Source organism: Argentina anserina, chromosome 7 (assembly GCF_933775445.1).
Source record: "Argentina anserina chromosome 7, drPotAnse1.1, whole genome shotgun sequence".
Classification (NCBI taxonomy): Eukaryota; Viridiplantae; Streptophyta; class Magnoliopsida; order Rosales; family Rosaceae; genus Argentina; species Argentina anserina.
In genome coordinates, this window is record NC_065878.1 from 3,045,096 (window position 1) to 3,186,305 (window position 141,210).

General features: G+C 38.0%; 7 protein-coding genes across 12 annotated transcripts; 4 read left to right on the forward strand and 3 right to left on the reverse strand.

Moving 5' to 3' along the window:
• Positions 1 to 2,010: 2,010 nt before the first annotated feature.
• Positions 2,011 to 16,974, reverse strand: LOC126802892 (kinesin-like protein KIN-7O). Of its 3 annotated transcripts, none has more exons than XM_050530603.1 (29): positions 16,731 to 16,974; positions 15,471 to 15,701; positions 15,306 to 15,395; positions 15,111 to 15,229; positions 14,668 to 14,781; positions 14,499 to 14,580; positions 14,155 to 14,222; positions 14,002 to 14,076; positions 13,750 to 13,895; positions 13,562 to 13,664; positions 12,959 to 13,039; positions 12,720 to 12,788; positions 12,559 to 12,618; positions 12,318 to 12,479; positions 11,468 to 11,521; positions 10,127 to 10,366; positions 9,987 to 10,049; positions 9,729 to 9,908; positions 8,209 to 8,313; positions 7,597 to 7,677; positions 7,091 to 7,294; positions 6,881 to 6,970; positions 6,635 to 6,775; positions 6,433 to 6,527; positions 3,365 to 3,443; positions 3,119 to 3,265; positions 2,852 to 2,971; positions 2,717 to 2,770; positions 2,011 to 2,459 (listed from the first exon to the last, which is right to left on the reverse strand). In XM_050530603.1, exons 2-29 carry the CDS (start codon positions 15,592 to 15,594, stop codon positions 2,238 to 2,240), a joined length of 3,168 nt encoding a protein of 1,055 aa, XP_050386560.1. In that variant the 5' UTR covers positions 15,595 to 15,701; positions 16,731 to 16,974; the 3' UTR covers positions 2,011 to 2,237. The 3 variants fall into 3 exon arrangements, with proteins under 3 accessions (XP_050386560.1, XP_050386559.1, XP_050386561.1); XM_050530602.1 differs by having other exon boundaries at positions 11,468 to 11,524; XM_050530604.1 differs by lacking the exon at positions 6,881 to 6,970 and having other exon boundaries at positions 11,468 to 11,524.
• Positions 16,975 to 40,293: 23,319 nt separating this feature from the next.
• Positions 40,294 to 41,882, forward strand: LOC126802899 (two-component response regulator ORR9). Its single transcript, XM_050530614.1, has 5 exons — positions 40,294 to 40,697; positions 40,799 to 40,911; positions 41,015 to 41,092; positions 41,423 to 41,493; positions 41,594 to 41,882. The coding sequence occupies exons 1-5, from the start codon at positions 40,592 to 40,594 to the stop codon at positions 41,787 to 41,789; spliced, it is 564 nt and encodes a 187-aa protein (XP_050386571.1). The 5' UTR covers positions 40,294 to 40,591; the 3' UTR covers positions 41,790 to 41,882.
• A 634-nt stretch (positions 41,883 to 42,516) lies between these two features.
• LOC126803414 (egg cell-secreted protein 1.1-like) lies at positions 42,517 to 43,105 on the forward strand. Its single transcript, XM_050531223.1, has 2 exons — positions 42,517 to 42,596; positions 42,807 to 43,105. Exons 1-2 carry the CDS (start codon positions 42,578 to 42,580, stop codon positions 43,103 to 43,105), a joined length of 318 nt encoding a protein of 105 aa, XP_050387180.1. The 5' UTR covers positions 42,517 to 42,577.
• A 335-nt stretch (positions 43,106 to 43,440) lies between these two features.
• On the reverse strand, positions 43,441 to 45,926 carry LOC126802898 (DNA repair protein XRCC4-like). 2 transcript variants are annotated; one of them, XM_050530612.1, is made up of 4 exons: positions 45,589 to 45,926; positions 45,361 to 45,489; positions 44,444 to 44,566; positions 43,441 to 43,893 (listed from the first exon to the last, which is right to left on the reverse strand). In XM_050530612.1, exons 1-4 carry the CDS (start codon positions 45,874 to 45,876, stop codon positions 43,657 to 43,659), a joined length of 777 nt encoding a protein of 258 aa, XP_050386569.1. In that variant the 5' UTR covers positions 45,877 to 45,926; the 3' UTR covers positions 43,441 to 43,656. The 2 variants fall into 2 exon arrangements, with proteins under 2 accessions (XP_050386569.1, XP_050386570.1); XM_050530613.1 differs by lacking the exon at positions 44,444 to 44,566.
• Positions 45,927 to 65,333: 19,407 nt separating this feature from the next.
• On the forward strand, positions 65,334 to 70,115 carry LOC126802566 (uncharacterized). The gene is made up of 8 exons (XM_050530206.1): positions 65,334 to 65,551; positions 65,640 to 65,924; positions 66,003 to 66,062; positions 66,163 to 66,372; positions 67,578 to 67,693; positions 68,164 to 68,261; positions 69,302 to 69,426; positions 69,503 to 70,115. Exons 1-8 carry the CDS (start codon positions 65,357 to 65,359, stop codon positions 69,662 to 69,664), a joined length of 1,251 nt encoding a protein of 416 aa, XP_050386163.1. The 5' UTR covers positions 65,334 to 65,356; the 3' UTR covers positions 69,665 to 70,115.
• Positions 70,116 to 92,973: 22,858 nt separating this feature from the next.
• On the reverse strand, positions 92,974 to 95,626 carry LOC126803415 (uncharacterized). The gene is made up of 3 exons (XM_050531224.1): positions 95,341 to 95,626; positions 93,796 to 95,164; positions 92,974 to 93,703 (listed from the first exon to the last, which is right to left on the reverse strand). Exons 1-3 carry the CDS (start codon positions 95,624 to 95,626, stop codon positions 92,974 to 92,976), a joined length of 2,385 nt encoding a protein of 794 aa, XP_050387181.1.
• Positions 95,627 to 126,682: 31,056 nt separating this feature from the next.
• Positions 126,683 to 129,549, forward strand: LOC126802229 (protein LATERAL ROOT PRIMORDIUM 1). 3 transcript variants are annotated; one of them, XM_050529821.1, is made up of 4 exons: positions 126,684 to 127,489; positions 127,653 to 127,715; positions 128,087 to 128,389; positions 129,294 to 129,549. In XM_050529821.1, the coding sequence occupies exons 1-3, from the start codon at positions 126,946 to 126,948 to the stop codon at positions 128,374 to 128,376; spliced, it is 897 nt and encodes a 298-aa protein (XP_050385778.1). In that variant the 5' UTR covers positions 126,684 to 126,945; the 3' UTR covers positions 128,377 to 128,389; positions 129,294 to 129,549. The 3 variants fall into 3 exon arrangements, with proteins under 3 accessions (XP_050385780.1, XP_050385778.1, XP_050385779.1); XM_050529823.1 differs by lacking the exon at positions 129,294 to 129,549 and having other exon boundaries at positions 126,683 to 127,489; positions 127,653 to 127,711; positions 128,087 to 128,349; XM_050529822.1 differs by lacking the exon at positions 127,653 to 127,715.
• The last annotated feature ends 11,661 nt before the right edge of the window (positions 129,550 to 141,210 follow it).

Consider the following 141,210-nt stretch of genomic DNA (forward strand, 5'->3'; position numbering starts at 1 on the left):
CAAGTATTGGGAGAGCAATAAATGGGAGACTTCTCATAGCTGACAGCTTGACCGGATAAGGAGCAGAAGATATCAGTGCATTTTTTCAAAGCATTAGCTTGAGAAATGTTGGCTTTAGCAAAAAGCATGAGATCATCAGTAAAAAAACAGGCGAGAAATTTTGGGACCTGACTGAGAAGCTCTTATTGGTTTCCACAAACCATCATCAACCAAGATATTGACAATTGGGAAAGTTTTTCCATGCAAAGAACAAATATGTAAGAAGACAAGTGATAACCTTGTCTAATGCCTCTTTGACCTTGAAAAGACTCAGACAATTCACCATTGAGGCTAATCTGAAATGAGACGAAACTTATGCAATGCTTGATTAATTTGACCAGAGAATGAGGAAATTTAGCATCATAAAACACCATCTCAATAAAATCCTAACTCAATCTATCATAAGCTTTGGATAAGTCAACTTTCCAAGAAAAGAAACCCTGCCTGCCAGAAGAATTCTAGAACTTAAAAAGAAGTTCTTGAGCAACCATAATGTTATCAGAGATGTTTCTACCAGGCACGTAACTAACTTGGTTAGGGCTGATCAAATTCATCATCATAGGTCTAATTCTAGCAACAATAATTTTAGAAATGACCTTGTAAATAGTAGTACATAGGCTTATTGGTCTACAATTTACCATATGCTGAGGACCCTCCACTTTCAGAACTAAGGCAATGATAGTATGATTTAGGCCTTGAGGAATGGAACAATTCTTGAAAGCATCCCCACTTGAAAAATATCAGCAGAGCATAAGTTCCAATGATGTTGGAAGAAAATAGTAGAGAAACCATCATGACCAGGGGCTTTGAGAGCACCAATGGAGAAGAGGAGTTGCTTAACTTCTGGAAGAGTGATGGGGTGAGAGAGAGCTGCCAGGTGTTGCTGATCAACAACATGGAACAACCTATCAATCAGAAATCTTGAGTCCTCAGTAGAATGACCAAAAAACAGATCAATAAAAAGTCAACAGCAACCTTCTTCATGTTGGTAGAATCAGTGAACCAAACACCTTGAATATTAAAAAGACCCTCAATCTTGTTTTTCCTCCTCCTAACCAAAGTAGTTAAGTGGAAGAATTTAGTATTTCTGTCACCTCCTTTTAACCACTTCTCTAGATTTTTGTCTCCAATAAAGATTTTCCTGCTCACATATGCCTTCATACTCTTTGATTAACTCAACTTCAAGTTTTAAGGATGAAAGGGTTCTCAAACCTATCGCAGGCATTTTTAATCCCCCAAGCCTGGCAAGGATAAGCCTTTTCTAAATACAACTTTGTTCCATTTAGAAAGAGCAGCAGAAAGGTGAGAGATTTTTCTAGATAGATCTCCAGAAGAAGAATTCCATGAACTAGAAACAATATTAGGATACATATTATGGTCCATCCACATAGCTTGAAATCTGAAAGGAACATCATTTTTAATCACAAAATTATTGGAAGGCTGTGTCGACCGTTTTGGCTACAAGTTTGATGCCAAAATGTATAAATTTACAATTCTGGTGATTAAAAATTTAAAACTTTGAATTTGTTGAGCACTCTGACCTCCGAAATGTGATACCTTCAGTGCTTCAGCCTCATGTATGCCATAGATTTACTATAGCGATGGCAATGGTTGCTGCTCAGAGTTAAGTAATCACTTTTCATTTCAAATGCTACTCTTCTGGCTGGACTTGTTATTTCTTAGTCAATGCTGATTGGTTTATATTGCGTTTTACTTGATAAGAAATCGAAACCTGTCGACCTTTTTTTTCAAAGCATAAACTCGTATTACTTTGCAAACCATGTGAAGTACAAAACCTGTGGGGAAGCCGAAAAAGATTGAGCATTCATATGGTCACCAAAAAAGTTGACAAGTAGAAAAAACACGTCCTTGCGTTTTTTAGTGTCTTAAGGTTGCTGGACATTAAGGATGGAAGGGGAAGGTCCCAGTTACGAGACACAGAGAGAGACAGAAGACCTCTGTCCTCTCAGATTAATCCAATGACCAGATCCTAATTGATGAATCTGTTTGGTTCGATAGATGAACTAGGTGGTGAGACTGCAGAAAAAGATGGGGAAATATAGATAAGTGAGACATTGGGGTGGCTACAGAAGCAGTCATTGATCACTCTGCACCATCACACTAAATAATTACAAATCCGAAATGCAGCAGTTAACTAAAATATGCAATCTGTACATTTATCTAGAGATTTATTTTCATCACCCCTTTGCAGCAAGCAGCTTCTTCAGGGTTAGGACCTCAACTCCTTTTAAAGCTAAGCGATCCTTTAGGTTGGCTGTAGCCTCCTTGAATTTTCTGTCCATAAGATTCTTCTCCTCTTCTGCTTCCTTGTATCTATAGCAAAAGGCATCCAACTTTGCTTGCGTCCCTCGAAGCCTCATTCGAAGCTTTGCCTTTTCCTTGCCGTTTTCTACATGATCCTGTTTAAGGTATACAGAACCAAACTAAGCACTTAAGTGACTGAAGTAAAGAGGATGAGATTCCTTGGACTATGGTTCTAGTTTTTGAATTCAACGACAGTTTCCCTTGATCAAACTTTTCAACTTCATTCACATCTAAACTCACATTAACCAAAACTAGCAAACCCAATTCAGTTTTGAATCTATACAAATATTATTTTGAACCAGAAGAATGAAACCAGTTGCAACCCATTAAATTCAAGCATACAAAAACTTACACTGTGCATCTTGACTTCCATGCTTGCAATTCGTCTTGTCAGCTCCTCCACAAACTGATAATAAGTTCATCATATATCAGATGATTCAAGTACTATTAGATGACTGAGGGAAAAGGAAAATTATAGATGACCTACCAAGTCATTGTTATGTTCAAGGCGAATTTTTTCTTCAGTTAAATGTTTCTGCTGCTCTTGAAACTCAGTAACTAATCTATCCTTTTCCTTTTTCACAAGTATGAGCTGGTTGTTGAGATTCTGGAGACAATATATAATCAGTGAAAAACTTGCAATAAATTTTCAAGCAAGAAAGTTGGTTGCTCAGAACTATTGATAACTTGTTTGCTAATCATTATATAAAATTTCACACACTGCTTAGGAATGAATACAAAATGAAGATTATACCTCTAAGTCATCAGGACGTTTAGATAATTCTTGCATTTGAAGTAACAGATCATCTCTTTCTTTTTTAAAAAAACTCAGCTCCTTCTGAAGAAAATTCTCTTCCTTGAAAGCATCAACTTTACGTAACTCCAAATTTGAGTTCGACAGCTGAAAGGGTTTAAAGTAAAAGGTTACTTCGTACAGAATATGTACTATAAATATGGTGCAATAACCAGCATAACATCTAAGCAATTCATAATTACTCACTTCTTCAGACTGTTTCTTTGGAGAATCAAATATATCGTGGTCTCTATGTAGTTGATCAACATCCAAAATCTTCTCCAGCCTGCAGAATAGGTAGGAAAGTGTGGCAAGCGGTATTAGTGCCAATTTACTCGGTTTTTCTTAATTAGTGATTTCTTATTCGGAATAAAAACTAAACAAACTAAGCAACATACAACTAACCATGCAAAAAGATGTGCTTTAAAAGGAATACCAGCATTCTAATTCATCATAAAGGACTCAAATACAAATATTATTAAATTATCTATAATATTCATAACAGAATAAGAAAAAAACGAAGGATTAACAGGAGAAACAGCACAAAAGTTCATAAACAACAAATTCTTTTGTCATGCCTTAGTAGGGCTCGTCAACGGGCCGGGCCTTATGGGCTTGTATTAGAAAAAAAAAACACAATACTCATATTTAAGGGTTTAGAACAATAAAAGAATTATTAGAAAACATTCTAAAAAAAAAGTCAAATAAATTCTAGTTTTGAAATATTGTCGATTAACACCAGTAGATGTAATCGATATATATATTTAGGGATCTTTTAAAAATTTCGTCCGTTTTGTACATGGTTTGACCGTCCGTACCTAAGGTTAACAAAAAATGAGGCGTTTTGACATAATAAAACTCCAATGACCGGGGCTTGCCAAATGGGTTTCCTCGTTGTAACCACGCAAAATCGGTGATAAAAATTAGGTGACTTCAAATATGTAAACAGTTTTCGGCATTCGCATCTTGATAATAGGTCCTCCCTTAGGACATTATTAGTGGTGTTTTTGGTTTACCAGAAATTCCGACTGTCAAACGAGATCCGAATTAAATGAAATTTTAAAATGGTCATTAAATATATATACCGATCACATCGGATGGTGTCGATTAATTCCAAGAAGTTTCCTTCATATAGTTTCCTTCATATAGTCGCTTCATAATGCAATAGTTTTATTATAAACCTAATATAAAAATTATGATACATTAGTGGACACTTCGGCAATCGGCAACTCTAGTTCGAAATATAATCGATTGACACCAGCAAATGTAATCGATATATATATTTAGAGAACCCCGTAAAAATTCATCTGTTTTGGACATGGTTTGACAGTCCGTACTTACGGTCAACCAAAAAAGAGGCGTTTTGACATATTAAAACCCCATTGAGCGGGACTTTGCCAAATGGATTTCCTTGTTACGACCGCGCACGATCGATGACAAAAATTAGGTGATTTTAGATATGCAAACGACATTCGGTGTTCGCATCTTGGTAATCGGTATTTTCTTAGGGCATATTATGGTGTATTTGGTTTACCGGAAATTTCAACGGTCAAACGAGGTCCGAATTAGATGAATTTTTACAGGATCACTAAATATAAGTACCCGATCACATTGGCTGGTATTGATTAATCCCGAGAAATTTCCTTCATATAGTCATTTCATAATGCGATAGTTTTATTCTAAACCTAGTCATTTCAAAAGTTTTTATACATTACTTGACACTTCGGCAATCGACAACTCCGGTTTTAAATACGGTCAATCGACAACTAAAGATGTGATTGATATATATATTTAGGGCTCCGTAAAAAATTCGTCTGTTTTGAACATAAATTTGACCGTTCGTACCTACGGTCAACAACAAAATGCGTTTTGACATATTGAAACCTCATTCAAAGAGCTTTACCAAATGGGTTTCCTCAGTGCGACTACGCACGATATGTAACAAAAATTTGATGCTTTCAGATATGCAAACGACTTTTGGCGTTCACATCTTTGTAATGGGTCCTCTCTTCGGCCATATTAGTGGTGTGTTTTATTTACCGAAAATTCTGACGGTCAAACGATGTCTGAATTGGATGAAATTTACAGGGCACTAAATATAAGTACTGATCACATCGGCTGGTGTCGATTAATCTCGAGAAGTTTATTTCATATAGTAATTTCATAATGCGATAGTTATATTTTAAACCTAATATAAATATTATGATACATTAGTGGACACTTCAGCGATCGACAACTACGGTTCTAACTACGGTCGATCAACACCAGCAGATATGATCGGTATATATATTTAGAGACCCCGTAAAAATTTCGTCCGATTTAGACATAGTTTGACCGTCTGTACCTATAGTCAACAAAAGACATTTTGACATAAAAACCCCATTTACCGAGGCTTTGCCAAATGAGTTTCATCGGTGCGACCGCGCTTGATCGATGACAAAAATTAGATGATTTCATATATTCAAACGGCTTTCGAAGTTCGCATCTTGGTAATGGATCCTCCATTAGGACATATTAGTGGTGTTTTCGGTTTACCGGAAATTCTGACGGTCAGACAAGATCCGAATTAGATGAAGTTTTAACAGGGTCCCTAAATATTAGTACCGATAACATCACTGGTGTCGATTAATCCCGAGAAGTTTACTTCATATACTTCATATAGTTGATTCATAATGCTACATTTTATTTTAAATTTAGTATAAAGTTATAATATAAAGAAATATAAAATTTTAAATCTAGTATTATTAATAGATAATATTTTATGTATAATTATTACCAAAAAATACATATAATTGATGTGTATAATATATTATATGCATGTATAATATTTTATTTTTTGGCGGGCTTTTATGGACCGGGCCTTGCAGGCTTTTATGGGCCGATCCTCGCGGGCTTTTGGCGGGCCGGGTTTCACACCTCGAAACTAAGTCCAGCCTTCTACTCACGGAAGCGAGCTTTAGCGGGCTTTCTCGCGGGCCGGACCGGGTAAAAGTCCATCGGGCTTGCGGGCCTCCGAGGGCTTTTCGGATTTGCCGGCTAAATGATGAGGCCTACCTTAGTAGATTTAAAGAGATATTGATCTATTATTGATCAAGGGACGGAGATTGATGCATTGAACTCAAGTTTAGAGCAATGTAAGCTGATCGTATTGTGACTCAAGAACTTAAGCGTGCAGAATAGGTACGAAAGTGTGGCAAGCGGTATTCAATGTCAAGTTATATATTGCAAAACATAAGAACAAAAGGGAAAGAAGACAGAAGAGGAATCTAAAGAACCTGCTTATCTTTTGTCCTGTCGCTTCCTCGTAGAATGTTAATTTTTCCCTAAGTCCCTTGCATTCTTGTCTACAAGACTCCAATTCATTTCTCACCTGACATTTTGACATGATCATCATCAGGTTTAGAAGATACTACAATGTGAATATTCATGTGGAATTTAAACTTTCTATTTGAGAAGGACAGTGAAGATGAATCTCACCTCTGACATTTCCTTTGAATTTGATGCAATCTCCATTTTGTATAACTTTGATTTATTTTCTATGGCTTCAAGTGAAACCTTCTCTTTCGAAGACCATATTACCCTTTCCTCCTCCATTTCCAAAAGGGAATCTGTAAGTTTCTGCAAAACCAATGGTAGAATCAAGTGAGCCACAATTCACCAACAAACACAGAGATACATACGTGGGACGCTTGCTGCCCTAACAGAAACCCAAAATTAGACTACCAGCGCTAGCTCTTCCTTTTCTTCAGCCAGCATTTTTATGGAGTTTTCCATCTTTTGCTGCTGAAGTTTAGATTCTTCAAACCTATTCCTCTGTAAATAGAGAAAAAACATATATATATATATATATATATGAAATTTTACATACGAAATCACAGCATTTATTTGCTCTATAAAATGAAAATAAAACGTGCACGAAAATGATCAGCTTACCAGGCCCAAAAGCTCTTGTTGCAATTCGTTGACTTCAGAGTGTGCAGTGTTCAGCATTTCAGATAGGGATTTTATTTCAGAATGTACACCTTCATTACTAGATAGATCAACTTCCTTTTCCCTATATAACTCCAGTTCTTTTTCTAGAGAAATAATCTGTGAGTCCTTTTCACAGGCATAAGCTTCCATCGTTTTGTAATCATCCTGTCGGCAGAATACAAAAGCTACAAGAGGTAAATAATCATCGCGAAATACTTAAAAATAATTTTGAAATTATGGAATAGAGTTGCAGATACTATAAATTTTCAGCATGGTGGAATGCCTAATGACCATATGGCATAACCGGTATTTAGCTTTGTGCTCTCTTCACCATTGGCAATTGGCATTTGTTTTCTGAAATAACCTTCTTTTCTCTTCACTTCAATATACTGGTAACTAGAACTAGTTGATGTTGCATCACACGGTGAGGGGTAAATTAAACAAAAATCAAATGCTGTTATCAGTACCTGCGTTACAGACGTGTTACAACTGTGTTGTTCTCGGGCAACCCTGGACTCCTCTTGTGCGATTAGAAGCTCCTCGTGGAGCTAATAAAACTCAAGAATTCAGAACAATTACAAAGAGCATGGAAAGAACAAATAGATAACATCGTATAATTATCACATAAAGCAATAACAACCAGGGGTGGTGCACATGTATACATGGAAATTTACTACATGTGACTACTAATTTACCTAACTCATAGATCAACTATCGAAAACATGATCTAATTATGGTGTAAAATTAGAATAGCCTGTTTCACCAAAATAATTTCAGTTAAAAGCTGAAACATGAAGCAAACATCTTATTACTAAGATAAAGAACAACCAACTGTTTGTGGTATTCATAGATAGAGGGACATTCACAGTTGATGCATGACACTAATTTAGTTTACATTCCTACAAAGGGTATGATATCTGGAACATCGAAAATGATAATCAGCTTCAAGGAACATCACTAATCCTATTTAAGATCCAAGACACAATGAGTAATCCTGGCAGCTACATGAGTAAAACAAAGTGTGTGGAGAGGCTGATAAATAGCTTAGAGTTCAAAAGTTTGCAGCATGGTGAAATTACCTCATCAAACTTCTCCATGGCACATATGTTTTGCTCTTTTGCCAGCTCAACAACAGAATCCAGATTTTGCTGGCTTGAAGATATCTCCATTTCTAACCTCTTAATCTGCATAAAGAAACTAGACAATAAGTAACCTAGAATTTTGATTATAGAAAAGAAAGGCGCAAACTATATATTCTACATCATCCCCCCCCCCCCCCCCCCCCCCCCCCCCCCCCCCCCCCGGGCGAGTTATCCCTCAATGAAAAAACACTGACTCCATCTTCTTTAGATATTCAAAATTTACTATCTTTACATTTCGAAATGTTCAGTGCAACTCATAGTTACAATCCAACTTTCTGTTAAGTGTTGACATGTCAATAGAAGGTTCCATGTGTATCCGAATTCTGATGAGGACGCCACAGTGGAAAAGATTAACAAAAGAAAGCATGTAAGAGTATCTCACTGCTTTTTTTTTTTAAGCAACAATGTCATTTTATAGGCTGAGGATTAAAATTGTTGTATTCTTTTTTATTTTCAGAAAATAGAACTACATATTCATTGAAGTAAATTAAACTTTCGTGCTTGGTTCAGTTTTGAATCTCTATCAGACTTGAGATGGGAAGCAAAGAGGAAATAAACAACAGCCTGGCAAATAGAAAATTAGCTTGAACCTTATCTTACTAACCACGAATAAAGAGATAAATGCAGATGGGTCACATGGGTTTCGATTTGAATGAACTATGTTGGTGGCTCTTCTGTTCATCTACATCCTGATATAGTCTAGATTTTGCAAGCCACCCAAAGGGAGAGGAACAATGTGGAAGTATTGTGAAGGTTACTCTGATCTGTGGGCTACAGCGTAACACTCCTAACAAATTTTGACCGGGCTGATGTTAGTTCTTTGAAACCAAAATACAAAGTTTGAATCACAAAATAATAGAGCTTGTCAACCTTAACACCCCGATCAAGTCCAGACAACAACCTTTAAACCCAGAATGTACGAAAGCTTCAAACCTTGAAATCCAGATTTGGTACTTTGGGTTTTGTGGGTAAACTTGTAAAGGGTAGTGAATCCTTAGTGGTGTGGGGATGGAACCTGTGGTGGAACTTCAGATAATTGCCCATGCCAGATTCCCAAATTTATGTGTTAGAATAAAAATTCTGTTAATTGTTCATGAAAATAATCTTGTTTTATTTTTGGTTTTCCTTTTGCTTTGAAGTTTCATAACAGAACTTTGCCATGAGAGTTTTTTTTAATGTTTCTTTCTTCAGTGGTTTGTCCACTATGGCATCTTTGTTAGCAATTGCATGGGTCCTATCGTTGCCAAGTTAGAGCCTACAAGAAGCTGGATAAAAAAGTTAATGGTGGGATGCAAAAAAAAAAATTTGGAAAGTAATTGTAGTGAATTGTCGAAATGGGAATAAGGAGTATTATCATTCACAGCAAACTACAAAACTAAGTTAGCCAAAGAGGGATGCACGCGCGCACACACATACACATAAGCAGAAAGGATACAGAAAAAGAATGAGAAAAAAACCTGTTCTTGAAGTCTTTTAATCACAATAATGGCTTCCGACTCCCTCACGCTTATATTCTTATCCACAGTACCTTTCTTGACACAAGATGTGGGGTAGTCATAGCATACATCAACAGAAGACAAATCCGCCTCAGCAAGTTTCCTTGTCAAATAATCAATTTGTATCTCACTACATGTTCTCTGCATAAAATAAAGAGCATTATACAACAAAAATACGTAGTTCAGTCAACAAGGAAAAGAAACAATGAAGTAGCAGACCTGAGTTTCAAATTTTATAAGCAAATCTTCATATTCTCCTTGCAAATCCAACAATTCATTGTCCTGAAAGATCAAAGGAGATTTACGAAAGGACAGCAATAAATTCCATACAAAAGAAGGTAAGAGAATATAATACAAACCTGGCATAAGCTTTTAGTCCTGGGTGGCACTTTTCTTCTGCTAGTAACATGTAATAGAGCACATGGATCAGGAAGAATACAATCCTCCACTGCACTTCTTTTATAGTCTTCATCTTTGCAGGATTCGTTCTGAGCAACATCAGTCTCGTTCACCAGTTCTTCAAATGGAAGTAGTTGCATCTCACGCTTAGGTCTTGTTGGTTTCAAAGGAGATGCCTTTGATGTAATGGTGGGGGGCACCTAAAGTAAAACAAACTATTAATTGCTAAATATGCATAAGCAAATAAATAAATATTAAGAAATAGATTCTACGTGTTCACAAATTAGAAGACCACAGTACATTATAGGATCTGTAGTTTACTATGACACCAGACAAGACTATAACAACTGTGCGTGTATCTGGATAAAATTTAGTCCGACACTATTACCTTATTCTCATTAAGTAATAATGACACAGAAATATTGAATGTGGGAACGATAAAAAGAAAAAGGCTTCAATCAACAAAATGTTATATTCCAGCGGATTTTGGTAGGTTGCACAGTATAATTCTTTTCCTGTCAAATTGTATTTAGCTATATAACCATCATATGCCATGAGGTTGCTGCTCCATTTTATCATTTATATAATTTTCCCTGATCGGCTCACTATTTATCATGCTTTCTTTACTTTATTTTCATTAAATCAATGCACCCCCCAAACTCCTTGTCCAGCTACCAATTTTGGACGAGATTGGATGACTCAAATTTCATTTTTAATTACATAGCGATGTATCAAACGTGGCTTCCCAAACTTCAACATATTTATCTCGTTATGTACTTGTTTGAAGGGAGACATGCAAAACAACAATTCCTAATTTGGAGGCTCCAAAGTAAAATACTTGCCCAAGCTAGTCTCACTCCCAGAGAACTTCAATCAGTAATACAGAAGTTGATTAATATCTAATTTTTCAAAGACAATCATTGCAGCAGAGCATAAGTCACTAAGTAAATTTAATAAACCTATTTCCTATACAAGCTCGGGTTATTTACTACAGGCTCCATTACAGGTTATCACTCCCTGCATCCAATAGCCTCCAAGGTGCTATACATCACCTGTCAATTACAACTTCGTACATTTGCAAGCAACTATTACATTCATAGCTAATCAGCAACACTATGTACTATTTTTGCCTCACACATTGCCTATATAAGATCACAATGCATGCTATATAAATACATCTATATACATAATTGTCTATATATATTTAAGATATATTTATCGTTTTGGGAAAATATGAGAAATCGCAGTTCAAGGGGAAACGTGAGTATTTCATCATAAAAATTTGAAGATAAAAGTTTTACCTCTCCTAGGGCTTCCTTTGCAAGTTTACCCGGACACCAAGTATCCCGCCTCTTCTGCTGAAGTAAACAGAAAATAAATTACTGTAAACGAGGGGGGTGAGAAAAAAGTGAGAGATAACAGGAAAAAAAGAAACAAGGGAGTGAAAGCCAGTAGATTCTATGGGCAATACGGAACACATCACAAGTTAAGATGAAATTTACTATAACAGTATAGCATAAGAAACTATACCTAACAGAATCCGAGGTAAGCTTTTGTATACTGCAGATGGGTCATGCAAGTTATGTTTATCAACAAAATGATTTGAGTTTCCACTAGAACACAATGTAGTATAAACTGAATATGGGCAACTACCAGTACACCAATACTTCTTTTAAAGAGCATCTCCGTCTTTACCAACATGGTAATATGGTATGGTTAATTATAGACATGGCTCCAGTTTCTATTGTCTTTCTATTGCCTAGCATTTCCAACTTTTAATGTTTGAAGACCAACCGCCAACAAAACATCAAAGTTGTCAAGTATGCATGAGTTTGCACTTTTAATGATTGGCCATTGTACTTAGTTCTAGGCATCGCAGATTGGCTAATACTACTACTATCTAACAAATATACAAATTTTTATGTGAAACTCTGCTCTTCCATCTGTGTATATAAGATCAAAGAGTTATATTAAATTGGAAAGGAATCAATGATAAGAACTTTATTTTGTGCCCATGAAGATGTAAGTTTGAATTTTGAAACTTTAGCCTATTAGTATAAGAACAGTTGTGAAAGAAAATTATGATAGGAAATGAAATAAACTCATCATACAGAAGGTAAGCAATGAAGACTACTTTATCATCATGCGAACCTTCTTAAAGTGATCACGATTCTCATCCCTATTTGAATACAAAACCATTGAGCTCAAATTTTCAATTTTTTTAGCTTGTTGTTGGACCATCTTCTCTTTTTCAGCCTGTGCTTTCTTCTCCTCCTCCAACTCCAAGGCTATACGCTCCCTTTCTGACTCGGTCTGCACAGGAAATAAATAAAATCAAGAATAAACCAGCATTCTCCTCATAACAAAATACAACAAGTGACTACTACCAAACCTGCAGTAATGTATTCCGCAAATTGAGGATTTCCTCTCCCCAATGTTCCGAATGAGAATCCTAAAACAGACAGAAATGTAAAAGGCTCAAGTTTTTACATGAACTACAATTGATAAGCATTATACCTGCATGAAAAAATCTAAAGTAACAATAAAAGCAACCTGCAATTTTGCTCGAAGCTCCTCAATTTCCTTTTTTTGACGCTTTAGAAGAGCAGCATCAGTCAAGATCTTGCACAAAGAAACAAAATGGATTGCAGTTCAGAATACATAAAAAAGTTCATATATATTATTGTGCCAAAAAGAATCTGCATTATGTATGACGAATCTTAATGGAAGATGTGAAGATTGGCCAAAGAAAATCTACAAAATCGGAAAATGAGCCCAAATTAGAGCAAAACCTCATTGACATGAGCACAGTTTGTTACACGTAATGCTCTACTTGCGAACTGGAGACTGCTTTTAGTCTCATCTGCATGAATCTGCCAGTGATGAAATGTACTGAGAATTCAACAGATGTACATAGTGGACTTCTAAAATTTAAGAAACCCTCAACTTCACATGTACATAAGTAGACAGGACACACACACACGCACCCACACATGCACATGCGCGCACATACACACACATCATATGCATATGCATATACTTTTCTATTTGGAGTGGTCTGTGGGTAATGAGCAACCTTTTAAGAAAATGTAAGCCTGAATAGAATGTAGTTTGACTGCACTTTTACTGTTTACTGCACAGCAATATGAGACTTATGAATAACATATTTATCACATTAAGATGCCATTTCACTTGTGGTGAAAACTAGTTAAAAGGAACTTGTTGATAAGTGCAAAATAACAAGCAAACTGTAAAATACAATAGACACATCTACTAACAAAATCATCTCAACATATATTTACTCAAATTTAGGTACGATTTGAAAATCTGACACCTACAACCCTCCAAACGATATTTATCAATAACATTCCTCAAATAAACTTATAAAACATAACCTGTGCAAGGGTGATGTTGCATATTATAGCTGTATTTGCATTTCCGCCCAAAGCAGGCTGCAAAATGCGTGTTAGTTTGCTGTCTCTGTATGGTACATGTCCCCTGCATTATATATTGCATTCAGACTTCATAACTAATTTCAAGTGCAGAGAAACAGCACTAACAATTGATTAAATGCAGAACTTACCCCTGACTCTCAGCTCCTTCACTTAATTTTTTAATGACAGTTCCCAGTGTCATAAGGCTTTTATTGATATGAGAGCCCTCTTTGAGCCGAACACCTTCTGCACCTGTTTTTGCAGCACGTTCTGAACCAGCAAGGTCCACTAAATTCTGGAATTGAGATAAAAGTATGAAGAAAAAGAAAACATCTGCTTGGAAAAAATTAGACGTAATAATAAGGATAATAAAAAGAATTAAAATTTTAATGAAAACATACCAAAACTGAAACACGAACAGCATCACAAGAACTACCAATGACTTCATCTTCAGTTTTATCTCGACTTTCAATTATCTAAACCATTGTGAGTGGGCCATATTAGATGTAAAGCTGCTAAATGACAAAAAAAATTGCAAGGGTTGAAAAATATACCATACGGAAAATAGTGTGGGATCTACTACTGTACAGATTCATGTTTGTCTCTCCGATATGTCGATGGGCTAAAAAAGAATAAGGAGCACAAGCGAGTTAACAGGTGTTGGGATTTTGCCAAAAGAATTGATAGCAGTTCAGAGTGACGATAAAAAAATAAAAAGGCTTCCACATGGAAAGCAATTAATATATATAGGTACAATACTAGCAGTTCATGAATTGATATGAATTCCATACCACATAGAAAGTGGGAAAAAGTGAAGTAAGCCAAACCGGGAGAGCTATGTAAGAGAGCTCTTGAAAAGCACTTCAATAGAGTAAATTACAAATTAGAAGAAGAATACCCTCTCCAAATTCCATGAGCTCAAGGACTTGTTCAGGAGAAACAACAATTTCTTCTCGCAATCCAGCTACATAAATTCCCCGCTGCATACATGAATAGAAACACAGCCTTCAGTTATTTAACCACTCGCATTCAATCAAGAAAAGTAGAATATATAGTAAGTTAAATACCTCAATACTTTCATGTATCTGTAGCTTTCGATGCTCGGGAGCCAGTAAATCATTTATTTCCTCGTTATAGATCTCCATATAAGACATCCGCAGAAGAAACTCCCGATCCACATCCTAAAATAAAGAAGGGATCCTAATCATACGAACTAACACCATATAAAAAAATTAACTACAACTATACTATTAAACATCCAACAATCACATGACTTGAGCAAATTGATGAATTTATAAATGAAGAATCAACAGTTCAACTCCCAAACTAAAGACCTATTGCAGTAATCTTCTAAAAGTTTTCAGTCTAAAAGTTTTTACAGAACCATCTAAGCATCAGAACTATCTTCTAATTCGGATAACTAGATATCAGAACCTAGTTTCAATTAGCAATACACTATTGTAACACAACACTTTATCGCAATAAACATCCATGCACTAAAGACATATACCAGTTGAATCAGGTCGAACATGTCACGCACAGCAAGTCGGATTACTCCAGGTTCAGTGGCTGAACCTCGAATCGTGTATGTCTTGCCACTATTAGTTTGGCCATAAGCAAAAACGGTTCCTGTCACACAATCCAAAACCACAAGAATTAAAACTCAATACACAAATTAAACAGAAATGAGATGATCAGTTGGTACCATTGAAACCGCCAACGGCTGCAGCGACTATATCTTTGGTCCGAGACTGATAGACCTCGCTTGTCTTGGAATCTTCACCGAAAACCCAATCTACAAATTGAAAATGTGACATAAGAAACTTGAAAGTTGATTGGCAGAAGGAAAGGGAGAGTTTGAATAGTTTACCGAATTCGAACTTGGAGGAGGAGTTGGGGATGTAGATGGAGTTGCCAGAGATACGCCAAGGGCTGGTTTTGGCATCATCGGCTGGGAGCGGCCGAGCCCGGACGGTGACCTGTATCCTCTCCATTCTCTTTACTTCTCCCAATGAAAGAGGAAACGTGTGGTGGTCATTTTCAGCTAATATCCTTTCATGACTTGATAAGTAGCGGAATGTCTATCATAGATATGCAAATTCTGCATGTAAGGAAGTGGAGGAATCTGATAGATCAGCCCTATGATGATATGGTGGAAAACTAAAAGCAGATAATTATAAGACTCAGGATGAGCAAAGAAATGCAAGCAAAATTAGAAACAACTCTATCCAGACGCTCAAAGATATTATCAGAACCTTGTTGCTTGTTATTCCAAGTACAAGCACTCCCAGTAAAGGGTAAAGAAACTACCAGCATGATTCAAAAAATCTTGAAACTGAACCACCCTGATCTAGTAACAGTTCTATTAAATGAAGAATACAACTAAACTCCCCCATCATTAACCAGGATTCAGAGGAGGGGACATTCAAAGCAAGCAACTCATTCCATAAATGGTCTTGTGAAGGTTTATGCAGGTACATATAACGAAAAGAAAAGAAAAAAAAACTAACAGTTGCTGAAGAAAAATGCTTACATTTAGTATGGAGAAAACGGTCATGTGTTACCTCATGAAAGTGAAAAACATTGGAGTTCCATAATAAGAGTAATCCACAAGAGGGGATGCAAATAACATAGTATCCAATAAACAAAAAGCATCAAACGTAAACAGCTTGTTTAACAGAAAGAAACCCTTGTCACAATTCCAGCACATGATACTCCTGGAAGAAGAACTGAAAAACAGACCAAATAAACTGAAAGTCCCGAAAGCAAATAATCACAACTGGTGAGAAATTCACAGAACACGAAGCTTGAACTTCGATCTACGGAAGAAAACCAACGAAAGGTCTGTGCTTGATTTGGAAATTATATACAAAGAAAAACGAGATGGGGAAGAGCCGAAGAGGGATGAGCTGGATGGAAAAGCTATGGCTTTTTGTTGGTGAAAGAGCAGAGAAAATGTGGGTAATATGGGAACTAGCACCCAGTTGAGGAACTTGCTATGGCTGAGAAGAACAAAAAGATAGGTTGAAGAATTTAGGGTTCCATTAGCGATTGAAGCCAAAGATGACGAATTCAATTTTAATTCACCATGCAATAATGAAATACTGGATGACTTATCAACAAATTTTACCTGGGTCCGACTCAATAGTGCGATTCCAGAGCTTCAGATGTATGAACAAAAATCAATGGCGCTAGATTCTGAAGCAGTAAAATCCCCAAAACTCAAGTCTATGAAGAGAGAGCGGCAGAGTTAGGGGAAGAAGATGCAGATGGAAGGCGGCTATTGTGCTTTTGCGTAGAGGCTTTACCATACACTCTCAATTTGGGGAGTTTCTTCAGTTTTAGGGCTCCGCTGATTTTCCCGCCTTTTTGTGCCCTAGAAGAGGAAACATGCCAAATCGAAAACGTGCAATATGGTTCGGTAACTTTGGTTTTTATTGTGCGCTTGTTTTGACGACCCGAGTTGGATTCAATGCGCAAGACGTCTCAGTCCCGGTCCGACCAGCGGCGGATCTATGATGATTAAATTGGAGATGATTGAAAATTTAAATTAAAGAATAAAAAAATAGTGAAAATATCGATAGTACTAAATAATTTTATTAATTAAAATAAAAATAGATACGATAAAAAAGTTAAATTATCTAAATTTAATTCTACGAGTCGATAGTTCATCAACCTCTCTTATAACCTCATCATTACCTATACACTCATCATACTCTTTTCTCAATATGAAGGACCATACAATCACTAAGAAACTCATCTCCCATCTTATTTTTAAGTTTATTATTGATGATGTTCATAGCTGAAAATGCCCTTTTAGTTGTTGCCGTAGAAACAGGAATAGTCAAAACTAAACAAATCAATATATAAAGCATAGGAAAAAAATTCAGACTTCCTTGTTAGAACCAAAGTGTGGCACAAATCAGCAATGGATTCTAATTTCTAGAACTTTGGATCACGTCGCATATCTTTCTCATAATATGCACACTTTGATTGAAGAGTAAACATTTCACCATCATCAAAAATTTCAGGATAAAACTTCTTGGCAAGATTGCAAACATCTTCAGCTTTAAAGCTCTTGAAGTTATCCCAAGGATCTAAGGTTTAACTAATAATAAGGAGTTCTGATGCTTGGTCTCAAAATGTTCTATTCAATTCACTCAACTGAAGATCAATCCAAACATTGAACACTTTTATATGGTAATGATGTTCAATTGAAATGAAATTCTGTTGTTGGCAATCACAACCTGTACCAGATTTGTAACGAGCACTCAAATCAAGCATATCAAGATCATGTTTTTTACAGAAATATTTCACTTCTCCTACTAAATCCTCTCAACCTTCTTCTCTCATTTCTTGAAGAAGTGACTTTGTAAGTCCAACAAAACTCATAGCCTGCACAAAGTCTAGAGATTTTCGCTGCAATGTCTGACAAAGAAAATCAATAACTTTCATTAATGTGTTCATTAGAAGCAAGCAGAACACAAACTCAAAAGACCTCAAAGCTCCAAGAATAGCTTCAGCTTGTCCTCCATGGCTCCATTTCCTTATTGAGCTAAACAGTTCAATTAAACTCCTTATATAACGAAAATGTGAGCTCCACCGAGTAGGACATGCTCGTTGCCAAGTACAAATTTGGTTAGCACCACTGTCTGTTTGAAGTTCCCCACAAGCAATCAAATTAGCAATTTCCTCTATTCTCACATCTTTCAATGTTGAATGACTCTTAGCAGAAGAATCAACAAAATTCACAATTAAGCTCAAAGTTTGAAAGAATTGCCAAATTTCTTTAACCCCTTGAGCTGTAGCATTTAACACCAACTGCAAACGATGAGCAAAACAATGCACAAAATATGCATAAGGACACTCTTCAAGAAACAATGCTTGTAACCCCTCATATTACTAGCACCATCATATCCTTGACCTCTCATGTCTTTCACTTGAAGATTGTACATAGTAAGCACTTTTGAGATCTCATTTTTAAGGGTTTGTGAGGTAGTATTGGAAACACTCACAATCATAAAAAATCATTCTCGAATCAAGCCTTGAGAATCAACAAATCTCAAAATGATTGTCATTTGCTCCTTACCAGACATGTCTATAGCTTCATCAACAAGAATACAATATTTGGAGTTCCCAACTTCATCTCAGATCTTGCCCCTTACTTTGTTACCAAGGATATTGAGGATTTGCTTTTGAATTGAGGGACTAGTGTACTTGGCATTTGCAGGGGCATTTTCTAAGACAACTCTCTCAATATCCACACTCATCCTTGAAAATGATTTTATTACTTCTTAAAAATATCCACGATTCAAGGAGTTTTTAGATTCATCATGGACTCTAAAAGGAGCTCCTTGATTAGCAAGCAATCTAACACTCTCTATTGAAGTTGTAAGCCTCAATCGATTGTCTTCCACGTCCTTCAATGACCTTGTCTCAAGAACTCTTTCAATGTGGCTCTAAAGATTGTGAGTTGGGCAATGGAAAATGACTTGAAGATTGTGGTTCATCATTAAAATTTGGAGAAGTAATGGAAGGAGTAGAATTCAAATTGAAACTTCCGGACTCAACATCCCTTGAAAACCATGAAATAATTTCTTTTAATCACTTCGATTTTGACAGAGGGTCTGACATTTTTTAGATCTTAGACTAATAACCTATAATCATTGAATACCAATGTATATATTAGACAACTACTAACATTACATCTACCAAATTGATAAATGCACATAGCACAATTCGAAACAATTCAATATCACAACATCATGCTCATTACTGCCAATACTAGTTTTCAGTTTTCACAATAGATGAAATAACTACAGTTATAAAACAAGCACATCTTCATCACTAAAGACACTAATTTCAAATCAGTAAACATTACTTTAAGAAGAAAAGTCAGATCCAGGTATTACTAATAGATTACAGTTTCATCCCCTGAACCCAAAATGATATTTACAAAGAAGAGTCAGATCTTGTACCTCGGCGAGACCCTCTAAAAGTCTTAAATCATATATGTCAAAAGAATTTGTATAAAAAACCCTTATTGATGATAACAAATGACATATTGGGATTACACCAACAAGTGATGACACACCAAATGTTTAATATACTGTATTAGGCAAAAAAAGTTATAGAAGCTCTAAAATATTCAACATAACTACAAGGAGTTAACATTGAAAACCTCTCCACTGATAAACATAGACTTTTCAACAAGACCAGCACCCAAATATCGACTTCTAAGCATATGGATAGTGAAAAGTTCAACAAAACCTCAATTCTCATGAACAAAAGATAATCATTCAAGTCAAAAACATACTGAGCCAATAGAATCCGAATGTAAGCATAGAAGCTGAATGTAAACATCAACTCCAATACCAGAAACCATAAACTGATCCAGTTTAAAGCAGCTGATGCAACATGAAAAAACAGAATCCAACATACATGCATGACCATCATCACAAAATAAATCAACATCATACATAATAACATAACGAAATTCATTGAGATAGTTCAAGAATCCAAACTCACATAAAAGCTCTCCTCAGCCCCAGAAGTCCACAGTGTTGATGAAGGCCGGCGCCATGCTCCTACAGTGGTGGTCTGTTAGAGGACTAGAGGACCATGTAGGTGGAGATAAGTCAGATTATTTGTTAAATTTGTGTTTGGGGATTTTAGGGATTTAAGATTTGGGGTCGGGGGTTCGGGGTCCTTCAGGAAGAAGAAGAGTTGAAGAGGGGAATTAGTGATATGAGCACTTTGTGCGACGTTTTTAACATGTTTTTACCTCAATTTGTACTTTGCTTAGCTCCTATTGTTGTACTATTGAGTCATTGAGTCGTAGTAAGAGTCTTGAGCGGTATTGGATGCATTTTTTGTACTTACATGAGTTAAAACGCATAATTGGTTTAGAGTCCTAGTTTGACTAGGAATCCTTGTTAGGTTTTGAAACTAATTATCTCTTACTTATGATTTTATTTTCTTATTTTCAGATTGGATTGAAGAGATAATTAAAGAAAAAAAGACGGAGCCAAGTCATGCAACAATTAAATAGAAGATGATCATTAAAGGCATAAAACATGGCATGTTTTAGGGAATAAAACATGACATGTTTTAGGGAATAAAACATGACATGTTTTAGGAATTAAAGCATGGCATGTTTTAGGGAATAAAACTTTCCATGTTTTATGGATTAAAGCATGGCATGTTTTAGGGAATAAAACTTTCCATGTTTTAGGGATTAAAGCATGACATGTTTATAGGAAGAAAGAAGCAATTTCAAACCCTCCATCTTTCCTCTATATATACATGGCTTCACCTCTCAAATAGGATGACTTCTCATTTGCATTCAAGAGCCAAAACTCTACCAAAATACTACCTCAAACATCTTTCATCAAAACAACAATCCATCCTCCCCCATATAGCAATTCCATCTCCACCGAAATCACTATTGAATACACACTTCCAAGGTTCATACAACGTGTGATTGTCGCAACTCTTCTCCGTGGGTTTGTTTGTTTTTGATTTTTTTACAATACTTTGTCTATGAAGATTGTAGTATGATGTTTGTGTGGGATTATTGTTTTGTATTAAGAATCGAAATTTTTAGATTGTTTTATTGGATTTTTGGATCTTTGCCGAATTGATGGTTTTCTATAATTAATGAGTTTGTATTTCTATTGTTGTGTTCTAATCATCTTTCTCATACTTTTAGATAATTTTCAGATATGTGCATATGAATTTAGTACTTGGATGCATTCCCTAAGATTGTGTTTGAGTGCTAGATTCATCAACCATATTGACACAAATCGAATCATGCCCTAAGTAGGTTCGATTTGTGTTGATTAAAAGTGGTAAAAATTCTGGAAATTTGCATGTGAAACCATGGTGGGTGACGCCATACATGAAACATGTCTCCAACAAAGATTTGGTACTTAAATGTAATCTTGTTTGATTTATACTCTAAGTGTTATTGAATTCGATTGCATGCAAATTTAGATTAGGCCCTAAGTCAATCTAAATGTTAATTGAAATCTTGCACGATTAGATGATCCCCTAAGGCTCTAATTGTATTGGTGTCTAAAAAGTATGTAATTGGTCGAATTAGAATGCATGATAGGTTCAAACTTGTAATTATGTGGTGTAATGGTAAATTTGGTTTAAGTTTGTTAAAGAGAAGTCGATCATGTAAATAATAATTTAGGTTTTATTTTAGTAGTTAATAATCAATCTTAAACCCCCATTATTTGTTAACACTAAAAGTTTAGAGTTCCCTTCAATTCCCCGGAAAGAACGATCTCTGCTTATTCTATACTAACAATGATGTTTTACAGGGTTTATTATAGACGTTTTAACAAAACGCTCTATCAATTAGGTGGTCTATTATATTTTAATTATTCAGTATATGGTATAATACAATGGGGAATTGAGGGTAATTTGGGGATGCTAAGTCTACACACATCTAAAAAAAATATTAATACCAGGTGTTTTTTTCCCTTATTGGCTGGGGATGCTTGAGTCCCCCCCTAACACATGAGATCCGCCCCTGGGTCCAACTGTCCAAGTACAAAAATAAGTTAATTTCTAACACAAATTATAAAATAGTACTATTTAGCATATTATAAATTATAAAAAAGTCACTACTTAATTTCTAATTATAAAATAATTGCTTCCATTTAAGGATGACATTTCTAATATGCGGCTCTGCTAGAGTTTGGTTTTTTGGCACCCTCCAAACTTTTCAATGTAGATTTTTGCATGGAGTCCAAGGGGGTTGAACAATGATCGGGTTGTAGAGGCCTTGCTTTCTTTGATTCGTCAGAAGAGGCCGTCGTTGATATTTTATAGGTCGTTAATTAAAACGTCTATAATAAACCGTGTAAAACATCATCGTTACTAAGCAGGAATCGTTCAGTCCGGAAAATCAAAATGGCATAAAAACTTATCATGTTATTGGAGGATTTGAGTTGGATTATAAAACTACTACTGAAAATAAATCCTAAATTACTATTTACATGATCGACTTCTATTTAATAAACTTAAACCTGTTCCGGGAGAATTACTATTCTACCCTTGTGTGTGTCTTAGCCTAATAGGTTTCCTGTTAGGAGATAGATTAGCATCTCCGTAGTAGATTAGGACTCCGAATCCTACGGGATTGTGGTGTTGTAAATGCCTATATATAGGCCCCCATATCATTCAATAATATACAAGTATTTCATCCTCAAACACGTTATCAGCACGAGGCCCTAAAACCCTGAATCTTTTAGAGCCTTCCGAAATTTTTTTTTCTCTTCTTCCCGCCGCTGCCTCCTGCCGCCGCCGCAGCCCCCCCTGCCGCCGCAGCCCCTGCCTGCCCTCGCAGCCCCTGCCCGCAGCCCTGCTGCTCGCCGCTCGCCGCATTCACCGCTCGCCGTTCGCCGCATTCGCCGCTCGCCGCTCGCCGCATTCGCCGCTCGCCGCATTCGCCGCTCGCCGTTCGCCGCATTCGCCGCTCGCCGCACTCGCTGCTCGCCGCTCGCCGCACCTGCTGCTCGCCTCAAAGCATTCAAAATTGCTCCTCCCACATATTCACGCAAGAGACGTGAAAGTCACAAGCAAGGACTTCGCTCAAGAGAAGCTACTCCCGTATACTACAAACCTTCCAAGGTAAATTTTTATAAACGTTCCCGCTTTTGAACGTATAGATATATTATATCGGGCGCTATTAGCCTTCTTCTTGTCTTAATTCCGGCCTTTCTTATAACGCCGATGAGACTATAGAGGGATGGGTTTCCCCTCTTGGTCGATGTTTTCTGTGTGACGGTCCTGGGGGAGTCACGATTGTTTTGAAAGGGAAGTTAATCGATTTTCGTGTGGTCGCCTGAGTGCACCGCTGTTTTGGGTGCGATCATGAGTATCGCCGCTTGCATCGATTTTTCTTGTGACCATATACGTCACCCCTTCTAATTCCTATTATACTTGAATCTAATCGATTCCGTATTCGTTTTGTAGATGTCATCGCCATCTCGACCGGAATTTGGCCTTCTTGATCTAGAAGGAAAGGAATACCACCGCTGGGTTTCCGACATGGAACTCGCGTTTGAGAGCCGAGGGATTGAAGGCATGTTTGCCGACCCTCCTGCTGATTTCCCACCTATGGCTAAGACTCAGACTCTCATCTTTATGAGACGTCACATCCATGCAACTCTCAAAAGGCAATACTTGAACGTAAAAGATCCTAAAGAATTATGGGACAAACTACGCTTGCGGTACAACAACGTTCATGATAAGCTTCTTCCTGAATTGACCGTTAGATGGGATAACATCCGTCTATTGGACTATAAGAGAGTGGATGATTTCAATCAGGATATGCTATGCTTGCAATCCGATCTTGGCACCGTTGGTGTCATTAAGACCGACCTAGATCTTCTCAATAAGACATTGGACACGTTTCCAATCAACTATGAGGTTCAAGCTCATACGTACCGCACTCATGTAGAGGAAGGGAAGATCCGGTCTTTTGCCGACTTAATGGCACTCTTAGCTAAGAAGGAGAGACATTCTGAGATTCTCCTCAACAACAACAATAGACCTGTTGGCACTAAAAGAATTTCTACGCCACAGGCTAACTATGGGAAAGCTCCTAAGCAAAAGAATCAATCAAGGAACGCTCCATATCAGCACCAAAATAACAACTCTCGTGGTAGGAGGCAACAAGGCCGATCTCGGCCTCGGTCCAATACATGGACCCGTGATGGTGGCGGCGCCGCACCCTCAGGGGGAGGCCGTCCCCGTCCCACACTCCAAGGAGGCCGTGCACCTCCTAATGCCTCCACTTCCGGTAATGGCAAGTCTCCATGCTTCAAATGTGGCTCCTTTAAGCACTTTAATCGCGATTGTCGCGCTAGCAAAGAGATGATCAAGGCTTACTCCGCCTACAAGAAGTTTCTACAACCCGAATCGAACCATGTGGATGAGGACCATGAGATCGAGACTCACCATATCTCCATGAAACCCGAGCCCCTTGCTTCTAAAGCTAGGCCTCCGGTTGCTACCATGGATACTCCCGACTTTGATTAGTCGTTTTAGCTTCTTTAGCTTTATGATTCAAGTATCGTTATGGCCAACCGCCATTGTTATTTTCATTGACTTTGTAATAGTCTTTTGATTTTGGAATTAGAAGTTTATGTGTGATGTATTAAAGATTGGCATTCAATAAAATTTCTCACTTCTTGCTTACAAGACGATCTCTTTGAGAATTTTATTTATCCGACACTTAGCATGATGATCAACGTGTGCAACTCACGTGGTTCTTAAATTGGACGCTTTTGGGTTACATGGGACCCCAATAGCACTACATTGTGAATTTGGAACTTAAAATTCGGAAAACGAACCTCGGAACGTCGAAAACGACGTCGTTTTGCCTTGGCCGGCCCCGGTTACTATTCCGGCGTTTCCGGCACGTTTTGCCGGCGTATTCGCCGTCTTCCGGCCATTGCCCGGCGTTTCCGGCACCGCCACTCAGCTCCTGCCGGCGTCCCCTGTCGGACCTGAAGTCCCGGCCTCCATACCGGCCAGTTTCGACAGCCGCCGGCCGGTTTTTCCGGCAATAGGTGCCGCCGGTTTTCCACCGAGTTTTTCGACGATTTTTTCGTCGTTTTCTCGTGATTCTTCCGGCATATTGCAGCAGCCCCTGCTGCCATGTTTTCCTCGTCCAAAATTCACCCGGTTTAGAGTTCTTTTGACATGGTTTTCCGGTTTGTTTTTCCGGTTTTCTCCAAGTCCGTTATATGCACTCACCGGTACTCTTTGTGTGTGTTTCCACACCATTATTGGATGGTTTATACCACCCTCGTTTACTGTTTGGTATTTCACTGCTTCAATACCATGATTTCCAACTCTTTAGTTGAAGAATGTAGTACTATTGCCATGTGATACATTCGATGGGATCGACCTTCGTTCCGATTCCCTTTCTTACAATATCCTACGGCGTATTGTATAGAATTGTTCCCGCGTCGCTGACTCTCTTAATTGTCATTTTGTAGATGTCCCGCGGTGAAATCGAATGTCTAGCTGATTGCGGAACCACCCACACTGTCCTACGGCACAGGCAGTTGTTCACGGATCTAGTGTTTTCGACTTCTTCGATGACTACAATGATTGACTCGAAATCCATCATTCAAGGACGAGGCACTGCTTCTTTCATGTTGCCTAATGGTACGACTCTTAACGTCGTAGACGCGCTTTATGCGCCGAAGTCTCCCCGCACCTTGCTAAGTTTTAAGGACATACGTGCCAATGGTTTTCACCTCGATACTTATGTTGAGAATGGAGAGGAATATCTTTGCGTTACCTCTGAGAAAGCAGGCCATCGCCGCATCTTAGAGAAGATGAAGAGTCTTGGGAATGGTTTGTATCTTACTTCCATTCGGATCTTTGAATCATATGCGGTTGAACGCAACTTTTGTGATTCGGACTCTTATATGCTTTGGCATGCCCGTCTCGGGCACCCTGGACGTGATATGATGATCAGAATTCTTAAGAATTCACATGGTCATCCATTTTTCAAGTCCCGGAAGCGATTGGAGGATCACCTCACCCGTGCTCCGCACGGTGAGGCCGTGCCGACCCATGCACCGCATGGTGAGGCCGAGCATGCCTCACTCGGCAGCTCCACGGCTTTCATGCCGTCGGTGGCGGCATCCCCTCCTTCACAGGAGCTTGTGATGCCTCCCGTGCTTTCACATGCCTCCATGGCAATTTCTGATGCCCATCGCTCGTTTTGCAAAGCTTGTTCTCTTGCTAAATTTCAAGGAAGTCCTTCTTTTGCTAAGGCTTCAACCGAGAACATTCCATTCTTACAACGTATCCAAGGTGACATTTGTGGACCTATTCAACCAGAATGCGGACCTTTTCGATATTTTATGGTATTGGTTGATGCATCGACGCGTTGGTCACACGTCGCATTGCTATCCACAAGGAATGCTGCATTTGCTAAGTTATTAGCTGAGATCATCAAACTTCGGGCTCACCACCCCGATTATACTATCAAATCCATTCGTTTGGATAATGCTGGAGAATTCACCTCTAAAACTTTTGATGATTACTGCATGTCTATTGGGATCGAAGTTGAACATCCCGTTCCTCATGTTCATTCACAGAACGGTCTAGCAGAGGCTACCATCAAGCGTATTCAGCTTGTTGCTCGGGCAATGGTTATGGGTACTAACCTGCCGGTCTCTGCGTGGGGATATGCAGTGTTGCATGCAGCGACACTTATTCGTTTCCGACCCGCGGCTAACCAAGCGTTTAGTGCGTACCAGATGGTAACTGGTTACGAACCCAATATTTCACACTTACGCATCTTTGGTTGCGCCGTTTATGTGCCTATTACGCCTCCGCTGCGTACTAAGATGGGTCCTCAGAAACGATTAGGTATTTATGTTGGCTATAATTCCCCAACGATTGTCCGCTACTTAGAACCAACCACCGGAGATCTCTTTACTGCAAGATTTGCAGATTGTCACTTTGATGAGACATGCTTCCCGTCGTTAGGGGGAGATGGGAATGTTATCATTCCAAATGAACGTCAGGAATTGACGTGGTGTGTCCCCACTATGTCTCATTATGATCCCCGCACTGCTCAAAGTGAGTTAGAAGTGCAACGCATTATCGACCTCCAGAAAGTCGCGGATTCGATGCCCGACGGCTTTGTAGATATTGCTAAAGTGACGAGATCAAACATACCCGCTGCGAACGTACCGGCACGGTTGGATGTCCCGAAATACGGGCGTGGAAGACAAGCTCCTGGACCTAGCAACGTTGGCACCGCCCCTGACAGTGGGACGGAGGCCGACGGCGGCACCACCGTACGCCGTGGTGTTGCCGGCGCCCCTTGTGGCGACGATGCTGAGATGGCCCAGCATGGAGCAGCTTCGGCCTCGGCTCCTCAAAGAAAAAGGGGGAGACCGATAAACTCTAGGGATTCAAAACCTAGAAAGAAGCGAATGACTAAGGCACAGCGCGTCATCAACGATGAATCACCATCGTATGAAGTTGTCTCTGATTACAGCTATGTCCATGAATCAACTCAAGTGTTTCCGTGGGACGCTATGGAACCTTGTTTGATGCCAGAGAACAACGAAATCTCAGTGAACTACACAAGTGAGCAGTCGGTCCGAAACCGAGCCACTACATGCATTGATGACGTTTTCGCTTATTCCGTCGCACTTGAGATCATATCTGAAGACGACGTTGAACCTCGCTCTATAGCTGAATGCGAACGCAGAGCAGATTGGCCGAAGTGGAAGGAAGCAATCCAGGCAGAACTTGACTCATTAGCGAAGCGAGAAGTCTTCGGAAAGGTTGAATTGACTCCAAGAGATGTCAAACCTGTTGGACATAAATGGGTCTTCGTTCGTAAGCGTAATGAGATGAACGAGATCATGCGTTATAAGGCAAGACTCGTGGCGCAAGGATTCTCACAACGACCTGGTATTGACTATGAAGAGACTTATTCTCCTGTTATGGACATCATTACCTTCCGCTACCTTATTAGTCTGGTAGTGTCCGAAAGACTAAACATGCAGCTTATGGATGTGGTCACAGCTTATCTCTATGGGGATCTTGACGCAGAGATATACATGAAAGCTCCTGAGGGACTACCTTTACCTCCATCAAGTGCCTCCAGACCACGGAGTGCTCATGCAGTCAGATTACGTCGTTCGTTGTACGGGTTAAAGCAATCCGGAAGAATGTGGTACAATCGGTTGCATCAATACTTGGTGAGAAGGGGTTACAAGAATGATGAACTATGCCCATGCGTGTTCATACGAAAGACAAATTCCGGATTCGTCATCGTTGCGGTCTACGTTGATGACATGAACATAATCGGTACTCTTGATGAGATTGAAGAGACCGTGTCTTATCTAAAGTCGGAATTTGAGATGAAAGACCTAGGGAGGACGAAATTTTGTCTCGGCCTTGAGCTTGTGCATAGGGCCGACGGCATCTTAGTGCATCAGTCAAATTACACGCAGAAGATGCTTCGACGTTTCAATATGGATCTATGCAGTCCATTGTCTACCCCCATGGTCGTCCGAAGTCTAGATATCAAGAAGGATCCCTTCCGTCCTAAAGAGGATGATGAAGACGTTCTTGGTCTTGAAGTTCCATACCTTAGTGCGATTGGGGCACTATTGTATCTTGCTCAATGCACTAGACCGGACATATCTTTCGCAGTGAACTTATTGGCTAGATTTAGCTCCGCACATACGCTACGTCATTGGAATGGAATCAAGCATTTGTTTCGATACTTGAAAGGTTCCCTTGACATGGGATTGTTCTACCCCTATTGCAGAGAGAACACCGCCACGGTATCTCCCCACACCACCGCCGTCGCCGACCCCGGCCTTGCCGCCGTACGCCGCAGCGACGCCGCCGGCCGCCATGGCGTGGAGACCGTGCGCGGTGCCGAGAGCAGCAACCGGTCCCGTGCAGCTCTTTCCCCCGATGCAAAGACTCCAAACAACTTGTTAGTTGGTTATGCCGACGCAGGGTACCTCTCTGACCCTCACAAGGCTCGTTCTCAAACCGGTTATTTGTTTACCATTGGGAATACGGCGATATCTTGGAGATCCACAAAGCAATCTCTTGTTGCTACTTCTTCGAATCACGCGGAGATCATCGCTCTCCATGAAGCAGTGAAAGAATGTGTTTGGCTACGATCACTTGTTCGCCATATTCGTGATTCTTGTGGATTAGTCTCTACAACTGATCAATCTACGTGCATTTATGAAGATAATGCTGCTTGCATAGAGCAGACGAAGTTAGGTTTCATCAAGGGAGACAACACCAAGCATATTTCGCCTAAGTTCTTCTACAATGTTCAACAACAGAAGTTCTTGAATGTTCAGATCAATCAAGTGAGTTCAGAATCCAATGTTGCGGATTTGTTCACCAAGTCTTTGCCTAAATCTACTTTTGTGAAACATGTGAAGAGCATTGGCATGCGTCGTTTATCGGAACACTAGAGTTTGGTAGACTTCAGGGGGAGTCTACATCACATGTTAAGATCCTTAAGTAGTTGGTGCGTTGTGCTCTTTTTCCCTTCGATCAAGCTTTTGTTTTACCCAAGAGGTTTTTGTTTTGCTTGACAAGGTTTTTACCGAGGCAACGATGTGTGCACCATGCAACCTAGGCATGCGACACAAGGGGGAGTGTTCCGGGAGAATTACTATTCTACCCTTGTGTGTGTCTTAGCCTAATAGGTTTCCTGTTAGGAGATAGATTAGCATCTCCGTAGTAGATTAGGACTCCGAATCCTACGGGATTGTGGTGTTGTAAATGCCTATATATAGGCCCCCATATCATTCAATAATATAGAAGTATTTCATCCTCAAACAAAACCAAATTTACCATTACACCACATAATTACAATTTCGAACCTATCACGCATTCTAATTCGACAAAGTACATATTTTTTAGACATCAATACAATTAGAGCCTTAGGGGATTATCTAATCATGCAAGATTTCAATTCACATTTAGATTGACTTAGGGCCTAATCTAAATTTGCATGCAATCGAATTCAATAAAACTTAGAGTAGAAATCAAACAAGATTACATTTAAGCACCAAATCTTTGTTGGAGACTTATTTCATATGTGGCGTCACCCACCATGGTTTCACATGAAAATTTCCAGAATTTTTTACCACTTTTAATCAACATAAACCAAACCTACTTAGGGCATGATTCGATTTGTGTCAATATGGTTGATGAATCTAGCACTCAAAAATAATCTTTGGGACTGCAACCAAGCACTAAATTCATATGCACATATCTGAAAATTATCTTAAAGTATGAGAAAGATTATTAGAACACAACAAATAGAAAAATACAAACTCAATAATTATAGAAGACCATCAATTCGACAAAGATCTAAAAATTCAATAGATTAATCTGAAAATTTCGAATTCATATACAAAATAATAATCTCACACAAACATCATACTACAATCTTCATAGACAAAGTATTGTAGAAAATCAAAAATAAACAAAGTCATGGAGATCAGTTGCGAGAATCACACGTTGTAGGAACCTTGGAGGTGTGTCTTCAATGGTGATTTCGGTGGAGATGGAATTGGTATAGGGGGGAGAACGGCTTACTGTTTTAGTGAAGGATGTTTGAGGTAGTATTTTGGTAGAGTTTTGGCTCTTGAATGCAAGGAGGAGTCTCACATTTGAGAGGTGAAGCCGTGTATATATAGAGAGGGTAGGATGCACAGTTTGCTCTTTGATGTTGCCTCTTTCTTCCTATTATAATGACATGCTTTAGTCTCTAAATCATGCTATGTTTTATTCCCTAAATCATGACATGTTTTATTCCTTTAATGATCATCTTCTAGCTTTTAGGTTGCATATGCATGGCTTCATCTCTATTCTTTTCACTTAATTAATCTTCACATTTATTTCTTTCTTCTTCTTTTCTTCTTCCCACGGCAAGGACTCCATTTCTTAATTCTCTCCACTTTGGCTTCATGACACGGCACTCTCATCCTCCATGCTTTAATCCCTTAATTCCTGTCATGCTTTATTCCCTTAATGATCATCTTATATTTAATTGTTGCATGACTTGTTGATGATAGGACTCCATGTGCATGACTTCTCATTGTTCCACTCTATCTCCCAAGCAGTGAGTAACTCTCCATGTAGGCACGGCTCTCTTTTATTTTCTCAATTTGTGCCTTATCCCTTTTAGTCATTCTTTACAAGACTGAAACTCCTTGTTTCCCTCTAGTATTATCTCTTAAATCCGATCTGAAAATAAGAAATAAAATCATAAGTAAGAGATAATTAGTTTTGAAAATTATGTCCTAATCTAGCCAAATGTTGTCTTAAAAAGACACATGTAATATATGAGCTCAACTAGATTAGCAAAGTTTTTAATTTGTAAAAAAAGAAACTTACTAGAACAAGTAAGTTACTAGAACATGAAAGTTCATTTAGGAAAGTTTTGCAAAAAGAATTTTATTTCAAGTAGGACTCTCAAAATATCGCCAATGCAACCAAAACGTAGAAAGAAGAAGACTCCTAATCCAACTATATTTCCTTGTCCTACAAGGATTCCTACTCAAACTAGGACTCTAGACCAATTCTGCGTTTTAACCCATGTAAGCACAAAAATGCATCAAATACCGCTCAAGACTCTTACTACGACTTAATATTACAACAATAAGGGCTAAGCAAAGTACAAATAGAGGTAAAAACATATTAAGAACGTCGCACAAAGTGTACCTATCAATCTTTGCTTCAAAAACCAAAATCCACGATTGGAATTATTTGAACGACCTGCGTTTGCAGTTGGGTTATCCTAATTGTGAAGCTGCTTTTAGTGTTGGGCAATCAGGAGGGGTTACGGTGTTTTGGGCTGATGGTGTTGATGTTCACTTTTTCTCAAGGTAAATGTACCATGTGGATGTAGAGATTCACAATGAGGACGGGTTGTGGTGGCGACTTACTGGTTTTTATGGCCGGCCGGCGACAGGAGATCGATGGCATTCGTGGGACTTATTGTGGCATCTCAGTGAGGTGTCGTCATTACCATGTTGAATTTTGGGGATTTCAATGAAATTGTGAGTAATCTGAAGAATGAGGGAGGTGTGTTGTGTGGGTTTAGGAAAATGGCTCGGTTTCAGGAGGCCATTGATGATGTCGAACTGATCGAACTTGGCTTTTGAGGTCTGGTGTTCACCTAGCAGGGCAGTGGTGTGCGATGCAGGTTGGATAGGGTGATGGCCACACCATCCTAGTTGGACTTGTTCTTGTCGGCTAGGGTTCACCATTTAGCACCTATACACGGTGATTATGTTCCAATCTTGATCAAAGATTTATCTGTGGTTCCGGTTCCTCTTGCTCGTCAACAAAGAATGTTCAAATTTGAATCTTATTGGACTATGAATGAGCAGTGGAAGGAGGTTGTGGAAGGGGGCTGGCATAAGCCTCAAACTGGGATGCCAATGTTTCAGGTTACTCGTCGTATTGCCCAAACTCGTATGGCTTTGAACTCATGTAACGTGAGGCATTTAGGAACCAAAATAGAGAAATTGAGCTACTTTAGACTCAGCTTCAAGAATTATTATGGTTGTTGTTGACGGGGGTGGTTCAAGATGAACAATTCCTACTTGCTTCAAAGCTTGAAGGGTTACTGGAAGTGAAGCGACTTTATTAGAAGCAGTGTTCCAAAATTACATGGTTAACGGAGGGTGATAAGAATATAAAGTTTTTCTTTCATTATAAATTTCTTTCATTGTAAGGCGTATAACCAGTGAGCTAGAAGCCGATTAATTGGTTTGTTTGATGAGGGTGGAGTGTGGCAACACTCGGTGTCAGGTATGGAGAAAGTGGTTCTTGATTACTTCTTTAATATCTTTGCCACAACATCAATTGATACTACTCGTATGAAGTCTATTGTTGATGTGTAAGAACCTCGGGTCTCTGTTTCAATGATTGGGGAGCTATGTGCATCATATTCTAATGCAGAGATTAGAGCGGCTTTTGTTTCATATGTATCCCCACCAAGTCACTTGGACAAGATGATATGCCTCCCGAATTTTATCATAATATTAGGAGTCATTTGGGGGTGATGATTGTGATGTAGTGCGTGATTTTCTCCAAAAGGGTCACTTGTTGAAGGCAGTTAATTTCACTCATGTATGTTTGATTCCAAAGGTTCCTCATCATACCCAAGGTTTAGATTTACGTCATATTTCTCTCTATAACATCTTATACAAATTTTGTTCGAAAGTAATTGCTAACAGATTGAAAAAGAATTTGTCCAAGTTGATTTTCCCGTGTCAGAGTGCTTTTATTCTGGGTCGATTGATTACTGATAACTCTCCCATTGCTAATGAGGTTTCTCATTTTGTTTCTAAGGAGGTTAAGTCTCAAGTTGGATATGAATAAAGCTTATGATCGTATGGAATGGATTTTTTAGAGGCTTTATTGAAAAGACTTGGTTTTGTGGAAAGTTGGGTCCAGTTGATTATGCAGTGTGTCTTTACTGTGCGGTATGCATTTCTAATAAATGGGAAACCATGTGGGACTCTAGCTCCTATGAGAGGTCATAGACAAGGTGATCTTTTGTCTCCATATCATTTCTTACTTTGTGCGGAGGTCTTTTCATCTCTTCTTGATAGACAGGTTGTGGTTGGTAATTTTCAGGGCATTATAGTTTGCCATGGTGCTCCAGTGATTAATAACTTGTTATTTGCATATGATAGGCTTATGTTTGGTGTTACAGTGATTAGTCACTTGTCCTGGTGCTCCAGTGATTAGTTTCTGGTCTCTTACCCATTATTTCTTCTTTTCGAGTGTTTCTTGAGAATGATTGTTACTTTTCGAGTGTTTCTTGAGAATGATTGTTACTTTTGGAATGAGGTGGATGAGTCAATTGAACATGTGAATATGGATTATTGCTTCACTAGAGATTTAGCGAAGATGTTTCCGAAATTGCATAGTGTCTTTTCTACTCTGATGGTGTTTATGTCTTTGTTAGACTGGTTTGCTCACTGTATTGAAGTTTGGGAAATAATTGAAATAATTGATATTTAAATAATAGTGTTTCCCATACGGTACTTGTATGGGAAATAATTGTGAAAATTAGAATATATAAAAAGATTTATCTTGGAAAGATAATTAAACAATGTCAGGTGTGTTTGGATGTGAAAATCATGAATCTGTAAGATTTTATAAATGATGGCATTTTAAACTCTTTCAATCTGAAATCCGTTAATTGCAAATTCTATTGTTTGGTTATATGCATGTTAAATTTGAATTGTGAAATAAATTAAGAAAGTTTAAGACATATTTAAAAAATTAAATTTTAAATTCCTTATTTTGAAGAGATAATTGAAAACTGCGTAGAAATTTGTATATGACACCTATGTGCGTCTTGATCTTGTATGTAGAAGAAACAATTGTGCATAGAAGATCCTTGTATATGACAGCCCATGTGCCGTATCCTGGCCTCCTGGGTCATGTGTCGGGGTCTTAGGGGTTCCTGGAGTTGGTATGATCAACACAACATATTTACTATATATTAGACACGCTATAGGTGTTACTGTTCATAAGGGTTCTGTCAGAGAGCCCGTGTGTTTTCGGTAATTTACGTTGTTGCCATAGGATGGGTTATTGACGTGCATGCCCTTTCCCTTGCCAACTGTTGCTCTCCTCACCCACCATGCTACTGCCCCTAGGTCTTTTTTGGCCAGTTGTTTAGTTTATGCAGAAAATGATGCGATAAACACTCATGCCTCTCTTTCTCTCAGCGTTTCCCTCAGTTCCCTCTTCATCTCCAACCAACGCCTAATACTACTAAATGGCCATGTTTGCTCAGGACATAGTTTTCGATCGGATTCAAGAACGACGTGCGCTTCTGGTATGTTCTCTGATTAAAAAAAAACAATTCCATGCATCAGCAATAGGGAGAGCTTTGTGACTCATTGGTTTACATAGAGGCGGCTAAAGAGTTTGTTTCTGACTTTCAGTGAGTCTCCCTGATCGAAAGAGATAAAAAACAAAGTAATTCGAGAGGTGATTCTAGGATTGAGATTTCTTTAGTAAAGCGCGAGAAAAAATTGATTGATTCCACAGTTTCTCGAGGTGATTTTAATTGGGGGATTCGACTGAATTTCAGTGCACGAAGCTTTTGGGTAATGAAAATGAATCTGGGTTCTTGAATTTTACTAAGGTTTTCAATTTATTTTTTGAGATTAATTGATCGGAAGAAAATTTCAGTTGTTTTGTGCTTTTACTTTTGGTTAAATTTCATATTTCTTCACCTCTCCAGATGCTTTTATCCTCTATAATCGTCATCCATTGTTGCTTTTTTTTTTTTGCAATTGGAAATTTGAAAATTTGAGTTCGGGTAAGCTTGAATTTTGGGTGTGAATGTTTGGAACTTACTGATATTTGATTCCAACTTAACTGAAGGCACTTCAGCCAGCAAGCACGCTGGACTAAGTATATGGTGATCGATTCCAGTACAATGACACAAGACCACATCAAGAATAATTTAGTTGAATTGACAGTGGAAGAGGTAATATCTTTCATTCATTTCCCTTTAAAAAATATATGTATACATATTTGCTGATATGCATTTTTATGGAATTGTTGTATTCTACTTTGAGTTCTTTTTTGGTTATATGGGGGCTTCATGGTATCTTATTCATCTATGTTGTTGATTTCATCCTCCAGTGTTCAGTTTTATCTTCTGATTTATTTATTGGTCATCTTTTTTTTGCAGGTTGTTGTCTTTGATAAATTCAGCACTGTGATCACAATTAAGGAGGTAGGATAACAAACAAAACTCAAATCTAATGGCATTTGCTCATTTCTTTGCCTACCTAAATTAAGTGCTTACTTATCAAACGAAATATATATCATTAACCTCTCACAATATTAGTTTTTTTACCCCTGTTTAATTCTTCTTTCTTCAAATTATTTGTTTCATTATTATATTATCTTTTTACAGTATCACTTAGCAATTGCATGTTTGATTTCTATGAAATTTTCATTTTTTTATCTTACAGGAAATAAAGGAGCATGTTCAAAATTATAATGAAGGTTCAGTTGATTTAACCAGACTTGGGTCATTTAATCCTCAGAACTTGAGATTCGTTTATTGCCAAACTCATACTTAGGTATTGTTTGTGGGTTTGGGAGTTTGAAATCTAGCATACAAAAGTTTCAGTCTTGATTTCTAATTAATTGATATTGCAATACTTCCATTACACTAACTATATGTACGTCAATAATTAGTCTTCATTAATCTCTTTCACTGTGAATCAATCAATAGAAATCCTTTGACAAGTTACAGATTTGAAAGGAATTAGTAATTACTATAGAATTACACATTTTGGGTTGGGCTATCATCAATTTTTTTCATCTTCGTAATCAAATTCATGTTCGGTTGTGGACATTTTTTTTTTCGTTTTTGTACTCAGTTCATTCTGTATGTATGTTCAGGCCACTGCTTTTGAAATAGTTTGCTGGTTAGCAACTGCATTTTGAAGAGGTATATATTAGTTGTTTAGTCTTCTTTGTTATTTACAGTTGGTAAGCTACAATTTAAAGACGTATACCGGTCGGTTAGTCCGCGTTTGGAATAGTTCTTTTTTGAATTCACATCTTATTCATTTGAATAACGAACAAAGACTTCAGTGTTGAGTTCTCTCCTTGCTTTCACAGCAATAATGGAGAATTGAGCACAGAGGCGGCTGATTCAATTACTCGCCACCGTATTCCACTCCAATTCAACCATGGACTTAGAAAGGTACTGAATTCAAGATTGATTCTTTCACAAATCTCTCTTCGTTTTGTTTGTCAATCTACAACTTTGAATTTGATGATTTGTGACTACAATGTGGTTTTTTGTTTTTTCAGCCAGTGTTCAGTTTTATCTTCTGATTTATTTATTGGTCATCTTTTTTTTGCAGGTTGTTGTCTTTGATAAATTCAGCACTGTGATCACAATTAAGGAGGTAGGATAACAAACAAAACTCAAATCTAATGGCATTTGCTCATTTCTTTGCCTACCTAAATTAAGTGCTTACTTATCAAACGAAATATATATCATTAACCTCTCACAATATTAGTTTTTTTACCCCTGTTTAATTCTTCTTTCTTCAAATTATTTGTTTCATTATTATATTATCTTTTTACAGTATCACTTAGCAATTGCATGTTTGATTTCTATGAAATTTTCATTTTTTTATCTTACAGGAAATAAAGGAGCATGTTCAAAATTATAATGAAGGTTCAGTTGATTTAACCAGACTTGGGTCATTTAATCCTCAGAACTTGAGATTCGTTTATTGCCAAACTCATACTTAGGTATTGTTTGTGGGTTTGGGAGTTTGAAATCTAGCATACAAAAGTTTCAGTCTTGATTTCTAATTAATTGATATTGCAATACTTCCATTACACTAACTATATGTACGTCAATAATTAGTCTTCATTAATCTCTTTCACTGTGAATCAATCAATAGAAATCCTTTGACAAGTTACAGATTTGAAAGGAATTAGTAATTACTATAGAATTACACATTTTGGGTTGGGCTATCATCAATTTTTTTCATCTTCGTAATCAAATTCATGTTCGGTTGTGGACATTTTTTTTTTCGTTTTTGTACTCAGTTCATTCTGTATGTATGTTCAGGTCACTGCTTTTGAAATAGTTTGCTGGTTAGCAACTGCATTTTGAAGAGGTATATATTAGTTGTTTAGTCTTCTTTGTTATTTACAGTTGGTAAGCTACAATTTAAAGACGTATACCGGTCGGTTAGTCCGCGTTTGGAATAGTTCTTTTTTGAATTCACATCTTATTCATTTGAATAACGAACAAAGACTTCAGTGTTGAGTTCTCTCCTTGCTTTCACAGCAATAATGGAGAATTGAGCACAGAGGCGGCTGATTCAATTACTCGCCACCGTATTCCACTCCAATTCAACCATGGACTTAGAAAGGTACTGAATTCAAGATTGATTCTTTCACAAATCTCTCTTCGTTTTGTTTGTCAATCTACAACTTTGAATTTGATGATTTGTGACTACAATGTGGTTTTTTGTTTTTTCAGGTTTGTACTTTGTAATATTCCCTTCCAGACAGTTAGTGCATAGGCTATTGGAAGTTTCTGATATTATTATGGTTTAGGGTTGTTTTAAAATCTACCCTACCTTACAAAAGGTGAGAACACATAGACTACTGAGTCTATATTCTTAACAAAATCTTGAATTAGTGCATTTCTCTATTGTATGGTTGGTTTTTTTTGTCATTTGCTAATTACTGCCTATGTCTTTTACTTTAATTATATCAGATTCGAAAAGTCTCATACTTTTGATAAAGAGGAAGGCAGTGGAGCCTTTCATTATGCATTTGAGAAATGGAAGAAAGAGTTAGCTGTACAGATTTATTTGAGAAATGGAAGAAAGTGTGTTGTACAAGATGTCAGATTTTACTTCATCTGGAGGGGGCTGCATAGTCGAACTAGCTAGAGGAAGATTCAGATTTAGACCTTTCAAAAGGCATTATATGCCACTCCGGTGAGTATTTGCTCTATGCTTATCATTGACTGAAATGCTACATATGAGTACTATGAGAAGTTGAATGTAAAGCATGGCATATTCTCTTTCAATGGGATATCTATGTGTCCTACTTCCGGAAACTACTTTACATTTTATACGTACTTGATATGTTATGCTCTAAAATTCTTGCAAGGTAGAGATTGCTAAATGCAATCGACATTCATTGTGTTATGCAAAGGCTTTAATCTGCTTGGCATGGGCACAATTTAGAGGAATTATGAAGCTTATGTCAGTTATCCAACTGCTACCTTTTATGAAGCTTAATTCATGCCATTGTTAACTATTTGCTACTGTTATCTACTATAATATAGAAGTTGTCAAATAATTTTGAGCACAGGAATTCAAATGTATACGTAATTGCATAGACATGATTCTGCAATATTGGATCCTTCGTATGAATTGTATCTAAAGTTTCCTTCCATATCCCTCTTAAATGTAATAAACAATGTTATACAATAGATTATACTTCCAATTTCATAGCGGGAATTGCCAAAAGTTTTATATATATTAGTCCATCTTAAATTTATTTCTAGGTAAGTATTTTTTCCTTAATCCGCAAAGCCGCAGCAAAGTGCGGTCATGTTGACTAGTTTGCTTACATTCATGGCTTACAATTTTGCTTCACAACAGGCTTCACCCATCTTGAGATCGAATCCGGTTGTCAAGCTGTGGTTCACGCTCTGCAATCCACGGAAGCAGGAGCTATACTAGACGAGACTAGATCTCTAGTTTATTTAAGTCGGTTAGTTTGGGTTTCATCCCAAGAGTTTGTAATAAAGCAATGCACGTTGCTGCATAGTATGCTGTTAGGGCTCCATTTTCTACTTACTGGTGGAAAATGAACCGGCTTGGCGCGGATGTCCGTCTGTAATCTATCTAGTTTGGACTGTGGTGCTCTTCCCTATTAGGTAGGTTTAAATTTATACTGCTTGATGTAACTTTATTCGATGAATGAAATTCCGTTTTGATAAAAAAGAAAAAGAAAGTAGAAGGTGACTTTACTTGGAATTATAACTCATACATTCATCTTCGCTTTCTTCTTCTTCTGTGGGAGTGCCAATAATATGAAAGTTGCTTGAGGATTGCATTTTTCTCCATGTTGCCCCTTTTAAGAAGCAAAGGACAGTATGGCACCCCCTTTGAAAAGTAACAAAGGACACAATAGCTAGCCTCCAACTTTATAATGACCTCTCCAATCGATTGAAGAATACGATTCTTTATTTTCAAGGATATGATTCATATGAATATAGATGCTGAAATCTCATTAAATAATATAAGAAGAAACTGTAGGTAAATAGTTCGATGGTTCACAGCCACACCAAAATTAACATATTCTTCTTATAGATAATAATCAAATTTGGGTCATATGATATGAACATGCAACCTTCTCAAACAAAAATAAGTATGAATCAGGAAAGATCACGTTACTATCCTTCTCTACTTGGCCCAAAATATCGCAACAAAATATTGAGATAATATTTTCACAAAACATGATTACAGAGGTATCGAATGACGGTTTTTTTCTACGAGTATTAAACTTGGAACCCATTTCCATACACGTAATTATGTAAATATGACGAGTCTGAGGGTCATTTGAAATTAAGATTAGCACCTTCTTTGCTCCACCACCAATTCAAAATCAAGCTAGAAGATCCTTGAGATTCTACACGAAATCTGTCGGATCTTCCTTTCCAAACAGTCAGATTTCCAAGAGGATTTCTTGAATCTCTCTGATTCAGATGGCCTCCCATTTAAAAAGTCTCACAACCCTTCTTGGGTTTCATCATTTTCTTCTTCTTGATCATCATCATCATCTTCATCTTCACATTTTTATTCCTCTGTTTTTGGTTGCTTTGTTGGGTTTGGGATCATGGGTTTGGGAGCTGCAGATGCCCAGTTTCATGTTCTGGCTGTTGATGACAGCATCATTGACAGAAAATTGATTGAGAGACTTCTCAAGACTTCTTCTTATCAAGGTATATATACTTGCACAATTGATCATTTCTTAATTTCATGAATATGTTATTATTGATTCGTATGGAATGCTAACTGTTATGGTTTTCCTCTGTTCTTCCAGTTACTGCTGTAGATTCTGGAAGTAAGGCTTTGGAGTTTCTGGGTTTATATGATGAAGACGATCAAAGTGATATTGCAGAAGCTCCTTGTGTGTCTCCAAACAATCATCATCAGGTATTACATTTCTGTGGGATGTCTTGCTATTCATTTTCTTTCTGATTATGTAGCTTTTAGTTTTTACCAATATCTGATTCAATTGCTCTGCCTCTTTCTATAGGATGTAGATGTGAATTTGATTATTACAGATTACTGCATGCCAGGAATAACAGGCTATGATCTCCTCAGAAAGATTAAGGTAAGCTACAACACCATTATAATAATTTTGGCTTCTCAAGATCAGTGTTTGATCTAAGATAATGAGAAATGAATCAAATGATCTTTGCATCACCAAGTTGTCTGGATTTCACAATGCAAATGTAGCCTGTGATATCAAAATGTTCATACATGTTCCCATGATGCATATCCCTTTGTGTCATTTAACAGTTATTCAAGAAAGTAATATCTGAGCTCTAAAGCATTGTCCTCAATGGGGACGCTATGGGTTATCAACAACTTTGCATAATGTTCCAATTTGATTTACTAAATTACAGTGCACATATCTAAATATTTTTGGCTGAATTTGCAGGAATCCAAGTCTCTTAAAGACATACCAGTTGTTATCATGTCCTCAGAGAATGAACCAGCAAGGATTAACAGGTTATAGGAAACTTCAATTATGTTCCTCTGAAACTTAAAATTTGAAACATTTAATTCATTCAATATATGATCAAGATCTGACATTGCTTGTATTGATCAGATGCTTAGAGGACGGAGCAGAAGAGTTCTTTCTGAAACCAGTCAAATTGTCAGATGTCAACAAGCTTAGACCCCATATTATGAAGGGTACAAGTACGGAAGACGAAGCCAACATCAACATGAGAAAGGAAATGGAAGAAATCCAAGCACCAGAGACGAATAGAACAGCACATAATGGCTTTGATGTTCTTTCTTGATCAATTAATCATGTATTCTATTTTCATGATTATCACTATAATCAAAAACACTTTTGATCTCCTCCAATTTTCTACTAACCCTGATCGTGATTGCTCAATTATCTGACTGAAAATTTAACGGCATAAAAATTACTCAGTACGCTTTGATGACCAACAGTTTGTTAGGAAACGAGTAAGCTCAAAGACATATAGGCCTCTTTTATTTTGCAAACTTTGGGTCTTTAAAAATTCAATCATTTCCTCTGTTTAGTACTTTGGTGTGCCTACTGCCTACAGAGTGGAACAACTTTAAGAAAGGAAAAGGGAGGGGAGGATGTTTGCATTATTTCTCATGAAAGGGATGCCAACTTAATTTGTTTCTTAAGAGGAGAAATACAATAATCCATTTGACAATGGAACATCGCCGCTGCCGCAGCGCCGCCACCAGAACCAGTCTGTCAATAATGGCGAGGGAGGCTATGAGCCTAAAGTACCTTGTCCATTATATGCAATTTGTGACAGCGATATATAAGGAAAACAAAAACCTAAAGTTTGAAATAAGCTTAAATAAGGCCAGCTGCCTTAAATTAGTAATTAATAATCGTCGTTACATAAGACATTGGTGATTCTCAAAAGGAATTAAGTCATTTTTTAAAAAGTTGACCTGCTGCACATAATTGTTGTTTCATTGCACGATTAAACTGATTTGCTCTATTAGTGAAAGAAGTTACAGTATTACTCCAATAATGCTCAGTAAAGAAACTGTAACTGCAAAGCAAAATTAAATTCCATCATTCCATGTATAACCTATGAACCAGAGCAAGAAACGTAAGGCCGTAAGCAAATCTTCAACTTGGTTTTTCATTCCTGTTCTATAAATAGGTATTTTCTAACAATCAGACTGAACCATCCAACAACTTTGTTTTACGATTTAGTATCAAACTGCTAGCACCTGGATTTGAAACATTATCAGATTGATAACCATGTCTAGAGTAGCTCAAGCAGTATTCTCACTACTCCTAATGGCAACATGTGCAGCAACTGCTCTAGCTCAAGGGCCAATCCCACCATCACCTTCTCCGATAGGCATATTGCCAAACCCCAATGAAGTAGCGAAATGCTGGTCTACATTACAGAACATTCAAGGGTGCGCATGGGAGATTTATACCTCAGTATTTTCTGGTAACCTATCCGGACTAGGCCCTGCTTGTTGCAAGGCATTTGTTGGAGTTGAAGAAAGCTGCTGGCCAAAGATGTTCCCCTCAAACCCTTTCTTTCCTCCATTGCTAAGAAGCACTTGTAGTGCTCGAAATGCCACACCTCCGAGAGGAAATTAATGGGTGGTTCTTGTTCTAAGCAGGCAGTCGTAGTAGTTCTTGGAGGAAATAAGTTGATTCGTTTTCATGTAGTCATTGTTTCTTTCATTTAATTTTCAGGAGCTCATTTTCTAGGCATGGAGCGGTCTACAAGATTGAAATGAATAATTGATTGAGAATAATACTCTCTCTCTCTCTCTACCGCATCCACTACCAGATAATGAGGATACTTAAGTCTGGTTATCTACTAAACTTTCAGGTTTCGGCTGTTTTTACCATTGAAGAAAATAAACCTACCTACACAAGAAAGATTTTCCTACAAAATTGACCTCCAGTCATAGTAACCAAAACAAATGAAAACTTTGAGCACAAATAACACATCTCCGAAATGATAAATATTATCCATTCTCCAGTCATCTAACAGATCAGCTACCAAATATCGAGAATCAGATCTCCAGACATGGAATATAATCAATATTTACAGGTTCCTGAAACAATAAATCCTAGAATTTCATTACCTCCTCTTTACATGGGACAGAAACATGTTGAATTTGGAAAGGACAAGTGTGAGTCTATTTCTCCAATGCCCTCTTTCGACCTCGAGACCTACTAGATGGGATATCCTTGCAGATAGCTGTAGGATCTTTCAAGGATTCTATGTCACTATTCTCATCATCACTGACATAAGTTTCGGTTTTGTCTGTGCTCTCTTCCTCTTCTTGTGGCCGCTTCCCAGCCGCTTCTTGTTTTGAGAGCTTGTCCCGGAGCTCTCTTAGTTTGGCCTTCTTTGAATTCAAGACCCCCAGAAACTAGAAAACGTAAAACAAAAATCACTGAACTTCAAGACAAAATTGCGGAGAAGTACTGTTTGACCCCAAGAAAAAACACAAGCTCCAGTCAATTCAATGCCTAATAAAATGGTAATTCTGATGCAAATTAGGAAGGTAAAGGTGATTAGTTCAAACAAAGGATCTTTCACAAAATTGTGGTCCTAATGCCAGGTATCCGCATCCTATCCAATTAACTTGGCAGACATGAAGTACTCTAAACTTCAATGATGATAAGAGTAAAAAGAGGAATTGACAAGACAACAGCTCGGAGTAATGTCTTCAACATTGCACCGAATGCAGCATTAGGGTTTTCACCAACAAGCTTTATTCAGCATCCAATTTAAACTAAACTCAGAACCATTGACAGAACATTCTCAATGACTTATGTCGGATAATAAGTTTCGTGACTATGCAGTAACTTTTAACTTTTATATGGCAGGAGAAGTTTGAAGCTCTAAATACAAAATAAATAAACATTTTGAGAGCATATACTTTTCAAAATCATAAATATGAAGGACTTGACCAACACCTTTGCATAAATTGCGGATTCAAACTCCATCTTCTCATTGGCAATATTTTCACTCTGTGTTAGACACTTCTCAGCTTCCACTTTTAACCTCTCAAATGATTGAGTTTTTCTCACGACTTCTTCCTATACAGATATACATACACTAGTATGATTAAGACGAGAAAAAGAGTTGCACTCTCAAATGCATTAGCAGACAACAGTGACTTACATAGTAACATATGCATGATCCTCTCACACAGAAGAAAATTCTTTACTTTTCAAGAATTTGCCACACCAGAAGCAAACTAAATATATTGATTTTTATCACTATCCCATGACTGGAGAGATATATATCCCGAAACTCCCAAAGTATCAAGTTACATGAAAAGGATTGATCAACCACAAAAGGTTTAAAAAAAGAAAGAAAAAAGAAACAAAACTCCTTAATGATTGATCTTGCTACCTCTTCCCAGGAAGTCTACATTCAAGCTTTTGTTGAAATATTCAGCTCCTAGGCAATATAAATCAGCTCTCTGATATAAACAAACTCATTCTAACGTAACATCACCTACCATTAGCTTCTCCCCGAAACCCGACCCATCATAAGTACTGTTAGATAGGCACAACTTCATGTCTTTATAATAATGTCTGCAGAACTACCCGTCTCCACACAGACACACACACGACACACACAGACATGTATAATCATGCTGGTGGTGGGTGACATGGTGGAAGACCCAAACTGGGTTCTTCATAACCAAAAAGCTCTTTGCAATCTTCAACAAGACATCAAACTCCAAACTTCCAACAGGTAACTTACAGTTTCTGATTTTCTAATTCAATCTTATTTCTTGACAAGCCCACCATCACATTCTTAAAACACACTTAGAACACAATGCAACAAAAACCATAAACTCAACATTAAACAAAACACTTACACTAAGCCCAACATTAGCATCCATCAGAAAATCCAACACAGCAGCTGTAGTTTCCTTACTGTTCGGCGACGGCTGACACTTCCACCTCCACTCCAGCTTCGTCCCTTCCTTCTCAAAAGTCCATGACAACTGCCTCTCAAACAATCACCACCATAAAAATCAAAACTTTACGACAAATTAATCTCAAAGAATCAATTTTATTTTTCTATTTGATTCCTGAAAACTCACTCTTTTGTGGTCATCGCCAGCATCAGTGAACCCGTAGATGGAATCGGAGTGCTGAAACCCTAAATAGCGCTCGGCCAATGAGACGTACTCGGGCACCGGCTGGTCCCACTGAGCGGCTCGGTCTCTAACGGCGTCTTCGGAAGCGCGGCAGACCCAGGCGTTGAGGCCGTCGGTGATGGAGAGGTCGAAGCGGGAGGCGAACCATGTGCCCTTGATGAAGATGGGCTGGGAGTCTCTGGGTTCGAGCTTCAAGCACGAGTGCCTGGGGACTGAGGCATCGTCCTCCATTCCCTTGGAGAAGGAAAAACAAGGAACAAGGAAACAAGGACCTTTTTGGTTGTTTGAACTCTGAAGAAGCAATTAAATTCGACCATGCTTCTTCATTAAAATGGAATAAATAAATATATAAAAAGAAATAAACATATGTTGTGTTTGATTAAGTAATCTTATTTTGTTATAAATCTTATTTTATGAAAATTTTATTGGACAAATTATAAATTAATACTAAATGACTACTAAAATTATAAAAAGGTTAATTAATTTTTTCTAATTATAAAATAGTCATTTCATTTAATTGAAAATAAAAAAATAGTCAATAAATTTTAAACGAAACAAAAAAATAGACATTTTTTAATATTTTTTAAACTATTTTACTATTTATTACCCTCATTCTCTTATGTTTTTTCGTTTTTCTTATAATTTCGGCCATAATTTTTATGAACTAACCACCGTACAAGGCGCAACAACCCTCGCAAGGGGTTACCACCATTCATGGTGGTACTCCAAGCTATTCTGGCAAAACCGAAGCTTAATGCTCTCTAATTCTAGTTATTCTCTACATTCTGAGTATATTCATACCAATATCTTTTGAATTTTAACATAAATTCGCATATTTAGACATTTATCTTAGCATGTCACACTACCGGCCACACTATTTATCACACTACATGCCACACTACCTATCACACTACATGTCCCACTATTTTCTGTGACTATGTTGTAACAAGAAGATATGCGAAAGAAGAAGAAAAAGAAGAAGAAGAAGAAAATAATGACTAAAAATAACAAACATTTCTTTGTTGGTATGTGATATTGAACTTCTCAAATAAACTAATATGATCCAAATATCATCACTGATGTTGTCGTACAAAACACCACCAATCACACCACCGGTCATACTAAAATTGTTCTGTGACGAGTATACTGATAGCTAGTCACACTATCAGTCACATTAACATTGCTATGTGACGAGTAGTGTGACAGGTAGTGTGACGAGTAGTGTGACAGGTAGTGTGACGAGTAAACTGATAGTCACAGTACTAATCACACTATTAGTCACACTAACTTTGTGTCGTGACGGGTAACTTAACGGGTAGTTTCTTGCAGATAATTTTCATTACAAACCACAACTAACAAAAAAAATCAATTTCACATTCAACTCCATAACCAACACTAGGCACTCATTGGTTACCATCATCTTAAAACTTGGCGTTTTCAGCAATAATATTATTGATCATCAACCTCCTCCAAATCCACAACACCATCATCTTCAATATTGCTCTAGGCACCCATTGGTGCATCTTCTCTGAAAACTTGGTGTTCTCACCGGAAAAATCTACATCAGTAGTAGCACCATAGCATAACCGTCGTCGTCCTCTCCTTAGCGTCCGTGCAGCTCCGACACCATCCTTGTACCTCTGAAGTCATTGTGTCCCTTCACTTGGAGAGATAGAAGGGTCGTGTTTGCAGATCTGGTTCGAGAGATTCAAATAAGAGCAACAATTAGTAAATATCATGAAATTCAAGGGTAACGGTTTAAGGGTTTTAAAAATGTGACTTTTTATAATTTTGAAACCTTGCTTGACTTTTTTATAATTACATGAGTTAAATGTGAAGCAAGGTTTGACTCATGTAAAATTTTAAAATGATACCATTTCCCGTCATAAATTATAAAAATGTTACCACTTATTTTTCACTTATAAACTGGTAATTTCATTTAATTAGAAATTAGAAAATAGTCATCAAGCTTTAAACAAAATTAGAAAATAGTCACTTTTTAATTTTTTTTTCCTGACTGTTTTGTCATTTCTTACACTTTTTATCTACTTGTTTTTCCTTATTTTTCTAATTTTTGCCATAACTTTGTCGTCCGACAATGGATTTGAGGGTGGTTGGTACCGTTGGATCGATCTCTATCCCCTCTTTCATTTGATACCATACCCACTCCAAACCGACCAACGTATAAGGTGCAGCAACCCTTGCAAGGGGTTTCCGTCATCCATGGTGTTTTTTCAAGGTATTTTGGCGAAATCGGAGCTCAATACTCTCTAATTCTAGCTATTTTATTCATTCTAACCATATTTATACAAATTTCCTTTGAATTTTAACATAATTTTGCGTAATTAGACATTTCTTTTGGCATGTCACACTATCTGTTACATTACCTATCACACTACATGTCACATACCTATCACACTACCTATCACCTATTTGTCACACTACTTTTCTGTTACTATGTTGTGACAAGAAGAAATGCTAAGAAAAAGAAGAGAATGACTAGAACTAACAAACTTTGTTTATTATTATGTGATCTTGAACTTCTCAAATCTACTCATACGATCCAAATATTGACACTGATGTTGTCGTACAGAATACCACACCACCAGTCATACAAAAAATTTCACCAACCATACTATTAGTCACACCGCTAATCACACAAACATTGTTATGTGACAGGTAGTGTGACATATAAATTACACTTGTAACTGTAACATATATGTAAAGGTAGTGTGATGAGTAATATGATGGGTAGTGTGATGGGTAAATTTGTAATCACACTACCGGTCACATTATCAGTCACATTAACTTTGTTATGTGACAGGTAGTGTAACAAGTGGTGTGATTCTTGATGACAAAGAGGTAGGAGATCTGAGTGGTGAGAAAGCAAAGCATATTTATTGGCGCATACAATAGTACTTCTCCTTCAGCCATTTCAATTCCACCCAATCCGAGCCTAAATCACTCATCCATAACCTCCACAATCTTATCCAAATTCCTAACAAAATCCCCACTCACTGTCACCATATCGATATACTTCACCAAGCACGAACACTCCTCCACCTTCTCTCCTTTCTAGTGACTGTTGCATCTCCACTCTCTCCAACAATGACATGATCTTATTCGGTAGATCTGGTCTTAATTCTAGCTATCGGCTATTTTGGTTGGCAAAAAGAAGCACAGCGGCGCCACGTGGTGGAGTTTGTCCAATCCTCATATCAGATTTGGATCCAAATGAATGAGAGAGAGATTGACTTGTGGTCGATAGAGACTATATAGGTGATAGAGAGTGGATATGTAATGGTCTTCTTCTAGCCCGTCACAACATAAGAGAAGCTCCACAAAGTCATTGGAACTCGGGAAATCGACGACGGGTCCCCACTGCCTCAAAACTCGCACTTGCCAAAATCGAGCTGCATGACGGTTCTGCGGGTATGGTTAGAGAGAGAGAGAGAGAGAGAGAGAGAGAGAGAGAGGCGGTCACGGTGGTGGTGATCTCATGGAGAGGCATCGCCGGTGGTGATCTCATGGCGAGGCATTGCCGGATGGCAGTGGTGCGGCCTGGAGAAGGTGACACTATGTTACTCTATTTTGTAAGAGAGAGAGAGAGAGAGAGAGAAGATGTGAGGTGATGGTGTGTGGGCTAAGTGTATGGTTTTTGGGTCTTTATAGGTTGATCCAATGATTGATATAAGATAAAAGATAAAAGAAATGGACGAATGAGATTTAAAAATAGAAATAAGAAATTCTGAGAAGTACTTTTAAACTGCTTATTTTTTTCACTGGAGACGTTGTCATATTTACGTATATGGACTCGTCAGTTTTTTTTTTGAGTAAAAGCTGTAGTAAAAGATAACTGCTTCTGAACCTGATGGTGCTCAAAAAATGATTCTTCGCATGTTGTTCTCTATATCGATTAATGATTCTTCTGTTTTCATTAACAATAATTCTGTTCAGTCTGTCTAGAGAGCAAATTTATGTGCGACTGATATCTATGTTTTCTATCTCTTTCATGTCTCATACATCTCCATTAAATACTCTTAATTTTATTGACTGCAACGAATACTTCAGGCACCAGGCCAATAAATAATTTATGCTTCTCTGGTCCATAACTCCAAATGTATCAACTATTTTAATTTAGTTCTTATATGTTTGTTATTTTTTTTCTTCTATTTCTTTTGGTGAAACTCTTCTTTTGGTGTGGAGATGTTATCTTACTGGTGAATACCTTTTTTCTGGAGAAAGTCTTGAATCAGTTGAATGATTGCTTGTCTTTCTCACCATCTATTGTTGCTCTTAGACTCATATATACATTTCTTTTTCAGGATCTTATTACCAAGCCATGAACCAGTGGATTTATTTGGGTGGGGTTAAAGCATTCTTTGATGGCTCATCCGGTTCTCGTAGTGCTCTTTTTTATGAGGTAAGAATAAAAATATGGTAAATGAACAATTTATGTTAGAATTTTGTTCACTATAAAATACTTCCACTGTTATATATATATATATACACATTATATATCTCCTTACGTTAACTTCCTCTTTTAATCTTGTCATTGTAATTGAGGGAGTGAACCAATATTTTATAGTTAACTTATTCACATCCATTGATTATATTGTTTTCCTAAACTTTATCTTATTGTAGCCATACATTGATAAAACCACAGGGTGTGGTATAGTGGTTTCTGACCGCGACAACTCTTTGATCAGGGTTTAAACGTGGCATTGGTCAGAGGTTCGATCGTTGGCAGAGACATTACACACCTCTTTGTTTCTAATTGGGCCACAATGGGTCTGAGTTGGGGCACTGAGAACATTAATGTGGCCAGGGCACCCGGTTTCTGGACTACCGGGTTGAAACCATACATGGGTCCCGTCAGGGATTAGTCTCAACCCAGAGGAATAACCTTCGGCCGTGGGGATACCATGATGTCCGGTTTCTGGACTGGCCCCTCCGCTTCGGTATGCAAATGTGTCCCCATAGAGCATTGTGGGGTTTTTCTCCTTTGTATTTGCCTTCGGGCCCCACATATAAAATGTTTTGGAACTGAAAAAAAAAAAACAGCCATACATTGATGAACCTCATAATCATGGTTTACATAGCAAATGAAGTGAGGGGTCAAAGATTCAGGGTAATTATCTTTCCATAATAATGGTTTCCCTATATACATATGTGTGTAGGCGCGTTCGGAGATGAATGTCCACAACTCCCTTATAGTGCGGACGTCTATGCGTTTTCCACAATCACACATCGACAATGACGTTTCTGTTGCCAAAGGAACAATAGATGCATCCTGGACGTTGTTACTATGAAGATGAAGGCCCAAGGAGATCAGGTTTGAAGGTTATAGGTAGCAATCTCACCTGAAATTTCATGTTTGTCAGAGTAGATCACAAACCAGTCGGCGGTGGCTCTATCGGCAAGAAGTAGCTCTAGGTAGAGACTTGAACACTATATAGCAGCAAAATCTCCATCGTCGGCATGTGATCGTTGAAAAAGCTGAGACGTCTGCACTTTTACAGAGTTGCGGATATCCGTCTTTGATCAGGCCTATCAACACACACACACACACATCATACATGACCATTCTACTAAGGGATCCATTTTTTGGGTCATTTAAAGAGATAGGTCACTTGACCAACTTCTCAATTACATTTTAACATTTCCACAGTTCAACTTTGAGGTTCTGATGTGTAGATCACCTCTGTAAAATTTTAACCAAAATAGTGATGGTTAAGATATCAAACTTGGTGAAAGCAATGGACGCACAAAATCTGTTAAACCTAAAGAGTTCATGCTTACAAGTTTAAATCCCAGTTTTGAATGTCTTAAATACCTCTAATTTTGCTGAAATTTTACATATGTGATCTACACATTAGACCCTAAAAGTTGAATAATGGAGATGTTAAAATGTAATCGAGAAGTTAGTCAAGTGACTTTTCCCTTTAAAAAAACCCCAATAAAGGGATTAGTTGAAGGGCCATGTATATATACACATGGAGTGACGTTTGCAGTGCACCAAAAGTGATATATACACAGAGAGTGACGTTCGTAGAGTGCGAATGTTGACGCTTTCACAAAGATAAGGCCACCGACAATGACGCTTTTGTTGCCGGATAAAGAGCAAGACCATCTCCAATGACGTCACCAAGAAGATGGGGGCTAAAGAGGTCGAAAATCTGAGTAGCAACCTTATTGGAAAATCATGCCCAATCAATGTTGACTGTAAATCAGCAGCCGGTGACTCAAATGATATGCATAATCTTTGAATCGTGGACCAGGCTTTGTTTGACAAGAGAAGACTCGTTGGTGACGCTGGATTCTGGTGAAAGCATCAACGTCCGCACTTCTAGTGCACTGCGGACGTCCGCTCTCGATCCGACCTCTAGACATCGGCTTCTAGTGCGCGTACCATGTATAAGTTTCACAGGTTATTTCCTTTTTACATTTATGTTGACATTACTGTATTACATGCTTTCAGATTGAGCATGCGCAGCACCTGGCACAGCCTAGATTGTTGCTTCAGTACAGGTTGATCACATTACTCTTTGGTATTCTTATCAGTTTTGTAATGGATTAGCTTCTTAGGTAACATAACTGCTTATATAGTTATTGCCATAATTATTTGTAATGGCGTAAGGTTCACATTTCAACCATATTTTAATCATTCTGCACGTAAGAGAATCCAACCTTTTTCAAAATTGGATTACCTATTTTGTGTTTAGTAAATATGGAATTGTCTTTAGCTTGTTCTTTAAGAATGCTTGGGAGTTGGGGGGATAGGTACTTCTACTGGTTAATTAGTGGACATGTTACTGCACATTCAGTGGAGACATTTCTGTTATTCTGTAAATGGAGGAAGTCTTTTCTTCTTTCTTACATGGGTGTTTCCATGTATGTGGTTTCTTAGATCATAATAATCTGTATTATTTAGTTTCAAAAATATATCTTAAATGAATAAATTCCTTGCCTTCTCCTGTTAATATAATTTTGTATGCTATCTTCATTCCTTTTAACTTATAGTTCTAAAACCTCCCAATGATTGATGTTATTGCTTTATTTTTTTAATTTTTTTAATGTATGGATGAAACTATAATGGCTATTTAATCTACCACTTCAGCCAGAGCACCTATTATTTGATGCGGACTCTGTGAACAAGAAGCTTGGGATAAACAGGGCTGAGAAGGGATCTTATTTATTCCAGTCATTCTTGAGTAGCAATGTAGAATTGGCTTTTGGTTCTGACTGGCCAGTTAGTATAATGATACGTATGTCAGGATGAATAGGTCGCCCCCAGCTATTATTGTTGTTTATTAGTGAAATTTCCTTGTGAATTCCTTTTTGCAGGTGTTAGATATTAATCTTTTAGGTGGTATTATGACGGCAATGAAAAGGATCCCTGGAAATACATCGGTTCGGTTCGGTTTTTGGTCTAAATCTAAATCGAATTATTTTAATAAGTTTTTTAGAAATTTAAACTATTTATTGAATCAAATTAATCTGAATCAAAATAATCGGTTTAACCGAAATTCAGTTTGGTTTCGGTTCACACTTCATATGTAATTTTTTTAAATTTTTTTAAGAGGTGGGACTCGAACTCATACCCAAAGATGATGCCACAATCACTATATCACACACACTTCTCATTAATAACTATGTAAATATTATATTTTTCTCATTTTGATAGATATTTTCAATAAAACATCAAAATGTCAATGTTGAGATTCAAACTCATGACTTAGTATATAACAACCATGCGCTCTACTAACTGCACTAGACAACATTCTATGTTATGTTTTGTAATTTTTTGTACTAATACCTATTATTTATTATTTTTAAATCATTAAATTAAATTCGGTCGGTTCGGTTTTAAATCGGTTGGTTTGATCACGTAAACCATTTTCAAACCGTTTAAACCGATTTCGGTTCTGTTTTCTTCATTTTTTTTAAACTACATTTTTTTATTCGATTATCTGGACCATATTTTCGTTCGGTTTAGTCAGTTTTACTTGTTTAATTCGGGTTATGCCCACTCCCTAGATAGCCCTGGATGGGATATTGCTTGGGCCCCAGCAGAAAGCATTTCTCTGAATGATTCACTGAAAGTGTAAGGCACGTTGCATCTGCTGTCCTCTAAATAATATCATCTCTAACTAGCTGGAAAAATTAATTTACTTGACTGCTGTTTACAATATTCACATTCGGAGAGACCCCAAATGTACTAAGAATGCTAATTATTATTGTATTATACTAGTGTCCAAAGCCGACTCTGTCTTCATATGTCACGACCCCATAAATTAAACTTTCAATCTGAATGTATGCACAATTTAGAGCAACTTTTCTTTCTAGTGCAACCATATTTGGTTCAAATCTTAATAATTTTCAGCAGCATTAATAGGGGTGGCTTTGGATGAAGAAAATATATGGAATTTAACTGAAAATAAGGAATTTCTTTATGCTGGGCCTCAGATAATGCGTTTGGTAGTCTAAGCTTGAAAATGACAGAATTTCTGTATGAAAAGCATTTAAGTTATTGATAGCCCGAACTATGAACCACTGAAATTGCAGCTAATGTGTTCTTAGTTGATGGAGTTGTATATTCCCTCATATATATATATATATTGAGGATTTTATATTTGTTTCATAAATTTCATCCAACCGCACCAGAAACACCTCACTGGTGAAATAAAAGTTCTGTAATCTGAGGATGGTCATGCTTATCATTTCTACTCCTGTAGGTCAAATGTTACCGTGATAAGTGCAGAAAAGCCAACCCCTGACCATGTAAATCTTAGAAATAATGAACTTCCCTAGAATAAGGAGACATAAGATCACTTTTATTCCTTAAAAAAAAAGAAGAAGAAGAAAGATCACTTTTATTCTTCCATTGTCTTTTAAAAAAGTTTCATAGTATTGGAAGGGTCTGTTTCTGCTGAGATGGATGACTAAGATGACATGTTTGAACAGTTAATTAAATTTTGTTTTAAAATGAATAAGTTTACTTGATGTATTTTGCACTCAAGCTGTATTATTACATTTCCACCAGTAACATTTACAATCATCATCACAGGTATACTCTTTCAGCTGCTCGTGCATGCTTTCGTGACAGTGATATGGGATCTTTATCTCCTGGAAAACTAGCAGATTTTGTTGTACTGTCTATATATTCATGGGATGGATTTGTGGCAGAAGGAGCTGCATCCATTGACGCAACATATGTAGGAAAGTGTAAAACGTCACCCAACGCCATTTAACTCGTATCTACTAGTAGATTAGAGTATAATTATTTTGAGTTCGAGACATTCAAGACAAATATGTCTCTTAATTACAATATCTTGTTACAAAGGACACTCTTTGATTCCATTTAAAAAGAAACCGATAGAGTTTGTTTGTTTTTGTAGCTGCACCCGGAATATATGATGGGCTGCCTACGTACCCTGGAAGGGATCAAGCCACTTGTAGTTTAAGAGTTCTAATGAGTGAATGACTCAATGAAAGACTTTGATTTTGAATTTGGAATAGTGTTTATGATACGGTTGCATCTGGATTGCCTACATACCCTTGCGGGATCAAACCACATGTAGTTCCAGGCTTTTTGGGATTCCAATGGGTAGATTACCTATTTACTTGGAATTTGTGTTTGAGGCATTTGTGAGGGTTTAAAGCCCTTGAGCTTGCTTCCGAGCAAATTGGTAATGATTTGATTTTTCTAGTGTTTGGTGAATTTGACTGTGTGTCAGGGATTCAGATTGGATAAATTTGACTGGTGGAGTCAGGGATTCAATTTTGGATATGTAGTTGCATCTAGTGAGTCGCTAGATTGCCTACATACCCCTTTTGAGGGATCAAACAGACCGTAGTTCATATATTTTGGCTTTCGGTTTTGTACCGACATTTGAGCTCAACTGATGTATGTAGAACTTGAATCCATCAAGCATATTTCTTTAGACACCCAATTTAGTAGAGTGCTTTCCGGGCTTTGTAACGGGCCTCGGAATTTAGTGATAATGGACAGTTTGGAATAGTGTCGGGCTTTGCAACATGCCTCGATATTTAGTGAATATTTGAAAGTTTAATTTGGGCGCCCATATCGAGCTTTGACGTTGAGTCTTGAGACCTGACATGTGCTTTACATTGCTTCACGTTGACTTTGAAGTTGTCGATAGTTTGAGCTCGAGTTTCAGGTGAGGCATGGACCTTTGTAATACGGGCTTACTTCCAATTATTTTATTTGCAGGAGGCCCAAAGAGATACGATGACGCAGCCCTTCACTTCGTTTCACTTCAATCGATCATTCTTCCCCTTTTCTATTTGGTTCTTTCTGTCGCTGTATCAGTAGAGCAGCAAAGTGGAGAGAAACCAAGGCGGGAACTGAGGGGGTTGTATTCAACTAAGATTTTATATGATTTTCTTGTATTTTAAGAATCTTTTGAAAATCTTGTGGTATTCAATTAAGATTTTAAACAATCCATTGAAATCTCAAGGTATTCAATTAAGATTTCAAAAACTCCTATGAATTCTTGTGGTATTCAAAAATAGATTGTTTTTGAATGATTTCATTTATTAGTTGATTTTGTTGGATTTTGAAGTATTTTTACACTATATCATGCTTGTTAGAAATCAAGCATCTAGACATGAGATTTTGATGTATTCTATCTCTCTCTCTTTCTCTCTCTCAATAAGATCGAAAATTTTTATGTTCTTAATCATGTGTTTTATTTTAATTGCTCAAATCAATTTTCTTGGTTTTTCTTATGATGTGGTATAATTATTGTAGGCAAAAAAGAAATGATGGTTGTATTTATAATTGTACTAATAGTTGTTTTGCTAAAAAAATCAATTGTATAACAATCAAATTTCAGATTTTAGAATACTATTGAATGTTAATTGGGTGAAAGTTTATAAAATTGTTATTATATTTTTGATTCTCATTCAAGATAGTTGCACCTTTGTGATATTGATCTTGTAACTTTTGTTTTATCGATGCTTATGGAAGTTTATAGAATTGAATCAAACTCATGTGACTTTAGGATTATGTAAAAATGAGATATTAATCTCTAATAATACATAGGGATGTTTGTTATTGCTTATCATGTATGTATAAAATTAATAAAGATGTAAGTAACTAGTAAATCTTGCCAATATACCATCGTAAAATCTATTAAAATCTTCCAAATACAATACAATAGATTCTTCTCAAATCCATACAGAGTTTAAATAATTTATGGATTCTGTAATTCAGTAAAACTCCACGGATTATAAGAATTCAAACAAAATCATTTGAAATCTAAATTGAATACACCCCTGAATTAGAGTTGGACTGAAGATGGGCACGTAGGAGCTTCAATAAAGCACAGAAAATTGGGGCGGTGTCTATGCTTGACAAGAGAAGACCACCCCTTCGTTTTGTAATTTGTATTCTCAAACCAATAGTACATCGGTGGTTGAGGTCGAAGCGGTGCCATTTCACATCGATGATTTGGAACTCCATCATTATAAACATGAAACAAACGGTTTGGAAACATGGTCAAAGATCGATGTTTCTCATTGTCAAGCAGACGTTCATCACATGTTCGATGAAATGCCAAAGACAAGCTCTGCAGGGCAGAGGTAGTCCTCGTGAGATTTGTCTTGGTGAGTTGGTTGATTTGGGTTTTCGATATTGATATCCCTGGGAACCGAGTGTGTTGAGGTTGGTAAGCTTCTTTCTTCAAACCAGAACATAACCACTACTTTAAAGCTTTGTACTTTGTTGAATTATGGCCTTAGTTCTTCCATGGATTATGAATTCAAAGAGCCACCGCTTGGACTTTTTTCCCTTTAGTTTAGATAACAACACCTGGAAGCTTTTTGCTTATGCCATGAATAGTTATCTGATACTTGGTAGCATGTAGGCTCTTGCTTTGTTTAATTGCATAGAGCCTTTGTTTAATTGCTTGGAGCTTAAACCCCAAAACACCATCGAAATCTCCTCTGTTTTTTATATTGCATAATTAATCAAGCTCCTCATCCTTCAGTGTAATTCCGTAGCTTCTTGTTGCCTCTCATGCGCCTCTCATGCATAGCTTAATTAAACATCATCATCACAGGGTCTGGATCATCACACTCATTGCAACCTCAGTGTTTCACGTACAAATTTGCTATTTTATTTTTTTGTATGAAACAAAGATATAGATGTAGTATAGGAAACACAACACAAGTTATATTTGGCTGCGGTGTGATTAACACGAGCACATGACTTGTGTTTTGACTTTATATAGACAGAGTTTCAATATGGTGCTCGGAGACGTTGCTCCGGCATGATCATCGGAATGCTGTCCGGAATATGCCATCGAGACTCTGCTCGTGATTGTCATCGGGACGCTGCCCGAAATATATCATCGAGACGCTGCTCAGAATTGTCATTGGGACGCTGCCCTGAATATGTCATTGGGGCACTGCCCGGAAGGGCTGTGCACACAGAGAAGATGTAGAGACTGCCAACCTTTGTAGCTTTGTTTCCTTGCTTCTGAGTTGTTCTTCTCGTATTGCACTCCTCTACGTCCTCTTGTTTGCGTTGGTGTCGACTGCCTCCTCCACGTTGCTCTGCTCTCTTATGCGTCCTTCTGCCCCTCCTGTCTGGTTGTTGCTTCTTCACGGTCTTCTCCTTAGCGTCCCTCTATCTAGCGTCCTCTTTGCATTGGTATTTGCTTTATATAGTGGACTGATGAAGGGGTTCACTTGTTTACAACTTGCATGGAAAGTGTTGGAGTTCAAACTGAATTGAACTAGGAGTCTTCGAACACGGCTTCTAGGAGTATGTTCGAAGACTCCAACTCTTATGTTTGCTCCACTAGAATTTGAGTAGAAGTCTGATGCCTTGTAAGGTTGTGACGCTTTCTTCTGCTGAGAGTTTCACTTGCTATTAATCTCATCTCTCTATTTTTTAATTAGAGGATTTAAATTTTATTGAGATAAAGCAATCATATTTTCTTTGCAAAAGAAAGGCCATGCTTCGGTTGAGCGTGTGGTTTTATTTATTTTTGGTTTTATCCCTGAAATTATATAATATTGGGAATGAAAGGATTATGCACTGTACATAATATACTCAGATTGGCAGGCGAGTTCTGGAATGCACCGTTACCTATAAAAGCCCTTATTTTGTCGTATTACGTGGCACGTTGTGATTGGTCTGGACCAAAAAGTTTACTCCATGTCTGTTGCCTCGTCCTCGGGCCTTGAAAGGCTGTTGTTTGTCGGCGTGGCTTGTGTGAGCCGAGTTCAGCTAGGTAAAATCTTTGATCGAGGACGGTAAGAGGAGGATTGAAGTGTGCGAGAGAAGCTTCATCATTAGGTCTAGATTTTTTTTTTGTACAGTTAAATAAAAACATCATTTCGAATATCAGACCTAGAATTGGGTAAGATGGTTTAGGAGGGTTTGTGGGGTGTGGGGGGGGGGAATGAGTTGGTGAGTTGATCTAAGAGGTGGCGCCGCCGCACCGGGTACCTCAACCCTTTTAGCCGCCACATCAGTACAACCGTCTCACAGTCGCAGACGGAATCATCATTCAATTTTCGCGAATCCACCGCCATCTCTCCTTTTCCTAGATCCAGCCCCCCATCGGGTTCCTTCGTAAAAGGTCAATAATCGTTTCCACATCCTTCATTTTCTTATGTGAATCAATCAGAGTACGTGTTTTCAGGCACGTATCCGTTATATATGTTTGGATGTTGAATTTATCATTAAGTAATGCATCATCGAGTCAAAAAGAAAGAAGAACATAATGAGGTTGTTAAAAGTGCCTTGTTAAACTGGTTTATCTTAGTTACGTAAATAATTGAATTGAGAACCCTTTTAGTTAGTGGAGTGTGAAATTGTTATCGTTGATCATGACTGTGTGTATCGTAATTATCATAATTCTATTTCCAATTTGACATTCTAACTTCTTCAATTTGGGTTCTCGGCATTGACTTTCAGGGTGGTGACTCTTTATATAGAATAATTTAGATGGTTAATTTGTAAATGGTTATTGCAATTAGAGATAACTTATTTCACATTAAGATTAATTACTGGCACAATTATGTCTATTTAGTTTGGCAACATCATCAAATATCACCATGTATAGAGTCAGTAATTGTTCTTAAGTTAGGTTTTGGTGTGGGGAAGAAGATTCAGCTATGCATTTAATCGTTTTAAGAGTAAAATGAAAAGCTAGACCTAGATATAGTTTCAGATGTGGAATTGGGGAAGATGGTTTAGGACTGCGGGAGACGAGTGAGGAGGTGGTGCCACCGTTCCTATTACTGGAACCATGCAAGCCGCCAATGTCTCGAGATATCTTTCTTCAATTTTTCTCGACTCCACTGTGATCATGTCTCTATGTAAAAGGTCAGTAAACCAATTGTTTTGATTGTTTTGTGTAAGCCTTGTAGTGTAGGCAAATACGAATTCGTTTACATTGAAGGTTATCCTTTGTACAGTATATGTTGTCAGATCTGAGATGTGTTACAGTAAATGCATTCATGTAATACAGAGATTTTAGTGTATCAGGTTGCTATGTGCTATCAGATTTGTATTGATGATCGACAATGTTGTTGTCCCTGTGGCTTCTAGTTTTGGCCTTGAAGATGAATATATGATTACAAATACCTAAAGAGATCAATCATGGGATTTTTTTACTGGTGAATTTCTCAGTTTTCTTGTAGCATTCAACTTTAAGCGTTTAGGCATATGCATCTGAATTTGCTTCTGTTCTAGCCATTGACAAAGTCTTTTGTTATCTACTTTCATTTTAGGTTGATAATGACCCCTGCATATTACTTCCTTCAAACCTGTTGGCTTGCCGTATGAGATTTTTTAAGAGGTGAAGTACTTGCATCTGCTTTTTGGTGTTTGAAATATACAATGGAATTAAAACTAGTGGTCACAATGTAAAATCAAACTAGAACTTCCAACGTAAAATTCAATGGGAAGTGTGCGAAGATCGGAAATTTATGTATGAAGCGTGCCATTGTCGGTGTTTAAAAACGTTGTGTCTTCTCTCATCTGTTCAGATCTTGAATTCGGCAAGGGGGACATCAGAAGAAGCTGAAGCTGTCATCAGATCCATGTTTGCCACATAATATTCTTTAGAGAGGTGTGCGGTCGAATCAGTAAAAATAACTTTGTACAACTTCGGTAAAAGAATTATCATCTTTAATAATGTGTGTTTTTGGGTTGAACCGAGAAACGGTTGGTTAAATGAGCTCGAAATTTGATGAAATTTTTACAACGTGTATGATTGTATATACAATTATATCGACCGGTTTCAATTGAACATTTGTAGAGCTCAAGTACGCGATTACCAATGTGTCCACTAATGTAGTATAACATTTTACTCAATAGAAAACCATACGATATGATCCATACATTTATTTACACACGTGGTAAAAAATTATCAAATTTCAACCTTGTTTGACCGTCTGTAACTCGAGTAAACCGAAAACGCTATTAACATTCCCTATGGATAGACTTATCACTAAGGTTTAGACAACTACTAAGTTTGATTTTTTTTTTGTATATACTTTGGCTAACTATAAACTGATATGGTTGTAGAAACTTTTTACTTGAATAGAAATTAACATGGATAAAGTACAATTTCGTTAAGCCACAATGAAATAAAAGGTGTCAAATGAAAATTGAAATTTCAAAGATACAAAAAAGTGACAAAGATATGAAAAGAAATCAGTTATAGGGAGAATCAGGTAGAACACAATACACTAACAGATTCAACATCATTATTATTCACATTTCATTATTTAATACAAATTGCATTATTCCAATCAAAACTGGGCTACCAGAATTCATCAAAAACTGCAATCCAATACATTGCGAAAACAACAAACCTTACATACATAAATTAATGCCATCACGCAAAAATAAATACCATTACAGCAGTGCCTGCACCTAGCAAGCACCTTACGGGGCCTCTTGCAGGCATTTGGAAAATATCTAATTTGCAAGCCATTTTTTTTACGCACTGACAAGGAAATTGTTTATTACTTCCAAAACTAAAAGCTTACAGTATTGTATCAATAAGATGAAATTGAAATCTCATGGACCCAACAATAAGAGAAACATGTGTATTAAACTTTCCTCTCACAAATGAGAGTTAAACACTAGGACAAAAAACTAGCAAAATTGTTCACCTATAACTCACTTGGGAAATTATGAACAAGTGGAGAGCTAGACCTGTAATACCAAGACACTGGCATTATGTCTAATGACCTGGTTTATGCTTCTTCTATTTCGAAATCTGCATATACAAATAAGATACAGTCAATGAAAATTATGAATACATATATTTTTATCAAGTTAACTTTGTATATGGGAATAAGTATTCAACCATGGCAAACATAATTGGTCACTGAAATCCACGCGTGATATATTAACATGTTAGTTTTGATAACATTATAAATCCATGAAGCCTAATTACAAACATGATATACCTGACAAACATGTGAAAGAGATTGGAAGAAACTGATGTAAAGAAATTGTTTGATTACTTGTTGCTATTTTATATATTGTCACCCATGTATTAATTCAATTTTGCTCACTTAACCCTGGCATCAACTATAAGTTTCTCTGTATTAGGAGAATAACATGTTCAGAAACAAGTATATGTTCTTGGTACTAAAAGTTACAGTTTGTGTCACAGGTAGAGAAAAAACAGTACGTAGAACACAATTTAAAATAACAGAAGAGTACCTACATGTATGACAAGCACAAGACAATTCACCATGGTTCTTCATTATTAGCCTGCCAAAAATCCCCAGTAAACTTTTGATAATATACATATCAATATACCAAGGATGCCCTTAAAATCGTATTTCTATTTGAACTGTTAACTTATAATAGAGAAAATAAAATATCCACTTACAGAAGATGATAGCCTACACAAGCACATAGTACCAATAAACTGCATATGCACATAGTACCAATGAATGGTTAAGACGTTTAGAGAACAATAATAATTAAAATGTAAATTAGGTTTGATGATATATTGCAAGTAACAGATTTAATGATGTACATTAAGGTGATGAATAAAACAAAGGTTCAATACTTGGCTTTGTTTCAGAGATATACAACTGATTAGAAAATTAAGCTATCAACTTGACAGCTCCTAACTGATCAACTTCAACATAGAACAACAACTGTTGATAGTCGAATGGAGTTGATAAATGTGGAAGTTCTAGTTTGATTTTACATTGTGACTACTAGTTTTAATTCTATTGTATATTTCAAACACCAAAAAGTAGATGCAAGCATTACACTTGTTAATGATATGGCAAACCAGCAGGTTTGAAGGAAGTAATATGCAGGGGTCATTATCAACCTAAAACGACATAAGTAAATTCAGATGCAGATGCCTAAAGGCTAAAAGTTGAATGCTAGAAGAAAACCGAGAAATTCATCTGTAAAAAAAAATCCCCTGATTGATCTCTTTAGATATTTGTAATCATTTATTTATCTTCAAGGCCAAAACCAGAAGCCACAGGGACAACAACATTGTCGATTATCAATACAAATCTCGTAGCCCATAGCAACCTAATACACCAATATCGTTGCTGAGGAGAGCATTACATGAATGCAATTACTATAACACATCTCAGAGGATAACAATCTTCAATGTAAACGAATTCGTATTTGCCTACACCAAACAATCAAGCAATTGGTTTACTGACCTTTACATAGAGACCCCGATCACAGTGGAGTCGAGAAAAATTGAAGAAAGATATCCCGAGACACTGGCGGCTTTTGCCCAAGTAATAAGTGAGGAGACTGGTAACAGGGACGGTGGCGCCACCTACTCACTCGTCTCCCACAATCGTAATTCATGGCTTCCGCAATTCCACGTCTGAAACTATCTCTAGGTATATGTTTTCACTTTACTCTTAAAACGATTAAATCCACATCCAAATCTTCTCCCCCACACCTCACCCCTCGTCTTACTGTCCTCGATCCCACTTATTACCCCGCTCCAGTCGGCTCGCACAAGCCGCGCCGATAGAAAACAACCATTCAAGGTTTGAGAACGAGGCAGCCAACGTGAGGTGATATTTTTTGTTCCCAACCAATCACAGCGTGCCACGTAATACAACAAAAAAGGGCTTCTTCAGGTAACGGTGCATTCCAGCCGTTGCCAGGTTGGCATGCCAAAAGAGAGAATAGCTTGGAAGTGGTATTCCTATTTAGAATGTAGAGACTAGAGCAACACTTTCTCGTCAAAGTTAATCCCATTGTTTGGGTATGTATAGTATGTATAACACATTGTGTGATAGTGGGACTAAAAGTTTTATAGAAATTGTATAACAATTTAGATTCGTCAGAATTCAATTCGTCCATTATATTTGATCTAGTTCTAATACCTTAATAATTATTAAATCGGCTAAAAATTTACAGAGATGATATGGGCATTATTACCTAAGGATTGGATTGTGGAGATGTGAAAACTTGATTGAAAAGTTTGTATATGGAAATCCTTACGGTAAAAATAGAGGATTGTTAACCATTAACCCATAATTTAAACTTTTTGTTCAATTAGCAAAATAAGGCTACAAATACTCCCATTAGCCCATAAAGACAATTGTACCCTTAGTCAATTGAATAACAATTTAGATTCGTCAGAATTCAATTCGTCCATTATATTTGATCTAGTTCTAATACCTTAATAATTATTAAATCGGCTAAAAATTTACAGAGATGATATGAGCATTATTACCTAAGGATTGGATGGTGGAGATGTGAAAACTTGATTGAAAAGTTTGTATATGGAAATCCTTACGGTAAAAATAGAGGATTGTTAACCATTAACCCATAATTTAAACTTTTTGTTCAATTAGCAAAATAAGGCTACAAATACTCCCATTAGCCCATAAAGACAATTGTACCCTTAGTCAATTGTATAACAATTTAGATTCGTCAGAATTCAATTCGTCCATTATATGGGCATTATTACCTAATGATTGGATGGTGGAGATGTGAAAACTTGATTGAAAAGTTTGTATATGGAAATCCTTACGGTAAAAATAGAGGATTGTTAACCATTAACCCATAATTTAAACTTTTTGTTCAATTAGCAAAATAAGGCTACAAATACTCTCATTAGCCCATAAAGACAATTGTACCCTTAGTCAATTGAATAAAACCACAATGAACTGATATGAAGGCAAGACTTGATCATTGACCGTTGACTCCGGCGGCAGTGATCAGAATACGGCAAGCCTTAGCCGGATTCCGATGATATTTGATTGGATCCTTGCGACCGTTGACCAGTGCCCATTGACTTCCAACCCCTCCAGCTCTACTGCCTCCTAATAGACACCTCGACGCCCCCGGCCAATAGACCTCTCTAACCCTAAACCCTAAAACAAGAAAAATCAGTGCTCTCCGTTTCAACTCTGATCACATGAATTGGTATGAACTCCTTGGAAACGTTTTTCAACTTGATATAGAGTTTTAGACACACTTACAAATCATTGTTGGCTAATCAAGTTTTCTAAGAACGAAAAATAAAACCTACTGCCAAGGTTCTAAAAAACGCTAGGCGTTAAAACATAGCCTACTGCAAATTAAAATTTTGGCTAATGGGAATTATTGGGATTTAGCAGTAAGGATAGGCTTGGCTGAAAAATATTGTATATTTAACACACCACTGAGGCACGGACTCTGTCGCACTTGACAAAACAAAGGATGAGCAGCTGGGTTGGTGCTTCGTCTTCTCCATGGCTTCTCAGGACTTCGGCCAAATTCTTCAAATACCGACCACGTCCTCCTCCCCCGCTTCGCCTCCTCTGCCTCGCCCAATCCAATGACGTCCGCAGTGACTTCAACTTCGTCCTCCACGACGCTCTCGATTCTTCCGGAGTCCTCACCTCCCACGCCAGAGTAAGCATCTCTCCCGATTTCACTTCATTACAGCTCCGAACCGCCGTAAAAGCTTGCGATGAATTTGTTTGCTTTGTGAATGGATTAGGATGCTAGGGAGGGATTCTGCTCGCAGATTCGGCAAATGTCGGACATAGAGAGGCAAACCAGCATTAGCATCAACAGGCGCGTTGATTTGGGGAGAAGTGCTCTTTACATTGCCGCAGAGGATGACTCCCTTGTCTCGCATTCGTCGGTTCCGCTTCCCGTTGATGCTTTCCTCAGTAGATTTGATGATCTTTCGATGGATTACTCTTCTCATTATAACTCTTCCTACAAGTCGTCGCCCGAGAGGTTGTTGGAGAGCTTGGAGAATTATTTATACACGCACAAGGTATTGATGCTAAAGTAGTTTCCAATCAGAAATGTAGATGGCTGCTTTGCGTTTTTATTTCCATGTGATTCTCTTCAGGGATTTCGAAGAACCAACGCGAGGCATCTCTTTGAAACACGAGCTCTTTATCTCCATTCAGTATGGAAATCTGCCTTATTCCCTCTTTCTTTTTTCCATGTTATGTCGGGCAGGACAAATGATAGAGTTTTAACAAGTTTTTTGCTTGTGTTGCATACAGGTTTTGACACATCGTTCAGGATCAACTGCTTTGCTATCACTAATATACTCAGAAATTCTCAAAATGCTTCGATTATGGGGCCTTTTGGATTTTGATGTGGAGATATTTTTTCCTCACGATCGTCATAGTCTTCCCAGAGCCTATCCTAAAAAGAAAAGCAAGGAATCTGATTATGCGCACATAATGACGTCACAAGCCCTTTTGGTTGAGGTGATTTTTTTTATGATTACTTTTTTTATGTTTAGTGCCTTACTTTGTATCATGACTATCATCATATATCTGGTGGTTGGGTTGACCTGATTTTTCTGATTAGGCGTCATTAGCTTAATTATATGAGATGGTGTCATGTTAGATTGATTGACTATTCTAGAATGGAATGATTAATTGATTCATACCAGATTTTGATCACTAAGTGGATTGATTTACTGATTCATACCAGATTTTGATCACTATAATGATTGTAGATGCCAAATTTTAAACTCTCATTAAGCTGTATCAATTTTCAATTTGGAATTAAATGTCCACTCTTACTTTTAAGGAGGAAATGGAAATTTCTCTGACTTACCCTATTCTTTCAAATTTAGCAAGTTAAAATGTCAGCTGGTTGAGTATAATTTCTTGCATTGCATTATTGCCCATTGTTAAGTGCTTTTACTTGTGATTGTTGGATTTCTTTGCAATTTTTTCTTTTGAAGATTGAACAACCTATTCCCTTGTGAATTTCTTCATTTTATCAGTGTTTATGGGGCAAGGTGTTCTAGGTTACATTTTTAGATTACATTGGTTCCATTTACTCTATATAATTACAGGTCTCACTACTTCAATAATAGCTGATTTTCTATCACATGTAGGATACAATGAGCCTTCATCTAACAGTGATGGAGTTCCGAGACAGTCATGATCAATAAGTTCGCAAATTAATGCTCACCAAAAATCTAGACCTGACAACTGATGTAGTATCGAAAGGAAAAAAAAAATCAAGAAAGTCTGTTATTACTATCTACATATTAATCACTAGATTTTGGTGCGACGGATTATAAGTGTGCTTTATCATTTTTCTATCTAGAGCAAGCATTTGGACCCCACGGACCACAAACTTTATTGGAACACCTCTCACAAGAATCCTTGCAAAACAGCAGCCAAAGTTTTGCCATTTTGTTATAGACTGGATCACTTTGAACTGTATTTATCTACATATTTCAGCATAAAGTAGATAACTAAATGACTTCTTATTTGGCTATTTATCTATTTATTCATTCATCTTCGTTTAGTCTAAGTTTCTTCAATGCAGACCTAAAAAATAAAGGTTCAATCATTGCTATACCCTGTTGATTATCCCAAAGTTGGTGTCTATAAACTATTTATTTTTTAGTATTCAATACTAAATAGATTCATATAGTTTATGTCATGTGCAGATTCTAAGAAATTTGAAGGAAGCTTTCTGGCCATTTCAGCATGACCAGTCAGGAAATTTGTTCTTAAGGGCAGCACGAGCTGCTAACTTCATTGATGCATCAAATGAGGGTGACAGGTATTTCCATCTGATGACACTTTAAAAAACTATGGTTGTATTTGTACTTGTAGAATAATTTTCTAGAGTGGGCGTCACAGGCTAAAACTTTGTGGAAGGCAATGCTGCAGCCACCCTGTAATGCATGTCCATAGTTTCGGCTGTAGCTTTCAGGTCCCCATTTAAGGACTATTTCTGCATGAAATCTAGCTAAAGGGGTACCATTAGCTATCTATGTATGATCAAATGAAGAGACAATTGACCACTGAAACTCAAGATAATATACAAATTGTTAAGCTACTTTTCGATTCTGTCAATATATGCATGTGTTTTTTCTTCTTTTTTCCTTACCTTTTCTTTTTCTTAGAAACAACAAAAAGTGGAAAGAAAATCGGACAATTTAGATTATGGCTCAATATGCATTATCATTCTGTTTCGTATTTTAACCATATATGTCAGTACTTACCTTTAAAGGGACTTGTGTTTTTCAGTGGCTTTCAGCTTGCATCTGCTAAGGCTGCTCAACATAGGCTAGATCGTGGTGTTTGGACTAGTGTAAATTTTGGGGATATGAGGCGTGCATTATCCGGTATGTGTTGAATCTAGCTCATCAAATCCTATCGTCTAAGAAAAAAGGCATATTCAATATATTACTTTTCTTGTCGCTGTTGAACTTATGACACCGTAACTTGAGATGTCACCTGCAATCATCAGGAAGAACCAGTTGCATTCATGTTTTACGTAAAGCTGTTGGTGGCATAACACTTTTACAATCTGTGTTAGATGCTTTTGTAAGGCTATATTCAGAAAAGTACTAACGTGGCAGGCAGTAGTTTATTTCCTTTTTTTAGATGCTTTTGTAGAGTTATTATTGGAAAAGCACAATTGTGGCAGTCATTCCTTAGGCTTATATTGTTTAATCCAAATTTTAGCTCTAATCGAAATTTTGTTTTATCTCTCTTTTTCATCGTATCTGGCACAATCTATTCTCTTTACTCATGAGATCATACTAAATTTTGCTGAGGAATTGGTGATCTTCTAAGTGATGTAGAATATTCTAAGTGAATAATTTATCAGTAGTCATTTGGCAAATAGTGCTGTAGAATTGATGTAACATGTTTGTAAAAGCTATGAGAATCTTCGGTCTAAATTCCCAGTCTGAAAAAGATTTATGAATAAACATTAAAAATATAATTATTGGAAGAAACAAACCTTTAAATATAATATATACTCGTGTGGTTTTCTGGTGTCTACGTATGAGGTTTACTTCAAAATGAGGTTAACAGGCAAAATTAAATGTCTAGTACTTGCAATCAGTGCGTGTCACTTTCTCTTATGACATAATTTGAAGTCATTGCATGAATATTTATCTGCAAAAGTTATATAATGTAAACAGTAAACAGGAAGCAGTTATGTCACTTTGTCTCAGTATGACTTGATTCTCTCAGATCTCAAGCCTCAAAAGCTGGTGGATTTTTCAAAGACATTGAAAAATTTATGCTTCTTTTTTTCTTCATATTCATCAATCTGGGAATTATGCTTCTATAACGTTGGCTTGAGTGTGCATACTTTCCTTAGAGAATAAAATCATATACTTCAGCTGAAATGTCTGCCTACTTACTGTCACAGCTTGTGAACGTCTTATTCTCCTCGAAGCTGATTCGAAGGAATTGAGAGATTATAGCATTCTTCTCTACCATTGTGGATTTTATGAGCAATCACTTGAATTTTTAAAGTTGTATCAGGACACAAAGGTTGGGTTTCCATATATGTTGCATAACTTCTGACTTCTATAGCAAATTACTAAAATTTAATTTCATCTGTTCCCAGACTCGTCCACAACTAAGACGATCATCTAATTCGTCAACCGACCTAGAGGAAGATGCTGTAGAGAAGTTAATGATACGTCTTAAACTAATCTTGATGGAGGATGGTTGGAGCAGGCCTACATATGTAAGAAACTTTCTCGGTAATAGTTCTGATCCATGGTAGTGTTGGATGTAAATCATTGCAGATAGGTACAATTTCTAATCTATGTGGTACATCTAAACTTGAAAAGAGACTATTGCACTGCAACTCGGACAAGTTCTGTCGGTCTTCCAATGACAAGCTGCCCTGAGCCCGTGGTATTTGAAATCGTCTCAGATTGTTCATTTGGTCAAATGAAACGAGTGAATTTTAATATAATAGAGTCCACGCATCATCCCTGAAGTTGGAAACCACATATTGGGTGGTTGGAAGTATCGATCAACAGAATATACAGTGTTGTTGGAGTTCAAAAGGTTTGTCTTTTATATAAATTTAGTATTGGTAAGTATCAAACACCATCATAGTTCATATACACATGCAATTCGTTGTATATAAGTTGCTACTGTATTTCTGATTTGAACAGTGAGAAGCTATCATTTTTCTGTTATTATTAATGTTAACTTTTCACATTAACCTCCGAATTGAATTATGGATTAAATGCGCAGTGTTACATTCTTGACTGCATATAGAGCAAATAACAATTTGTAAAGCAACACTACATCATGGACAACAATCTATTGAAGAGAATGTTTTCAGAGAAGTGCTTTTCGGATATTAGTCTCATATATTCTTCTGAAGATTGCATTACTCTGGAGCATAATTTCTTTTTGATACAGTACTCTTGAGCATAATGGTGTCCCAGTATTCCAACTTGTGTTTGCTTCACTTAAAAATGATTCCAAAGCATTATCATATGCTCTCATTTTGTACCCTTCTGCAGATTGAGAGTTTTAAGTCGGAAGCAGGTCTAGTCAGCTTTACATATTGAATAAAAGTTTATAGCTTTATAGAGTTTATATTATATGATTAGTTCATGATATTTTATCAATGCTAGTCAGATTTCTCTAAACCATATATAACTCTTCTTTCTCATGAGCTTTCATTGCTTTGATACTACAGTAGAGATATAGATATAAACCGCAGAGCGCGTTATTCATAATTTGGAATGCCTACACCTAAGAAATTTGGAGAACAAAAAAAGAAAGAAGCACATGTCCTTCTCATCGCTCAATTCAGGTCCTTCTCATCCTGTTAATTCGTCTGATCAGTACTGAAATAGTCTCAACGAACCACACATGCCACTTGGTGATACGACAGTCTGCAATTAGCACCCCCACGAACAAGCCACTCTCGGACCCTGCCGCAGCAAATTTCCAATCTAATTCAGTTCCGGAGTCGGAGACAGGGCCGGGACCAATCTTCTCTGAATGTTGAAGCTGGAAGTTCAGTGGTGTCAGTATGTCCACATTTTTTTGGCAATACAGGTCCTGTGAGATCATTGTGAGAAACACCGAATTTTTTATTGATAGTGGATCCCTAAACACACAAGAGAGCTGGATATCAAAAGATCCAACGATTCCAGGCTTATATGTTATTGGAAATATTGATCGAGCGATCAATTCCCATTTAGAAACCCAATGAAATCAGGAATATTACCTTCCAAGATGTCAATGATAATCAAGTCTTCTCCACACCTTTACTCATTAATTCATCATTGTGATTGAGTAATGTTGGAAAACGAATTGGACACTGCTATAACTTGAAGCCCAAGTCTATTAGCTTTTAATTAACTCCGATTGATATTGGAAGAGATATAGATGTTGCATTCAACTCTGTTACTTATCGAAGAGTATGCAGTTCGATAAGATAGGAAAGCTTGTGGTTAATGACCTCATTAACATGAATTTGAGAGATAGACTGTCATTCTGATACAGGCATAGATTGAATCACAAACTCCTTATGGGATGGATTTGTGATGAGTTTTGATTCCTATATATATCAGCAACGAGTCCCTATTCTAGCTATCAGTTCATCAAGTTACAGTCCCATTCTGTGAGTAATAGTAGCATAGATTAGAAGGCTTTTCTGATCGGCATTAGCAACGCAAGTAAGGAGAAGATGCCTGTAATTCCATCCTTGGCAATTGCTGTAGGTATTCTCCTGGTTCTATTAGGAATACTAAATTGTTGGTTTAATCGATTCTTTTTATATGTATTCTTGTGTGTTTTTGGATATGTAATAACCCAAATTTCGATATTAATTTCTTGTAAATTCATGGAGATTAATGAAATGATATTTTAGTTATATCCATATTCTACGTCTTTTAAATAACTTCATTCGAAGTAGAAAAAATCGGTTCGAGAACCATTAAGTCGTTTTTCGATTTAATTCGGTTGACTCAAGAGTTGACTTTTGATCCGTCGCTCATTTCCGAAAACTTCCTTCACAAAAGTCGTAGAGCTCGTCAAAACAAGTTTGTAGACATGTGACACGTAGTAATTGGAAGTTGGAGGAGTGAGATTTTAATTACGGAAGTTGTTGTGGGAAGGGTAAAATGGGGAGAGGAAATATTGGAAAATATCTATTTAGTTTCAGCTTCTCCTTCTCTTTCTCCAGCCCGAGACTTTCCCTTTTCTTTATTTCCTCCTTTCTTTCTTCTGCTTCTTCCCACCGCTTCTCTCCTTTCCATTTCCAGAAAATCCATCTTCATCACCGAGCTCACCTTCCGGCTATGGTTTCCTGCGTTGCTGGACTCCTTGTGACCGGGTAGCCTCTCTATTCAACTGGGTAGTGGTGGTGTAACAACCTTGAAGCCCAGCAGCCATTGCAACACTTGGAGGAATCGGCAGAAACTTGCCACCGTCGTGTCAGGCGTCACCAGCAGGTTCTGGGCAAGGAGGTAGCTCCACCCGACAGTCCTAGCTACTTGGGCCACGCTGGAGCAAGCGGGAAGGAAGTTGGAGCTGGAACTTGGCTCCCCTGCAGCTGTTTCAGTGACTGAAAAGTCACAGCTGCACTCCAGCAGCCCTCCTGTCCTTCCAACGTTTCTGTTAGGTGAGAACTCTACCCCAACACTTGAATTTACATTTGGAAAGTGTTGAGGTAGTTTGACTTAGGTTTGGTCAGTTTGTTTGTGAGGTTGTTTTGTGTAGGTGTGAGGTTAATTTTTAGGATGTAAGAGTGTTTAGGTGTGTGTTTTTAAGGCCAGCAGCAGGGCTGCTGTATTGTGGTAGAGGAAAATTGAGTTTGTTGTTATCTTTGGTGATGTTTCGGTAGTTTTGAGAGTAAGGGGTTGTGTGTGTGTGTAGTGAAGTGTTGGGAAGTAGGTTGTGTTTTAGGACAGTTGAGGGAGAGGGAGGCCGAGAGCTGTGTTGGAAATGTGCAGTTGTTCTTTTGTGTTTTAAAGAGTGACTGTGTCCTAGGGACTGTTTTGGTGGAGTTAATTTTGTTGGACTCTAGGCTTAAAGTTTTTTTTTTTTAAGTTGGGACTGTTTTGGGTGATGATAGAGCGTTTTGTTAAAATGTCTATAATAAACCCTGTAAAACATCATCGTTAGTATAGAATAAGCAGGGATCGTTCTTTCCGGGGAATTGAAGGGAACTCTAAACTTTTAGTGTTAACAAATAATGGGGGGTTTGAGATTGATTATTAACTACTAAAATAAAACCTAAATTATTATTTACATGATCGACTTCTCTTTAACAAACTTAAACCAAATTTACCATTACACCACATAATTACAAGTTCGAACCTATCATGCATTCTAATTCAACCAATTACATACTTTTTAGACACCAATACAATTAGAGCCTTAGGGGATCATCTAATCATGCAAGATTTCAATTAACATTTAGATTGACTTAGGGCCTAATCTAAATTTGCATGCAATCAAATTCAATAACACTTAGAGTATAAATCAAATTCAATTACATTTAAGCACCAAATCTTTGTTGGAGACATGTTTCATGTATGGCGTCACCCACCATGGTTTTACATGCAAATTTCCAGAATTTTTACCACTTTTAATCAATACAAACCGAACCTACTTAGGGCATGATTCGATTTGTGTCAATATGGTTGATGAATCTAGCACTCAAACACAATCTTAGGGACTACATCCAAGCACTAAATTCATATGCACATATCTGAAAATTATCTAAAAGTATGAGAAAGATGATTAGAACACAACAATAGAAATACAAACTCATTAATTATAGGAAACCATTAATTTGGCAAAGAACCAAAAATCCAATAAAACAATCTGAAAATTTGGATTCTTAATACAAAACAATAATCTCACACAAACATCATACTACAATCTTCATAGACAAAGTATTGTAAAAAATCAAAAACGAACAAACCCGTGGAGAAGAGTTGCGAAAATCACACGTTGTAGGAACCTTGGAGGTGTGTCTTCAATGGTGATTTCGGTGGAGATGGAATTTGTATATGGGGAGAATGGCTTGCTGTTTTGGTAAAGGATGTTTGAGGTAGTATTTTGGTAGAGGTTTGGCTCTTGAATGCAAATGAGAAGTGATGATATTTGAGAGGTGAAGCCATGTATATATAGAGGAAAGATGGAAGGTTTGAAATTGCTTCTTTCTTCCTATAATAATGTCATGCTTTAATCCCTAAAACATGGAAAGTTGTATTCCCTAAAACATGGGATGCTTTAATCCCTAAAACATGCCATGCTTTAATCCCTAAAACATGCCATGTTTTATTCCCTAAAACATGCCATGTTTTATGTCTTTAATGATCATCTTCTATTTAATTGTTGCATGACTTGACTCATTCTTTTTTTTAATTATCTCTTCAATCCAATCTGAAAATAAGAAAATAAAATCATAAGTAAGAGATAATTAGTTTCAAAACCTAACAAGGATTCCTAGTCAAACTAGGAATATAAACCAATTATGCGTTTTTAAACTCATGTAAGCACAAAAATGCATCCAATACTGCTCAAGACTCTTACTACGACTCAATGACTCAATAGTACAACAATAAGGGCTAAGCAAAGTACAAATTGAGGTAAAAACAATTTAAGAACGTCGCACAGAGTGCTCCTATCAACTACCCCACACTTGGCTTTTGCTAGTCCCTTAGCAAAACAAAACTAAATGAGACACTATTGCCCCTAAATGATTGTCTCAGAATCTCAAAACACATAGTTTTCAAGTTTAAGCATTTTAATGTAAGCACATAAATTCCAAGTTTCATAAACATGCTTCATAGTATGAATTAGTCAGATACTAGACAATAAGCATTTAACATGTTTCGTCAATCTAATCCTCCTCACAAGGCATACTTTTTTTTTCACTCAGATTCATGGTTATCATTCACACATAAGTATATGCAAGAGAAAGGATATTAAGACATCAAATAACTTGCATATTTCAACAAATGAAAGCAGTTTGTGAATAACATAGGAAAACCTCATTTAACAACTAAGTGCACAAATAGACCAAAACCATATGCTCAACTCTTGTGATCATCTCCACAAATCAAGATTTGCTCATTTTAAGAATCATTAGGATCATTAGATAAGGTAAATGTTTAGGCGTAGCTAAAGGCATGGGATATCAAGGAATCACAAAGGTAATCCTATAGACTTAGCAGAGTAAACATCATCCTTATGACACCACACACCATCAGGGGCCGAATATAACAAGTTGGGCACAATCATCATTCTAACAACAAAGTGAACATGGACAAAGGTCAAGTAAAATTTTTTAGACCTTCAATTACAACTCAACTCCAAATCACAAATGGAAGACAACATAACATTTTTTCTTTTCTTGCCGAGTTCATCATTCATTTTTTTTTCTTTTTCTTGTTTTTTTTCGGCAATGCTTGCTTAAAATCTTGTTGATTTTTTTTTTCAAATGTCTTCCACCCCACACTTATTTCATGCATCATCACAACATCACCTCAATAAGAATTCTGCCAAGTCTATAGGACAAGGTAGAGGTAACTATACTAAGCATGGAGATAACATAGGTGATGAAGAAAAGGCTCAATGTAGGCTCAAATGTGGTTCAACTAAGGGGTCCCAAACATGGCACATATAGGGATACATGGTTGTTTGGCTAAAGTGGTGGTATTCCTAGAAATGATCCATAAGTCATTTTCAAAATCAGAGCATTTTATGACTTAAATGTTTCAACAATCACAAAAGTGAGTTCTAGTAAATTCTAGAGTCCATTAAAAGCTATGACACATAGTTATTGAATATGCAAAGAATAGTGAGGTTCATAAACAACCACGAAATTTCAAATTACATCTCATGAAGAAAGTACATAAAGGCTCAAAAACTCACAGGTTGTTATGGACTTTAAACTGACCAAAACATGTATGTCATAATCAATTAATCCAAATCTCACATGTTCATACCAAATTCACATTATCAATGAAACTTACAATTCAATTCGTACGAAATGCAAAACCATCATCTATGTATTTTAGAGACATAATCATCATAGACTTTAGGGGCATCCTAAGACTCAATAAAGCAATAATTTTTATTTTTTTTAGGATTTTTTTTATATCATGACTCAAACAATCAATGAACTTGCAATCTTACCCCACACTTAGAAAATTACATTGTCCTCAATGTAAGCTCAATAGTAAGAATGTAATTCACAAGTATAGAATAAGATCACATATCAACACATATACATGTCAATCATAAGAGTGAAGGGATTAGAAAATTCAAACTCCCGTAGACGACTCCTCCACAGATACGGTTGAAATGGGTTGCCTCCCATGTAGCGCTTGAGTTTTATAGTCTCTCAGCCTAGACTTTCTCATGTTCATTCTCCATTAGGCGCATCTCTCACAATTGTCTCCTCATACGTGTGCTCCTCAAATGGCTCATAGTAGGGCTTAAGTCGATGCCCATTCACCTTGAATGCCTTCCCTGTTGTATCACTTTTAATCTCAACTGCACCATGAGCAAACACGTTAGTAATAACAAATGGGCCAACCCAACGCAAACGAAGTTTCCATGGAAATAACATAAGCCTTGAATGGAATAACAGAACTTTCTGGCCCACTTGGAACTTCTTTCCTCTAATCATTTTGTCATGGTAAGCACGGGTTTTCTCCTTGTAAATCCACGAAGCATCGTAAGCCTCATTCCTAATCTCCTCAAGCTCATTGAGCTGCAACTTTCGATGTAGACCTGCTTCATCCAAGCTCATGTTGAACTTCTTCACCGCCCACCATGCTCTGTGCTCTAACTCCACTGGAAGGTGACATGCCTTCTCATACACCAATCTGAATGGTGACATCCCAATAGGCGTCTTGTACGCGGTCCTGTAGGCCCATAATGCATCATCCAACCGATCACTCCAATCCTTCCTTGTTGGACCTACAGTTTTCTCCAGAATTCTCTTGATTTCTCTGTTAGACACTTCTGCCATGCCACTTGTCTGAGGATGATATGGTGTCGAAACTTTGTGGGTTACTCCATACTTCTTGAGCAATGCCTCAATTGTTCGGTTGCAGAAATGAGAACCTCCATCACTTATCAAAACACGTGGTACTCCAAACCTGCAAAATATGTTAGTTCTCAAGAAACCTGCAACCACTTTTGAATCATTAAACTTGGTAGACTTTGCCTCCACCCACTTTGACACATAATCAACAGCCAATAAGATATACACGAATCCTCTAGATGAAGGAAATGGACCCATGAAATCTATACCCCACACATCAAAAATTTCGACAGTAATAATAGGAGTAAGGGGCATTTGATCTCTTGGACCAATCTTACCTGTCCGTTGACACCTATCACAAGAAACACAAAACATGTATGCATCTTTAAAAATAGTAGGCCAATAAAATCCACATTCAAACACCTTCAAAGCTGTTCTACGAGGTCCAAAATGACCTCCACATGCCTCATTATGACAAAAGTTAAGAATCGACCTATGCTCATTTTCTGGGACACATCTCCTAATGACTTGATCACTACATTGTTTCCATAAATACGGTTCATCCCACATATAATGTCTAGCCATTTTCTTCAATTTAGCCTTATTAGCATGCGAAAGTGTATTAGGAAAAGTCTTAGTAACTAAATAATTGACAATGTCTGCATACCAAGGCACACTTACCTCCATCCCAAAGAGTTGCTCATCTGGGAAAGTCTCACGTAGTGGCTCTCTTTTCTCATCTCGCACGATCCTACTCAAATGATCAGCCACCACATTCTCACTTCCCTTCTTATCTCGAATCTCAAGGTCAAATTCTTGAATCAACAGTATCCACCAGATCAACCTGGGCTTAGCATCTTTTTTAGTCATCAAATATCTTAATGCGGCATGGTCAGAATACACAATAACTTTAGAATGCAAAAGATATGATCGAAATTTTTCTAAAGCAAATATTACAGCCAAAAGCTCCTTTTCAATAGTCGAATAATTTATCTGGGCCTCATTAAGAGTCCTAGACGCATAGTAAATTACTATAGGCTTCTTTTCTCTTCTTTGGCCCAACACTGCCCCAATTGCATAGTCTGAAGCATCGCACATCAATTCGAAGGGCAGGTTCCAATCCGGAGGACAAATGATGGGTGCACTAGTCAACAACTCTTTCAATTTCACAAACGCTTTCTCACATGCATCATCCCATATGAACGACACCTCCTTTTGCAATAGGGTACACATAGGTCTCGCCACCATGGAAAAATCCTTGATGAATCTCCTATAAAATCATGCATGACCAAGGAAAGAACGAACCTCTCTCACAGTTGTGGGAGAGGGTAAGTGATGCACAATATCAACCTTAGCCTTGTCTACCTCAATACCCTTAGCAGATATAATATGTCCCAAAACTATCTCTTGATTCACCATGAAATGACATTTTTCCCAATTATGAACAAGGTTAGTTTCTACACACCATCTCAAGATTAACTCTAAGTTCTCTAAACATGCATCAAAGTTTTTTCCATAAACACTAAAATCATCCATAAAGACCTCAATGATATTTTCGATAAAGTCAGAGAAAATAGCAAGCATACATCGTTGAAATGTACCTGGTGCGTTGCACAAACCAAAAGGCATGCGTCGATAGGCAAAAGTGCCAAATGGACATGTAAATGTCGTCTTCTCTTGATCCTCCGGATGAATGCATATCTGGTTGTACCCACTGTACCCATCTAGAAAACAATAGAACTCGTGTCCAGCTAATCTCTCCAACATCTGGTCCATGAACGGCAAAGGCATGTGATCCTTGCGTGTTGTAGCATTCAACTTTCTATAATCAATGCACATCCTATGACCGGTCACCAACCTCTGGGGTACCAACTCATTCGCCTCATTTTTCACAACAGTCACCCCACTCTTCTTAGGCACAATTTGCACTGGTGAAATCCACCGACTGTCCGAGATAGGATAGATCACTCCACAATCAAGCAGCTTGATCACCTCATCTTTCACGATTTTCATCATTGGTGGGTGCAATCTCCTCTGAGCATCACGTGTAGGCTTGGCGCCATCCTCCAAAAGTATCCTATGAACACAAGTTGTAGGGCTGATCCCCTTGATATCCGCCAAAGTCCATCTAATAGCGATCTTGTTCATCTTAAGCACATCAATCAATCTAGCTTCTTGCTGCTTACTCAGTGTTGATGACACAATAACTGGTAGAGTATCATTCTTTCCAAGGTACACATACTTCAAATGATCTGGAAGCTCCTTCAAATCTAACTTTGGGGCTTGTACCACAGATGGTAACAATTTATTAGTGGAAATGGGAATTGACAAGAAAGAGGGATACCTTTTGTATGGTTGAGCTTCAAGTTCATTCACTATTTCAAAAATTTTGGGCTCAAAGTCAGCCCACTCCTCTCTTGGGACACGGTCCCCATGCTTGTCAAATCCGGCCCCTTGCTCCATAGCTAATTGCTATGCTTCCAACGTCTCTGACATAAACTGTGCAATAGAATCATCCACAGAATAACACGAGTTAATGTCAGAAACTGGGTACTTCATTACCTCAAAAATGTTGAAGCTGATAACATTTCCATCAAACTCCATCGTCAAACTCCCATTTGCAACATCGATGCATGTCCTTGCAGTTCTCATGAACGGTCTCCCCAAAAGTAGTGGAGTTGTCTCTAATGGTGATACCTCCATGTCTAGTACATAGAAATCTGCAGGAAAAATCAAGTGACTGACCTGCACAAGGACATCCTCAACATATCCCTTAGGGTACTTGTTAGATCGATCTGCTAATTGGATAATCACATTATCATTCTTCAAAGGTCCTAATCCTAGTGATTGATAAACATTATATGGCATGACATTTATCGAAGCACCTAGATCAAGCATAACATTATCAAATAATGTGTTACCAATTTTACATGGGACAGAGAAACTTCCCGGATCCTTCATCTTAGGGGGTAGCTTCCTTTGTATGACAGCTGAAACTGTCTCATTCATCTTCACTACCTTTTCTTCCCTAATTTGTCTTTTTGAAGTGCAAAGCTCCTTAAGAAATTTCGCATATTTAGGGATCTGCTTGATACACTCTAACAATGGAAGGTTAACTTGCACCTTCCTAAAGACCTCTAACACCTCCTCATCAGATTTATCCTTCTTGCTCTTTGCAAACCTAGAAGGGAAAGGTACATACGAAATAGGATTAGTTTTAACTAATTCATTTGAGTTAGCATTTGTACCTTTGTGTGCTTCATGAATCGGCACACTCTCCTTCTTGGAGGTAGATGGATCTTTCTCCAAGACATTCATCATAGTCATCTCGTCACCCTCCTTAAGAACATGGGTTGTTTGGGCCTTCTTAGCAATACTAGGCCGCTCCTTTAGCTCGAGTCCACTCCTTGTCATGATAGCTTGGGCTTGCTCATTCTTTGGATTAGGTATGACACCACTTGGCAACTTTCCTTGCTCAGAAAAACGGCCCATGAAGTCTACTACCTGACCCATATGCGTTTTTAGCTCCGCAATGTCTTTGTTATTCGCTTGTTGACCCACCACCAAAGTTTGAGTCACGGTATTCAATTGACTTTGTCCAGCAACTAAAGATTTCAACATCTCATCATAATTAGGAGTACTAGCCACGTTGGGAGGTGGAACATTGAGTAGTGGAGCTTGTGGTCTAAACAAACCAGCCGGACGAGGCCCAAATTGCATAGCATTCTGATGTGGCCTTAGTACATTCTCATTATTGGACCACCGAAAGTTTGGATGATCACGTAGGCCAGGGTTGTATGTATTCGAAAATGGATTGTACCTTTGACCTCCTTGATAACCAAGGGCATTGACTTCCTCATACCCTCCACTAGAAGCAACTTGAGGACACTGATCAGTAGGGTGCCCATCCGTACAGATTCCACAAACTTGAGCTCCACTAATCTTCATGAAATGATTCATCATCTTGGACAACTTATCAACCTTGTCCTCTAGAGCAGAGCTTGAACTCGAGTTAGTCTCATGTACTTGCCGTGTAGAACTAGCAGATGTTCCAAATTGTTGGTTGTTCATAGCTCTCTTCTCCAAAAGATCTTTTGCTACTACATTGCTCTTGTCCAAAAACGATCCACCAGCAGCTGAATCAAGGAACTCTCTTTCCATTTGTAGCAATCCTTCATAGAAATATTGAAGCAACATACCTTCTCTAATCCCATGGGCTGGGCATGATGCTACAAGAGATTTGAACCTCTCATAGTAATTGTAGAATGACTCATCTGGTCCTTGCTTGATTCCTGTTATCTGCTTCCTGATGTGTGTCACCCTTGATGAGGGAAAATACTTCGACAAAAACTCATTGACCATTGTTGTCCATGAAGTAATCCTACCAGCAGGTACCTCAAACAACCACTTTTGAGCACGATCCTCCAATGAATAAGGAAACGCTCTCATCTTTACAATCTGAATGTCTGCTCCTCTAGGGCACATAGTCTCACAGTTGAACTGGAACAGAGTGAGATGTTGATTGGGGTCATCTCCTGAGAGTCCATGGAACTTAGGCAAATGATGCAGGAACCCACTCTTCAACTCAAAATCACTCGTCTTGCCCTCCTCTGGAACATGGTACGCTATGTTAGAGGATGATGTCCCCCCAACTGCTCCTTCTACTTGGCCATTTTGCTCTCTGATCGATGCCATTTCTGGTTTTGGAACTAGGTTTTCCTTTGTTCGGCTTTGAACTATGGGCACTGGATCAGGTAAATCGAAATTCAATTGGCCCAAAGGACACGGACTTGTCAACAATTCTAAGTCTGGATCCTCAAAGAACAATGGATTGAGCCTACCACAACTTGATGAACCTGGAAATGGCGAAATGAACCCAAAGTCTCTTTCTTCTTGAAATGAATCTGACTTAATGGAAACGTTATCAAACTGATCTTGAGGCTGAATTCTTTTCAAGCGTGCACTAAACTCTTCGGACCAACCACTAATCTTGGATATTCATGAGCCTGAAAAGAACAATTATTAGTAACTTTACAAAGTATGAAATACAAGTATAAGTAAATACAAACTTTTTTTTTTCACTTTCGTTTTTTTTTCTTTGTTTGTTACTGATTGATTGTTTTTTTGTTTGTTACAAAATCTACAAGTGTAAAGTATTACTAAGTCTAATTGATTTTATTCACACACAATCCTAACATTTAAGGTACGTGGAGCAGAGGAGCTAACTATGCAATGGACTGAAATAGTCCCAGGTAAGGGTCTTGCTTTATCCGATATACCTTAAAAGTTACAATATCATTTTCTTTTGAAACTATATACATCTATTTATACAAAGTTATTTTCTAAGTTATAAAGTGAGGTGGACGTGCGGCCTAAGTACGTCGTCTAGACACAAACTCATTCCTTTGTTTCAGAAGGCTGGATAGCTAGAATCAGAGATAGTCACAAGGCAGGACTCATTTGTTGGACACCACGGGGGCCACATCCTCGAAAGGATGCTTTCCCAATCGACTCCATCACCGAGATGTATGTCAGTCTATGGGCCTCTGAGATCCAATTTTGTAAACCTTGAACCATGGTAATGAAAATAGCATGCCCCTTACTCAGCTTGGAATAAATTTGTGTGTTAGACTGCTCGCAAAGTGTTAATAAAAGCCGCCCTCAACCCCAAGTGACCTTAGCAAGATACAAATGGAGGGTTAAAGCTAATATTAACAAAATGGACTTTACCTATTCCGTTCATTTTATAACTTACAATAAACTAAGCATAAATAAACATTTTAGTTTTCTTAATTATCTAACTGTAACAAGTATCATATTTGCATACTACAACAAAATTAAAACATTTATCACTAAAATATAGAATAAAAAAAAGTTAATTTTTTTTACAAAGTTACTGTTCACGGCTGTTTATTTACTGTGAGTACTTTACTGTTACCGATTACTGTTCATATACATATTATTTTTTTATTATTCCTTTTTTATTTACTGTACAAAATTTATTTTTACTTTTTTTTACAAGTATTTTACATTTTTACACTTTACAAAAAAAGTAAAAAAAAATTTACAGAGATTTACTTTTTTTTAGGTGTAAAAAAAAACTTATAATTGTTTTTATTGAATGTTACTGTTCACTGTACTATTTACACGAATTTATTTTTACAAATATACAATATAGTACAAAATTAACACTTCAAAGAATTGAGATTTTCTCAATTCCCCGGCAACGGCGCCAAAATGATAAAGCGTTTTGTTAAAACGTCTATAATAAACCCTGTAAAACATCATCGTTAGTATAGAATAAGCAGTGATCGTTCTTTCCGGGGAATTGTAGGGAACTCTAAACTTTTAGTGTTAACAAATAATGGGGGGTTTGAGATTGATTATTAACTACTAAAATAAAACCTAAATTATTATTTACATGATCGACTTCTCTTTAACAAACTTAAACCAAATTTACCATTACACCACATAATTACAAGTTCGAACCTATCATGCATTCTAATTCAACCAATTACATACTTTTTAGACACCAATACAATTAGAGCCTTAGGGGATCATCTAATCATGCAAGATTTCAATTAACATTTAGATTGACTTATGGCCTAATCTAAATTTGCATGCAATCAAATTCAATAACACTTAGAGTATAAATCAAATTCAATTACATTTAAGCACCAAATCTTTGTTGGAGACATGTTTCATGTATGGCGTCACCCACCATGGTTTTACATGCAAATTTCCAGAATTTTTACCACTTTTAATCAACACAAACCGAACCTACTTAGGGCATGATTCGATTTGTGTCAATATGGTTGATGAATCTAGCACTCAAACACAATCTTAGGGACTACATCCAAGCACTAAATTCATATGCACATATCTGAAAATTATCTAAAAGTATGAGAAAGATGATTAGAACACAACAATAGAAATACAAACTCATTAATTATAGGAAACCATTAATTTGGCAAAGAACCAAAAATCCAATAAAACAATCTGAAAATTTGGATTCTTAATACAAAACAATAATCTCACACAAACATCATACTACAATCTTCATAGACAAAGTATTGTAAAAAATCAAAAACGAACAAACCCGTGGAGAAGAGTTGCGAAAATCACACGTTGTAGGAACCTTGGAGGTGTGTCTTCAATGGTGATTTCGGTGGAGATGGAATTTGTATATGGGGAGAATGGCTTGCTGTTTTGGTAAAGGATGTTTGAGGTAGTATTTTGGTAGAGGTTTGGCTCTTGAATGCAAATGAGAAGTGATGATATTTGAGAGGTGAAGCCATGTATATATAGAGGAAAGATGGAGGGTTTGAAATTGCTTCTTTCTTCCTATAATAATGTCATGCTTTAATCCCTAAAACATGGAAAGTTGTATTCCCTAAAACATGGGATGCTTTAATCCCTAAAACATGTCATGTTTTATGTCTTTAATGATCATCTTCTATTTAATTGTTGCATGACTTGGCTTCATCTTTTTTTTTTAATTATCTCTTCAATCCAATCTGAAAATAAGAAAATAAAATCATAAGTAAGAGATAATTAGTTTCAAAACCTAACAAGGATTCCTAGTCAAACTAGGAATATAAACCAATTATGCGTTTTAAACTCATGTAAGCACAAAAATGCATCCAATACTGCTCAAGACTCTTATTACGACTCAATGACTCAATAGTACAACAATAAGGGCTAAGCAAAGTACAAATTGAGGTAAAAACAATTTAAGAACGTCGCACAAAGTGCTCCTATCAGGTGATTGGTGTAGTGGTTTAGTGGGTTAGGATCTTGTTGCTGTTTTGGGACAGTTGAGAGAAAGAGTGAGACCGAGAGAGTGGTATTAGGGAAGTAAGGGAGTAGTATGAGTTGTTAAGGGTGTTGGAAGTCGTGTAGAGAGAGTGAAAGCACCAAACATTGGGTTAGGGAGGCTTTAGTAGTTTTGAGGTTTTGTTGAGTTGTTTGGCGTTTTGAACTTAATTGTTACTAAGTGAGATTTGTCACTTAGGTACTTGGAGTTCATCGAAACGCATAAATGAACTCTTTTGGAGTTACAAGTTGAAAAGCGGGAGCGCAAAAGGTGAGTAAACCTCACGTTTGGTCTAGTTACCTTGGCGGTAACTAGACGTGTGAACATACATTTTATATATTTTCTTCTTGTTGTGTGATTGAATATAAATGTGTATATATTTAGTGATTTATATATGTATATCTAAATGGTAATATGATATGCATATATTTATCACTAAGTATATAAAACTACTATATTGTGAAATATATTTTGTATTTTTAATTGGTTTTCATTGAACTATGGAGGATGGGACCGATGGGGGAATAAAATGTACCTCTCGGTAAATTTGAGGTTTTTAGATGGAATATTTGTATAGTCGAAGTGCTTATATGTTGTGTAACCGGAAGGGAAGAAAATGTACCTTCCGGCGTTATTGTGTTGTGATTATTTTGTTGTTACCGGAAGGGAAGAAAATGTACCTTCCGGTATGATTATTGCGTGTGTAGCTTTGTGGGTTGTGGTGTTGTCTTTGTGGCGGCCTTTTTAGGCAAAAGACTTGTGTGTGTTGTTCTGCCTTAGTGGCGGCCAGTTTGGCGAAAGAAAATGAATACATATAATTTAGCCTTAGCGGCGGACCAAGTGGCAAAATGTATTTCAATGTTTTGCTTGTGTGGCGGCCTTAGTGGCGTAGGCATATGTCAGAACCACTCCTTGGCCGGTTGTGGGGATGATCATCTAGAGCTCTAGTATTACTGCCAATCTTCTGGGTGCGACTTGAGGGTCGCATTAACCCAGAATGTTCTGCATGTGTTGCGATGTGATTGTGAGTTGTGATTATGTTTGTGTGACAATATGTGGCGTTTGTTGTGACATTGGTTGCAAATTGACGTTGTTAGTGTTGTGTTGATAATGTTGTTTTACATATATTTCTGAGTTTAGAAATATGTTACATTATCTCTGAGTCTTTCTTTTAGTTACTTATACCAGCTTTGTAGCTGACCAGGTTTGTGTTTATAATCCTGGTGTACCATTATTGGTGCAGGGGGTAGTATTGCAGGTACTTCGCAGTAGTAGAGGAGGAAGGAGTGAGCAGTGTAACAGCAAGGTGTTGTTTTTACTTATGTTCATTTTCCTATTTTGGTGAGGACTTATGAGAATTGACTACTGTACAACATACAAGTGTATTTACGTTTTGTTACAATTTGAAATCTAAGTGTTTTGTTAAACTTGGATAAGATATTAAGCTGCTGTAACATAATTTCATTTATTGAAGTTATATCAGAGTGCTAGCATCCACAAATTCGAAATTTTACTGTTCTGAATTTAGGGATGTTACATGATAGATCTTTACTTACATTCATTGGTACAATTGATATACAGGTAGACTATATGGTACTATAGCTTTAGGATTTCACAAACATCATGAATCATTCTTCAAATCGATTTCATAAAACCAAATTATTTTCCTCTGCATATAATTCATCTGGGCCTGTAAAAATCAATTTTTTAATAAACATAGGTCTAACCCGACCCAGACTGCAACAAACCTGACATTAAAAGCCACAACGGCTAATTTTCAAAAGATCATCTGCTATGAACTTATGATCATGTCTGGTTTTTTCTCTCTCCATATGGATTTTGCTTCCGCTAACTCAATTGCAGGTTTTATTTGAGAAAGGTTAAGAAACTTAAAAGATCATACTGTCATTGAGTTGGTTCTGCAAATTTAAATTTTACGATATTATTGCTTGTTTTTGTTCTAGTTTTTTATCTAATGCAGGTGAATTCATTCAGCAAAATTCTTTAGTTTCAGAACATGAATATGACTTTCAGAATTTGCTTTTGTATGATCAAATTGATACTTTGAACTGCAAATTATATTCATGTTATACACTAATGTGCAAGAACCAAATAAACAAACTGTATATAACTCCCCCCATTCATCATATTGTTGTTTTTTAAGCCTTTGCGTTTGAAACTGAGTTTTGATATGTTAATTAATTAATTGAACTTGCGGATATATTCATCTTGATTCATGAAGAATTTTTGGATTAATCATAGATTTGTTACACCAAAGTAACTTATATAATTTTTTTCAAATTTTAATTAAAGCTGCAGAAAATCAGTTCGACTGCATAGTCTTGATTAATTAAAACTACATAGGTTTTCCCTTGTTAAGGAGAAATTTTTCTGTGCTACTGTTCGAGCTGGGAAAACGGATCCTCCTCAGAGAACAATCAGCAAGCCCCGGTGTCGAACCCTAGACGGTTCGACCCTTCGTTCTCTGTTGTCGCTAGCGTGCCAGTACCTTTAAGTTAGGTACAACTCTTGCTTTGTTTGATGATGATTGTGCCCCACGTACTGTCTTATTCTCAAACGATTGCCCACAGTTACTGATAAACCGCTGAAGTTTGAATAACCTATACACAACCGGAGTTGCTAGGTACCTTTCACTCCACCTCAAGTAGATGGCCAATCTTACTTTTGACCGCTTGGGGAAAAGCAGAGCTTATACTGTGTCGTTATAGCAGGACTCTCTCGCGAATGGGATTTGCTGACTAGTGCAGACTTTGTGTTTGCTAGAAGCTAGGCTAGCGACTCGATGGACTTGACTGGAATTGCCGAAGTTAACCGGACTTCTTAATACATGCAGCGCGAGGCGTACATCTGGGTAGCTCCGCTTCGATGGGAGACTTGGTTGCCGAAGCTAATCGGACTTTTGCTCCGTGAGGAGGCTTGACTATGCGGTTGCGCGATAGTTTGTTTGACGTTGTGTCTGTTATTCTGTGCATTCAACCCCCTTATATAGAGAACACAACTTGTTTTTTCTTGCGAATCAAGTCTTGAGAACCTCCTAGTTGATTTAGATTTACCTTCCTTAATCAACTCAGATTCTATACGGTGATAGTCCCCTAAATCTATTCCAATACGGTATGTAATCTCGCTTTGTGATATACTTTTCCCAAATAACCAGTCCACGAGCCTAAATAGTCTAGATAATACCGAAGTATTATTTTAGCCCAAACATTGCCCCCCAGGCTTTAAAATTGAAGACCCTGCGAAATTAAAAAGGGCTAGAAGAAAACCCCAAACGGTTATCTTTTTAAAATAATCTGAAACGCTTTACGTTCCCCCTTTACCAACTGACACGCGCCTTCACCTCGAACCATTACAACCTTTCGAGCTGAAGTACGCGAAAAACACTTACTGTTTCGGAAACTCAGACCAGTTCCAATCGAGCAAACGCGACTCTTCCCCGAACCCGTCAGTTTCGATTTCAGAAACCCCTTCAGTTCCTATATAAATCGCGCTTACGAACCCAACAAATCCATCCAACCCGATCGCTCTATCATCAGAAAATCCAGAAAGCCCTCTTTTGAAATTCTTAATCTCTGACAACAATGGCACAGAAACCCAACCAACGTGATGCCCAGACAGGTGCAAGACCTCTTTGCAATTATCCAAACAACGAACCCACCAATCGCACCACCATCGGAGTGATTGACGATAGCACCATGTTCTTGGGCCCTTCTCTTGCATGAATCCCAGAGCACATCAATACCGACTACCACCACCGCTCGCGAACTCCTCCGCTTGCCTTTAGGAACACCCCGGCCACCTTCAGGGGATGGCAAGTGCACATTCACCATGATACCCCTATCGGAGCATGGCCCATTGTTTCTGAAGCCATGCAACTATGGTATGAAGGTCGCCGCCTGATCGATCGCGACATCTGGAAAGCGGCAGGATTCTTGGAAAGTATTGACCTCTCCTTCAAACTGACTCATGATGGAGGCAATAGATGTGCCATCATGACCGCTGCTAGCTTCTGGAATTCCGCAAGTAATACCTTCGACTTTCAATTTGGTCAAATGGGTATATCTTTGCTAGACATCGTAGGTCTACCAGTTGGTACCAGGCCCTATAGAGATCAGGACTATTTTGATGCTGAGTACCGGGCCATCGCCACTCGCGACGTTGGTATCTATCAATCGTATGGCTCCTGAGTTTCCAGTTTTGATCGCAACCATACTGCCAATGCTGGAATCGCCTTCTTGGAATACTGACAAAGTTCCTTTTCTGCTCCAACTCTAAGAAGATGACTAGGCACCACCTGCAGCTCGCGACCCTTCTCTACAATGGCCACAATGTGGGTCTAGCGCAAATAGTTCTGGCAGAACTCTACTGTATGCTGCGCGCGCTCACTATGGAACCCCTCAATTATCATAAGCTCTCAGGGCCTATGTGGATTCTAGACCTCTGAATCCAGGTTTACTTTGTGCAACTGCGAAATGAAAACGCAAGAGATTTCCATCTAACAGAAGTATTGGGAAAAGCGTTTGTTGGTTTAGAGCCCAACTTTACTCTTCGCTACGCCGCATGCTTCGAGTACTTTTATACCCTGGATGCCTCAGTTCTTGACTCTGCACAGCTGCTTCTAGACCGCACTCACCCTGATGCTATCGGAGGCGGCTTCTTAACCCTCCAACGCTATGATAGGGAGAGTCGGCATTTGTTTGAACATGTTGTATCTATGGTGGACTTACCCCGACATCGCTACAATGGAGTAGAACTCTATGCCCCCCATCTATTCACGAGGCAATTAGGCATGATTCAAATGGTTCCATTCCCTCCCATTGAGAGTCTGAACCTGTTTTCCTCATGGCGACGCCCCATGGTCCCCGTTACTGACACTAATCCTGGGCACCAGCCCCCGTCTCAGTTGCAACCTCTTCCCCTTCCTGTGATAGCAAGTAGGAGTATCCTTCGCTGCTTTCGCGTCGACAAAGCTTATCCCCACTGGTGGGAGAAGATCAACTTTGGCCAGACGGGGCTCAGAAGATACTTGCAGGAAGATCCTGAGGTTCCTGGTGATGAGGATCTGCTGCGGACAGTTATTCCAAATGTTGTCAGAATCATTCCTTCAAGGGTAAACTCCTAACGCCTCTTCGAACTCCTAAAGTTCTTATTCAAACACAGGCTAAAAACCACTAACTGGTTCATGTTGCAGGTTTTTGAGAATACAGCTGGTGCTTCCTCCTCCCAAGGCCGTAAGCGAGGGAGAACGGCCCCTAGCCCTGATAACGACGAGGATGATCCTGACGCCATAGACTTCAGCCCTGTAAGTCCTCACCCTTATTTGATTTTCTTAAAAGGTGCTAAATGTTCGCCGCTAACCAACATCTGTGACCCTCAGCTGACTCAGCGGAGAAGAATAGCTGCCTCAAGCCCCTCTGCCCCGCTCGCGATTGCTGCAATACCGCGGGCAGCAACCAATCAGGTCAACCCTGAGCCAATGACTGGGACCAGTAACCCAGAGACAACAAGTGAGGTAAAAAAGAACACCCTATTTGTTCCAACTAGCGATACATTCATGAACCACTTTGACTGATTCTTATCTGATTTGTAGGTTCTCGAGAACCCAACTTCACCACCTCTGTCCACCACTCAAGTTGCCGCAACCGCGATGGAAGACATTTCTGTAAGTAGTTAAACACACTGTTGCCCCCAAGCAACACTTTGTTATTTGCTAGGATGTAGTTCCTTTATCTTATATTGTTCGTTTGTGGATCAATGATATCCTTCCTGGTCTCTAACACAAGTTCATGTTGACGCTCAGTCGCCTACCACAGAAGTCGCGACTGCTATCCAACAAGCTGTGGTCATGTACCAAGAACCCATTCAAGCTACTCCCCCTATCACGGTGGTAAGCACTCAGACCTTGGAGCCGCAAATATCAATCAACCCCACAGCAGCGCTCTCGCACTGCTCTTCAACTCAAATTTTGGAGAATGAGGTAGGAGATGAAGAAGGTGTGACCAACTCTCACCCAGAAGATAAAGATGTGGAGTGTCCCTTTGCGAATGCGACCCCAGCGAGCCCTGATGTTGCACCACAACCCCTTTCGGGAAACAATGCTCCCTCTTCTCAATCTGATGGGGTAAAACCCTTAACCACTTCCTGGTTTATATGTTTCTGCTCCCCTTTGCTTAATTGTCTTATTAATTGTTCTTTACTCTCTGTAGGTTGTGGCAATCGCGACTACTTCCAGCCTGCCAATTGCACCAACTGTTGGAGCCTCTGGATCCACACATGCTGTTGATCCATCAGGGAATCATCCTATTCCCTCTCTGGAAGATCTTCTAGATGCTATGCTGGTTCCGGCCAGCCCCTTAATGTCCCTAGAGTCTCAAGAGCTTGTCCAGGCCCGGGCACAACTTGCGGAACTATCCTCTGAAGATCTAACTGACCCAGCTCGTCTGGTTAAGGTGAAAGATGCCCTTCGCTACTTTAAGCTACACTCACCTGATCCCAGCCTAGTCGCGAATGCTGAATAGGCATTGAGCACCATTCTATGCCTCATGGCAGAATGCCACACCTTGAGGAACCAGTCTCAGAGTCTGTCGCAACACAACGCTGATGCCAGACACTTTATTACGCAAAGCCCTGCTCAAATTAAGCCCAAGCTTCATCATGCCAAGACCAGCCGTTCGCAACAAATCAGTGCATTGCGGCAACAAATAGCGGAGCTTGAAGCTGAGCAAGCTAGAGAGCTCAAGGCTGTGTAGGAAGAGATAAAGAGTATTGTACCCCAGATACAGGAGCGCAAAAGGCAACTGGCGGTTTCCGAGGCTGAAGAAAGGAGGCTCAACAACCTGATATGCGTCAAAGCTAACGATATTGGAAAGCTTCTCTTAGACATTCGCCTTGTTGGATATAGAATGTAACTTGAACATCAAAGTATTTAGTAGTAAGAATTGCAACTTATCTCTGTCTGTTCCCCCTATTCGAATCTCCTTGACTCGTCAAAAACCCAACTAAAAGCCCACGGCTAGAGCCTAACTCAATTCGTCACCGTGCAAGTTTGCATGCAAACCCTCGTAAACATGAGCAATCAATACTGGGAAACGCACCAACCGTTTCAGGTTGACCATTATTGCTGCAATAAATCCCGGGTGTGATCTCCAAATCTGTATCTCTAATCTCATCCCATGAATCCAAGTTTCTTCTGCTATAAAACGAAACCCTAAGGAAAGAACACACAATGCTCTCTTCCGCAGCCTCCAACCATGTCTATTCCATTTCTTCATTCGAAACCCCTTAGGTTGCTTAAATTTCATCCCCCAGATTTGCAAACTCAGTAGCAATTTGTGAGAGTCTTATTCTACCCTCAAATGTGAGGTGGGAGTCTTATTCCACCCTCACATCCTCATTTCTTTGTAGTTCAACACTAGGGATCTGCCCTGCATTAAGGGTTGATCCTAGTGAAGGATTACAAGTGAGAGAGGAAGAGGCAGCCCTTCCTGCGGCCTATTCATCATTGTTTAGTCGCCGAGCATCGGGAAGCAGGCTGCCAAATTCAGGACCAAAGCCAATAGGTACATCATGCTCGTCACGTACCTCTTTTGATACGCGACGCGAGCTGTTGTACCTTCTATGTGTAATCTCCTCCAATCTCCCTTCTTGGAAGGAACATCAGGAGAAGTGTACAAATCAAGGCTTTGGATCCCTCATGCTACCACCAATTTTCCAATTAGAACCTTTGTTTGGCCTCCAACTGGTGCAGCTTAATCTCGAGTTTCTCGCGATAGTGGGATGAACAGGAGGAATTGTGAAGACCTTTCCACCTAGCATAGATGGTGTTAGAGCTTGTTAAAGTGTAATAGTATAGATCTTGTATGAAGTTTCTGGCCACAAAGCCATATGAATAAAACACAATTTGTTTCGTAAAAACACTTGTACTGTTTTACTGCTGCGTAACAAAAGTTACAACCAATTCTGGACCACAAGTATTGGTCCAATGTGTTACAAAAAATGCCGGAGCATGATTAAGAAACTCATAAAGTTTCAAAAACTCGGTAGTTGCGGGGCTCCGCTCGCGACCGGCAGTAACGTTCACGACCGTTAGTAACGTTCGCGAACCGCAAAATTTTCTAGGTCTGCAACCTCTAAGTACTGAGTATCCATGGTGTTGCCCCCCTGTTTACTTGGTTGAAAGGATGAAAACCAAGGAAACACTAAGTCCGAACACCAACTATTGTGCTTGCACCGCTGGCGGTGGATCTTCATACTCCCAAACACTAGGAAAGTACTTCTTAAGATGGCGACCGTTTATGGGATTTCTGTGAACATTCTCATCAGTATCGCGAAGGTAGTAGGCGCCTTTGCCCATTACTCTATCAATCACAAAAGGACCTTCCCATTTAGCAGACCATTTACCACGACCATCAACTCGCTCACCATAAGGCAGACAAGCTTTCCAAACTAAGTCCCGAACTCCAAAGTTGCGTCCTCTCGTGCGTTTGTCATAAAGTCGTGCTATCCTTTTCTTTTCGGCAATGAGGCTGTCGAGAGCTTCCATCCGGCGAAAGTCGAAGTCCTCATGCTCTTCAAACATAGCTTGAACATAATCCCCACCAATCAACTGGTGCTGCTCGCGAACCCTTAACGACTGAACATTAATTTCTATAGGAAGTACCGCATCATGTCCATACATCAACGCATAAGGTGTAGTACCAGTTGGAGTACGTTTGGAAGTTCTATAAGCCCATAATGTGTGATCCAACTCTGTATGCCAAGATCGCGGATTTGCATCCAACATTCGTTTGAGTATAGACATAATGACGTGGTTACTAGCTTCGGCCTGGCCATTTGCTTGAGCATAATAAGGACTGGAATGCAGAAACTTGATCCCATAGCCAGCTAAGAATTTCTGAGTCCTTTCAGCCATGAAACCTGCCCCCCCCTGTCTGCCACCAAACATTCTGGAATGCCATACCTAGTGATAATATATTTAAAGATAAAATCAGTGATCACCTCCGAAAATGTCGTCCTGACTCGTATAGTCTCGACTCACTTAGTGAAGAAGTCTGTAGCCAGTAGAATGTGCTTGTGTTGTAAAGAAGAATTGGGATAAATCTCCCCAATAAAGTCTAAAGCCCATCCGCGACCTGGCCAAGGTTTAATTATTGGTTGCAGGGGAACGTCAGGCACATGCTGGACTGGTCCATGCATTTGACATTCAATGCAACCCTGCGCGAAGCAGATGCAGTCCTTGAGCATGGTAGGCCAATAGAAACCATAGCGACGAATGAGCCACCGCATCTTTAGACCATCTTGGTGAGAACCACAATTGCCACAATGAACCTCTCGTAAGCACCTCTTAGCCTCAGCTCCATAGATGCATCGTAGGTATAAGCCATCTTCTGTCCTGCGCAATAGCTCACCGCCTCGAAGGACATAGTTAGTAGCAAAATATCTAACCCTCTTGTCCACCGGTGCAGAAGGATCAGTGAGGTACTGGATAATTGGTTGCCGCCAATCTACATCAATGGGGTCAATAACCGCTACCAACCATTCATCGTTAACCTCTTTTGTTGCCAGAAAGGAAGGTAATGTGCGTCTCTGAACCTTCAAAATCCTCTCGCGAACGCCATCTGCCAAACGAATGCCCGTAGCCAGCTGTGCTAATTCATTGGCAGCGAAATTTCGTTCTCGAGGAATATAGTCAAGCACCACGTCTATAAATTGCTCTAACAATTCCGATGCTCGCTCCCAAAAAGGAAGTAATGTAAAATTGTTGCACTTATAGACACCCTTGAGCTGATTAATAACTAGGAGTGAATCACCTAATATCTCTACCTCGGTGACCTCCAGATCAAGCAACAGCTCCAGGCCAATGATGATGGCCTCATATTCTGCCTGATTGTTAGTGCACTTCCATTCGAGCTGAAAAGAGTAACAATGTCTCACTCCGGAAGGATTAACCAATGCAACACCCGCTCCTGACAAATGATCAGTGATGCAACCATCAAAATACCTAACCCAAGGCTGAGTGTGAACAAAGGAGACTACCACGTTCTGGTCTTCAACGTCTTCCATAATAGGATGGTGCAACAAAAAGTCGGACATTGCCTGTCCTGTGAGCGCCTTTAAAAGTGTATACTGTAAAGAAAACTCTGATAACGCCAAGATCCACTTGCCAATCTGACCCCTAAGCATAGGTCTAGTAAGCATATACTTCACTAAATCTGTTTGTGCCACCACCACCGTAGTGAAGGACAACATGTAATGGCGGAGCTTAGTACCAGTAAAGTACAAAGCTAAGCACAACCTCTCAATTGGCGAGTATCTAGTTTCGGCGTCTAATAAGGTTCGGCTCAGGTAATAAACCGCATGCTCAATCTTCTTGCTCCCCTCTCCATCACCATCTTGTGCTAAGAGTCCTGCAATTGAGTAAGGGGATGCTGAGATGCATAGCTTCAACGGTACCCCAGGCCGTGGTGGCCGAAGAACAGGTAGACGAGCAAGATATTAGAAATGAACATGTGGCCGAAGACTGCGGTTTTGCGAGCGGAATTAGAAATGAAGCGTCGAAGGAAGTTTATTTTCCCAAGCAAACTCTGAAGTTCCTTCTTGTTCCTTGGTGTCGGCGTGTCTAGAACCGCTTTTGCCTTATCCTCCGCGACCTCAATACCTCGTTCATACACGATGAAACCCAAGAAGTCTCCTGCTCGAACCCCAAAAATGCATTTAACTGGGTTCATCCGGAGCTTGTACTTTCTCATCCTAGTGAACACTGTTCTCAAATTCTTGATGTGATCTTCTTTCTTCTTAGACTTGACCACCACGTCATCAATATATACTTCGAGAATGCCCCCCAGCACATCGTGGAAAATCAGGTTCATTGCTCGCTAGTATGTAGCCCCCGAGTTGGTCAGACCAAATGGCATATTGTTATATTCAAACACTCCAGTGAACCCTGGACATCGAAATGCTGTTTTGTGCCTATCCGGTTCATAAACAAGAATCTGGTGGTAACCAGTTGTGCTGTCCATAAAAGATAGTAGTTCATGCCCTGCGACTACATCGACCAACATATCCGCCACGGGCATGAGATAGACATCTTTCGGTGTCGCGGCATTCAGATTCCTGTAGTCTACACACACGCGAATCTTGCCATTTTTCTTCCGAACCGGTACTATGTTCGATAACCACTGGGAATATTTAGCTGGTCAGATAATACCGGCTTGGAACATGTTTTGAACCGCTTTCTTGACTGCTGCTGCTGTGTCTGCACTCATTCGTCGTGGACTTTGTTGTACAGGCTTGTACCCTTCCATGATGGGCAAGCGATGGCAAACCAGATCTGGTGACAAGCCCGGCATGTCCTCAAATTTCTCAGCAAAGCAATCGCGGAACTCCTGCAACAACTCCACCAAACGTTGTCTTAGTTCCTCATCCAAGTGTTTACTTATTCCAACCTCCATAGGCTCCTCTGTGGTCCCCATATTGATATTCTCCACTGGATGTTTTACTTTAGGTGGAGTATCATCCAAAGCTGCAGGTGTTGGTTGAATAAACTCCTCCTCTACTTGAACCTCAGTCAAATCATCCCCAATGCACTCAACTAGTGCCACTGCCCCCCAAGCCTCATGTTCCTCTCTGTAAATAGATAAACGTTGGAGAAAGGACACGTAGGCCTGCTCTTGCTCCTTGGTCAGTGATGTACTCATGGATGATTACTGTTTGTTTTCACGATGAAGCCAGATCTATTTATGTCTGTTTTAACCTGTACTAAACCCCATCGTGTCAATTCTGTAGAAGTCACCCCGACTGGACGACCCTTAGTATCGATCCCGGCAACTCCTAAAGGCCTCATATCACCATAATAATACTCTGCATCCAAAATACAGGAAGCGACTGAGTATGGTCAATCATCTGCTCTCACTACCTCTGCCTTGTCAGTTGCGGGATCCCATATCAACATTTCTTGGTGTAGAGTAGAAGGGATGCAGTAAGCTCGATGTATTCAATCCCTACCCAGTATGATGCTGTATGGAGCGGTGCAATCCGTAACGAAGAATGTCTGAAACAGCTCAGAAGGTCCTATCTTGACTTTGAGGATCAAAACTCCCAAGGTCTTAGTTAAGTTGCCAGCAAAACTCCTGACCTTGAGATTGCTACTGAGAACCTTTTCCTTCGCAATACCAAGTGCTTCGACTGTCTTCACCGTGATAATGCTAACTGCTGTACCGACGTCAACGAGGATTTTGTTCACTCTCTTACCCTCCATCTCAGCTGATATGTATAAAGGTTTAATGTGCTGAGTCATGGTCGCCGTAGGCTTTGTGAACATCATGAAGAATCTTTGGAACTCTTTCATCGTGTGAGATTTATCAGCTCCTTCTTTCCTCGTGTCCTCCTCAACAGTTGGCACCTCTGTAGATGACAACTCCGCGACTGTACCCCCCTCTTGGGCTTGCGTCTCACCTCCAATGAATAGATGAGATGGCATCGGCCGTGGAAGAGCATATTTCGAGGACAAAGTGAACACCATGTTGCAACTAGGAACAGTGTCTAACCTTGGTATTCTTTCCTCGTCGCTCTCTCCCTGACAGAGGTTAAACATATTGCAGTCTGGGGTAGCGGTCATCTCTTCATCATAACCTTCCTCCAGCTCGTCCTCAGAAAACCCTAACCCTTGCTCATCACCACCTGATTCTTCCATGTTGTCATCCGGCATGGACCCAGTTGGCGTCCGCGAGGGGAACTTGCTCCTGAGATACTCAGTTAGTGATTGCTCCTGATGAGCCTTGGGGGAAATAACCACTGCCGCAGCCTCTTCCTCTGGAACCACAAGTGTTGGTTCTCACACTATTGGAACCACTAGTGTTGGTTCTTTGATCTTCAGTTTCCATTCAAACTGTGGCTTGGTTTCCTCTGGAATTGGCTCCTGATGGCCTGGCTTACTTACAGACCTTTTAAGCATCCATTTCGATTGTGCAGGCTGCGCAACACTACTTCGCTGTTGTTTTTGCTGAGCAGAAACACCCTGTTCGTGTTGCCTGTTTGTTGCTCTGCCATCAGTGGATGCGTAAGACAACCTATCATGGATTGAAATTCTTTGTGTAGGAGCAGTTTCCATTGGTCGTTCAATTCGATTATGAACGCTTTCCCTGGGGTATGGCTCCTTCCTGTGGCGATCATTCCGGCGAATGTGCACATATGGCTTGAAACAAAGCTTTTCAACTGTCTCTCGCAACAGCCAAGATAGCTGGTCTAGCTGATCGCGAGAGATTTCACCTCTATTATATGCCTCTAACATTTGCTTAGCCCTGCCCCACCATTTCTGAACATTCCTCTTCTGAGTTTTCGTAGCTTCCATAGCTCTTCCGTGCTCCTGAACGTACCAGACATCGGGTTTTAGTGACCTCGGTGCAGGCGGTTTGTATGGCCGTTGTAGCGCCTCGCGCAAAGCCTGAGTTTCCGGCGTATTCGTCCCAACTTGCTGCCCTCCAACAACGTTCGTGACCCCGCCAAGACTTGAGTGTGGCCTTTTCAACACTTGAGCATAAGTGTTTGTCTGAACCCTAGCTTTCTTGGGGTTCTTCCTCTCGGAAAGATTTGTCGGCGAGCGAGGCCTCCGATGCCTTCGCGGCTCCTCGTGTCTACCAGCATTGTCACAGTTTATGGAACACTCTTTCTTGCATCGATTGCAAAGAACATACATTTTTGCCTTTGCGACATTCTGTTCCTTGTCCTGGACAACGCTTCGTTGTTTACCCGGGTCAGATTGCTTGGCTCTCGCAACCTCTTTCGCCACGGGTACTCCTTTCGCTGTTACCTCCAAACCCAGATCGGGATCTGAAGCAAAGGACAACACTCCCTCATCTAACCACTGTTGTACCTGGTCCTTGAGCTGTATGCAAATACGAGTATCATGAGTCCAAACGTTATGAAACTTACAATACCGTTTACCTTTAACTTCTTCCACGGTCGGGAACTCAGTCCATGGTACAATGGTTTCACCCTCAGCAATAAGCTTGTTCAAGATCTCATGAGCCAATGACGCATCATAAGTGTACTCAACAAACTTGGAAGGGCGATGAGTCTTCAACGGTGTTGTCAATGGCGTAACCTCCACCATTGACACTGTAGGGAAGGGATCAACATCGACCCAAGCTGCAGCTCTTTCAGTGTCTACCTCAAGCATTCCTTTGTTAATCCAGGTCTGCAACTGATCCTTGAGCTTAACACAATCAGCTGTGTGGTGATTGAACAAGTTGTGAAACTTGCAGTACTTCTTCCCTTCAATCTGCGTTGCGGTAGGCATTGCAGTGTCATGCTTCACTCTTCCACTCGCGAACAACTCATCCAGAATTTCTGGAGCCTTGTGAGCGTTGTAGGTATACGAGTCATACTCGGGTTTGGTGAATGCTGCTGTAGAAATCTTGGCGAGGTCCCTGGACATCTTCAGAGCCTTAGACTTCAATGCCTGTCTTCCAGCTATCTCCACAGCAGCTACTTCATCATCTACTTCCTCGACCCACTGCTCTTCGTATGGATACGGTGTGTAGAAAGGATCTATATGCGAGTAGATAGTGGAAACCCTCTTAGTTCCGGATGGAACTGCATAGCGTGGTTTCAAAGTTCCAGGGTGATAGGACACGGTGGACCTTTTGGAACTGTAGCACTATCCTCCATCTCCCTGAGGAACACTTGGTATGAACCTACCTTGTTCATCAAATCTGCCATGCTAGAAAAGTAGGCATCATGATGTTTGGCCCGCTACCGGGTCTCCAAACCCTTTATGGCGATGCGAATGGCATCATGTTCCGCGAGCGGTGTTCTGCACTTTGCTTGCTGAACCTTGAACCTCTTCAGGAACTCCACTACCGACTCCATTGGCTGTTGATACATGGAAGTCAGAGATGACAAATCCACTTCAGGCTCAACACTTCCAAAAGTCGTTTTAAACATCGTCTCGAGCATGGACCAATCTGAAATGGACCTTGGTGCCAACTTAGAGAACTAAGACAGTGTAGGTCCTGACAACGATGAACCAAAAGCCCTCATCTTGAAGACTGGATCAGATGCATATGGCCCACAATCACTGTGGAAATGTGATATATGCTCAGCAGCATTCTCGGAACCCTCTCCTGAGAAAGTCTGGAACTTGATTGGACGATAACCCGAAGGCCAAGGACATGCTGACACCCACTCTGAGAATGGACTTGTATACGATATGTTCGCGGCAACATGACCATGAATGGTCCTCACACTTTCCTAGATCATCTTCTGAACCTGCTCCTTGGTAAGGCTCCGACCTTCTTCTACTTCATGCTCAGACTCTTCTCGACGTTCCTCTCACCGCTCGCGACGGAACTGATGTTGACGCTCCTGTCTTCCACTTGGTTGAAGAAGTGCCAATGCTTTCTGTAAAGTTTCAACCCTCGGGAGTGTTCGACCGTCTGGAACCTCCAAGTGTGAACTTTCCCTTCTTAGCCTTCACCTTCTTCCTCCTTGCAAGTTTGACAAGCTCAGCATCTGATTTGTCAGCCTCATCACCTCTGGCCTCGTCTTCCTCAGCACCTGGTTAGTACCGGCTATATCTTTCTTGTTGGACCTAGCCTTTTTGGTGTTATTGGGCTTGTCATGGTTCTGGCTCTCGTAAAGCCCAATGACAGTCCGTTGGATTCCCAACGCCTCTTCGATTTGCCTGAATCGCTCATCCTGGCCTGCGAACTCTAAGTGAGCATTCTTCGCGTGCTTATTAGCACCCAGAACCAACTTCTTCATCCTGTCCTTGGTCTCAGCCAGACGATGACCCTGTGTCGACTGTAGTTGTGACACATTATCCAACGTTCTCTCAGCTGCAGTCATTCGATTACCGAAGGACTCCTCCAGCGACTTGACTACCGTCGTCAACTCTTTGAAAGCTAGTTGCATGTCTTCCGGTGTCGCCATCACTCCAAACTTCAGTAATGCCTCAACCGCTGTTAAACCTCTGCAAGCCGCTGTGTTATGAGGAACACAATGCGAATGCTCTAGTTTCGAGCAAGAGGGATATCCTCGCGAGTAAGGATTATGGCTTGCTATCTTTGACACGGTCCCACTGGGCGTGCCAAATGTTCGAGCTGGGAAAACGGATCCTCCACATAGAACAATCAGCAAGCCCCGGTGTCGAACCCTAGACGGTTCGACCCTTCGTTCTCTGTTGTCGCTGGCGTGCCAGTACCATTGAGTTAGGTACAACTCTTGCTTTGTTTGATGATGATTGCGCTCCACGTATTGTCTTCTTCTCAAACGATTGCTCCGCGGTTGCTGATAAACCGCTGAAGTTCGAATGACCTATACACAACTGGAGTTGCTAGGTACCTTTTACTCCACTTCAAGTAGATGGCCGATCTTACTTTTGACCGCTTGGGGAAAAGCAGAGCTTATACTGTGTCGTTAATAGCAGGACTCTCTCGCGAATGGGATTTGCTGACTAGTGCAGACTTTGTGTTTTCTAGAAGCTAGGCTAGCGTCTCGATGGACTTGACTCGAATTGCCGAAGTTAACCGGACTTGTTCCTACATGCAGCGTGAAGCGTACATCTGAGTAGCTCCGCTCCGCTCCGATGGGAGACTTGGTTGCCGAAGCTAATCGGACTTTTGCTCCGTGAGGAGGTTTGACTATACGGTTGCGCGATAGTTTGTTTGACATTGTGTCTGTTATTCTGTGCATTCAACCCCCTTATATAGAGAACACAACTTGTTCTTTCTTGCGAATCAAGTCTTGAGAACCTCCTAGTTGATTTAGATTTACCTTCCTTAATCAACTCAGATTCTATACGGTGATAGTCCCCTAAATCTATTTCAATACGATAGGTAATCTCGCTTTGTGATATACTTTTCCCAAATAACCGGTCCACGAGCCTAAATAGTCTAGATAATACCGGAGTATTATTTTAGGCCCAAACAGCTACCGTAAGACCACATAGCAATACCCAGTGGTCTACCATTCGAATCACAATTTGACACGCAAGATATAATCAGAAAAATATCTTAGCTATTTTGTTAAATATTATTTTAGGTTTCTTTCTAAAACTCTAAACCCTAAATTCTAAACCCTAAACCCTAAACTCTAAACCCTAAACCTTAAACCCTAAATCCTAAACCGTATACCCTAAACCCTAAATCATCAATACCATGAAGGTGATTTCACAAATAATAAAAATATGTTAGATTATAATTTTGGTGTAATAAATCCACGTGTCGAAATATAATTGGTAAAGAGTACCACTATGCATTGCCACGTGGTACTATGGTAGCATATAAAAATTTCTCCTTGTTAAGTTGGAGGTCATGAGTTCGACTTACAACAGACTCGTTGTAACATCTCAGTTGTTTACCCAATCAAAAAAAAAGTAGAAAATCAACACTTGTGTCGCTGCTTTGTAAAATTGCATTACATTTTGATCTCCAAAGAGTGTTAGTATGTGCAATTTTAATTGTGACAACAGTATATTGCTTGAAATGTGAATCAAATACAGATATGTTGATACTTTTCTTAACCAAAGATATGACTGTTTTTATTATATAAACAGAAATTACATGATCATGGTATTATAATGCAAACTTTAGATTTTTGATTTTATGCTACAAAAGTGTTATTTGATATAAATCTACGGTAAGACTTTCATATATGTTTCTGCATTAATTTATAGCTTGAAACAGGCTACGACTTCATAGATATACACATGATTTTCAAACTTATTAATTTATGATTGACAACTTGATCAAGACAAGATGTAGTGCACCTGAGACAGATCAACATGCTCAATGGTGAAGTGAACTTCAGGAAGTGGAAAAATAAAGTGGAGTTCTACCTATCCATGCACCAGAATATGGACATGAACGTGCTTTAATGAAGATGTTCCAGATGAGCTGGATGAAGATAGCTCCAAGGAGGAGAGGCAGACCTACAAGGATTAGCACATGGCTAACAAGATGGCCAAGAATGTGATCAGAAACACTCTCTCAGACAATGTAAAGGGATGCTTTGAAGAGTCTAAATATGTAGTAGACTATGTGGAAACAATTTCTCAAAAGTTCAGGGAGAGCAACAAGGAAGAAGCTGCTAGGCTGTCAAATAATTTTATCAGCTAAAGTTCAATGGTACTGGATGTGTTAGAAATCACATTATACAACTGATAGACATCAATAATCAGCTAAAGGAGCTTGACATGGGAATCAACAATGCACAAGTGTTGCATACAGGGGCGGATCCAGCCCAGGTGAGATTTCTGTCCAGAAAAAAAAACCAACCCTTTATTTTAAAAAAAAAATTTAACCAATCGATTGTACGAAGTCTCTCTGCTCTCATCTACACTTCTACCATTCTACTGTATAACCCACAAATTTAGCTATTTTCCAGTTCTCTTCTAAGTTCTTTTAAAATTGAATCAGATACTAATTATGGAATGATTAGATTCTGAAATTTGGTGGGTATATGGGTTTGTTCACTTTGTTGGTTAAACAGATCTTATTGGAAATTTGGAATATGATTATATGAAATCGGGTGTTAATGTGTTAGTCTTGCTACTGTCTTACTGAATAGTTGAATATATTATAATCAGAGATAGAGTATTTTATTTGCCTATTTGAGTTTGGTAAGATTGTAGGGAATTAGTGTTGACATATGAGTTTGTTAGTTAAACTATCGATTTGAAATGATTGGAAATTTGGAATCTGAAATTTGGTGGTATGTTAGAGAATGGCCGAATGAGAGATTGAGTATTTGTCTATGTGGATTAGTTAAGAACTTAAGATTATAGGGAATGGTAGGAATATTTAGGTTTAATTTACTTTTAATTATATGAACTTTATACACTGTATATTGTAAACCTGAAACAAAAATTTTGGCCTTCGGCCAAAGTTGTAGTCCGCCCCATAAAATTAGCCCAAGTGACATTTTTATCTTGGATCTGCTACTAGTTGCATATTGCCCTAAAAGGTCTCTCCCAACTGGGTACAACAATAATGAGGAGTAACTACAGTGCTCAAAAGAAAAAATGGGAGGTGGATGAACAAGATAGGATGAAGAAAGAAAAGAAGCTAGTGACCCATGTGAATGTTGTTGAGAAATCTTAAGACAAGTACAAAGGCAAGAAGAATAACTTCAAGCCTAAGAAGGACATAAACAAAAACATGGATAAGAAGCCCTTAGATATAAAATTGCTGAAGATCAAATGTTTTTTTTTTTCTGCAAGAAGCTTGGACATGTCAAGAAGCAGTGTGAGGGATTCAAAAAGTAGATGTTAAGGAAAGGTAATTTTTCTTATGACTCACTGCTTGATTACAGTACTATATTTGGCTATTTTACTACTTTGTTTAAGAAAACTTCATTAATGTTGAAAAAAAAACTATCATCTCCTCCCTAACCCTAGCCGCTAGGGTTTTGAATTTTCGACAAAATCTCTCATACCGATCAGCCATGGCCAATCCAATCCTTCCCTCTCCTCGTGCTGGTGCTTCTACCCGATCATCTGGTTCAGCCAAGGCTATGTTGAGTCCAGCGGGATGAGTTATAGCTGCATCTCATCACTCCTTCCTTGTGGGTCGACTTCTCAGCTATAAATCTCAATCCCAGGGTTGAAAGGCACAATTCCGGCAATATGGCGCATTCGGCGTGGCCTTGCAATCCATGATGCAGGTGAACGATATCTTTTTCAATTTGATAGGGTCACAAATCGTGATCGAGTGTTTGTGGGTGGTCCATGGTTTTATCGAAACTCTATGCTCATTTTGAATAAGTATGCAGGAATTACTCCAGTGGAGGAGGTTCCCTTGTTTTAGATGGTCACATGGGTGGCAATTCATGGGCTGCCGGCAGAATTTCAATATAAAAAGGTGTTGCAGTGTATTGGAAACTCGCTGGGTTGCATCAAACATCTTGATTTCCCTGCCTTGAACCACAAGGAAGAGATGCAACGTATCAAACTCCGTTTTGATGTTAGAGATCACATTCAGACCTGGATGCTATTTGAAGCATCTGATTCATTCAAGCTGGAGCTATCATTGGTTTTTGAAAAATTAAAGGATTTTGTAAGGCTTGTGGTCTGTTCCAACATGAAGCTAGTGGCCGATCTAATGTAGGGTCCATTGCTAGATATGCCTGGCTTGTCTATTGCTTCTAGTTTGTCTCAGGTCAAGCATTCTGAGCCAAAGGAGAGTGACCAGTTGTTGGAGCCGCTGAGGGAAGTAGGGAAGTAGGGAAGTCTATGGCCGCCACGGCGTCTAACCAACTCATGGTGCTCCAAACTGAAAAGGGCCTAGCGACTTCTCCAAGTCAGGAGAACATGGTATACGGCTCAATGTTGGATATGGATACGATAGAGGAGCCACATAATGTGAACTCGGAGGATCTGAGGGTCAATCCTATTTTGTTTCAGAGCTCACAGGTGTCTTTGGAGGCCATGGAGCATACTTCTTTTAACTTAGTGGTTCCAATTCTCCCGTTGGTAAACCATTTTAAACGCCTTGCTACTACTAAGTTACACTGTCCATGGAAGTGATATATGCAATCTAATGTTGTTATTGAGGACAATATGTCGATTGTGGTGCATCATAAGAATGGGAAGCTTTGGGTCTCTCCTAAAGGGAAATGTAAACCAGATCATCCGAAAGGAAGTACAAATCGATCTAAGGTTGCCAGAGAGTTGGTTTTAGAGTCTGAGAAATCTGAGACCAAGGTTTATAACAGGAAATGAGCAGCAAAGAAGAAGAAAACTAAGGTGGTGCCTTCTTCACCATCTAGTGAGAAGCTATCTGAATCTAGGACTAAGGAGGTTCAAATGGTGATAGAGGAGGAGTACACTCCAAAAGATGTTATAGCAAAGCAGGAGTGCGCTCCCTTTGCTGACCAGGCATAAATTGAATCAGGTCGCAGTCTTACAATGGTGTGGTTGTGAAACATTTATCATGTCTTCTACATCATTTGTATTCTATTAGTTTTTTGTGCTTCATGACCATGAAAATGTGGGTGAATCTTGTGATTGTTTAGCTAGTTTTATTTAAGACTTCTAGTTTCGACTAGTTTTATAGGGATAGCTAGTTTGTTTAGTCATAAGAGATAGATCTTATTATCAGCCTTCAGGTGTGTTATCTTGGTTATGCTTACTGAAATACAATTTAGTTGGACCCTTGATTCAAAAAACTCATTAACATTGAACCTAATTCATTTTGGTTGGACTCGGGCTCACCGATTCATATTAAAAATTATATTAAGGGTTTACTAAAGAGGAGAGCACCAAAGAAGCATGAAGACACAGTTTGTGTTGGTAATGGCATGAAGGTTTCAGTCAAGTCTATAGGAATTTTATTTTTGAATGTAGGTTCTGGAAAGTCTTTGTTTTTGGATAGTGTTCATGTTATTCCTTCTCTTAAGAGGAATTTGCTTTAGATTTCTTTTCTAGTTAAAATAGGTTGCAGACTTATCATTGATTCTAGTGGAATAAAAAAAATTCAAGGTTCATCTTATATCAATTGTACTACAGCTGAAACTGATATTCTTTCAATTGAAAATAATCAGAACACCATAAATAACAACATTACCGGAACCAAAATAACTTTATACAATGACAAATATGCTTATCTATGGCATAGAAGATTGAGGCATATTTTTGAAAAAAGACTCAAAACACTGATTAAGAATAAGATTATGCATAATTTAAATTTTGATGACTTAACAAATTTCATAGGATGCTATAGAGGTAAATTGACAAACATAATTAAGAAAACTGCAACTAAAAGCAAGAAATTGCCGGAACTAATACGTACATATATATGTGGACCTTTGACTCAATAAACAATAATGGAAATCAATACTTCATCACATTTACATATGACTTTCGACATACTACTATGTATATTTTTTATCAGAAAAATCACAAGCTTTAGATGCTGTTAAAATCTACAAATATGAAGTAGAACTTCAGTTAGAAGCTAAAATAAAACTGTGAGGTTTGATAGATGTGAATATTATGGAAGATGCACTGATAAAGAGCAACATAATGGACCTTTTTCCTTGTTCCTCCAAGAACATGGCACTAAAGTTCAGTATACCAATCCATATACAGCTCACCATAATGGAGTAGCTAAAAGAAAAAAAATCAAACTTTATTGAATATAGTTAGAAATATTATGTGTATTGCAGGGCTACCTAAATTCTTGTGGGGTGAGACCTTAAAGACTGCAAACTATTTTTGCAACAAGTCACCTAGCAAGGTTGTAGAAACCACACCATTTGAAACTTGGAGTGGTAGAAAGTTGAGCCTACATCATCAAAATGTATGGGGACCCAAAGCTGAGGCTAAAACACCAAATCAGATTACACCTAAATCAAAGTTCAAAACTGTAAGTTGCAATTTTCATTAGATACTGTGAAAATCTAAGGGCTACAAATCAAGCAACACTTTTAAATGAGACTGGATCTAACTCAGTTGTAACAACCGAAAATATATATATATATTGATTTTGCTGAAATATATAGTTATATAGTTTTTAAAATTTTCTTTATTTGTTTTTGTTTAAGTTGGAGAGTGTAGCTCAAAACCATAACCCAATACCTAAATAATCCAACCAAAAGCCCAAACAAATAGCTTTTAGAAAGAAAAAAAAGAATTAAGAAGAAGAAAAGGAAGTTTTAAGCGCAAAACGATGCTTAAACCCAAAACACCGCCTTCTTCTCTTTCAAATATTTTCTAGTGTGAAACCGGATAAACCAGCAGCTTTCTTAGACCTTCTAGATAAACCAGAGAATCCTAGAAACCGCCATAGTTAACCATGAGGTGTCAAGAGGGTGGAGAACAAGTTTTTCCATTCATGACTCCTCCAAGCTAGGAAGTATGAGCTGCAAATCTAGAAATCTAGAGGTGGCAAGTCTAGTGCCTAAACGAGTAAGATTTCAATTGTGGAATTCAATTTGACTATCTTTGTATCTTTCTTGAACATCGAGTTTTATCCCCTTATGTAAACACTATAAATAGGTATGACCTTCTACATTTTGAGATAAGTTTCCAAAAAATCTAGCCATTACTACTTAGAGAGAGAGAGAGAGAGAGAGAGAGAGAGAGAGAGTTGTAGGATCATAAGTAGAAGAACCTAGGTTTGTATCTTTGAATGTTTAGATCAATGGCTTGTTCTGTAACTTTGTGATTATTGTGTTTAGATATGATCTTAGGTTCTGAATTTATTTCACTTTGGAATTCAGTCTTGTTATTTCTTTAATTGGAAGAGTTGCGATTTGAAATCAAGTTGGTTGTGTTATGAATTGAGATATGTGTTTACAAAGGTCAGAACATGTTTTGTTGGGTCAGTTCAATTGTAATCAAGTTGGTTTGTCTAAATTTGCTTAATTAGTTTTAATGTGCTATGTTCTATCTATGTTTGCTCAAACCTTTTTATGCTCATCTATGTTTTCTTTCACTTTAAAGTTAGGTAGTAGAAACTAAACCCTTGTCAAAATAATTTTAGTTTAACCAAAATATGTTATTTGTTATGTTGTTCTTTGATTTTGAAAAATTATAAGTAAATATAAAAAAATCATTTGCTGCGATTTCAGTTCTCAATTGATCATTAGGATGTTTCTACATATGTTATGAAGACACTATCTTGAGATAACCAGCCTAACTATTTCGTTTTTGGCCAAAAGTTTCACTAAACAGAAACTTGATAGAAAAATCTGTGACTATAGCTGAACTTTGAAAATTTGTAACTAATTCAGGAAAAATCATTTTAAGGTGATTCCATATCTCAGAGCTTCTTTAGTGTGTCTTCTATATTTCTTTTGAAGACTTCAAAGTCAGATTCCAAACCTATTTGCACGGATTTTAACATGAAGGTGACTCGTTCAGATCACTAGAATGTATTTTTCTGTTTAGTATACTACTATATATTATATGGTAGCATCATTGTAATAACCCGAATTTCATTTGTCATTTCTTGTAATTTCTTGGATATTAATGAAATCATATTGTGGTCATAATCTTATTCTACGTCTTCTATTAGCATTTGTTCAAGTAGAAATCGGTTTCGAGGAAACAAAAGTGTTTTAAGTGATTAAGTTCATTTGACCAAGAGCTGACTTTTAATCCGTCGCACTTTGAAGAAAACTTCCTTCACGAAAGTTGTAGAGCACATCAAAACGAGTTCGTAGATATTCGGCACGTAATTTCGGAAGTCATGTGAGAGAGTTACCTTAATTAGAACTTAGTTTTCCTTTTTTGAAGAGGGGTATAATTGGAAGAGGAGAGAACTAGAAAACAAATTGGATATTTTTCTTATCTCTTTCTTCTCTCACCTATCCCAGTACTCACTTCTTCATTCTTCTTCTTCAGTTCTTTTCTTCGATCTCACCAACCCTATTTTCTTCTTCTTTCCCAGTTCTTCATCTCCACTGACCTCACAATTTCTGTTGTGGTTTGTGTCACCATTGCCCGTACAAGCGACCACTTCGGTCTTCGAGTAATAGCGCAGCAATTGCAGTCACTAGGGAGCCGCGCTACCGCCTGGGATTCTCGGCAGAACACACCATCACCTGGTTTTCAGTCACCGGAGAGTTTAGGTCTCGGAACCCTTTTTAATTTTCTGCCTCTATGTTGTGGGTCACGCTTTCACTGGTTCTGGAGGTCAGTTTGGTCTATCAAATTGAAGTGGCAGCTGTTGCATCGGAGGAGGAGTTGCAATTGTGGTTTTGGGTGATCATAGTCCAATCCGGCAGCCTATTTTGGTAAAGAGCTTTATCTCTCTACTGGTTGTTACAAAGTAGGTGTTGAAGGCAGTAATTTACGATTTTGTTGCTGAGTCTAGTGGTTTGAAGTGGTGGTTGGTTGGGTGGTTGTGTGTGTGCTGCAATGGTTGAGTTTTATCTTTGTTGAGAGTGTTGAGGTTGTGAGTTATTTAGTGAGTTGAGGGTTTTTGTTGTGGTGGAGTGTGACCGACTGTTGCTGGTGAGTTTAATGGAGTTTTTAGTTGGGTTTCGGTTGAGACTTTGTGAAGTTTAAGGGCAGTGGGATATTAAGTTAGCTAGTTGAGTTTGGGATTTTGTGCTGTTTTGGGAGAAAGTCTTTAGTGAGATTGAGATTGTGAGAAGTTGAGTGAGTGGTTTGTTAGTGTTAGTGGGTTTGGAAGTTGCTAGAGGAAGTTATTAGTTGAGTTGTGGAAGTGGGTTGGATTGTAAAGAGTCGTGGGGTTAGTATTTTTGGTTAGTTTGGGGAGAGAGGCTGGGAGGTGGGTTTTGAGTCAATTGAAGGGAGTCGTGTGAGGTGGTAAGGGTTGTTGGAAGTGGTGTAGAGAGAGAGAGAGCGAGAGAGAGAGAGAGAGAGAGAGAGAGAGAGAGAGAGAGTGTGTGTGTGTGTGTGTGTGTGAGAGAGCACCAAACTCATTGTGGGTGTCCTTAGTAATTTTGGGTTTTCTTGCTATAGATTAAGTACGTGTTTTTGGGTTATCTTGGCCTTGTTTATTAAGTGATACTTTTTGTCACTTAGTTGCTTATTGTTGTAAAAGTAAGTGAGTAAATCTCGCTTGAAATTACAAGTTGCAAGCGGTGCTTAGGTGAGTAAACCTCACATATATGCTAGTTACCATTGACGGTGACTGGACATATTTATTATAATGTCATCAATTATATTAATGTGAGATTGTTATATACTCATATATATATTTGGTGATTTAAATATGCATATCTAAATGGTAATGGGATATGCAAATATTTATTGTTGAGTATATATTGTCCTTATTCATGTTAGTATGTGATTAGTGTATTTGTATATATATTGTTACATTGTAATTGTGAAAGATATTGTGTATAATTTTGTTGGTTTATAAACTATGGAGAATGTGACCGAGGGGGAATAAAATGTATCTCTCGGTAAATTGGAGGTTGTGGATGGAATAACTGTATAGTTGGAGTATATATATTTGTTGTTTGGCCAGCAGGGAAGGGAAGAAAATATACCTTCCGGCATTATTGTGATTATTGATGATTGTGGTGTGTGGCCGAAAGGTAAAAAGCGTACCTTACGGTATAATTGTAGTGTGTGACTTGGTGTGGTGTTGTTCTGCCTTTGTGACGGTCAGTTTGGCGAAAGAAAATGAAAAAAAGATGTTTAGCCTTAGTGGTGGCCCAAGAGACAAAATGGCTTTAAATATTCTGCATTTGTGACGTCCTTAGTGGCGTAAGCAAATGTCTGAACCACACCTTGGTCGGATGTGGGGATGATTAGCTAGAGATCTAGACTTTATTACCAATCTTTTATGGGTGCGACATGAGAGTGGTCGGTTCGATTACTCGATATCAATATTAACCCTGTAAGCATCGTTAGTAGTATAAAGCAAAATGGTATTGTTCACAAACCGGGTATCCACCAGGGCAAAGAATCACAAACATTTAACAACGAATTCACAAAGAGATATAAAGTTTTAAAGATATAGGATCGGATCAAACATAAAATATAAAACGTAAACTAATATATATATATGTGATCAACTAACCAACACACAAACATCACCAAACAAAACGTCACAAGTAGCTTCGAAATCATAATCTCATCCTATGCAAACACCGAGCCTTAGCGGACAAGTATTGAGTGAACAAACAACAACCTAATGCCGCACTAGGTTACTTAGCGCATCCCTAACTCGAAACATGGCCTGTTAATCCTATCTTAGCGCTAGAAATTACAAGGTAACATGTCATTCTCAATCTTACCACTTCATTGATTCATCTCTTATCTAATTACTTAGCGCATCTTAGATAACAAATGAATCATGGTTAATTCCTAGTGATTACTAACAAGTCAAGCATGTCACTTACTTTAACAAGTTAACAAAAACACTTAAGAATCCTATATGCAAAACTAACTTAGCGCCTTGAATCACATATAGTTAACGCAGGAAAACGAGAATCATTAAATCATTGGATTATAAACTCATGGCATCTACATAGAAATCATAGAAAACAAAATCTGAACTACTTTATAACATCTTGCAAAATCGTAAACTACATAAGAGTATTGCACAAATTCAGAACTAGACAAAAAACAGAAACACAACATCACACAAAGAATCCAAACCGAAAACATAGTTGAAGAAGTAACGAGTTACACTTTGTAAATCTCCTTAGCGGTATCAAAACAAGGCAGGACGGCTTCAACTTGAATGGCAATCCTAGGCGTAACACTTTGGATCGAATGGAATGAAAGAAAGATGGTGTTTACGTCTTGAATGGCTTTGAGGATGGTAAGTAGTGCCTAAGCCAGAGCTTTGGCAAGTCATGTGAGCAAGGTTGATCCTCTTTTTATGTGGAAATGAGGTGCTATATATAGAGGGAAAAACCCAAGGGAGGCTGGTCACAAAGTCCACAAAGTTGAAACCAAATTGGTTTAGGTTTCCTAGATTTTTTCAATTCGGCAGAGCTGACCTTTGTGCTTTGTTGTCGCCATAACTTTCTCTAGAAAATAGATATTGAGGTGATTCCAATGGCATTTGAAAATATACTTCCGTAGATTTTCATCCATATATCATACATTGTCTGATTCATTGTGAGCTGTACAGGGGGGGCGTCAAAGTTGGATGACATGCACTGCCAGAATTCTGATTCTGATAAGGATTGGACATTCCATTAATGCTGATTTTTTTTGCACGAATTCCTTCCTTTGAATTAGGGAGGCAGCAAGAATCTTAATTGTTGCAGCTTTGTTTGAATTTTGTTACCTCTTCTCATTTATTTGCTGCATGTCTTCTTTAACTCTTACCTCTTCTCATTTATTTGCTGCATGCTTTCTTTGACATTCTTTGGTGCAAGAATTTATGGTGATTCTGATATAGATTCATGTCTCTATATATATGAGAAACAAGGTCCCCACGTTCCCTCACAGCCCTTGGATCAAAAATAAATCAATGGCTAAGATAATTTTGCCGAGCTCACTGGACCTCCGAGTAATGATTCTGTCATATCTCCCTGTAGGGATAAGATATTGATTCGATTCCAAATCTTATAGAAACTAGACTCACACAGCTTTCTATCCATATATGGTACATCTAATTCAATCTGAGCTGTCCAGGGGAACCCGTCAAAGTTGGACTACGAATCTTGACAGCTTTTTGATTCTTGCATGGATTGGGCTTTTAAGTGCATATCTTCTTCTCTTTAATAATTCTGATTTATATGCACGAAAATATCTTCATATACACCTTGGAAATCAATTTCCAACTTGGTTTTAGAATCCAACTCCCAATAGGAAACCATCAATGCCGCACGGCCTCTCCTTATTCCTTGCGCAACTAGGATTCTCCAACATGAATTTGTATTTCCTAATAAGAATAAGTACGTTAGAAACAAAGAAATATGAATGGATGAATCCAACTCTAATAATGAATCATATCTCAACAAGGATTCTTAACACTTAGTACGATTTCATCATCAATTCACTCATAATCGATATAACCTCTACCCAGACACTTATTCATACAAAATAAACTAAAACATACTAAATATGAGGTAAGAGTAAGAATAGGGCATAAACGCATTTAGAACGTCACACTTTGTGCTCCTATCAGAGAGTCACAGTAACCTAGAACTGTGTGAATGAGTTGTTTTGGTGTGAGTGAGTCGTTGTGATGTGGGACGTATTGATGATGTTGTTGTGGCATTGTTGTGTTGATGTTGTTCAGTATGAGTTCTTTTATTTAAGTTTACTTATATCAGCTGTGAAGCTGACCGGATTTGTGTTTACAATCCCGATGTACCAACCAATAGTGCAGAGATTAGTGCTGCAAGTACTTCACAATAGCTGTGACAGGAGGGAGAGCAGTTTGTGACAGCTGAGAGCTGTTTTGATTCTAGTATTCCCAAGTTAGTCTTTGGTGAGGCTTGTGAGAGTGATAACTCTACATTTTTACATTCCTGTATTTATGTCTATGTAAATTACAGTTGTAAACTGAGTTAATTTATTTTAAACTCAGAATTGATATTTAGCTGATGTAATGTAATTTCAATTTTATTGTTCATTATTTTGGGATGTTACAATCATAACTAAGTCTCGTTTGGAGTTCTAAATTAATGCAGTGAAATGATTACATGATTGTTTCACTAATGGTCGTGTTATGAGCTTGATACTTGGCGTGAATTCGGCAAAGGTAGGGGGGAAATGGGAAATCTCTATGCTTATATGACTTGTTGTTTGTTTGCTGCAATGATTTGTACTTATGTGATGGTCTGATTTTATGTGTAAATGTTCATGTAAACATTTAAGGTCTTTGGGAATAGTTAGTACTATGTATATGCCACCTTGGGTAAAGAAGTTAGGATTAAACTTTTGCGTAGTTGAGTTCATAATCTGAGCATGTATTATGCACCCATGTATGCCCATGGTTATTGCGCAATTAGAATATGATTTAAAAAGATAATTCGAGGTTGGTGAAAGGGGAATGAACAAGATGACTAGCAGAAGGGGTTATGAGAGTTAGTGGGAGGTAGTCATGTAAATATATACTACAAGTCACCCTTGTGGTAAAATACATGATATGAGACATGTAGGTTTGGTTGTATTCAGCTACATGCACTATATGGAGTAGATAAAAAAAATACATTCATTTAGTTATTAAGGTTGAATTTGATCTGTTTTATTTGGAGAGGATTTCCTCCTACTGGGCTATTATGCTCACCCCTTTAAACTACTGTGTAGGTGAGGAACAAGATACTTAAAGTTGAAATTATGTCAAGAATAAGTTTTTGTATATTATGTGTGATGTTTTACTTTCATAGAATAAGACTTAGATTTTAAATAGTCAAATTTGTAATGTTTGTACTACTACCTTATGTAGTAAAGAATAAATTTCAGTTTTCGTGTATATGCGTTCTATATTCAAATTTCTTTCATGTTCTATTATGAAAATTCACTTCATAATGGAATATGAGTTACACCTCAAAAACAATTTTTATTAAAAATCAAGGTGTGACATCAATATTTGAAGATTTATCTCTAGACTGAGGAAATCTCGAGTGATAAAAAATTTAGAGATGTACCTGCCCTTATAAGAAGACACATATAATAATTCTATGCAGATTCTAATAAACTTACAAAAGCTACCGTTACAGAGTCACAAAATTTAAATGAACGGAGTTCAAAATGCAAAATATGGAAGTGGATTTAGAGCAACCTCAAATAGATGAACCTTAGCTTACGAGAAACCAGAGACAAAAAAAACCAAATGTGATGAAAAAGTGATTATCATGTATATCTACAAGAAATGGATGATATTTTTGCAGAAGATAAAGATCCAACAACCTATAAACGAGCAAAAGAGCCTGAAAATGGAAGCTGAATTAAAATTCATTTGTCAAAATTCAATGTGGGAGTTGGTCAAACCAGACCTAAAACATAAAGCTATATATAGGTTTTAAATGAGTTTTCAATAAAACCAAAAGAGAGAAAAATGGCAAAAAATCGACAGAAAAAAATTCATATTAGTAGCCAAAGTTTTCACACAAAAAGAATGAGTAATTTATACATAAACATTTTCTCCAGTTTCCACGAAAGATTCATTTAGAATCAATTCGAGTCAAGTAGCTCATTTTGATTATGGAACTTCATCAAATTGATGTAAAAACTGTGTTTTTAAATGGAGATTTAGAAGAAACAATCTACATAGAACAACCTGAAGGCTTTCTACAACCTAGAAAAAAAAATCATGCATGCAAATTACAGATTTTCATATATGGACTAAAACAAGCATCCAGACAATGGTATAAAAAGTTTGATTCAGTGATATCATATTTTGGATTTGATGAAAATTTTGTGGATGAATGTGTATACTTAAAGTCAGTAGGAAAAGAATTTATTTCTAATACTGTATATGGATGATATATTTAGTTGGTTAGTACTTATATGAAATTGCTTAAAAGCATAGAAGTCTTTCTCTCTAACAATTTTGATACGAAGGATCTTGGTGAATCTTCTTTTGCTATGGGAATAGAAATTAAAAGGGATAGAAAGCAATACCTACTTGGTTTATCTCAGAATGCCCTATATTTGTAAAGTCCTAAAACGATTTAATATGGCAAATTGCTCTACAAGTTCAATCCCTATGTCCAAGGGAGATAAGCTCAGTAAAAAGCCTAAAAATGGGGTAAGATTTAAGGTGATAGTCAGATAGATACCAAAATTTATGCTAGGCTTGTGGGAAGTTTGATGTATGCACAGAACAGATTTAGCTTTTGTTGTAGGAATTTTATCTAGATTTCAATCTAATCCTTCTATAAGAGCATTGGACAGCAGATAAAAAGGGCTCTAAGTATATTCAGGAATTTTGTCAGCTTTAGATGCTTGATTTCTGTGGGAGTCACCCTTTGAAACTTTTAGACATTTTGTAAAATCTTAGTACTTGCATCATTGTTCTCGTTGTAATTCATGAGTTATATATAAATAAAATATTTTTCTGTAGTAATTCTGTTTGATTTTCAAAGTTTTATCATGTGTATTATTTTTTAGCATAAATTAAGCAACAACAAGCTCAATTTAATTTTGCATTGCTTATTGAAGGATTGCTACAAATGTAATTATACAGTGGACTTGAAAAAAAAATTGCAGGTATATATTCATTATTTGTTATGGCTTATGTGATATGTTGTTGTTGTTGGTAATCTTCAGTTTGCTCTAATAATTATTTTGGAGTTAAGATTTTGATTCTACAACAATGTAGCATATTGACCAAGCTGAACATATTTGAATTGTTACTATATCTTAGTGCGCCCTTTATTTTTTGAAGAAATTCTAGTTATGGTTGAAATGCTATGCTTAAGATATGTGGGAGATTGTTGGAAAACGAATTGGACACTGCATATATCTTGAAGCCTAAGTCTGTTAGCTTTGTATTAACTCGGATTGATATTGGAAGAGATGTAGATGTTGCATTTTCAACTCGGTTACTTATCGAAAAGTATGCAGTTTGATAAGAGTAGGAAAGCTTGTGGTTAATGACCTGATTAACATGTATTTGAGAGATGACTTTCATTCTGATACAAACATAGATTGAATCACAAACTCCTAATGGGGTGGGTTTGTGATGAGTTTTAATCCCTATATATATAAGCAATGAGTCCCTATTCTAGCTACGAGTTCATCAAGTTACAGTCCAATTCTGTGAGTAATAGTAGATTAGAAGGCTTTTCTAATCAGCGGTAGCAGCGCAAGCAAGGAAAAGATGTATGGGATTCCATCGATGGCAATTGTTAAAGGTATCCTCCTGGTTCTATTAGGAATATTGAATTGTTGGTTTAATCAATTTTATATATATGTGTTCTAGCTTGTGTGTTTCTGAATAGATCTTGACTCACAAACAATGTACAATTGATATACAGATACAATAAGTAATACCACAAGAATCAATGGAGTAATATCCCAAACTGTGGGTGCTACATTGTCCCATTTCCAGATGTTGATACCCAAAAATGCACACCAATTTTTTAGAGAATTTGAGGGTCAACTTTTATTGTTTAAGGTCCAAGAAGATGATATGTCAATATATGCATGCTACGCCACTATGAACATTTTTGAGTGAGTTCCTAAGTCAAGATAGGCAAGCCTTACCATGTCCAAAAAACCATAATACACAGGCCAAGCACCATTTCTAAGTCAATCCCACTTAAGAGTCAGCCATGCCTAGCAAGTCCATGTCCAAGCACACTCTCTTCCTTTGGCACATGGTGGTCTGTTACAAGACACCCAACCCACTTGAGATCCCGGCCAAGCCACGCTCATCCCGAGCACGTTATCTTCCATGGGCACCCTTATGGACGCTACTCAGTAACCACAAACTCACACAACTCAGGCACACGCTAGCACATAATTAAAGTTGGACTATTCTCGAATCATTCGAGAATTAGTCGAGTATTGGTCAAACTTGGTCAAACGTAAACAATTCATGGTCAAACTTGGTCAAACATAAACAATTCATGGTCAAACTTGGTCAAACGTAAACAATTCATGGTCAAACTAAGAAGACTTGGTCAACAAAAAGTCAAAGATTGACTTTCCTGGTCAAACTAGGAAAAGGATTGAGTCAACTTATCTACGATATTCAACTTTGATGTTGACTCTTTTATACTTCATGAACTCAGAGTTGATGTTATGAAGACCTTTCGGAGACTTGGAATAACAGCAACAACTATACATTGGATTTGGACAATGGCTGGGATTCTACATGTCATTTCAAGTAGGAGATCTAACCCTCCTATGTTGTATTTTGGGCCAAATAAATTTCATAGTCTAGTTCTCGATTGAATGATTTATAATGCATTAAATGTTGCGAAAACCCGATACTAGGCACGATTTGGAAATAGGATAAGTAGTGAATCCTCGCGTGTGGTGACCTGAAAGTGACAGGAGCCTAGCATACTAGGTAATCCTACGGTGTCAATGAACGTAAACCTCCGGAGGGGCAATGCCCTATTTATTATTGGATCCATTCTATTCTACACTACTGAGGGCATTCCGTTTAAATGGACATTATCGCTACTGTTGGTTGAATCACTTAAGTATGATTATGTGTATTTATGTGTGAAACTACCTACTCCCAAGTATAGGAGGTCAAGTTTTAGTAAGGGAAAGTGTAGAGTATCGTACCCAAGGGATTAGGCGAAACTCAACTCTAACTAGATTTCCGCAATAAAAACTAGAAAAACATGCATTCTAACTTTTTACAAGTTCATAACCTTAGCCCTTTGGAAGCTAATAGTCATGGAGATGGTATTAACAAGTGGTAGTGAATCGACTTGGTTGATTTTAGAATTAAGCTAAACAAACTAATTCTTGCACAAAAACAACAAAGAAAGTTAAATGTAAAGATAGAATCAAAAGAGGAGTAGAGACTTAAGCATTGCACCTAGCCTTACTCATGCACAAATGTCACTCAAGATTAATGCATAGACATGTTTGACAAACTTCCCCCTAGTGCTTTGGTGAAGTTACCAAGAAACCAACTAATCATGCAATTTAACAAAGTCTTTTGGAGCCAAATTAAATCACACAACCTTAGTCCCAATTATATTATCTTATAATACAAGTGGGCTATGTGCCACAAGCATAATACCCCCTTAGAGTAATTACACTCATGGCATAAGCATTAAGTTCAAGGTAAGAAATTCAAGCAAGTTAATATTTCCCATAAGAAACACTAAACCACCACCTAAAGGCTACCAATGCTCACGGATTCAAGAAGTTGTTAAGTTCAAGTTCCGATTCATTAATTACCTAAACATGTTTCTAGGTGACAAAACTAGCAACACATTTAGTAAGTATTTTAAATGTAGAAGCCCATAGATTCAACATGCATCAACATTAATTAAAAGTAAAATGAATTCATTAGCACATGAGTTTGGCTAGGGCTAGCCTAGCCTCAAATCCAACTACTCACAACTCATTAAATACATCAAAAGATAAGTAGAGTAAAGAGAGAAGAGATTACCAAGGGTTTGGTATAAAATAATACAAAACCGTACCTCTAAAGGTTCACTACCCATAAAGATGTAATAAGAAAGAAAGTGCTTCTAAGTATGGTATTAATGGGTTCTAATAAAGAAAGAACTCCATGAACACCATATTTTATCCACACAATCTAAGAACAAAGAACAAGGGTTGAGGATGAGGATGTCTAGAGGATGAAGAGAGTGAAGTGAGTATGATTTTGGTAAAACCCCCCACACTATCACAACTCTTTACTCCAACCCAAATCTATGAAACAACTTTGTGATTGATCAAATGTGTAAATGATCTTTAGTTTTTGGCGAAAACCCAAGACACTTTACACTTCTCTTTGCACAACTTGATATCTATGACTTAGGCCTAAGAAAACTATGTTAAAACTATGGAAAATATGAAGTTTTGATGGAGTTTTAGTGTGGTGAAGGAGATTGCGCGAATTTGGGAAGAATGATGGTATTTAAAGGCCTTAAGGTCACAAATGAATGGTGGAGATGTAAGGGGATGAATGGCTAGATATGGTGGACAAATGTGGAAACACAAATTGTGGATCTTGTTCTTGAAATGGTCCCCTTCATTTGTCTTCTTCTATTTTAAATTTAAATCCCCAATTTATGGAGCACAAATTGTGGATCTTGTTCTTGAAATTGTCTTCTTCATTTGTCTTCTTCTATTTTGAATTTAAATTATAAATTAAAATTTACAATTCTTAATTCACCAATATGCTTCATTGACTTATTGACTTTAACCACCGCCATTTCCGGCAACCACCTTCTCATCGCCAGAGTTTAACCGGTATTTTCCGGCGTTGACTTTTGTTTTCTTGTGAAATCTCCACATTTGCTCTTTTTGGCCTGAAACTTTCACCTGAATCCATAATGTGCGCTAAATCCACTCTTCTTGACGTGTTTCCGATCATTTACATATTTTCCTAGCATGAGTAGGAAACGTAAAAAGAAATAAATAAATATACAAAAATATAAAGCAAAAAAATAAGAATAAGCCAAACATTACTAGGTTAATATTAACCTAACAGCTACTCTGTTATTATAACAGATGTGTAGTTGGCATCGACTATTTATTCGCTAGGATCGGTCGAGCTTTGCTTGAAGTTGAATTTGCCTTACCCTACCTTTAGAGCTCCACAAACTATTTTAGCATGATATTCCCAAACTTGCATTATTTTAATTAAATGGTTTTACTCTGAGTACTCAAAACTACCCTCAGCGTTTTATGGTTTTCAAACCTCTTGGGCGGGTTGGCCCCTTCTGGGCAAGCGAGGGCGACGCTCACCCCTACGATAATTGTCTTGCAGGTTCAATTGTTATTTCCGAAGCTATGAGCCTCGTTTGAGAGTTTAGTTTTCATATTCGTCTTCATCCATCTCACTTTCATGTCTTGTATCAATGTTTTCGAGTAAAGTTTCCCAAGGTTGTTTCCTTAGTTATTCATGCCACTTTTGTATAAAAATTGGGTTACTTGTTTAATTTGGGCCAGTGGCATTTACACTACCTTCCGCATTTTTGTTGTTTAAATTTATTTATTTTCGCGGAAATGTAAAGTATTATTATTTATTTGTGAACGTGTTTGTCTTGTCGGAAAAAAATTTATTCACCTGTTCACGTTAGTTAGTGTGAACGAAACCTAATCACACTGTTCGCTTGCTAATATCCTTTTTAAATCCTAATATATTGTTCATGTTCCAATCTGGGATGTGACATATACGTATTTGTTTGTGAAATTTTTGGAGTCCCGAACTAGTTTTTAACAATTTTTTGAAATTTATTCGGAAGATATGAATGCGTGACATCTCAAGCTTTAATTGGGTCACGTGGTGACATGTGGCAAATAAAGGTGGCAAGTGGGTTGAAAAGCCTGAGCCCGTTAGCGGCACAGTCCAAACCCGTTATTTTAATGGGTCGGGTTAGGCCATGATATATTACACATTAAACATATAATTTTATATTTTTATATAAATAATTAAACAATTATAATTATTACATAATTTTTTAATTCTAATCACTCGCCCGAACTATGCTCAACATGAGTTTGGGCCATAGGCTGGGTCGTGCTTAATGTTTAAGCAAATGGGTCAGCCTGAGCCCTGTATGATAAATAAATAAGTCGGCCCAAACATGGTACGTGCACAGTTTTGGCCTACTTAAAATCAGCCCGCCCGTTTGCCACTCTAGTGGCAAGTGATAAGCTGATCCATATGGGTTATTGACGTCACCAACAGTTATAATTAGTGGACACATGTCAAATTTCAGTATGTGAAGTGTGGTTCATGTCATTTTGACACGTGGCAACATATCAACCAATGAATAATATATTGATACGTGACATATTTAGTCTCTTTAGGGGCAACCCTCTTTTCAGTCGCACATTTTGCTCTCTCTCTCTCTCTCTCTCTCCTCGTTTTCTTATTAAAATAATTAATTAGAATTCGCGATGGAACCTCCGCGAATCATAACTTTTGATCCGTAATTCTGATTTTAGAGGTTTGAGTCAGATCCAACGGTAATTTCTACGAGGCTCGTTAAGGTGTCTCGATTTACAATCCAAGTGACGATTTGTATTCTCGAGGTAATTGGTTTCTGTAAAGTGTTTCAACTATTCTAATAAGCTTTTAAAGTGATCGAAGAGCATGATTTTAATCTACTTTGAAACATATCTCTATATTCAAGCGAAGCATGTTTATTTTCAAAATATGTGAAATTATATATATATATATATATATATATATATATATCATGGTGTTTGATCTATTGTTTAACTAGTCAAGGAAATTGTGAAATTCTTAATTGGGTTATGTCGCGGTAAGGAAGTGGCACATAGAGGTTTAGGGCAAGATGTCATTAGGGATTCATGTGGGGATAATTAAATTAAAGGAAGACTAATGAGGAGGGATTGTACTATATGACACATTATTGTGGACTGTGCGTATATGATATATTATTTTATAGCATACGTAAAATGACATTGTTTTGTTGACATATTACATTATCCACTCACTAAGTGTGTGGTTTTACGTACCCAGCCATTTATAAACTTTTTTTCATAGAAGTGATGATTTTGTTGAGTCAGGAAAGGATTGGACGAGCCTAGAAATAAATTATTTTTATTTTACTTATATTCCTCATTGTAATATTAATTCGCACCTCGTGTCCAGTGCATTTTTAAAGCCCTCTGATCCCGTGACCGGGGCGTGACGGTGTCAATAATCAAGATCGAAAATTTCAGGTATTACAGATCGCGCATATGTAGTGGAGTAGTCTACCTCAAAAGAGGAAGATGAATTACGATACTTCTTGTGTTCACCAGCCCACTCCTCTAATTTAGATAGCTAACTAATTAGATTAGACTCGCTCTAATTCATAACATTAACACCCCCAATCCATACTCAATCAACAAATAGTGATGATTGAGGTCTAGGGGAGTTAGAATTGTACGTGATGACATTTGGAGTGTTCAGCCTAACACCAGCCCACTCATCTAATTTAGATAGCTAACTAATTAGATTAGACTCACTTTAATCCATAACATTAACACCTCCCAATCCATACTCAATCAACAAATGGTGATGACTGAGGTTCGGGGAATTGAACGTGGTGACATTTGGAGTGTTCGTGCGAGAGAAAGAAGTGGTTTCTATGTTTATCCTCTTACTCTTTTAATCTCTTTATAAAAAATTATCTATAAAAGCAACTTTATAAAGAATGGCTCTATAGAAAATATGAGATCAATGGCCTTAAATAATCGAGATAAAATCATGATTACTGAGTGCACTTTTTTCTTTTTTGAGTAGGCATTATGAGTGAAATTAATATTACTTAAAACGAAATTAATAGCATTGCACCAAAAACAAAGGAGTCCAATAATTGCACCAAAGCCGCACCAGGGACTTTTCTTAACATGCCAAAACTCAGTGAAAAAGAAATCCCAAAATTTCTACACCAACCATTATTAAATTGGTAAAAATGGTCAAAGCCAATGCCACTTTGCTCGAAATAAATAGTGTAGCCTAGCTTAGGGTACCTACTACCTAGAGAAAGAGCCTGCTCTTAAATTTGATCATACAAAAGTCGGGGTTGTGTAGGGTAGGGGTAGGTGTAGGCTAGACTAGGTTACTAGCTAGGTTGGTCCCTTTGTATAAGTTAGTAGGCTATGCCCTAATGATGTGTACCTAACACACTCAGAGAAGTTCAGGCTCAGCAGCAAGCCAGCACCTTTTAGCTCTTACCTGTCATTGTTTTATAAAAAAAATCATTATTAAAAATTAATATAATAGTGTCAGAGATTGCCGGTATGCGCAAAATCTGCGGATCTGCTTGTGTCTGCGTATAATGCGCACTACATTATCAAATCTCGTACCCTGCTACGCCAAACGCTGTGGGACCCACCAAGCAACCAACGCCAACGGCACACAGGAATTTTGGTGCGGTGGTAGTAGTGTGAGAGGGGGAGTTTTCTTCCCCATTATTGGCTAATAACCAAAATAGTGTTTTACTTCCCCATTTTTTTCTTTTCACTATATAAGAATTTTGATCTAGCCAGGTACAAAATCAAGTTCTCGACCCCCATTACTAATTGACGAAACTGATGAACTTAGCCTATGTGATGATGAACCAAAACAAGTTACATAGTCATTGGTGAATCATAAATTGTCTAAAAAATATTTTAAAATTAAATTTGATAGTCTTATTTCGTAAAGTCCAGACTAATTTTGTTTTGATAAGCTAGTTAGTGGATTTTAAGTGAGAAAATTTAAATAGGGCAATATACTTGTTGGCTTTCATTGGCAGAAGTTAGAATACCCTTGTATTTTTCTTTTGTTAAAGTCGTCAATGATCAATTGACAAAACTCCAATTTACCACTTGGTTTCAAAATTCTAAATTGCTCACCACTAATCCTATTTCTTAGTTAGGAGTGATATTTTTATGCACTGAACCACCTCAGAACAATTCAGGTTGGTTGGTTAGACTCTTCAAGCAAGACGGGCTGTAGCATATTGTAATGCTTTGTCTAGTTTTTGTCATGTTAAACTGGACTTTGGTAGGATATTAGTCAATTAATCGTAGAGGTAGTGGGTAGAGGTAGCGGACAAATGGGAGGAATTCATCTAATCTCTTTATTTTTAGATATTTAATTTTTTGCACGATTCTAATTATTTTTAATATATTTTATAATTTTAGAAATTTAATCTATAAAGAGTAATTATGATATTTTCTGATTTGGTTGTTTAATATGAGGAATTGCTTATATATATAATATATAAAGACGATCGGCATTACTCAACTAATTGAACGCGTGGAGTTGTAAAATGGAGTAGAAGGATAAATTCTCAATGTGGTTTGTCTGAACTATTAGACATAGAGCATTGTTTCAACTTTCAAGTTAGGAAATGTGTTTTCATACTTAAAATGCAACTTAGTAACTTGATTTATTATTTCAAAAACGACTCTCCATCATTTAAATTGTAAATTAAAAAGTCAAAAAAATAAAATTAGTTTAAGGCTTCTTATAAAAAATTACATTTGATACATGTAATTATTAAAAAAATCAAGTAAGATTTGAAAATTAAAAAAAAACTCATCTAATTAAATTTCTTAAACCGTTACCTAGAAAGTTACCAAAAATTACAACATGCCACCGAGCCAAACCACCAATTGCAACCCAATTCCTCATCCTCATCTCACCTCCTATGACACCAATTCCTTGCCCCTCTCCACCGTCGGCAAGTTCGACCTCGTCCCCACCTCTCCCTCCCCATCCTCGCCAACTAAGAGCCCGATCTTCACAATCCAGTCCTCATCCCCAAAGTCGCTACTATCTCAACCCCGACTGTGTCGTCAGGCTCGTCTCATACGAGCAAACCCTTGGCCATGTGTCGTCTACCTCATCTACGTTGTTCACAACCACCATCAAATTGTTATCGTTGTCGCGGCCTCAATCTTGTCCTCCATGATGGTAACTTGCCATCGCGGAGCCTAGAGGCAGTGGAGACCTCGTTGCAAAAGTCCATGTGGCCGGGGAAATCGACGACGTTGATATAGTTGTTGTGGTGGTGGAGTTGTGGAGATCGTTAGAGGATCAAAGCTTTTCACGGTGGCACAGCGCTGCTCATCCGGAACTATAGATCCATCACGCTCAAAGGGAAACCTCACTTCCCCAACTTCAATTTGGTCCTAGAAGAGATGGTGTCGTGTTAGATTTGCATAAGCACCGCCCTCTTGGAGGGTTGGAGGCGGAAGTGGGAAGTTGGCGGAAGTTGGAGAGAGTAGAGTCGATGAAGACATGGGTGCCCAAAGTAGTTTTCGGGGTGCCCATCTTATATATTGAGCAGTTTTTTAAAAGAAAATTATTGTCACGCTATCATACTGCTTATCACACTACTAATCACACTAACTTTCTATTATGACATGTAGTGTGATAGGCGGTGTGACATGTATTGTGATAGGTAATGTGGCTAGGAGTGTGGTGTCACATTAAAGTCGATATTTAGATCGTATGAGTTGATTTGAAAAGTTCAATATCATATAACAATAAACAAAAATTTGTTATTTATAGTCATTTTTTTTTCTTCTTCTTCTTATTCTTCTTCTTGTCACAAAATAGTGTGACAGCGGGTGTGATAGGTAGTGTCACAACGGGTGTGACAACGAGTGTGACAGCCGGTGTAATAGATAGTGTGAAAGTCGGTGTGATAATGAATGTGATAAGTAGTGTGACAGCAGGTGTGATAAGTAGTGTGACATCATATGTGACATGTCGACAGGAAATGTTTAAATATGCAAAAGTATGTTAAAATTCAAAAGAGATTGGTATGAGGATGCTCAGAATGAAGATAATAATTAGAATTAGAGAACCTTGAGCTTTGATTTCGTTGGAATTGCTTGGAGCACCACCATCAATGGCGGCAACCCTTTGCGAGGGTTGCTGCGTTTTGTATGGTGGTCGGTTCGGATTGGGTAGGGTATCAAATTAAAGAGATGAGAGAAATCTTTCTAACGGTGTAACCACTCTCAAGTCTATTACCGGACGACAAAGTTATTGTTGGAATTAGAAGAAGAAAGAAAAAAAAATACGAAGAAAAAATAGTAAAATTATTTGAAAAATATGTTAAAAGTGACTATTTTCTAATTTCTAGTTAATTGAAATGAATTTTTATAATTAAAAAATAAATAATAATTTTTTTAATATAATATATAATAAAAAAATAATGCGATTTTATAATTTATCCATTAGTTTAAATTCGAAGTAAATGACTCACTTCCTCACCTGCCAAATAGGTATGGGGAAAATAGTACGTTGCCCATTTCACGAATCATGATTGGCATTGTTGCTTGTTTTCTTTATACCCAGAATTGCCATATCCTCCGTATTTAACACATTTTTTTTCCCCTTCTCTTGGCTTTTTATATCCATCTCTCTTCTGTAACCCTCTGCCTTTTGCAATAAAATATCACACACTGTTTCTAAAGTGGGAGTTCCTCATCAGCCATTGCAGCAGTGTACAGAATCTTCAGAGCTCAGTAGTCCCTATTCCTCTGCAACATATCTCCCTCTCTTTCCTTCATAACCACCCACCAGTTCAGAACACAGAGATCTTTCTCCACTTAAGAAGCTGTACATCAAAATCACCAACATTCTTTCGAACCCAACTGATCAAACCCAAGTATCCAACTGATCAAACTATGTTGGGTCTGAGAGATATACTCCTGATTGCTCCGAACCCTTCTTCTATGCACCAACAAACACAACCCATTTCCTCTGATCACCCAACTCTCCCTCTTCCTTCCTCAGCATCTCTTGGGGTCGGCCTCGGCATCTTCCCTCTCCTCACCGCCACCCCATGCGGCCCAAATGCTCCGGCCGGCGAGGGCAATCCCGACAATTCACGTTTCTGGAGTCTGAGGACGTACCCTGACATGAACCCTTCCAAGCAAGACATGCTCAGTTTTGGGAACCATCACGCTGAAAGTCAACAGGTGGTGGAGTCCGACGACGGAAATGTCAACGGAGACGGCGGAAGTGGCGGCGGTGAGGAGAGTGGGTTGAAGCCTTGCAAGGACTGTGGGAACAGAGCAAAGAAAGGTTGTGAGTACATAAGGTGCAGGACTTGTTGCAGAGGCAGGGGATATGAGTGCTCCACTCACGTGAGGAGCACGTGGGTTCCGGCAGCCAAGCGGCGCGAGAGGCAGATGGGGGTGACTGGTGGTGCTTCCAGTGGCGGTGAAGGTGAGAATGGAAGGTTTTTTGACCATTTACATTTGCGTTTCATTTTATTTTCCTTCTAAGACTTAATTAAAGGTTGAAAAGAGGTGAAAGTGTTCATTAGAGGCGGATTTTTGTTCTCGAATGATGGGAGTTTATGGAAAGTCGATAATGTCGTTGAATGCAGGTTCTTCTGGTTCTTCTTCAGCTGCCAAAAGACCGAGAGTTATGATGCCATCAAAGAATGCAAGTACTGCTTCTAGTCTGTCACCAAGCTGGTCTCCTATTTTGATCATTAGAATTTGGTTTCTTTTTTGGTTTTACAATACAAAGTAGAAGGTGTTGGTTCTGCACAACAGACGGATCACTGATTGTTGTCAGTTTTCATTGCATTGAAGTATCAAGTAGTATATCGATTACATACTATGGTCTTGAGGTGTGGTCTTTAGAAACAGAGGCTGATGTTGGTTTTTTAAGTAATTACAATATCTTTACTAAGCAGCAGTTCGGTTTCTGTGATTACATTGTTCTCTCTTATTTGATGATTTTTGTTTTCAAATGGTTTGTTGTTTTGAACTAAGAGAACATAGTAAGTTTAACTTGTGTTATGCTGATTGACAGGTGCAAATCTCAGGCAGTCATTACCCGATCAAGTTCGGGCACCAGCTGTTTTTAAGTGCCATAGAGTCACTGCCATTAGCAATGGTGATGCCGAGATTGCTTACCAGGCTACTGTGAAAATCAGTGGTCACGTGTTCAAGGGGTTGCTCTATGATCGTGGGATTGATAAGAAGAATGAATACCCATGTATTTCACATTTGCATTTGGGAAGTGGTAGTAACCAAAGGAATGTAGACTCTTCTTCTCCACCTGTGCATCCATCCAATGTCCGTATGGCATCCACCAGCTGAAGATTGTTTAGAGGTATAGCAAATGACTCTAAAAGAATTGAATTTCTGTTTCTGTGTATATGGTATGCTGTATAAAACGTCAACATTTTGGTATTAAAGTGAACAACGACATTATTATTTTCTCATTAACTTGGTGTTGCTGTAACTTTCCTATGGACCCCTCTTTCATAACCTAAGCTATTTTCTTTCAAATATATAGCACTTCATGATCAAGCTCCCCATTGTTAGCAATTCTAAGCCAGTTGTTGGCTCACACTCTGCTCTTTGCTGCAGTGAATTATGTTTCTCCTTTATAAGTTGCCATTTCTCAACCATCCACATGCTTACAACCACATTAGTTGGTGAACCGTTGGCACTTATTATGCAGTAGTTCCTTCTCATTAAGAACTTAAGATACTGTTCCAATGCCTTCCATGCTTAAATCTGCATTTGTTGGTAAATTGTTGGCAGTTTTGGTTTTGATGCTTAAACCTTTCATTAAGAACTTAAAATACTGAAGCATGGTAGAAAAATCTTGATTATTTTAGAGAAACAGATGAGGCAAACAAAGAATGTAACCGAAGCTTCTCTAGTTATCAAAGAACAAGACAATCTGCGTTTTTAAAACTTTAATCTCAGTAGGTTTCCATTATGTATAGTGTTTCCGGATTTTTCTGCAAACACTGCCATTATTTTTTCTATATACTTTATAAACACACGAACTAATTGTCTTGATTTCCAGAGTACATCAACCTTGCATTCACTGGTATGTATGAGGTCGTGCATCTTAATAGTTCCTCATTTGCGTTGCAACTCTTGTGAAATTATCGAGTTGGGCTGTTAGTGTAGAGTGTAAGAGTGCTAAAAGTCTGTCATATATAACTTTCTTGCTTATTTGTTTACCACTTTAATCATTTTGGTTTTCACAAATATTGCAGATAGCCAGATACAAATATGTGATTATACTTGTTCGTGCTTGAAGCCCTAAGAATACATCATGGAGTCTGCTACAAAATGCAGATATGCTTTCAAGGCGCACCTTAGCATGGTTTGGAGCTCTTAACATATTGTTGGTTTAGTTATCTTTTTATGAACTGAACGCCTACTTGTATTAATTATCGAACTAGATCAGAATAGATGTAAGAATGTACATATGTAGCCCACCTATCAAAATATATGAATCTTCCTTCAATCTGTCCAACTCTTATTTTTGGAACAGAGAAACTTAATTTGTATATTTAGCTGTCTCTGTTATGGATTTGAAAGAAAACTGATGGATTAACTCTGCCAATATGGGATTCAAAGACGTATATCGTTATGTTATATAAGTCTGAGACATTGGGTTGTTATCTGTGGCATCTTGATACTACGTGGATCCTCAAATCCTTCTAAAGCTGAGGGATTTGTTTGGGGTTACTTGTTGCAGGCTGCTAACTAAGTAATGCAAACAGGTAGCAAAGGGAAACCTAAACTACTGATCCTAATTGCTACACTTTGTCCTCATAGGGAATCTATGCGCTATTTACTTTGTGACCACCCAGAGGCTGAATCATGCATAGGCTATTAGGAGGGTCAGGCATTAGGCCATTCTATCAGCAACCCACTAATATGCATCAATATAGAGGAGACAAATTCGTAACCCTATTTTTGCATTCATACTCGAGGATGCAAAAAGAAAGATCTAAACTTTTGAAGCATCTCCTAGTAAATTAATGACCTGCATAAGAAATCATGCACTACGATACACCCACATTTAAATGAGTTACTCCAGTTACAAAGAAAAATGTCTATGGAGTTTCTTCGTTGAAACATGGAGCTTACACATTACAGCAAAAATTGAGCTCAAAACTTCCTAGTAGACTTCAAACATTTCAAGCAAAAGTTGTTGAAATTTCTTCAAGCTTCAAGCAAAACCTTCGGCAGTTCTAATTACATTTGAGCTTTGAAAGAAATATGATCGCTTTTTAGTTCGAGTTATGAAGCCGACATTTTTATTCGAAAATTCTTGCATGCACGGCAGGCTTTTGGGACAGGTGTCTACATCGGAGCCTTCCGTATGAGTTTGAGAAAGAACGGATTTTAGCCGTAGTTTTATGCTTACTTTTTCCAACAGTCAACGTGACTGACTGCTGGCAAAAGATTTAAATTCCCCAACTCGACCTATTGGTAGATCGGCGGGAAAAGAGGTGCATGATTCCAGGGAAAGAAGGCGAGGAACATGATTTCGTGGCTTTGATAGCAGGGCTCACCACTCCTCTCATCTGTTTTCAAAATTTAAGCCTCAATCTGTCAATCATGTTACTTGACAATTTGAGTAAGGATGGGTTTCGTATCTAATTTGATTTCAATTTCGTTGATATTCATGAAATTTGAGAGCAAATTCTTTTATGACTGGTATTGTGATTCTTATATTTATATATATACCGGCTAACTAGAGCTGGTATGATGCCGGTGTCTTTCATTTTGGTTCTTTGCTGTCGGTTTGCTTCTAACTAGAGCTGCTGCTATGTCACTTATGTGTCCAATTCAATCTCATGAGTTGAATTTCCTTGAAGATGAAAACCAAATTGGACTTTGAAGATTCATCAATCTCTAAAATTGTGTCAAAGTACTGTGTCACGTCCTAGCGTCACCAGATCACCATGTCTCTCAGCCCGTCCACAATAGCCTGGCGCTGCATTGCTATGCTAATCCTTATGAGATTTAGACTCTGCCTCTCCACCAGCTCGGTTAAATAGTACTATAGTAGTATCGTCTCTACATCAACTTTTTCAGTTGTTGCTAACCTCATTGTTGCAGCTATTAATCACACAACAGATGAAAATAGTAGTAATCTGCAGTTTCAGAAAAAAAAAAAAATTGTTACATAAAGTACCAATAGACATGTAATATGTTCAAGTCAATTCTTATCTGTGAAGACAAGTGTTAAGCCGATACGACCAACATAAAGAAAACGCATTCGATGTACTTATATGCATTGTTCAATCTCATTTATTGCTCTCGTCAGATACTCATCTAGTTCAATATCCACAATCAAAGTCTGCACTATCTCAAGACCCATAATGTGACATGTTCTGCACTTGGATCTCAATCCAAACAATATGGCGGTCAATTCCATACCTTTTCATGTTCTTCTTTCACAGCTTTGGTATATCATTTTTCTGTTAACTAAGTAGAAAAACGATTTCTAAGAAATATGAAGAGTGCATTGTTAAACATCTAAACTATAAATAATTCCTCACCAAGACAAAGATAAGAATAAATGAATACAAGAATCAGCTAGAGGTTGAGTGCAGCTAATTAACAAACAAAAGTATTAAATTTCAATCTCCATTCTCACTATTATTTTTGCTTTCATTGTAGACAAGACAGTCTCATTCATGAACAGTTCTAAATTAGATGTAGAGAGAAAAGAGGTAGCACCAGCAGTAACCTTGTAACAATTCTCAACCTGGACTAGTTATCTTTGTGATTAGAGATGATTCAAAACATAACTGGACTAGCAATCTCCAAATTCAGTATTTTGGCTCTCTTATACCAGGACTCATTTTCTGTTTAGTAATGTTATAGCAGGACTCTGTCATTGCACAAATATCTGTTTCTTTTAATTGTTCCCTAACCGCAGTTTTCCTTCACATTGATGAATTGGGAAAGGATAAGAAAGCTCATTAACTATTAATCACTAGTGCAAATGTAGAATTTTCATGTTATTGAAACTGAACCTAAATCAATGTCTTAGTATAGTTATTGGTAAAATTATAGGTATTGGCACCTCCCTGCTTGCTCTCAAGTCTCAAACAAGAATAACACGTACTACTTTGTAAAATTGTCCAACAGTACAACAACTATTCCCTTACGGGCTTCACAATTACTGCATGTCACTAGAAATTGATTAAGTAACTGCTAATATACGTTTCTCTACCAAATAATGCAAAAGAATGCTCCTCAAATACCCTTAAAACTGTTGTAAAATATGCAGTTTTTGGGTACGTTGCTAGGTGAACTGAAGGCTAGGCTAAACAAATTTAATTAAACCCCTATTGCAAAAAAGGCTCCAAGAAGATTTAATGAAATAATAGAGTTGAATACATCAATGAGTTTACCAGCTACTATAAAACGTTTAAGACTACCGAACTGATACGTTTCTCTGGCTAGATATGAGTGATATACTTGTGCATCTGCCAAGCTGGGTAGCTCTACAGATGTGATGATAATCATCAAAGTATTAGGCACTGAAACATATTAACAACAATGGAAAAACACAATTGTCGGCTTGAAAAAGAATTGACGATAGGTATATAAAATCTTATCATTGATCGTTACCTTCTCCAAAGAAGCTAAGATGAATCCTTCAACAGAAGAGACTGAGAGGGTTTGAACGATTGGTTTTATTGCGTTTGGGTTGCCTTTTCATTTTCTTCTGAACGTGGTTAACGTCTTTTGATTAACACCATCCCTTTTTTTCCTATCACGTGTGCTGCACATGGCCGTGTATACTCATGGCCGTGCACACAAGATACTCCGGTATTTATTTGGGTATGTTCTTTGCGCCCTTACATACACCAACACAAAAAAGTGAAGAAAAAATGCAGGCCCAAGAAAAAAAAAAGTTGAGAAAAAAAGACGTGAAGAGCCCAGAAAAAGAAAAAAAAACAAAACAAGAGGCCAAAAAAGGATGAAAGAGCCCAGAAAAAAAGAAATAGGCAAAAACTCAAAAGAGACAAAAAATAAAAAATAAAAGAGGTCAAGAGAAAGATTAGAGAGAGCCCAAAAAAAAAAACAAAGGCCAAGAAAAAAGATATAAAAAAAAGAGGCCAAGAGTAAAAAAATATGAGCGCGAGGGACAATGCCCCATTTCTTGAGTTCGGTTAGATTCTACCACGGTAGTCCTATACGACTTTTTTTATGACGTGTCGATGTATGATTTGTTGGCCATTGTTAATCAAGACATGAGTATTTTGGACGAATACTCCCTCGATTTCCATCAGTATACGAAGATGTTGTAAATACGAAGTGGTGAAAATAATAAAGGGTAATTTGGTGGGTTAAATTCGTTTATTGGGTATGAAACCTATTTGTTTCACCCATATTAATACGAAAATTCAAATTCCTTCACTGCCCACACCTTATCAAAAAAAGGTATTGGAAGGCAAAGAAATATCTAGCGATCTATCTATTCTCCCGCGATCGTACTTGTGAAAGTTGACGATCCAGATGTAGTTGGTGGAGATGGCGATCGTGTTGAAATCGTAGAGGGATCAAGGAATATCATTGAAAGTTGACGATCCAATGGTCTTAATAAGTCTCCTAATTCCCCTCTGATGAACTTAAGTTAGGACAGAGCTCGACTATTACATGAAAACCCAGACTTCATATTTGGTCATGTACGAGTATTGTAGTTGTTCACAAAATAATGTCGAATGCTAAGCTGAGACAATGTTGTGTTGTTGCCTATGTTGAATACATGTGTGGGTGGTGAAGGAATTTGTGTTTTCATATTCATATGATGAACCCGAAATTGCTTTTCGAATGAGGTGAGTACCAGATTATTACTGACAATGTTAAGTGGCCTATGTCTTGTGTTGGTTGGGTTCATGACCCGAATTTTTTTCTTCTGACAGATATGGAAGAGATTGATGAGGTAGAATTGTTGGATAAAAATTGGCTATGTTTCACGAAAGAGAAACACCACACAGTAATATCATCAGATGAAGAGGATAGCGGGGAATAAGACGAATATGACCAGGAAGATGCCGCATATGAAATGGAAGACGAAGCTATTACAACTGAAGATGAAGATGAAGACATTAGAATTGAAGATGTAGAAGGGGGAGGCAAAGGAGAGGGAGAAGGTTCCGATGGTGAGAGCATATTTAATTACAGATGGTATAAAGAACTGAAGGGAAGAGACATGAAGTCTCTTTTTCATTTGAAGACGTGAAGCACTTACGATTTCAAAGTTTGAAAGAAGCCGAACAACTCTACGTATTTTATGCATATGTTGTTGGTTTCAACACAAGGAAGTATAAGATTGATCGCATAACTCTAAAAACTGGTGAGAAGGTTATTAGCCGGAGGGGATGTTGCTGTTCAAAAGAGGGTTTGCCGAAAAATATGAAAGGAAATCAGGAAGGAGTCCCACACAACATAGTGGTCGATGAGAAGGAGCAATTGATTGCAGAAGAGGGGGGGGGGGTGTGTAAAAAACAAGAAGAGGAAGCAGTGTCCCCCGCTGAATGAGGTTGAATATGCCGGAGAAGAGTGTGGAAATGGGGTGAAATCAAAAGAGGTTGTTTCCCAAAATAAGAAGAGGAATGGAAAAACAGTTGAGCAGTCAGAACCTGTAGAGGCGTCAAAGGAACATCGAAGGGAAGACGAGACACCATGGAACCGGAATAAGAAGAAGAAGGTAGCGACACGTGGTATAAAGTACTCAAGATGCGGATGTGGAGTTGTGTTCTTGTTGAAACTTGATAAGAAGACGATGGAATACGTAGTTTCCCATTTTGTGACAGAGCACAACCACGAGGTTGCAAAACCCACATAGAAGCGTTTTCTACGTTCTTTCCTTGAGGTGACTGATGAAGACATCAATGTTGTTGAAGCCTTGCAGAAAGCCCAAGTTCCCACAAGCATTGCATATGAATTTCTTGTACTATAGGCCAGCGGACCTGAATACATGGGTTTTTTGTTGAAGGACTTGTATATTAAATTGGTTGCAAAGAGAAGAGAATCAGTTGGAATGGGCGATGCCCAAGCCTGCATTAATTGGTTGGAAATGAAAGGAAGAAAGGAACCAAGATTTTTCTATAGATACACTAGAGATGCTGAAGGTAGGCTGACAAACTTGTTTTGGAGGGATTGTGAATCCCTAACCGACTACAAAGCATTCGGTGATGTTCTAATTATAGGCGCTACGTATAGCACAAACAAATACAGTTCTCCAGTATTTGCAGGTTCCAACAATCACAGAGGGACTGTCATATTTGCTTGTGCAGTGGTTAAGAATGAGAGAAAGTAGACATTTTCTTGGGTGATTGATAAATTTTTCCAAAGCATGGAGAACAAGTTTCCTCTGACGGTGTTAACGGACAGAGACGGTGTTATATGGAGGGTGCTTGCGAGTAAGATGTTAAATTTGCGGCACAGGTTATGTTCCTGGCATGTATCTAGAAATGTGGGGCAAAGTGTTAGCAAACAGGAAGCTAAAACTTTTGTTTCAAATATGATATATGCTTCGTATTCAGAAGATGAGTGGGAGGAGGTTTGGAATATAAGGTTGGCAGGGTATGGTCTGACAGACAATGAATGGCTAAAAAATATATATGACAAGCGGGAAAGGTAGGCAGAGGCGTTTTTCAGGGGGTATTTATGTGAGGGGATGTTCAGAACACAACAATGTGAGATAACAAATGCCAAATTGAAGAGACGCATCAGGCGGTTCACACGGTAACTTGATTTCGTGATTAAGTTCTGCGCAAGTATTTCCATTCTGAGAAATCGGTGTGCCCTTGACTTGAAAAAGTCAAGGAACCATACAAGAAAATGGGAGACCTTTTCGCATTGTCTTGAGGAACATGCATTCCATAAGTATAGTGATGATATATTTGTTGTTGTGAAGGGTCAAATGTTGAAGGTCAAGTACTTTACTGTTAGGAGTGGGGTACGTATCGGGGGCCTTGATAGCTGGATGTTTCATGTCACACAATACAACAAACCCGGTCGTGCTTGGACTGTGACATTTGTGAATGACATATATTCGTGCTCCTACATGCAAATGAAATCTGATGGGATACCATGCGGTCACATATTCAGTGTTTTGAAATACAAAGACGTGACGGTGTACCCAGAGTCACTTGTTCTTGGATTTGGATTTTTCTTTACCTAAAACTAAAAACGTACTAGTATAAATATGGATTGATACATATATTCTAAACAAACTAAATAACATGAGGATGAATAAGAAAGTACTTACTTGAGCTTTCAACATTCTTCCTTTTAGAAGAGGTGCGTAAGAGGGCTCATCAAATCTCATATCATCATCCAACAAATGAACATCATCTATTGTTGACTCATCTAGTGGCTCTACACATATAGGAACTCTAATTGACAAATTTTGTTCATAACATTCAATCGGTACATTCCTTATAGCTTCTACCTCAAACACACCTTTTTCAAGCTAAGAGAGATCATCTGGCAATATATGATCTTCCACCTCTGATATCCATTCATCATCGGAATTAATTTCTTCCACTAAAATGGGATCAAGCTTCTTCACTCGTCTTCTAATGTTTCTTTCCCTTAGTAAAGAGTTGTACTTGACATAAACCAATGCATTTAATCTTTTGTGCTCAAGTCGGTTCCTTTTCTTAGTGTGAATCTAAAACAAACATAAAAATAAATTTAGATGACATAAATATGCTACTGATTATATAAATTGGTAATAATTAAGTAATTCCTTACCGACTCAAAGGTACTCCAATTCCTCTCGCATCCAGAGGCACTACATGTTAGGCTAAGTACACGGATAACAAACTTTGTCAACTCAGGTGTTTCCTCTCCAAAACGCTCCCACCAACTTGCTGAAAATATAAATTATATTTAAGCTGTAAATAATAGAATATAGACAATTGTATTATAAAGAATAATATATGAGGCATTACCTGGACTTCTTAGCTTCCTGGAATGTATTGCTATCTTACTTCTAAACTCTCCAAGGCATTTATCAAACATCTCCAATTGGATATCAGCCCTTAGCCGATCCTCAAATGACATCATTCTATCCATGCATTCATGCAATCCTTTATTGACTTCTAAATCAGTTGAGAAGTTGTCTTCATAATGTAGTTGAGGGTTTAGAAAATATCCGGCAGCATGCAAAGGTTGATGTAGTTGAGGAGTCCACCTTGCATCAATTTTGTTCCAAATTGGTTAATAATGTCTAGGGTTCTTCTTCATCCAAATGCAATCTTCTCCTTTGCGGCATCCATCAATTCATATATGTAACCCATAGCAGGTCTTACCTCCGAATCAACCTCCCTCAAAACACACACTAATGGCATCACACCATTCACACAAAATGCAACATCAGTCCAAAAGTTCTTTTCAAATAGAACAATTGCACGAGCCCCTATGCCTTCATGACTTTTTACAAAAGGACCATCAATCCACTTCCTACTGCTAAACATCATTTGAAGATGTTGTTTTTGGTTATAGATACTTTAAAAGGTGAGAAAAGAAGTTGCAAAGCAAGTTACCGCCGGACGAATGATCTCACTGTTGTTTGTGAATTTCCTCATGAGAGAAAGGACTCATGTGTGACCATAGAGAAACTTCACCACTTTCTTAGTACTTGCAATGGTATTCTCAAAGATGATTAGTTTGCTAATATCTTCAAGCATAAGATCAATACAATGTGCTGCACATGGAGTCCATCACAACTTCAACCTCCTTTGCATAAGTCTAAGGCCCACATTTTTATAATTTGATGCATTATTGGTGATTATTTGAATTGCATTCTCTTCCCCAACTTCTCTAACCACTTCATATAAATACTTTAGCATTAAACTACCATTTTTTACACTACCGGATGCATCAATGGACTTCAAAAAGAAAATACCCGCCGGACTATTCACAAGAAAATTAAGAAGTACTCTACCATTTCCATCGGTCCATCCGTCCGACATGATAGAACACCCATACTTCTCCCAAGCTTTCTTATGCTCTAACAAATACTTATCAATATCTTCAACTTCTTCCCTAAGAATCAAAGTCCTTAATTCATGCATAGAAGGAGGCTTGAACCCTACACCATACTTGGAAATTCCCTCTACCATAGCTAACCAAAATGGACCATTAACCATATTAAAAGGAAGCACCCTAGAAAACATAAAACGCCCAACCATCCGACAAACTTCTTTTCTTAACTCTTTTTTGTAAGCTTCATTCAATACGGTTTGCCTAGGTTGAGAAGCACAAAACTATCAAGTGGTCCTTTGACTTTTGGTTGAGCATCACTACTCCCACATTCTTCTAATAGAGAATCTATACTATCACTTCCACCACCAATTCCTTCTCCAATCTCACGGAGCATAGCACATCTCTTAAATTTCAAATCCTTAAAGTCCTTTATAGCTAATTGATACTCATTCTTCACATCAGAAGGGACTTTATTACAAACTTTCATACCACCCGAAATACCTGCTAAATGATGCTTAAGTCTAGAAATAGTGCCACTGCATACTTGATTACAGAAAACACCTAAAATATTTCTCCCCTTCCATCTTTTTTGTAAATTTCCATGCTTTATCTCTTCCATCTACCCCTTTCTCACTCATGACTAATATTTACAAACACCAATAAACACATACAACAAATGTTCAGAAACTATTAATCAATTTTATGGTATGTACTCAACTAAAAGAAAACAAATATATGCATCATTTAAATAGGCAAATTATAGGTAGCGAAAAATTATAGGCAACAAAAAATTTGATCTTCAAGTTGATTAAAGTTGACTAACCTCAAAGCAAAGTAAATCTTCAAGTTTCAAATAGGCAAATTATAGACAGCAAAAAATTTGATCTTCAATGGAGAGGGAGAGAGAGTCACGAAGGTAGAGGGCAGAGAGAATGAGGGAGGCATAGAGAGTATTAAGAAAATGATATGCTAGGTTGAATCACTTGAATGTATAATTGATAAAACCCTCGTTTTGTGTCGTTTGAAACTATTCGGTTAAATGAGAGATGCCAAAACGACGTCGTTTTAGCCTAGAGAAAATTTTTTTTTGCATCGTCTTCCTTTTCGTCTCTCTGACCCAGTAGTCGCGCCGCCTGCGAGCCCAGAAGTGCGATGCTGCGAGCGAAGAAGAGGTCCTGCGAGGTTGCGACGACCGGAGCATTGGTGTCTCTTCAATCAAGACGACGATGGGAGCACTCTCGACTCTTCGTCTCTTGGAGCCAGAAGAAATCCTGCAAGCCAAGAAGAAGTCCTGCGAGCAATCAAGACGACGGCCGGAACCAAATTAAACCGACGACCGCCAGAGCACTCTCAATGAACCCAAACCGACCTGAGACCTGGGTAGCTGCTGGGCTGGAGATTGAAGTTGCTTCGCTTCGCGTCGCTCCGCCGCTCACTCCGTCGCTCCAGCGGTCGCCTTTCCATCGCCTCACCTGGGTTTGAAGCTGTGGGACTTTTCTCCTTCGCTCCGCCTGAAGGCACGCACCGGCGATGCCTCGGCGTCGCATCTGAAAACACTGATCATAACTGAAGAACCGATTGTCAAGTAGACCAGATATGTTTGTAGAACAAAGTTGTGTGCTCCAAACTCTGAAGGCGGGCACAAATTTATCAGTACTAAATTTTTTCCTGTAATAAGAACTAATAAGCTAAGGCAATAGCCGCAACAGTAAAAACATCAAGAAATCATGCCGGTTATAAATGCACCACGTTCGGTTTTAAGAACTTTGCTGTAGCATTTAAGCAACAAATCAAATTACTTTAAGTTGGGAAAAAAATTCAGGACTGGAAATCAATAATTCATGTTCTTTCGAATCATGAATCATATGTATCAGTAACCACAGTGAGCTTCTGATATGAAATTTTTTGATGAATTATTGACATGAACTCCAAGCAAACTATAAGCTAAAAATGTAAAGATAAAAAAAAAGACTAAGCTTAAAACTGAAATATATATATATATATATATATAATATATCTATACTACTATATAAAGCCAGCACCTAAGAAAATCACCAAAAAATGTTTTGCCCAAATACTCTTTGTATTTAACACAATTATGCTAAAAGATTATGTGTTAAAAATCAAAACGGATAACCTTGAAAAAACAAAATAAAACAGTTATTTATCATTGTAAGATTTTTCATCTTTACAAAATAACCCGTGTGATAAATAACACGTGTATCGCACGGTATGAGTCTAGTATATATATCAGTCCCTATCCAGAGTGAACATTCACTCTGAAATTACAGAGTGAATTTTTAATTTTGGCACACATTTCGGTCAAATTTTTTCATCACAAATGATTCAATATTTAGGTATGCTATTAAAGATCATCTCTACAAAGTTTCATCCAATTTAACAATGATTTGAACTTTCAAAATAGAGATTTACACGAACGGTTCTATATAATATATATCTATACTACTATATAAAGCCAGCACCTAAGAAAATCACCAAAAAATGTTTTGCCCAAATACTCTTTGTATTTAACACAATTATGCTAAAAGATTATGTGTTAAAAATCAAAACGGATAAGCCTTGAAAAAACAAAATAAAACAGTTATTTATCATTGTAAGATTTTTCATCTTTACACAATAACCCGTGTGATAAATAACACGTGTATCGCACGGTATGAGTCTAGTATATATATCAGTCCCTATCCAGAGTGAACCTTCACTCTGAAATTACAGAGTTAATTTTTAATTTTGGCACACATTTCGGTCAAATTTTTTCATCACAAATGATTCAATATTTAGGTATACTATTAAAGATCATCTCTACAAAGTTTCATCCAATTTAACAATGATTTGAACTTTCAAAATAGAGATTTACACGAACGGTTCACATTGAATAGTTTTAATTCGTTCATTGATTTAATCTAATTTCAATACTTTAACGATAACTGAATTAGATGAAATTTTGTAAAGATAATTTTTAATATCATACCTAAATATTGAATAATTTGTAATGAAAAAATTTACCGAAAAATGTACAAAAATTAGATTTTCACTCTGTAATTTCAGAGTGTAGGTTCACTTTGGATAGAGTATATATATATATATATATATATATATATATGTATATAAGGAAGATTTTATTTTCTCATTGAAACC

Bases quoted from the DNA above. Each gene is read 5' to 3' on its own strand.
- LOC126802892 (XM_050530602.1), bottom strand. From the start codon at position 15,594: ATGGAGAGGATACAGGTCACCGTCCGGGCTCGGCCGCTCCCAGCCGAT. The intron at 13,896-14,001 runs GTATGTTTTCAT...TCTCAATTCCAG, and splicing joins CTGTTCGTGTTTCAGTTTTG to AATTTAGTGGACCTTGCTGG. The intron at 2,460-2,716 runs GTAAGTTTTTGT...TACCTTAAACAG, and splicing joins TGGAAGTCAAGATGCACAGT to GATCATGTAGAAAACGGCAA.
- LOC126802899 (XM_050530614.1), top strand. From the start codon at position 40,592: ATGGGTTTGGGAGCTGCAGATGCCCAGTTTCATGTTCTGGCTGTTGAT. The intron at 40,698-40,798 runs GTATATATACTT...CTGTTCTTCCAG, and splicing joins CAAGACTTCTTCTTATCAAG to TTACTGCTGTAGATTCTGGA. The intron at 41,093-41,422 runs GTAAGCTACAAC...CTGAATTTGCAG, and splicing joins ATCTCCTCAGAAAGATTAAG to GAATCCAAGTCTCTTAAAGA.
- LOC126802898 (XM_050530612.1), bottom strand. From the start codon at position 45,876: ATGGAGGACGATGCCTCAGTCCCCAGGCACTCGTGCTTGAAGCTCGAA. The intron at 45,490-45,588 runs GTGAGTTTTCAG...TTTGAGAGGCAG, and splicing joins CTGGCGATGACCACAAAAGA to TTGTCATGGACTTTTGAGAA. The intron at 43,894-44,443 runs GTGTTGGTCAAG...TACGTTTTCTAG, and splicing joins AATCCGCAATTTATGCAAAG to TTTCTGGGGGTCTTGAATTC.
- LOC126802566 (XM_050530206.1), top strand. From the start codon at position 65,357: ATGAGCAGCTGGGTTGGTGCTTCGTCTTCTCCATGGCTTCTCAGGACT. The intron at 65,552-65,639 runs GTAAGCATCTCT...TGAATGGATTAG, and splicing joins TCCTCACCTCCCACGCCAGA to GATGCTAGGGAGGGATTCTG. The intron at 65,925-66,002 runs GTATTGATGCTA...GATTCTCTTCAG, and splicing joins ATTATTTATACACGCACAAG to GGATTTCGAAGAACCAACGC.
- LOC126803415 (XM_050531224.1), bottom strand. From the start codon at position 95,626: ATGAACCTGATTTTCCACGATGTGCTGGGGGGCATTCTCGAAGTATAT. The intron at 95,165-95,340 runs GTTTGCTTGGGA...ACTCAATTGCAG, and splicing joins GAACAAGAAGGAACTTCAGA to GACTCTTAGCACAAGATGGT. The intron at 93,704-93,795 runs GTGAGTCGAGAC...ATGGCATTCCAG, and splicing joins GCTACAGACTTCTTCACTAA to AATGTTTGGTGGCAGACAGG.
- LOC126802229 (XM_050529821.1), top strand. From the start codon at position 126,946: ATGTTGGGTCTGAGAGATATACTCCTGATTGCTCCGAACCCTTCTTCT. The intron at 127,490-127,652 runs GTGAGAATGGAA...CGTTGAATGCAG, and splicing joins TGCTTCCAGTGGCGGTGAAG to GTTCTTCTGGTTCTTCTTCA. The intron at 127,716-128,086 runs GTACTGCTTCTA...GCTGATTGACAG, and splicing joins GATGCCATCAAAGAATGCAA to GTGCAAATCTCAGGCAGTCA.